Source organism: Bufo gargarizans, chromosome 3 (genome assembly GCF_014858855.1).
Source record: "Bufo gargarizans isolate SCDJY-AF-19 chromosome 3, ASM1485885v1, whole genome shotgun sequence".
NCBI classification, from domain to species: Eukaryota; Metazoa; Chordata; class Amphibia; order Anura; family Bufonidae; genus Bufo; species Bufo gargarizans.
This window is the reverse complement of record NC_058082.1, coordinates 291,898,835-292,034,000: the sequence shown is the minus strand read 5'-3', so window position 1 is coordinate 292,034,000 and position 135,166 is coordinate 291,898,835. Positions and strand designations below refer to the sequence as shown.

Here is a 135,166-nt window from a genome sequence, read left to right as displayed (position 1 = left end):
GCCATCCACAGAGCCCCCATAACGGTTGCCATCCACAGAGCCCCATAACGGTGCCATCACCAGAGCCCCCATAACGGTGCCATCCACAGAGCCCCATAACGGTGCCATCCACAGCCCCCATAACGGTGCCACCACAGAGCCCCCATAACGGTGCCATCCCAGAGCCCCATAACGGTGCCATCCACAGAGCCCCCATAACGGTGCCATCCACAGAGCCCCCATAACGGTGCCATCCACAGAGCCCCCATAACGGTGCCATCCACAGAGCCCCCATAACGGTGCCATCCACAGAGCCCCCATATAACGGTGCCATCCACAGATCCCCCCCCATATACGGTGCCATCCACAGATCCCCCCCCCCATAACGGTGCCATCCACAGATCCCCCCCCCATAACGGTGCCATCCACAGATCCCCCCCCCCCATAACGGTGCCATCCACAGATCCCCCCCCCCATAACGGTGCCATCCACAGATCCCCCCCCCCAAACGGTGCCATCCACAGATCCCCCCCCCCATAACGGTGCCATCCACAGATCCCCCCCCCCATAACGGTGCCATCCACAGATCCCCCCCCCCATAACGGTGCCATCCACAGAGCCCCCCCCCCATAACGGTGCCATCCACAGAGCCCCCCATAACGGTGCCATCCACAGAGCCCCCCCATAACGGTGCCATCCACAGAGCCCCCCCCATAACGGTGCCATCCACAGAGCCCCCCTCAACGTTTGCCATCCACAGCCCCCCATAAACGTTGCCATCCACAGATCCCCCCCCCCATAACTGTGCCATCCACAGATCCCCCCCCCCCCATAACGGTGCATCCACAGATCCCCCCCCCCCCATAAACGGTGCCATCCCACAGATGCCCCCCCCCATAACGGGGCCATCCACAGATCCCCACCCCCATAACGGTGCCATCCACAGATCCCCCCCCCCCCCATAACGGTGCCATCCACGATCCCCCCCCCATAACTGTGCAATCCACAGAGCCCCCCATAACGGTGCCATCCACAGAGCCCCCCCCCCCATAACGGTGCCATCCCACAGAGCCCCCCCCCCCCCATAACGGTGCCATCCACAGAGACCCCCCCCCCATAACGGTGCCATCCCCAGAGCCCCCCCCCCCCATCAACGGTGCCATCCCACAGAATCCCCCCCCCCCCATCACGGTGTCCTCATCCACAGATCCCCCCCATACACGGTGCCATCATCCACAGATCCCCCCCATAACGGTGCCATCATCCACAGATCCCCCCCATAACGGTGCCATCATCCACAGATCCCCCCCATAACGGTGCCATCATCCACAGATCCCCCCCATAACGGTGCCATCATCCACAGATCCCCCCCCATAACGGTGCCATCATCCACAGATCCCCCCCATAACGGTGCCATCATCCACAGATCCCCCCCATAACGGTGCCATCATCCACAGATCCCCCCCATAACGGTGCCATCATCCACAGATCCCCCCCATAACGGTGCCATCATCCACAGATCCCCCCCATAACGGTGCCATCATCCACAGATCCCCCCCATAACGGTGCCATCATCCACAGATCCCCCCCATAACGGTGCCATCATCCACAGATCCCCCCCATAACGGTGCCATCATCCACAGATCCCCCCCATAACGGTGCCATCATCCACAGATCCCCCCCATAACGGTGCCATCATCCACAGATCCCCCCCATAACGGTGCCATCATCCACAGATCCCCCCATAACGGTGCCATCATCCACAGATCCCCCCCATAACGGTGCCATCATCCACAGATCCTCCCCATAACGGTGCCATCATCCACAGATCCCCCCCATAACGGTGCCATCATCCACAGATCCCCCCCATAACGGTGCCATCATCCACAGATCCCCCCCATAACGGTGCCATCATCCACAGATCCCCCCCATAACAGTGCATCATCCACAGATCCCCCCCCCCCATAACAGTGCATCATCCACAGACCCCCCCCCATAACAGTGCATCATCCACAGATCCCCCCCCCCCCCCCCACAACACCTTTTGGTTCAAAATATTTTTTAATTTGGCTATTCCCCACCCCTCTTGTAATTGTTCCGCTACTTGTGGGCTGCGCGGGAATGAGTTCAGTCACTTCGGAGGGCAATCCTGTCCTGCAGCGCGTGATCCCGCATGACCTGCCGCTGTGGGTCACGGATCTCATGGGATTGCGCACCGAAGTGACTGAACTCATGCCCATGTAGCCCGCAATTAGCGGATCAGTGGAACAAGTACAAGGTGGGTGGGTGGATGATCTGTGGGGTTGCCCAGACGGCTAGGCCCTTTACAGTAGATATTAACCCCTTTCAGCAGTCCCCCATTCACTGAAGCGAGGACTGCTGAAAGGGATTAATAACTTCTGTGAAGGGCCTCCCCCCCCCCCCTTTCACAGTAGTTATGCCCAGATATGTGCCCCCTTCACAGTAGTTATGCCCAGATATGTGCCCCCTTCACAGTAGTTATGCCCAGATATGTGCCCCCTTCACAGTAGTTATGCCCAGATATGTGCCCCCTTCACAGTAGTTATGCCCACACTGCTTCTAACAGACGCTCACTAATGGACACTGAGATTAGATCACCCCATACGAGAGCATTGAATCAATGCTTTCCTATGGGGAAAAATTTGACCCTGGAGGTCATCATGCAGGGTGTGAGGACGTCCAGCGTCAGATACCGGACCAAAGGTCTGTTACTCCAGGAAGCCCTCAGGTGGCCGCCAGCGACTACAGGCCGACTTATTGCTGGAACGTAAACAATGCAGTTTCTCTAGAACATTGCAGCTCGATTTGCAAAAGGGACACTGTACCCAGACCACGTCAATGAGCTGAAGTGGTCTGGGTGCTTTTTGTGTCACTTTAACTTTGAAATCTTATTAAAGATTGTGCAGGGTTTGGCTGGAGGCGGGGCATGGAGGCGGGACAAGGGTGGGGCTTGCAGCAGAACATGGGTGGGACCTGTAAGGGGCCCCTTGATTTATTTTGCCCGGGGGCCCTGAGGGTTCTCAGTCCGCCCCTGCATAGATGGATAAGTGACTGAGCATAAAGCTGACATTTTCTTCAGCAAGCATTTGTGCTCAGGAGACAAACTGTGGCAGTCTTAAAATGTGCCACATTTTCCCAGTAGCTGATGCTTGGTGATGAATCTAGTGTATCTTTAGACTACCTAGTCTATTTTATACTACCTGTTTATCTAGTTTATACCAAATATTTTTTTCAAAATAGGTACACATGCCAAAATTCTGTCTGCAAAAACTGTAGACCAACTTTGGTCTTATTTTCACCACTTTTTTGTGCCAGAATTGTAGGTTTCAGTTTCATAAAACATAGACACGGGCTGCCCGTGCCCACATTCTATTTGGCACATCTGAATAATAAATGCGTTAAAATGATGTGCTCAGACTATTCCAAGGGAGTGGTTAGCTTCACATGTAGATGTGGGTCAGTGTGCTAGTGACAGGAGAGTGCAGAGGAACTTGCTATTAGACTAAATTATAGCAAGCTTAAAGAGGACCTTTCACTAGAATAAAAAATGTAAACTAAGCATACAGATATGGAGAGCGGCGCCCAGGGATCTCCCTGCACTTACTGTTATACCTGGGCGCCGCTCCGTTCTCCCGGGATAGGCTCCGGTATCTTCATATGTTCGGCTCCACCCAGGGGAACCTGCCGGCGTCTCCTTCTCCAAGGCTGTAGCGCTGGCCAATCGCAGCGCTCAGCTCATAGCCTGAGAGGCTTTTTTCTCTCTCAGGCTATGAGCTGAGCGCTGCGATTGGCCACCGCTACAGCATGGGAGAAGGAGACGCCGGCAGATTCCACTGGGTGGAGCCTAACATATGAAGATACCGGAGGCTATACCAGGAGAACGGAGCGGCGCCCAGGTATAACAGTAAGTGCAGGGGGGTCCCTGGGCGCCGCTCTCCATGTCTGTATAGTTAGTTTTAGATTTTTTATTCTAGTGAAAGGACCTCTTTAAAGGGGCTGTCTCACTTCAGCACATGCCACTCACTAATGTATTGAGACTGTCCATATTGCCTCCTTTGCTGGCTTTTTCCTTTAATGTGCAAGCATGACCACCTTTGCTGGATTGCAGGGTGGTCGTAACCCCTGGAATTGAGCAGTGTATAATGATAGTGATGGAAAAATGAATCCAGCCAGCAAAGGAGGCAACATGGGCATCGGTAAGTGCCTTAACTTTATCTACATGAGAAATGTAACTTGCTTAAGTGAGACAAATCCTTTAACGTAGAAAGACACAGTGGGGGATATTTATTAAGCTATTTAGGCCACCACTGTGGCATAATAAAGTCACAAGTATCTTTATTTATTTTACACTGAGTTTAGCCTGTTTCTTACCTTTTAGAATCAGCTACCCAACATCAAGCCCATGGAAAATGCTTCTGACAATAATGAGAGCAAGAGAACTAGTCGACACTGTGATTTGTGCAATCGGATTATCATTGGTGATCGTGAGTGGGCAGGTGGGTGGCAGACACTGTTTTGTTTTTTTGTTTTTATTTACTGTAAGGAGCTTGAATTTTTTTTTTTCATTTTTATCTGTAGCACACACAAAATCCAAATCACATCTTCATCATGTGAGAAAAAATAGAAAACAGGAAGAAGAAATGAGAACTGTAGAAAAGAGGAAGATGAGGCCCACTACAGAAAGTTTTCTACCAGAGGCGGAAGAGGCTTCTCGTACAGACTCTGTACATGACCTACAGGAAAAAAGACTGTGTACCCATCATGCAGACCACGCATCTGATATTCAAGACTCAGAATCTCCAGCGCAAACTTTAATTGACTCTAAAGGTTTATAACCGTACACTTCATGTATTTTTATTTGTTTCACCAAACTCAGCCAAAGTTTTCAGGATTATGTTAATCTGTACAAAAAGTGATGAAGCGGATGCCCACCTTATAATCGTGGTTTTAGTTGCTTTACACTTGCTATATGAAGTGATATTCTCTCCTCAATAGCGATCTTTTTATTTATTTATGTACTTTCCATAAGCAGAGATATTTTATTAAACATTTAATTATCTAAAAATGTGGCTGCGAATATGTGCTTTAAAGAGGACCTTTCACTAATTTAAAAACTAAAAACGAACTATATGTGTGGGCAGAGCAGTCCCCCTGCACTTACTAGTATGCCTGGGCGCCGCTCCGTTCGCCCGGTTTAGGCTCCGGTGTCTGCAGCTCCCTCTGTTGTACTGGACGGATTTTTAGTATTAGGGTTGTCCCTTGCTGCAGCGCTGGCCAATCGTAGCGCACAGCTCATAGCCTGGGACTCCCAGGCTATGAGCTGTGCGCTACGATTGGCTAGCGCTAGTAAGTGCAGGGGGACCCCTGCCCACAGATATAGTTAGTTTTTAGTTTTTAAACTAGGGAAAGGTCCTCTTTAAGTGCATGTGCTTAAATGCGTGGTCAAAGCTGTAAAGTGTGTTAATCATAACCTACTGATATGACGTCAATTTAAAAAAATGGGAATACCCCTTTTCATTTCTTCCTCATCACTTAAAGGGGTTGTGTCATCTTATACATTGTGGGCATATCGTTAGGATATGCCCCCAATGTCTGGTAACACCTAAAATGGAGCCCGCAAACTGAAGGAGAGTGGGCCAGGCATGTGTGTACGCCCTCCATTCATTTCTATGGGCCTGCCGAACATAGAGTGCTGGTCAACCCCTTTAATTTTTGACACACTGGATAATGAGGAGCTGGGTTTAGCTAATGGGGCATGCCTTATATTCCCTCTCTTTCATTGTAGAAAGAGCAGTGGGGAAAGTCTTCTTATGAAGCCAATTGTCTTTAGAGTCGGACACAGGATTGGATTAGAAGTAGGTGGTGGAAATGGATCATCGTATGGGATACACATAGAAGCATTCTTTTGTATGTATATAGATATATTTAAAGAACTTGTCTCATCTCACTGTTACTAAGGCGAGATAAGACACGGTCCTGACCACCAGCCGGCTGGGAAACAGAAGAGTAGAGAGCACTGATGCTCGCTGTTTCAGTAGCTCACATTGGGGTGCATGAGATCTACGGAAACAGCGTAGCACAGCAAGCTATGTTATATCAGAGTTAGGGAACAGCATAGCTTGTTGCGCTTCTGTTTCTGTAGAACTTATGCACCCCAAAGAGAGCTACTGAAACAGCAAGCGCCGGAGTACTCTGCTGCTTCCCGGACAGCTGGTGGTCAGGACTGTGTCTCATCTCGCCTTGGTAATGGCAAGATAAGACAACCCCTTTTAATTTTTGTATTTATTTATTTTATAAAGGCAAGAAAGTTTTCATATTTATAAAATAATTACAACATATGTAACAAAATAGCAGCAATTCCTCTTTCCTTAAAACTGTAAAAAAAGACAAAAGTTTTCCTCAATTTCGGCTGTGTCTGACCCCCCCCTTTTCTTAGGCCTCTGGTTGGTGAATGTGATCAGTAATCCCTGTTCTCCTATGACACAATGCAAACACTGCATATGGATGGCAAGATAAGCATATTTAACCACTGCTAACTGTATCGTTTTAGCAGTCTGGATAATTAGGTCTTTGGAAATGATTTGGAGAGGTATATTATATTGTGTATTCATTCTCAAAAACGTCCTGTTTGCACTACATACCGTAAGTACCTACAGAACAGATTCAGTTAAAGAGAGTTTCCAGTACTTTTATATTGATGGTCTGTCCTCATGATAGGCCATCATTATCTGATCGGTGGGTCTGACACCCCCGCACTCCAGCTGAGCATCTTCTCTGCAGTAGTGTCGGCACCCAAACCACACAGCTTCGCCCATCGTGTAGTGGACAGAGCTGGTTATTGCAGCGCTGCTCCCTTTCACTTCAATAAGAGCAGCGCTCTAGTTAAGTCCCCTACACGGTGGATGGAGCTTTGTAGTTAGCTACTCCGAAAAAGCTGATTGGGGGCGGGCTGGTGGACCCCACCAATCGGATATTGTTGGCCTCTCTTGAGGAAAGACTGTCAATATAAAAATCCTAATAATAATAATAATATTAGGGAACATTCTACGAAAGTTATGTACATACTTCTCTTAATTCAAATGGTTATGGTGGGAATACAATTCTGATGGATGCCTCCTTTAACGCACAGCATTTTTTGGAAACGCAATGCAGTTTTTTTGTTTTGTTTTTTAAAACAAAATGCAAAAGTGGATTCTAAAGGAATTGGAGATTCCAGATCAATCCAATTCTGGCTTTGGATCAAATCCTGCAGCTATATGTTACTCTGCTCTTATTGCTATTCTAGCATCAACACATGTATATGAATGTTTAAATTAGCAAAGAACAGGCCATCAGCATAAGGGGCTCAAGCACATGGCGGTAGCCGTTTTTGTGGTCCGCAAAGTGTAGATCCTCAAAACACAGATACTGGCTGTGTGTATGACTTGTGTATGTAAAACTATGTATCAAGCATTGTAAATCAGATCGGCAGGGTTTGACTCCCCACACCTGTGCCTATCAGCTGTTTTTTAGGAGCTGAGGCACTGAATCTACACAGCTCTGGACTCTGTGTAGTGGTCATGCCTGGTTACTGCAGCACTGCTCCTATTTACTTCAGTGGTAGCGGTGCTGTAGTAACCAGGCATACCTGCTACATAGTGTATGGAGCTGTGTAGTCACCACATCTTTACTAGTAAAAATAGCTGATCAGCAGGGGTGTTGAGAGTCGAACCCCTAACGATCTGATATTGATGACTTTTTCTAAGGATTAGGCCTCTTGCTCACGACCATAGTTTCAGTCCGCAGACCCATTAATTTCAGTGGGGCTGCAAAAGATGCGGACATCTGTCTCGCTCCGCATCCCAGGACGGAAATCTTGCTGCAGTTTGCTCTTTGGTATGAGAACTCAACCAAACGGAACGGAATGCATTTTGGAGCACTCCGTTCTGTTCAGTTTTATGTTTTGTCCCCATTGACAATGAATGGGGATAAAACGGAAGCAATTTTTTCCGGTATTGAGACCCTATGATGGAAAATAGAAACGCTAGTGTGAAATTAGCCTTAGTAGGACGCCCACTGGACACCTAACTCCTGAAAGAGCAGGGAGGTAAATGGATGAAGTACAACTATACTGAATCTGTTCCCACAGACCTATGTAACAATTTGCTCCTCGCAATGTTCAATGTGACAGGTTCCCTTTAAGATTTAAACGAGGAATTTTTACTTGTAAGATTAAATTCTCTGTATTCACTTCTTTCTATGCATTAACTGGCGCGGTCATGTCAGTGTTCTTCCATGCAGCGCTGCCTGTTTAACTTGTACCTGGTTGTTTATCACCTGTCTGCATTATCTTTAGGGTCGACCGTTTTTTCCAGTACATTTTTCTTAAGTGTAATGCTCTCTAACTTCCTCCTTCTAGGTGCCTTCTCCACCCTCATTACTCATAGTAAGCGCCCGCCACTTTTCGCTCCACATTTCTTGGCGGCAAAGTCTTTGTTTTGTACGCGGGGAAAGTTAGACACACCCTGTAGCTGGCATTTAGCCCAAGGTGAGAACAAAGAGTGTATCCTTTTGTACATAATTGCTTCTAAACTGTGAAACTCTGATGGGATAGTGACTTGCAAGTCAGTGATGCTTTTAACTCAACGTGTACAATTGTTCTGGATTAAAATGTATAATTAAAGTGGTTAGCTTTACATGTGGGTATAATGTGCTCTATTTAAAGGAATTATGCCATGATTGATGTAAAAAATTTAAATCCGACATCATATAGTAAATGGCAACTTCTTTCTAACAATGCTAGAAGCAGCCCTGTACCTCAAATAGATCCATGCCCCCCCCCCCCCCATTAATTGCTCTGCTAGATTCATTTCAAGATGGCAGCTCAGAGCGAGTGTCCTTTCTGTTGCAGCTCTATTCCTGTAACTGTCACTACTTCTAACAGTAGACAGTGCTGGTGTCAGTTGAGGGTGGAACTGGGCATGTGTGACCACCTCAGTAGATGGTCGTGCACGTTACTACAGAGTAAACGGCAGGGGGTGCCATTCTAATGAAATAAAGAGAATACATTGCAACTGGAGCAATTCAGCATTTTTGTAACCGAAAGCAAATTACAAGAATGATTAGTTTATTCTGCCGAATTATATTAAAATTACATGCTGGCGCAACCCCTTTAAAGGGACACTTCTGTCAGAAAAGGGGTATTTTTTAAGCTCAATCGCAGAAAACGATTTTTTTTTTTTGTTGTTCATTTTCATTGTTGCTGAACTATAGCATGGAAAATTAAAAAAATGTTTTATCAGCACAGAGAGATGAGTCGTATAGGTAATCTGTAATTTAGTTTACAGCTGTTGCAAAGGGAAGGTGATCATGATTATTTCAATCATGTTAAATAAATAGAGAGAGTATAGAGCAGGGGTGGCCAACCCGTGGCTCTTGAGCCGCATGTGGCTCTTTGCTTCTTCAAGTGCGGCTCTAGCTGTGGAACCAGGAAGCAGTCAGGCCGGCTCACTCTCCACCCCATGCTCAGATCTCTTTTCCTGATCGGGCACTGTTGCTACTTTGCAGTTCCAGCTCACTCTCCACTACGTTCTGATGCACACAGTGTAAGAACGTAGTACGTGGAGACACGCACTATGTCCTGACGTTGTGCTCATCAGGTCACAGTGGAGAGCGTGTCAGACCAGCAGAGTAGCAGGTGCCCAAGCAGAAGCCCAGTGCCTGATCAGGAGAGGGAAGATATTTTTTTTAAATTATAGAACTGACTATGGGGGTCTGATCTAAGCATGGGGGTTCTGATGTGAGCAATGAGGGTTTAGATTTGAGCATGGGGGGGGGCAGATCTGAGCATCGGGGGGTATTGTTGAGCTTGGGTTGTCAGGTCTGAGTATGGGGGGGGAGATCTAAGCATGAGGGAAGATCTGAGATTTGGGGGGGAGAGATCTGAGCACTGAGGGTTTGACACTGGGAGTCTGATTTGTGTTCTCTGATCCGAGCATTGGAGGTCTGATGAGGTTTGGGGATCTTATTTTAGGTCAGATGAGGATTGGTGATCTGATTTAGGAGTCTGATTTAAGGTCTGATGAAAAATATATTTTTTTTATTTTTTCTCTTATTTTTCTTTGTTAAAACCTAGGTGCATCTTGTATAGCAAAAAATACGATGACTCGTGTGTAAATGTATAGCTTGTGGCTCCTGGTAGTCATACGTTTTTTTTGGGCTCTCTGTGTCTGTAAGGTTGGCCACCCCTGGTATAGAGAGAGGTTGGAGAACAAGATCTAGAAGAGTATAGGCAGAATGCGATAATGCAGGATATCTGGAAGAAAGGCAATTGGTAGGTCATGATAGTGGCTAAAGTGATGGCAGTGTATATAAGCTTGTGGGAAAGTGAAGGGAAGACGAACTGGAATTCACTGGTGGGGAACAAATGAGAATACTAAGGAGGGAAGGGATGGGAGGGGGGGGGGGGTTACCAATTACGAATCAAACAGAAGGTTCAGTTTCTTCTTTTAGCTCAATGAGTTGTAAACATGAACGTTTCAAAGTTTGGAAGGATTTGTACAATCCTTGGGGCAGTAGTATAAATTTAGTGTAATTGTGGGACCATTGAAATTACAATTGTGCGTAATACTACAGTGCTATATTAATAAAATAATGAAATTACTGCCTTGAAAGTTTCAGGAACCAAATATGTACATTAGACCTATTTTGCATTGATTACATTTAAATTGAATGAATTACATTACATAGGGGTAGATTTACTAAACCTGTAGAGGGTGTAAACTAAGACAGGCTGTCTAGACCTGCACCAGATTTATCACATAAATCACTTCATTTACAAAAAAATATCCCTGCATCCACTTGAAAAAAATAAAAAAAAGCTGTACAGTCATGGCCACTAGGGGTCTCGCTTCCACCTAAGTTGCAGGCCACTTTGTGTTGTCAGGCAAGAGCCGTCCTTGGGTAACAGAGACTCAGAAGATGCCTGAGAGGAAGTAGGGATGTGTCCGAGCTAGCTGAGATTGTGAGCCTGATAAAAGAATTGCTTCTACACTCTTTCTGAACATTACAGGAGCCTCCTGCCTTTCTGAAAGCGTGATTTATCCCTCATCACTCCTAGAAGAAAACAAATATAGTGGGAAGTGAGGTCACTGCATACAGTACTGACAGAAAAGATATAGACCTATTGCTTCTGAGAGAAATGCATCTAGCTGTGCCACTGAAACAGGGAATACTATAGCTGAAAGAGACTTTAGGGAAGGCTGAATAACTTTTCCTCCACAGTTATGATTGTACAAAGAAGCACAGCCATTATGCAATTTTTTTATTTTATTTTTTTTTAAATGCAGGTACTGCATTTAACGCTTTAAGTTTTACAATTCTCTCTTTAGACAAGTAGTTGTCTGATAGGGACATGATTTGCATTTTTAAGTTCAAACCTATAAATATAGCTCTTTGGGCAAATTTTTGTTTATCATCGATACATTGAGGACCTGTTCCTCTTATGGAAATAGGGTGCATTGGAGGCTCAGGCTTTGGAGGCATTCAAACCTATAAATATAGCTTTTCAAAGCCTATATAACAAATAACAGCCACTGTTATTCAGGGAATATTTTCGTTTATCATCGATGCATTGAGGACCTGTTCCTCTTATGGAAAGTCGTTGGCACTGGAGGTGCAGGCTTCTGTCAATATCCTTAACAAAAACAATTTTGAGCTAATCTTCACTAATTGAATTAGACCTTTTTATATCCTGATATTTTTATTTTTTTAAACCAGCTTTGGATCAAAAATATTCCATATGGACAGTTTAAGGAACTCCAAAGACAGAGGCATTTAAAGAACAGTCAAAACTTTAATGCCAGTCCTTACAGCAGTGTCTACTAGCCGGCGTTTCTCCACTCACCTCCCACTGTCTTCTTCCCAGCAGGTCCGGCCACTGGGTCTGCTTGGTCCCTCCACACAGGCTGCGACCTGCTTTCTGGATTAGCCTCCCTTCCTGTGCCCGTATGATGTGCGGTCCCTCTGGCTCTTAATAGGCCAGAGCATACGGACCCTAATCTTCACCAGCCAATGTCTGGCAAACCTGGGGTACTTAAGGCCTGAGCATTTAGGTTCTTTAGCTTGCTATGTTCCTGCTCGGTGTGGTGTATCCTGTTGTTTGCCTGTGTACCGACATCTGCTCATTTAATGTCCTATGCCCCTTTGCTGCCTGACTTGACCGATGAACGTCATCGGTATATTCTATTAACTTTTTTTTTTTTTTTTTTTTTTTTTATATATAAAAGGATCACTCCTTAATGAGCCAAACATCACTTTCCAGAGGTCAATCACGCCATGCAGGTTATGTAAAATAGTAAAGACACTCCAAAATCTTAAATTTCCTGCTATGTGTGGTTCATACAAATGTGGTAAATCATCACATTGTCAGCCAGGATTAGTCATGAGAATTGTAACTGCATGAAAACACATAAGGGTTTCTTTATTAAAGGGCCCTCTCCACCTGGACACTTGGCCTTGTCAATCAAGTGGAGGGAGAGTGTGCAGGGAATCAAAGCAGAGGATCCGAAGATCCCCCAGGTGCCTAGGTCCCCCTCTGTGCACTTAAGCATTAATTTGCATTTTATTACATTACATTATTTCTCCTTAACCCTATCTCTTCACAATAGGGATACAAAACATAGGTCTAATGTACAGAAAAGGTTTCTGAACTGTAGCATCTTATGGCAATGGGCTATTATGCACGACGGTTCAACAGTTTAATGATTACACACCTGAAAGATTTCTACTGCTCTCCCTAATCGGTTCTTCAAACTAAAACAGCTCAAATCCTTCCATGTGTACAACCCAGTGGTTTATATTAAACAACTGAGTTTCACATGATTTCGTCGGGATCGGTCCTCTAAATCAGTAAGCTTATGCTTCATAGCTTCAATTTCCTCTGCCAGTTCATTGTGAGCATCAATAAGGTGGTTGTGTGCTCTGCAAACTCTCCCATCTGAGTCATACTGGATTCCAGCTCTGTAACAGCGGTCTGTACTGGGGTAATCGGCAGGGATAAATTATCTTGCATATTTTTCCCAAAGGCTACCAACATGTCCTTCAGCAAAATCCCAGAGGCTGGGTTATCCGTTGTTGGGAAGCTTTGTAAGACACCTGCTATCTTCTCTGTATATGTTAGGATAAGAGGCAGGGTGGAGGTAGAGTTATCCGGGCACCGACCTGATGGCCTTGGTCTTTGTTTTATTGGGCTGACCACTGGAGAGGTGCCGAATGCTGACAAATGTTTTCCACCGGCAATGTGTTGCTGATGCCTTTGGAACACCTGGCGAGATGGAAGACTTCTCCAACTGACAGTTGAGGTATGAGCTCTCTGTGATCCGAGCTCCCAGGTATTAGTAGTAATTGAGGAGTCCGAACCTCCAGAGTGGGGGGATGAGAGGAAGCTGCCGCTATGTCGGGCCCGCTTTTTATCGAAGAAGTCCAGTTTAGCCTGTGCTTTCAGAGACTTCTTTGCCTCTGGTCATCATGAGCCTGCGAAGACGACCTCCCAGGGGTGGAAAGAGATGCTGCTAGATCAAAATGTTGGTATAGTCACTGCTGTTGCGTTGCTGCTCCACTATCAAGTGGCCATCTTACTCTGTTGGCAAACCATGCCCCCTATATTAAACAACTGAATCTTCCCAGATTTTTATTTTATTTTTTACTTCTCCTATATGCACCATCTAAAAATATCTTATCAGTGCTGTCAGTGTCAGACTGTACAGGGACATACCCACAACTGGCTATGCCCAGATGGACGAATATTGAGACTGCCTTGCAATGCATTCAAAAACTTTAAGTAGGAATGATAAAAGAATGGCACAACAAACAGTCATAAGAATAATGCTACATAATTGTTATTTTGTAGAGAATGCAAGTAGTTGCTAAAGCAGACATGAAATGGGTCCACCAGATCCTTATTTTTAACTTCTGATGACCATTGTAATGAGATAATTAATGTACAGTAAATATACAATGCATTCGGAAAAGTCTTTAGACCCTTTCACTTTAACATTTTGTTATATTGCGGTCTTGTGCTAAAATTTTAAAAATTTCAAGTTTTCCCCCATCAATCTGCACTCAATACCTTGTAACGTGAAAGTGAAAACAGAATTTTTGCAGATTTATTAAAAATGAAATACTAATTTACATGGACACAAGTATTCGATATTCAGACCCTTTGCTATGACACTTGAAATTTTGCATCTTTGAGATGTTTCTACACCTAGATTGGAGTCCCCCTGTGGTAAATTCAGTTGCTTGGACAACAAACCCCCTGTATAAGGTCTTACAGCTGACAATGCATATCAGAGCGAAAACGAAGCCAAGAGAAAGAACTGCCTGTAGAGCTCACATACAGCATTGTGTGGAGGCACAGATCTGGAGAAGGGTACAAAAATTTCTACTGCACTGATAAGTTACCAAGAGCACAGTGGCCTCCTGTAATTCTTATATGGAAGAAGTTTGGAACAACTAGGGCTCTTCCTTTAGCTGGCAGCCCCACCAAACTAAGTAATAGCGTTATAAGGGCTTTGGTGATAACAGTGACTAAGACCCCAATAGTCACATTGGCTGTGCTCCAAAGATTCTGGGTGCAGATGGGAGAAACTTCAAGAATGCAACCGTCACTGCATCATTCCATCAATCTGGGCTTTTTGTCAGAGTGGCCAGAAAGAAGTCTCTCCTCTGTAAAAGACACATTAAACTTTGCAAAGAAAAGGATTCTCAGGCTGTGAGATACAAGATTCTCTGAAACCAAAATTGGCATCATCATGCTATGGGAGTGTTTTTCAACGACTAGGACAAGGAGACTTGTCAGGGTTGAGGGAAATCTGAATGGAGCAAAGCACAGATATTATTCATGAAAACCTGATCCAGAGTGCTCTGGACTCCAGACTGTGCCGAAGATGAAAGTGGCTGTCTACCGATGGTCCTCATCCAACCTGACAGAGCATGAGAGGATCTGCAGAGAAGAATAGCAGAAAATCCCCAAATCCAGGTATGCAAACCCTGTGGCATCATACACAAGAACACTGGAGGCTGTAATCGCTGCTAAAGGTGCTTCAACTAAGTACTGAGTAAAGGGCCTGAATACTTATGTCACTGGAATGTTTTAGTTTTTTCCTTTTCAATAAATTAGCAAATGTTCTGTTTTCACTTTATCATTGTGGGGTATTAAATGCAGAATGATGGGGAAAACAGAATAAATAAATAAAATAGTTTTAGATCAAGTCTAAAATGTGAAGAAAGTGAAATGGTCTGAAGACTTTCCAAATCTATTGTGTATAGTTTTTTGTTTTTTCCTGTGCAGAATGGGAACAGATTCAGCAAAAAATGGAGGGAGTGAACTGAAACTATGACCTTGTTGTGTAAATGAGCTCTAAGGTTTATCTACATAACTGCTGTCAAATGAATGAAATTTGGAAAGAAAAAAAAAAAAACAGGCTCTATGAAAGACTATGGAAAGTTGACTTTATTTTAAGTTCCAGGGTGCTGGAGTGACCCCTAATATCTCTTTTTATCACTTTGTTTTGCGGTTTCACACTGGTTACTCAATGTTTTTTGTTCTTTACCCTCTGGACTTCCTGTGAGAAATAAATTTGAGGAGTGGTTTGTGGATTATTGCTAAATAATGATATATAATAGTAGCGTTCTATAATAATATATTGTGGAGGGTGTGGTATTGGCTACAAGCTTCCTGGATTGCTAAAGAATTGTATACTTCTAACGTGAGGAAGAATTGTCCAAGCCAGTGTACCAGGGATCCTTTAATGCATGTTTAGTCTGAATGAATACTTTATTTTGCTGCTCAGGGTAGACTGAGGTCCTGCTGGATAACTGCAGATGGGTCAGTAATAGTATATGTAAGCATGTTTCATTCACAAAAGTATAACGCAACATATAGCTTCCTATCTTTGGACCATGCCGCCCCCTGCTGGTGCTTGGTTTAATGCACTCACTGAAAGTGAGCAGAGGATTTCAGCAGACGCCACCAACCAATCAGAACAGGAGATTTTATTGAATCGGATTTTAAGAGTCATCACTGGAGAGACAAGAAGCTCGAATGTCTCATGATACACAGAGTCTGTCTGGAGTCCTTGTAGAGTGTCCATGTGCATGTATTCATTGTACTTGTTCGCACGTGTAACACTAAATTACATTACTTTGATATATACAGTGTCTACACACACACACGCACATATATATGTATATCAGGCTGCGGGATGACATAATCCACTATTCTACCTGATGACGGACATTTGTGCATATTTTTGTGTTTTTGGTTGAAACTCTGATCCAGGTTTATAGATAGACATGGCCCTGTCACCGGCATATTGCGTATAGCATGAAAAGCTCTGGACACAGTGTGCTTGTAGGTATATATACAGCGCTATTTATAATAAAGTGTGCCCAGCACTTGCACATCTTATATCTGTGTCTGCTCATTGTTACCGTACCTGTCAGCAACGCTATGATGCTGTTGACGGATCTGTTCCAGAACGTTGTCTTGACACTCAAAGCTGTATCAATACACAGGACTCTAAAGGGCAACACGGAATAACCACATAACTCTGTGCTGTATGGAGGACTATAGGGTACAGTATCTGCAGAGTAGTACAATGATAAAGTTGGGGTTCCTTCTTATAGAACACTGACAGTTACTGACCTATAAAATCTATATATAGCCCTTTCACATACACAGCAATGCATGGGGATTGTACACTGTAAAGCTATTGTACAGAAATATTTGCAGATGTCTTTACAGAACAGTGATTGACATTAGACCAGTAGGGACATGGATGACTCTAGTACTCTGCAGTAAAGTCATGAACACAGACCACAGTGAAGCGCTGGTACAGGCCCCGCACAAGGATCATTGATGTTCACAGCCTCACTACATGGTATGTCAACCTGTTCCAGCAGAATTAAGATTAGATGCAGGGTCAAGGCATCCACTTGATCAGAACCCATCTTCTCTCTCACACAGTGTTGGTGCATGGGGTAGACATGCAATGGCTCATTGGAGAAGAGCTCTGATCTGTTTAGATGTGGTGTCATCGTGGAGGTGACGGGTTGTATATCTAAGACATAGAACACAATAGTTGTTATAATATATGCCCTCCAAATTCCCTATCCAATCTCCTATTGTAAAAAACACTATACATACCGCAGAGCATTTAGTAGACCTTCTGTGCTTGTTGACGGCTGATCTTTTAGCACCTTGATGCAGCCTTTCATCTACAAACAAGACATATGGATACACAGATATGACATTGATGATATTAAAGGGCATCTCTCATCAGATTTGTACCTATGACACTGGCTGACCTGTTACACGTGCTCTTGTCAGCTAAAGGCATCTGTGTTGGTCCCATGTTCATATGTCAATAATTAAGTTTTAATATATGCAAATTAGCCTCTAGGAGCAACGGGGGCATTGCCCTTGCACCTAGAGGCTCTACTATCTCTGTAACTGCTGCACCCTCAGCACTTTGACTTTAGGAGAAGTCAGGGCCAGGCGTCGTCATGTTTCCACTGCCTGGCCCTGTCAATCATAGGGCAGAAGGCGTGGCAGTTGCAGAGAGAGCAGAGCCTCTAGGTGTACAGGCAATGCCCCATTGCTCCTAGAGGCTCATTTGCATATATTAAAACTTTATATGAACATGGGACCAACTCAGATGCCTTCAGCTGCCAAGTACACATGGAACAGGTCAGCCAGTTTCATAGGTACAAATCTGCTGACAGACGCCCTTTAACAGCATAAATAAGTTGCACAAGAATATTTACAGGTCACTGTTCTATAGGTTTTAAAAAAACAAACAATGGGTTTGAATACTCATGGACGGAAACCTGGCAAATTGAACCTTAGATATGGCTTTGTGAACAAGCCACTCTGTGCACCCTGGTCCTTCTGCCAACCCATTCCTCATCTTCTTGATTGACAGGGCCAGGCGACATGACTACGCGGGAAACTTGTCCTAGCAATCATGGAGGGGGAGTGTCTGGCAAGGGAAGCAGGAGGAGGATTGGTCCACAGTGTGGCTTATGCCTGCCCTGAGTGCATGTAATTACTTATTTGCATATGGATCAAAAGTATTTTTTTTCTCCAGGGTGAATCAATGGATCGCTGTGAAAGTTATAACATTCAGTTGAATTAGGCTACTTTTACACTAGCGTTTTTATGGGATCCGGCAGGGTTTAGCAAAAACACTTCCGTTACTGATAATACAACCATCTGCATCCGTTACGAACAGATCCGGTTGTATTATCTTTAAGGCTACTTTCACACTAGCGTTCTGAACGGATCCGCTCATATTAATGCAGACGGAGGCTCCGTTCAGTACGGATCCGTCTGCATTAATAACTTTAAAAAAATTCGCAAGTGCGCAAGTAGCCTGCGCGGATCCGTTCAGACTTTCAATGTAAAGTCAATGGGGGACGGATCCGCTTGAAGATTGAGCCATATGGTGACATCTGCAAGCGGATCCGTTCCCATTGACTTACATTGTAAGTCTGAACGGATCCGCACGGCCAGGCGGACACCCGAACGCTGCAAGCAGCGTTCAGCTGTCCGCCTGTCCGTGCGGAGGCGAGCGGAGCGGAGGCTGAACGCCGCCAGACTGATGCAGTCTGAGCGGATCCGCTCCATTCAGACTGCATCAGGGCTGGACGGCTGCGTTCGGGTCCGCTCGTGAGCTCCTTCAAACGGAGCTCACGAGCGGACCGACGAACGCTAGTGTGAAAGTAGCCTAAAATTGCTAAGACGGATCCGTCATGAACACCATTAAAAGTCAATGAAGGACCGATCTGTTTTCTATTGTGGCAGAGAAATCGGATCCATACCCATTGACTTGCATTGGGGGTTATGCTGGATCCATCTTGCTCCGCTTCCCAGGACTGAAATCAAATTACAGCATGTTGCAGTTTTCTCTCCGGTCTGGGAACGCAACTAAACGGAGCGGCATGCATTTTGGAGCATTCCATTCTGTTCACTTCAGTTTTGTCCCCATTGACAATGAATGAGGACAAAACTGAAGCCTATTTTTCCGGTATTGAGCCCCTATGTCGGAACTCAATACCGGAAAACTAAAACGCTAGTGTGAAAGTAGCCTTAGCCGTACTTTCACACTGGTGACAAACTCACTTTCAAATTTTTGATTGACTATAGTGGAGATGTTATTAGGGTTAGGGTCTTTGCTAGAAAATGTTTGCTGTCAGCCTCACAGTACACCAGGAACAGAAAAAGAGAATATTACAAAATGTATTTTCATGCTTCTCTATCTGGGTGAAACATACTGTATTTAAGGAACTTTACCATAATCATTTAAAAAACATGTAGAAAAGAAAGAATAAAACATAAGCTTTTACAGAACTGTTCCTAACCGTGAGGACCATGACTGATTTGTAATTGTGAAATCGGCGGCATAATACAGGGGCACTATGTTTCTGAGGACATACAATTGAAATTCTGAAAAAATCCTCTAAGTTTTGTAGAGTATAACATTTGCAAAGCCAACCGTTTCTTAAGTTAAGGAAAAAAACAAACATTGTGATGATAAGAGCTCTATCTCTAAACCCGTGACTGACCGAACAGAAACCAGTAGGAGGCGACTCCTTTCCGGTCATATGAAAGTGATCAGTAAGCACTGTATGCAGCATCTTCAGAAAGACACCACTGAAGTGAATGAATGGTAAGAAATACCAGTATGACACAGTCCAGTTATTCCATTCAGCAGATCACTTTAGATGCTTTTTCACTGGTTACAGGGGCAATATAATAAACTAGTGTTTTCATAAATTCTACAACGTAAATGATTAAAACCTTTAGGCGGGGTGCATATATATCAGTTATGTATGGACGGTCTTATTTTTCTGTGGAGCCAGACACAACTGTTAGGTATCTCTAGATGGAAAAACGCAGCATGCAGCATTTTTCCATCTGGTGCTGTTTGTTATTAGAACTGATGCGTGTATGTGTGTGACCGTCCCCATAGAAAAGTATGGGATCAGCTCTGGCTTCAGTTTTCCTCCAGCATTTTATGCATCACAGTGGAGGGAAACTGATCCGGATCACTGGATGTATGTGAAGTGTGACTTACTCTAGTCCTACCAGTTTTTACAGACACAAACCTTTATAATGGATGGACACAGCGGGCAGAGGGATAAAGGGAAATACCGTTAGATAAGATTTATATGCCTGCTAAGCTGGTCATGACCATGCTGTAAGGGCTACGGCCACGCTGTCAGGTTCCTGCATGCAGTTTTTCAAGCCAAAACCAGGAGTAAATTCAAAAAAGAGGAGAAGTCATATTTGTCTTTAATAGCTTCTCTCCTTTTATGATCCACTCCTGATTTTGGCTTCCAAAACTGCATTTAGAAACCTGTACCATAGTTGCCAACTGTCCCAAATTTGGGACTATCCCTGATTTTCGAGAGAATTCTGGCAAATTTGCTCTGTCCCTGCCCATAAGTGGGAGTTTCCAGGCGGAGTCTGGGCGTTCCCAGGGACAGAGTTCCCCGATTTTACCAACCTGAAACGTTGTAAAGTATGCTGTAACCTAACAAGTATGTGAGCAGTGGGCAGGACAGTGCCACCAAGTCCAAATCTCATGTGCGCCATGGTGGCTGTACAGGACTCCATGCACTGGGTGACACATGTAAAGAGCCATTTTCCACTAGAAGCAGTGTTTATAAGGAAGTAATGCTCCATAAATGCAAACTGCTGATGAAGCATGTTAGGAAAAATACCTCCATATGCCTCTGTATGAAAGCAAGGGTATACAGCGGCAGAGTAAGGGTACCAAGCACATCCACAGTAGACCTATTACGACTTATTGATCTGCAATAAAGCCTTGTCTGGGAGGTCCTACTTTATATGGTAGGTACAGCCTATCTTCAATAGTTTTTTTTACATAAAATGGAAGGGAATATAAATGTACCATCTTTATAAACCCACTAAATGAATTTCACATACTTACATCAATTTTGGAGGTTTTTGCAAATGCTCCAACGGGATGCACATGATCATATAGAATGATAACACCAACCATCACGCGCATACAGAACAGAAGTGTTTCTGTACTGGTAAAGCGGCTGCGGTATCCTCTACAGTGCAGGGAAATAAGAAAGAAAATGATGATTACCAGTGTGTTATGTGTCATTTCAAGTCTACATCTCTACAGGGTTAAATATTTTAGTGAAATTTGAAAATCCATGAAATGCAAGAATTAAACAGATAAAATGTCATGCACTAGATGCAGTCCTGCTGGTGATTTCCCATCTGAAACCCTGATGCAGCAGATATGTAGCGTTTCATCAGGGATCAGCAACCTTCGGCACTCCAGCTACTGTGAAACTACAACTCCCACCATTCACACTTTCTCTGCTGTTCTTGTAACTTCCATAGAAGTGAAAGTGGGATTCTGGGAGTTGTAGTTTTAGAACAGCAGGCGTGCTGGAGGTTGCTAATCCCTGTATTACATGATCATGTGTGGGAAGCAGCCTTCGCAGTGGCTATGCGCTCTGGCTAATAGAGGTAACGCGACATGATATCTGCTAAACATCCACATCTGAAGCATGTTGATGAGGTTTCCATAACCCTGTTCAGATGCATACATTTTTTTTGTCAGTGCAGTAAAATGGGCTCTGCCATGGTATGCCACTTATTCAGGACAGGAGCTCAGAGGATTGACCCTAGTGCTACACTTCTGGGTAGTGGTGCATGAACAGTCGCTGCTCCAGAAGCAGAGCATCTCAAAGCAACTGCACAGGGTGGGGCAAGATGTCTGGCCTTATTAATCCACCGGCAGGGGGGAGCTTATCCAGCAGCGGGGAGAGCCCCTCACAGGTGAAGAACTCTTGTTGATGAGACAAATTGATTTGTACAAACTGATTTGCTCACCTCTAATTAGCGCCATTGAATGACGATGGGGCTAATCCTCATGCAAATTTAATGCAGATCCTCAACAGAAATACAGTAATGCAGCGTAAGATTTCTGTTGCTTTGCTAGCTTACATTTAAAGAGAACTGGTCACCTCAAAAATGTATCTGCACCCGCCAGCAGTACCTCATAAGAGCCCGCAGCCTGTTAATAATCATATGTTTCATCCTGTTGTCCGATGCTGCATAAGTTCAAAAAACGCGGTTTTATTCTCCATCAGCGCTATAGTGCCGGCCAGCTTGAAGTCAAGGGGGCAGCGGCCTCCTTGCTTCAAGTCAAGGTAACCACGCCCCCTAACCGTCCCTTCTTGCCTGGGAGTGACAGCATGGAGTGTGGGCGCGATTCCCCAAGTCTCGCGCATGCGCAGTGCGCTCTGTAGTAATGCGCTATCCCATCTGCTGCCGCTGTTAGCTGGCTTTCAGTGGCACAATACGCACGCTCCAGGCTGTCACTCTCAGGCAAGAGGGGACGGTTAGGGGCCGTGGTTACCTTGACTTGAAGCAAGGAGGCTGCTGCCCCCTTGACTTCAAGCTGGCCGGCACTATAGCGCTGATGGAGAATAAAACTGTGTTTTTTTAACTTACGCAGCATCGGACAACAGTATAAAACATATGATTATTAACAGGCTGCGGGCTACTATGAGGTACTGCTGGCGGGTGCAGATGCATTTTTGAGGTGACAGGTTCCCTTTAAATTCCTCAACATTTTTAAGACCCCTGTTTGCTGTCAAGGGATAAAATTATTCTTGTTTATACCCATAGGCTGAAAATCTATTCAGGTCTAGGCAATCCTCTGGCAGCAGAGGCAGCAGCAAACACCTCTCTCCTGTTCGTAACAATGAATCAGTGTAGAATGTATTAGTCTGGAGTCCAGACTGTGTGGGTTTTCACACTAGATGTAAAGAAAATTCTTATTTCATTAAAGCAAGTATACATTTTGAAAATGGTGAGAAATTAAAATACAAAGGGGGAGATTGATCAAACTGGTGTAAAGTAGAACTGGCTTAGTTGCCCATAGCAGCCAATTAGATTCATCCTTTAATTTTCCAAAGGAGCTGTGAAAAATGAAAGGTGAATTCTGATTGGTTGCTATGGGCAGCTAAACCTGTTCTACTTCACACCAGTTTAGTAAATCTCCCCCAAAGTATATCATAAAGTTGTAGAACTTTTTCCTATACAATAATTATGCTATCTAAACATAAAGCAGAACACAAAACCCATAATCCTACTAAAGATCGTTTGACTATCTATTTGTATAACTGTAAGAAAATTCATGATACTTTGCTGTGATGGAAGCTTATAATATTATTGAATTAATATTATTAAAGGGTTTTCTGGCAGTTTACAGGGTTTTTTCGCCCATATACAGTATATTGATGACCTATCCTCAGGATAGGTCATCAATATCTGATCGGTGGGGGTCCAACACCCAGGACCCCAGCTGATCAGCTATTTGACGAGGAGATGGTGCTTATCTTTACACTGTGTGTCATCTCCTGTGGACCGTTGGCATAGTGTAATTAGAAGCACTCATTCAATTCACTTGAATGGAGCGAGTACTTGTATTACACTGTGCTTGCAAGATGAAGTGCAATGTAATGAACAGGAAGCGGCACTCGCATGGAGTGCCGTCTCCTCTTGGCGGTGGTGTCAGGTTTCGGACCCCTGCCGATCAGATATTGATAAGCTATCCTGAGGATAGGTAATCAATATATACAGTGTATAGCCGGACAACCCCTTTAATATTGATGACCTATCCTCAGGATAGCTCATCAATATCTGATACTCCCAGCACATCCTTCAGATCAGCTGTTTGAAGAGGCTGCAGCACTTTGGTGAGCACAGTGGCCTCTTCAAACAGCTAATTGGCAGGGGTGACGGGTGTCAGAAACCCAGTTATCAGGTATTGATGATCTATCCTGAGGATAGGCCATCAATACCAAACTCCCAAAAAAACTCTTTACGGGAATATTTGAATATTGTATCACCTTAGGGGCTCTATATCCCAGGTAAAGCCACTGTCAAGTTTGTTAGTCTTCTCTAATCCAGGGGTTAATCAGGCTTGGATTACAATGACAGGGTGGGAACGTACAATGATTAGGAGTGACATATGTGTGAGTACTTACGGCGTTTCCAGCATGACTCTGCACACACAGGCCATTGTGCTCAGGCAGTCTGTTGTGTCCTCAATTGGCAAGGACTTGTTCTACAGAAAATTACAATTAGTATGTTGTCATCAGTTTATGTGTCCAGGGCATCACACAAACCCCACAATGGAGATATTGCAGCCATCATTCAGACTTGGTAAACCTCTATATCTACCACAATATGCTCTTTTATTTCTAAATACAGTGAGACCACTACAGTTATTGCATTGAAAGTGGTCTTCTAGGGTGGCGGTATTTCCAGAGAAAATGTCCAGTATGGAACTGAAAATCTGGTCTGGAAAAAGGATTGATCTTCTCAAAGAAGTGGAGAGGTTCAAGTGCTACAGTTCCCAATTTCAATTCCACAATTCAATATCACTAGCCGTTGCTTTATACTACCTTGCTTACCTCAGAGACAAACTTAGTGGTCGCATTGCTCAGAGTTTTCAGCATAGGAGTGGCATCCGCGTAAAACAGGGACATGCGATTGGCCATTTCATTGTTAACATCACAGTCAGCATCCACCTGAGACACAGAAAACTCTCCTTAGAACTAATGAACTACTTGAGTTGAATTGATCATAAATCATGTAGACATTACCTGGAAATTGTTCAGCCGGTTGCGACTCACAGTCCTTCTATAGTAGCTAAAGTCATTTTGTATTGCAGGATTTGTCATCTAAGGAGAAAGAACAGGTACATTACATGTCAGGCTACTAAACAATACAGTGCTCCCTCAAGATACAATGGCCTCAAGATACAATATTCTCAACATACAATGGTCTTTTCTGACCCATCGTAAGATGAAACCAGACCCAACATACAATATCTCAGACTCGGAGCCAACCAATCCAGGCCACTTCTCTGGTAAAATATATGTTATTCCTGACTGGTATAGGTAAGGACTTGTTTTATCTGTCTTGGTTATCTGCTTATTTTTCAGACTTCTTCATTTTCTCTTATCTTGGATGACATTTTGGGGCTTTGGAACCGATTACTCATCTCACAATGGTTTGAACATACAATGATTGTCGTGGAACAAATTTATATTGTAACTTGAGGGACCATTGTATATCACATATTGTATGAAGAAAAGATTAGAAAAGAAATATGGTTAATAATGGTTAACACTGATGAAAATATTATTATTAATAATAGAATTGATTAAATATTATTCATTGAAAATGAATTTGTATAGAAAAGAATTGTATGAAAATTAGCCTCAATTCAAAAGTATGAGCAGTGGTGTAACTACAACTGACTGGGCCCCACAGCAAATTTTTGAATGGGGCCCACTAACAACTTCTTCGCAAATCTGTTTTTCTACAGCGTCACAGTATATAATGTCATTGTATGCTACTGTTGAGGGGGCCCTGACAATAAAATCTTTTATTCTTCCTACTGAGGGGGCCCTTGTGAATTTGGGCCCCAAAGAAGCCACTTCCCCTGCTTCCACGATAACTACGCCCCTGAATATGAGATTACACTGAATAAGATAATAACCAACTGAAGGCTGACCTCACGTCGTCGTTATTTTTCAATTCTCATCTGTCAGAAGAACAGGAAAAAAAAAAAAAAAAAAACAGAATCCTGTAAAAAAAAACGGATCCTGTGCATCAGTCAATGCACATTTGGCATCCGTTTAATCAATTTCCGAAAAAAGTACTGTATGCAAAATAACAGTGATGTTAACTATCCCTTAGGTACCTAAAGATGACCCATCAGTTCTCCTGAAATGTCTGTATTTTTTTTTGTAAAGACTTGCTTTCCCCATAAAATAACAAATCTGGAACAACATCTCAGAACTGTACATAGTGCCATTCTTCTGTTAATCCTCCTGAAAATGTATGAATACATTCAGAACTGGGTGTTAGCATTTGCCTTGTCAGTAAGATTTACCAGACCTGACTGGACAGTGTCAAACTCTGTAGGCATACACCTCACTGACAATGCTAACACCCAATTGTCAATTTCTTCATACATATCATGGGAAAACAGCACAATGGTTTTATGAAAAGATGCTTCAGTATTGGTATTTCATTGAGAATACAAGTATGTATTAAAAAGGATGTGTCAAGAGAGCTGACAGATCCTCTTTCAGTATATAGGGCCCATTCACACGACCATATATTTCTGTCCGTATTCGTTCCGCATTTTTTAGGATGCAGACCGATTCATTTTGATGAGACCGCCAAAGAAACGGGCAGCGCACCATGTGCTGTCCGCATTCGTATGTCCTTTCTATGGGTCCCGCAAAAGAGATAGAACATGTCCTATTCTTGCCCATATTTGCGGACCAGAATAGGCAAAATGTGGAAGGCACGTGGCCGGTATCCGTATTTTGTGGACACGCAAAAACGGAAACGGTCATGTGAATGAGCCCTAAGTTAATTACATCACACTTACAGATACCATTTTCTTCTAAAATATGGCCAAAGTGTCAAAACTATTTCTTGGTAATCACATACCGGAATACAAAGTAGATCTATGAGAGTACTGAGACAGTGGCAAAATGGCCAACTCCTAAGCTGAGACTCATCTTTACTTTATCACAACTTGTTGCATTTGAATATGTACTAACCACATGGACAGCAAATTTTTTAAATTACTTCCTTAAACCAAACGTGTCTGTAGATTTCTGCTGCCTAGAGCAGATAGTGGGGGAGAAGCCGAGCTCTCTGGTATATATATTTACAGTATATGATTTGGAGCAGGATTCTGAGTAATCTTGACAGGACTCCTAGGAGAGACAGTGAGAGTCCTGATTACCCCGCCCACAAACAGTGATTGACAACCTTCTGTGTACACACTCTGAGACAGGGGAAGCTGTCAATCAGATAGGGCATCTGACACTTCACTGTAATGGAGTAGAACTATATAATATTAGTAAACCTTATATAGGTAAATAAAATTAATAAAAAAATGGCTGGTTTCCTCATACCTTGAGCTCATCGAAGCTGAGGGTGAAGTGCAGGATTTCAGCAAACTGTTTGGCCAGGGCCTGCTCTCTTTCCAGGTGCTGTGTCGGAGCATATGGGGGTGATGTAAGAGCTTCCAGGAGGCTGTGCAGTGCATTTTCTGTAGGAAAAACATGCCAGTGCGATATATTTGTGAAAATGGTGAGTTATAACATTGTAATACTGCATTGAGTGTATAATGCTAATTGCAGATTGGGGTGTATGTATGTTTATTATCCAGTGATAGGTTTCAATTGCTCACACATGATTATATTATTATATATTCCATAGATCCAGAGACAATGTATATTGTATAGATTCCCAGCAAATTAAAACTGATTTTCAGGATCCAAAATAGTGCAAACTCAAGTCAACTTACACTTTGTCACTGTTTGTTCCGCTTTTAATATATTTAAAAGCTATTAGCACTTTTTTTACAAATGACCATATTTTGTCACGGATGTTCCCGCGACAGGTGGCAGGAGATCGGTGAGACTGGCAACACATGGTTTGATTTGACATGTTTTTCTTTTGGATCAAATGACGTCTGTGTTGTTTCTTGTACTTTCCACACCTTCTTTCCCCAGGTGTGGCTATTAGGGTCATTTAACCTTCTCTATTTATTGTTGTTTCTCCCACAATGCTGTGCGGTTTATAGCTTCTTTTAGATTGTAGTTGGATCTCGGCTGAGTTCCTGGTGCTTCCATTGCTCCTTTGAAGTTAAGTCTTTCCCTTTTTTATTTTGTTTGGGTTCTGTGTGTTGCATTTCCCTATTGTTTGTATTAGGCCTAAAGTAGACTTCTGATCGCCCTTCCTTTTGGAGGAACAGGTAGTCTCGTCCCTGCCATTAGTACCAGGGTCCTATAGGGCTTTATAGGACTCTAGGTATTCCTGCGTATGAACTCACCTACCTTTGGGGTCTGTTCATACTGGTAGTCAGTCAGGATTTTGGTTAGGGTTTTCACTAGGAGGAGTCCATTTTCCTTCCCTAGTTCTCAGGCCTGATTCCCTGTTCCCCCCTTCCCTCCTATGCTCGGTGTGGTGTTTCCCTCCCACACCGAAGCGTGACATATTTTTATTGTTCCAGCACATCTAAAATAGAAAACAAGCAACTTTACAGTCAATAATCTTTAAACAATATCTGTCAATTTTATGCATACAGCTCCTATACAGAACTATGTGTCTCCACGGTAACACACTACAAACAAACCCTGTGAAGTCTAATGCTACAGCCACACTCTCTGTCCCCTACTTCTTGATACATACATCCTGCAGGGTTCCTAGAATCAGGAAAACGATGGAAAGATGTATGACTGTAATCTGTAGCCATGGAGACATATAGGTCTACATAGAAGCTGTAGACACAAAATGGAAGGATATTTTTTATGAAGACTATTTGCAAATTTGTCTTTTTGGGGGTTTGAATAAATAGTTCAATTACCAACATACCAAGTCGTAGAGAAAATTCATAGAAGCGCTTTAGTTTAGCTACAAGAGGACAGACGGCTCTCCATGCTTCCTCCTGTAGATGGACATCTGATGGGTTCTGGATGGCCTAGCACAGGAAGATTACAAGAGTGAGGTCTTCATACTTTATCCTTCTAATTGCAATACCATCTATACTAATGAATCAGGCTAAGTTTATGAAGCTTAAACTTGATCCTGGGACTAAAATGCATTGTTAACTCAACCTTATGGCTCATACAGTGCTGCCCATAATTATTCATACCCTTGGCAAATTTTGACTTAAAGTTACTTTTCTTCAACCAGCATTACATTTGAGCAAAAAATACAAGATGTTCCGCACTGTGGAAAATCTCAAAGGACGTGGTCGGAAGCCAAAAGTGACACCTGTGCTGGCCAGGAGGATAGTTAGAGAGGTGAAAAAGAATCCAAGGCTCACCACCAAGGCCATCCTGGTAAATCTGGGCTCTGCTGGTGGCAATGTCTTAAGGCAGACAATCCAACGGACACTGCGCAATGCAGACCAAGGAGGATGCCACTTCTCCAGATAAGGCACACAAAAGCTCGATTGGCCTTTGCAAAAGCTCATCTGGACAAAGAAGACGACTTCTGGTCTTCTGTGTTATGGTCAGATGAAACAAAAATTTAATTGTTTGGTCACAATGATGTTTCCTTCATTTGGCGTAAAAAAGGAGAAGCCTTCAACCCAAAGAACACCATCCCCACTGTCAAACATGATGGTGATAATCTAATGCTTTGGGACCAGGGAACCTAATCACAGTAAACGGCACCATGAAAAAAGAGCAATACATGAGGATTCTCTACAACAACATCAGGCAGTCTGCAGAGAAACTTGGCCTTGGGCACCAGTGGACATTTCAACATGACAATGACCCAAAACACACAGCAAAAGTGTAGTTAGCAGACAACAACATTAACGTTTTGGAGTGGCCCAGCCAGGGTCCAGACTTGAATCCAATTGAGAATCTGTGGAGGGAGCTAAAGATGAGGGTGATGGCAAGAAGACCCTCCAACCTGAGAGATTTGGAGCTCATTGCTAAAGATGAATAGGCAAACATACCTGTGGAGACAAGCAAAAAGCTGGTCTTCAATTATAGGAAGCGTTTGATTGCTGTAATAGCCAATAAAGGCTTCTCTATTGATTATTGAGAAGGGTATGAATAATTTTGGACTGGACACTTTTTGCTCAAATGTAAATAAAAGCTGAGAAATGTTTTTTTTCCCACAATTATGCCTCTTGTACATGGTCTTATTATCTTTTGGGAGATACCTATGTCATTTCCCGTCAAAAAATTACTTGCTGGTTGAATAAAAGTAACTTTAAGTCAAAATTTGTATATGCAGTGGGTGCCATGCAGGGATGGTATTCCGGTCGTTTTAGATGGGCTGATGCACAGGGAAATGACTGTGAATGAATCTGATTCCTGATCATTGAGCCATAGTAGAGCTGCATTTAATTTAGTTTGGCCCCAATAATTGTCCTGAACCTTGGCACGCGTAAAAGGGCCCTTAGGGGTGTGCGATCTGTGCAGTTTAAGAGTAGCTAGCGCTGGAACTACACAGCTTGTCCATTGTGTAGTGGACAGAATTGATCACTGCAGTGCTGCTTCCATTCACTTCATAACAGCAGCACAGTATTATCTAGGCACTGGCTGTAATGCACTGGTATTTCCTTATAATATGTTGGTATTAGTTGAGCACCATACAGTGGTATTGTGAGGCACTGCAACTAGGTAGTATTTTTATTTATTTTTTGCTGCACTGTACACTAGTAATCCATCATCAGAAAAATCTGTTTTAAACTGAATGTCTGGTGGGGCAGCCCCCATTGTGCATCAGCCTATCAATCTAGTAGAAGGGGCTGGTAGAGGAAAGTGACAGAGTTGTAGTGCACTGATCAGCTTGGGCCCAGTGCACTTAACAGCTAATTAGCATATGTAATATGCTAATGTTAAGTAATTTTATTTTTTCTGGATTGCAGCATTGGATTAAGCACATAAAAGTATCTGATTATAATATGGAGAAGCCGCCCTGTCAGACATTCTGTCCAGTTTAAAATTGATTTTGCTGATGACAGATTCCCTTTAGGCGACGGTGTTATTTGGCAAAGAAACTAATTTGATTTCTTAGGCATCGTACTATATAGCGCTTATGATTAGGCTCTGTATGGTATGGGTATTTGCGCACTGTATGACAGTATACCATTTAAGAGGGTGGTGCTAACATAGGGTACTGCTCAGGCCAGAACCCAATGTCAGGTCTGCTTTGGTGCATGATCATAGAACTGGATTACAAATGTCAACTCTTTTCATTTGCACTAGTTTAATAAATAAGCTGTACTATAATTTTTATTAGGTAGGTAAAATATGTCAGGTTTTGAACAAATTGTATTCTGATGTATTCAAAGCCTTTGCTCCATCTTTCAAAGTGCAAGGAAGGAGCTGACAACCCTTCTAGTCCTATTTGTAATTATGCACCAAATAAACTGTAATTAGCAGCAAGCACCATCATTTAGTAATTCCTGACATGCCATGTACAAAGCACAAGGGTATTCGTGATGAAACATAACAACTGCCACCACAGCGCTACTTCCAGCCATGCACCCATGCAGAAAAGTCATAGTCATAAGGGGGCTCGAATGCTCACCTGTCGTATTTCCTGCCCAGCTCCCCGGTATGATTGAAGTTCAGCCAAGATACCCTGGGCCTCTTCCAGGACAGAGTTGACTTGATTCCACACTACAGTCTCTGCCTCCGTAGGCTGAGCATCTGCAGGCACCAAACATAGTAAGACATTGCATACTGTTATCAGTACACTGTACAGAAACGGTAGAAAAGTAAATGTTGAAGGGTTTATGGCCATCAGAAGGGCCCTATTACACCGTCCAGTGCTCGGGCAGGATGAGTGGCGATGGACAATACATCCATTGGCGCTTGTTAGCACCAGCCTATTACACAGGCCGCTGCAAAGTGAATATGGGAGGCATGATTGCTACCACAGTTATTACAGTTATTCCTCCCTCATTAAGTTAGCACACCCCTAATTACACACCCTGATGACAGATGCAAATCCGCCAACAAACAAGTGATGTCTCGTTTATCAGTGGCACCATTTTATGGGATAATTATCGGGAACGCTTTCTCCAGATAATTGCCCCAAAAATTTAACAGGGCCCTATGGGTTTAGGTATAGGCAGCACAAAGGTGAATATTTAACATAGGAAAATCACAATAGAAAAATCAATATATACTATATTATCATTCTGAACAGTTTCTATAGACATTAAAACTACTCTTCATGTGATTGCAGGAGACCAAGTTAAAGGGGTTATCCAATAGTAGAAATACCCCCACAATGCCCAGGCCTCTCCTATAGAAGATACTTACCCAGTCCCCGGTACCCGCGTCCCTCGCTGCATATCCCTGTTGCGTGGATCAAAACATCCGGCATCAGGGGGAAAAGCAGTCAATAGCAGACCCCGATGGTGACCGGCCTTTCTAGTGTCACCCACAAAGCTAGGCAGGCTGATCACCATTGGCTGCTTCCGCCGTCACCGGATGTTTTGATCTGTGCGATGGGGAAATGCAGTGGTGGCTGTGCAGCAATCTGGAAGGATGTAAGTGTTGGGAACTGGCATAACAAGAAAAAGTTCCAGCACGGAGTAGATGGTATACTAAACATGAAGCTCAATCCAGAACATCTCCGATCAAATTCCTGGGATAATCGGACTGATTCCATGTTGATTTGAAAACTGCATAGTGTGCACAAGGTCCTCATTTCCATCACACTAAATACCAATACAATTAAAAACAGGGGGGGGGGGGGGGGGGGCCAGAGAGGGGCAAACAATCCCTTACAATAATTCCTGCCCAGAATAACAGTGAATTTACTCGCGAACGCAGAAACTGCAGTACGGACGTGGCTTTTACACAGGAATCTCAAATGGTTTGGAATAGCCTCAAAAGGAAGAGGCTACACTGATTTGAATCTCTACAGAGCTCTCAATATAGCGTCCAATAAATGCAGAAATGCTATTTAAAACTAACACTTCCAAATCTGATATTAGTAATGACAACCGTACTAATAACAAAAAAAGTCTAAATAAAAACAAAAAATAAAATAATTATATAAATAAAAATATGAATAAAGACAGACCCCAAGAGGATAAAATAGACAAACCAACTCTAGTCCTCATGTACAGTCAGTAGTTTCCTGAAATCTAGCGGGTGGTTCGGAAATGCCTTCCGATACTCTATGATGATAAGGTACTGTATAATCAGAGGCGTAACTAGAGTTCTATGGGCCCCGGGGCAAACTTTGAATTGGGCCCCCCACCAGGCCGACCCCCCCAGTCATACACAGGGGACTGGCATGGCAGCAAATCCTTCATAGAGGCCCGGCCTCGGGGGCAAAATCATGAAATATATACAGAGTGGGCAAAATCATGAAATATATACACAGGAGACAAATGTAATATATACAGAGGGGGCAAAATGTATATATATATATATATATATACCCTCTGCGACTGCGATCGTTACTCCCCTGCCTTTATATAAATCCATTTTGCCCCCTCTGTATATATTACATTTTTTGCCCGCTCTGTATATATTTAATTTTTTTTCACTTTGCCCCTATATATGTCATGATTTTGTCCCCCCTATAGTTACGCCACTGTGTATAATACTGTATAATAATAAAATGGATGTCGAATTGTTGCGAGGAGGACTAAAACTTTGGCCAATTCTTTATCTCCATCATTTTTCAAACTTTTTAAATTTAAGGGTTTCACCAAATGCGGGGGTCATCCCTGCAAGACTTGCAAATATGCAGTTCAAACCACTGAATTTGATAATTCACTACATATTAATACGTTTCCCATACGCAATTATACAGTTGCAAGAAAAAGTATGTGAACCCTTTGGAATGATATGGATTTCTGCACAAATTGGTTATAAAATGTGATCTGATCTTCATCTAAGTCACAACAATAGACAATCACAGTCTGCTTAAACTAATAACACACAAATAATTAAATGTTACCATGTTTTATTGAACACACCATGTAAACATTCACAGTGCAGGTGGAAAAAGTATGTGAACCCTTGGATTTAATAACTAGTTGAACCTCCTTTGGCAGCAATAACTTCAACCAAACGTTTCCTGTAGTTGCAGATCAGACGTGCACAACGGTCAGGAGTAATTCTTGACCATTCCTCTTTACAGAACTGTTTCAGTTCAGCAATATTCTTGGGATGTCTGGTGTGAATCGCTTTCTTGAGGTCATGCCACAGCATCTCAATCGGGTTGAGGTCAGGACTCTGACTGGGCCACTCCAGAAGGCGTATTTTCTTCTGTTTAAGCCATTCTGTTGTTGATTTACTTCTATACTTTGGGTCGTTATCCTGTTGCAACACCCATCTTAATTTGAGCTTCAGCTGGTGGACAGATGGCCTTAAAGGGAACCTGTCACTGGGATTTTGGGTATAGAGCTGAGGACATGGATTGCTAGATAGCGGCTAGCACATCCGCAATACCTAGTCCCCATAGCTCTGCGTGTTTTTATTGTGTAAAAAAACGATTTGATACATATGCAAATTAACATATAAGAGTCATATCTTACTTGTGTGACCAGAGAAGAGTCATATTTTCAAGCTCTGACTCATCTCAGGTTAATTTGCATATGTATCAAATCGGTTTTTATACACAATAAAAGCACACAGAGCTATGGGTGGACAACTGGATATTCCAGATGTGCTAGCGGCCATCTAGCAACCCATGTCCTCAGCTCTATACCCCAAATCCCGGTGACAAGTTCCCTTTAAGTTCTCCTGCAAAATGTCTTTATAAACTTGGGAATTCATTTTTCCTTTGATGATAGCAATCCATCCAGGCCCTGACGCAGCAAAGCAGCCCCAAACCATGATGCCCCCACCACCATACTTCACAGTTGGGTTGAGGTTTTGATGTTGGTGTGCTGTGCCTCTTTTTCTCCACACATAGTGTTGTGTGTTTCTTCCAAACAACTCAACTTTGGTTTCATCTGTCCACAGACTATTTTGCGAGTACTGCTGTCGAACATCAAGGTGCTCTTGTGCAAACTGTAACGTGCAGCAATGTTTTTTTTGGACAGCAGTGGCTTCCTCTATGGTATCCTCCCATGAAATCCATTCTTGTTTAGTATTTTACGTATCGTAGATTCGCTAACAGGGATGTTAGCATATGCCAGAGACTTTTGTAAGTCTTTAGCCGACACTCTAGGATTCTTCTTCACCTCATTGAGCAATCTGCGCTGTGCTCTTGCAGTCATATTTACAGGACGACCACTCCTAGGGAGAGGAGCAGCAGTGCTGAACTTTCTCCATTTATAGACAATTTGTCTTACCGTGGACTGATGAACAGCAAGGCTTTTGGAGATACTTTTATAACCCTTTCCAGCTTAATGTAAGTCAACAATTCTTAACCGTAGGTCTTCTGAGAGCTCTTTGTACAAGGCTTCATTCACATCAGGCAATGCTACTTGTGAAGAGCAAACCCAGAACTGGTGTGTGTTTTTTTATAGGGCAGGGCAGCTGTGACCAACACCTCCAATCTCATCTCATTGATTGGACTCCAGTTGGCTGACACCTCACTCCAATTAGCTCTTGGAGATGTCATTAGTCTAGGGGTTCACATACTTTTTCCACCTGCACTGTGAATGTTTACATGGTCTGTTCAATAAAAACATGGTAACATTTAATTCTTTGTGTGCTATTAGTTTAAGCAGACTGTGATTGTCTATTGTTGTGACTTAGATGAAGATCAGATCACATTTTATGACCAATTAGTGCAGAAATCCATATCATTCCAAAGGGTTCACATACTTGCATTCCATGTGATTTATTGTACGTAGGGACCACGAGTAGGCAATTTAAAACGAGATTGTGTGAACACCTTAATTATATACTTTGTAGAAAATCCTGCGGGCAACAGGCATATCTAGTGTAGCCAACCATTTTATCCACCAACACAATCGTAATACTGATGGCCTACGTACCTTTGCGTTTGAGAGAGTGACGACACCAGCAAGAAGAGGTAACATTAAGAAAAAAATCTTGCTACGAGAAGCCTTTTGGATTTTTTACTTTGAATACCAGGTTTCCATTCGGATTGAATCAGGAAAAAGATATTAGATGCCGCATATACCATATTGATTTAATAATACTATTTATATTTGGTATGTAACAAGGCCATATTGGCGCCAACTGTTATTCTGGGCAGGAATTATTGTAAGGGATTTTTTTAACCCCCCCCCCCCCCCCGTTTTTTATTGTATTGGTATTTAGTGTGATGGAAATGAGGACTTTGTGCACACTATGCAGTTTTTGAATCAACATGGAATCAGTCCGATTATCCCGGGATTTTGATCAGAGATATTCTGGATTGAGCTTCATGTTTAGTATACCATACCAGGTGTGCACATGTGTTCCACCATAGCTTTTTAGAGTTTTTAATTGATTTCAGGGTTGTTGTCACATGTATGTTGGGTGTAGTTTGCCCATTTTAGAAAGTGCGTTTTTTGTTTGTCCTCGCCCCCGTTGTTTCATTGGAGGAGGAGGCTCATAAGAGCTGCACATATGGGACAAACAGAGTGATCATGATTAAGAACCAGGAGGTTTGAAACATGTTGATCTGATGGGAGGTGGAGGGAGGTGAAGCTCACTACGTTTTACCTGTCATGTGAATACTGGAAAAAAGATGCAGTAACGTATGATCTACTCCGTGCTGGAACTTTTTCTTGTTATGCCTATGTGAAGAGCTGGCCTTGGCTCCATCCGTGCACAGAAGAACTGGGTGAGCTGGACTAATACATTTATTGTTTGGACTGTTGAGAACTGGGTAAGAATCGTATACAGGAGGGACCCAGGCATTGTGGGGGAGTCGTTCTACTATTACATAACCCCTTTAAGAAGACCCCTTAAGTGCCAAAGTAGATCCTAAATTCTATTGCAACGGTATGGAGCACTGGGAAGCTATGGTGTATCTGTAAGACTAGGATTACACCATGCTCTGTGATTATATTCGCAGCACCATTTGAAGAAGTCTACTGAGCCTGTATCCCAGACAAGTTGGATATGTCTGCCACTGACTGTCAATACAAAACATAATAAAGTTTTCTATATGGTGTACATATTTCTGTGTAGACCAGACATTCATGCCAATGAAACACTCTTTTGGCATATATTTGGCTAATGGAGTCCATAGGCATGTTACTGATTTAAATATGGGAGGTGACAGAAAACGGAAGGCAGGAGCAGCACACAATAGGCTTACCAGAGCTTTAGTTGATGGAATGCAACAGCTGAGCTAAAGACCCCAGATCCAGGGCGGTCAGAGTGAAGGTAATAGAAGACATGGGCTACAGCAGCATCTCCAATAAAGTTACCACTTTATTCAAGACTCCATGGCACGGTGTACAAAAACATGCAACGTTTCGGCTACATCTAGCCTTTGTCAAGCATAAAATACAAGTGATAATGCCCACATATAAATAGTTAAAAACATACACTCCCACAAAGTTATTCACCCAATCAAAAAACAGAATTAATGAGGGAAATCTAATCAGTACCAATAGTAATGGGTCCCACTGCAATGCCTATTTAACATAATCTGTGTACGCCCCTCTAGCTCACCTGTATGAGCTTCCCATAATCGCGGCTGTGCAAACCTCGGCATGCCTGTCGAGTAACTGCGCATGTCCATACACATAATTGTCCGTGACAGTGCGAGGGCAGATCAAATCTCGCGGGCTTAACTGTGATCCCGCCTCTCCGGGAGATTACAATTTAAATGAACCAGCAGCGTCATCAACCAATGGGAGGCGCCCGCACCATCGACATCATAGCCGACGTGCAAGTCACGTGGCCGATGATCTCGCTCACATGACCGCTGTTTGCATATACATTGTTATTAGCCACGCAGTGATGCTATCGCAACCTGTCACCGCCCAGGACATGCGCATCTTCACGAGAGGAACCACAAAGTATATTGAATACTCGCCCACTGTTATGAAGAGAGAAGGTCAAAATATCATGAAATGTAATAATAATTGGCACACTAATCCTATATTAAAAGATGCCCCACAATGATAGGGCATACGAATCATTACATAGACAAACTTCAATAGATACAATGATTAACCAGGGGGTGTGTATAAACATCTAATGGAAAAACATATCAATACTTGTAACGGATGAGAGCCTAACTGATCCCTGCAACATTGAACTCCAAATTGAGTTCATAAGGTTGCAGGGACCTTGGGGTCTATATCCACTTAAGTTCTTTTTTCCTAAGAGCAGTTCTCTGTCACCACCCCTCCATAAAGCACCCACAATGTCTATCACCCTAAAACGCAATTGATTGATAGAGTGTCCTGCCTCCACGAAATGTTTGGCTACTGGTTTATCCAAGTTAGCCTTGCGAATTGTACTTTTATGTTTATTAATACGTTCACGAATCTCCATCGTAGTCTCACAATTACATAGTCTCATTTACATTAGATGTTTATACACACCCCCTGGTTAATCATTGTATCTATTGAAGTTTGTCTATGTAATGATTCGTATGTCCTATCATTGTGGGGCATCTTTTAATATAGGATTAGTGTGCCAATTATTATTACATTTCATGATATTTTGACCTTCTCTCTTCATAGCAGTGGGCGAGTATTCAATATACTTCGTGGTTCCTCTCGTGAAGATGCGCATGTCCTGGGCGGTGACAGGTTGCGATAGCATCACTGCGTGGCTAATAACAATGTATATGCCAACAGCGGTCATGTGATCGAGATCATCGGCCATGTGACTTGCACGTTGGCTATGATGTCGATGGCGCGGGCGCCTCCCATTGGTTGATGACGCTGCTGGTTCATTTCAATTGTAATCTCCCGGAGAGGCGGGATCACAGTTAAGCCCGCGAGATTTGATCTGCCCTCGCACTGTCACGGACAATTATGTGTATGGACATGCGCAGTTACTCGACAGGCACGCCGAGGTTCGCACAGCCGCGATTATGGGAAGCTCATACAGGTGAGCTAGAGGGGCGTACACAGATTATGTTAAATAGGCATTGCAGTGGGACCCCTTTACTATTGGTACTGATTAGATTTCCCTCATTAATTCTGTTTTTTGATTGGGGGAATAACTTTGTGTATGTTTTTAACTATTTATATGTGGGCATTATCACTTGTATTGTATGCTTGACAAAGGCTAGATGTAGCCGAAACGTTGCATGTTTTTGTACATCGTGCCATGGAGTCTTGAATAAAGAGGCAACTTTATTGGAGATGCGGCTGTAGCCCATGTCTTCTATTAAATATGGGAGGTGTCACTGGCGTAAATGCCCAATGTGCATCACAGACTTGGTGTGAACCTAACCTAAATGTCTATAATGCTGTTTATTGAAAAGGTTACCACTTTTGTTATTTTAGTTGCAAATTCTCCATTAAATTATAAAAATCTTATAATGTGCAGACTTGACACTTTATGCCACCTTTGCCACTTAAAAAAAAAAAAATAATAATATCTGGCAGGCATGGGGAGAACCTGTGACAAGGACCTCTGTGGCCTGACATATTTAACAATATGTGTGCCAGTAATCCACCGCAGCAAGGGAGTTCGCAGCATTGATTTATTGTGTCATGTGCGCTAGTTTTCTTTTCTGCCCACTGATTTAATATTGTCGATTGGCACACATTATTGGTCTGGCATCAGACTGTGTAGGAGGAATCAAAGAAGGAAGGAGCTGCAAAGCTATTTAATTCCCCTCCACCCACTATACAAGGAACTTTGAAAGGGTTTTTTGAGACTTTAATACTGATTGTTGGGGTTCCGACACTCGGGACCACCATCAAGCGCCCCCTTTTTTTTACCATCAATCACCTGTTTGAGAAGGCACAGGAGCTCGCAGCAGCACCACAGCCTTCTCTCAGCATACCAAGCACAGTACTGTACATTGTACAATGGCTGTGCTTGGTATCACGGCTCAGCCCCGTTCACTTCAGTGGATCTAAGCTGTGCCTAGGCCGGGGATGGTGCAAACTGCAGCTCTGCAGCTGTTGTAAAGCTACAAATCCAATCATGCCCTGCTGTAGGCTGACCGGGCATACTGGGAGTTGTAGTTTTACAACAGCTGGAGAGCCACAGTTTGCCCATCCCTGGCCTAGGCCATGTGACAGATGAATGTGACGTCACATGGCCTAGGGAAACCTGCGAGAAGGCAGAGGTACTACTGTGAGCACCAGGTCCTTCTTAAACAGCTGATCGGCGGTGGTCCCAGGTGTCAGATCATCAGTATAACAGCCTTGGAAAACCTCTTTAACACAGCCCCATTCACTTGAATTAAGTGACAGGCAGAAGGCAACTCAAACCATCCATTTTTGGGATCAGCAGTGTCACAGGGACTGGACTTCCCCACTAATCATGATATTATTGCATATTCTAGCAATAATAAACACTATAATCTTCTAAGATGGGAATACTCATTTCATTTATAAAGCTGGCCATAGACCTAACAATTATTAAGCGGTTCTCTAGGCTACAGATGTTAAGGACCGATCCTCCCTATAGGTCATCAAAATCAGATAGGTTGTTCCCTTGTGAGGATATCTTCATGGCATTGCCCACATAGTCTCCAGACCAATCTCTTGCTATCATTGCATCCAAGACAAAAGCAGAACTCATCACTTAACAGAATAGACCGCCATTCCAGCCCCCATTGTCATCTTATTCTGAAACATGATAGCCTTTGAGAATGGTGGTGTGAGGTTAATTGAACACGTATAGATGGACATTTGCCTCGTAGCCCAAAGTTGTGCAAACACCTTCTGATGATTTGCTGCCCTAGACTTGGGATGTTACTTCCAATTTCTCTTGCAGTACAGAATGACTCACTACATGCCATTCTTCTAATCAGATCATCTGTTTGTGCAGAAGTTCACCTCTGCTGTCATTCCAGTTCTCCCAACCAACGGGACACACAATGTTTAATTATTTTAGCACCATCATGCATGCCACGAGACCAATATGTGTTTCAGGCTGAAGAATAAAATAGATGAATTTTAACAGTGCCAGTTTTCCACCTTTGTTTTTCTACTACAACCTCAACTTGATGCCCAGCAAGTAGCCCATGCACTTTATAGAAAAGTCCCATTTTATGTGCATAAGCTGGCAAGAGGTAAGCTATAACGATCCCTGACCTATTATTATAGGTACAGTATGCAAAGAGGCCATAATTCTGCATGCAGAGACTAACCAGTTACAGGAAATTCTTTTTTTTGCATTTTACTTTCAATTTTTATTTTTTTATGAACCTCATCTCTGATAATCTGTGAAAGTATTATGAATTGAGCTTTAATCACAAGAAAAAAAAGTTGTAGTGATGTTAAAAATGAGAATGTGCCATGGAGTGCCATGTGTGACTGACACTACTTTAGGTCTTTGTTACCCATGTTATCTTGTAACATGGGACAGTGTGTAAATGATGAAACCTTAGGTAACTTGTCACCAGAAAAGTCACAGTTAAAGCAAGCACAATGCCTTGTAGGGCTAGCTCAACTGAATTAGGCTTCGTTCACACCAGCGTTAAGCCTTTCCGTTCTCCTGCTCCGTTATAGGAGCAGCAGAACGGAAAGGACGGATTGGGCACATAACTGAGCCGAGCGGAGCCTACGGACCCCATAGACTATAATGGGGTCCGTTAGGTTTACGCTCAGAAGATGATTTTGGAGCGGAGACAAAAGTCCTGCATGTACTACTTTCGTCTCCGCTCCAAAATCATCTTCTGAGCGTAAACCTAACGGACCCCATTATAGTCTATGGGGTCCGTAGGCTGCGTTCGCCTCAGTTATGTGCCCAATCCGTCCTTTCCGTTTTCCTGCTCCTAGAACGGAGCAGGAGAACGGAAAGGCTGAACGCTGATGTGAACTCGACCTTAGCAGTTAAGTACACCAAAGATGCATCTATGCTATCCTGTGCACCCATGCTCCTTGTGCTTTCTCTGCCAGCCCCTGTCTCTCCTTCTTGATTGACAGGGCCATTCTTCTATATGTCCTTGTTGTCTAGCCCTGTCAATTAAGAAGAAAATGGAGGAACTAGCAAAGGAAGCAGGAGGATCAAGAATGCACGGATGGATGAAAAGTACCACCATTTTTTTTAAGAATGAAGCAACAGATCGCAAAGTGAAAGCTATCATTGCATTCAGTTGAGCTAGTCCTACAATGCATTTTCTGGTGACAGATTCCCTTTAAGAAATTAATCATATTCATCACAATATAAAATGCAGTGCTTCTTGATGACATTAAATAAAAACCAACATAAAAATAAAATGAACACAAAATAAATAAAACATGGAAAAATAAAATGATCTCACGTTCAAAGTCAAGGAAAAAAGTGGGACACTGTTCTAGGTCGTTATAAGACAAGACTTTTAGAAGGTTCCCCATCTGATACCTGGAAAAAAAAAGACAAAAAGGAGGGTATGATGGAGGGTAACAAAGTGATAAGCAGGGGAATGAGTGTCCTTAAGGGTATGTCCACACAGGATGGATATGCTGCAGATTTGATATTGTGGGTTGGCATACTGTAATCCACAGTCTAATACAGTACGAGCAAAAAAGATGAGATTTTAGTAGAAAAAATCTGCAGCGCTAATTGTGGTGCGGATTATGAAACTGCAGCATGTCAACTCTTCTGTGGATTTCCAACCTTGCAATGCAAAGGTTAAAATCCATGGTAAATCTGAAGAAAATTCTGCATCAAAATCTGCATGTAATTTATGTGAATTTTGATGCAGATTCTTCAAGGATTCACTGCACCAAAACACGTCCCGCATGGACATAACTTAAATGAGTTTCCCAGAATATGGAAATTGGGGCTATTTGTTTCAGCATGAGTAGTGCTTATTGGGGTTGTCCAGGGAATTGAAATTTATAGGACAATTATCAGCGCAAATAAAAGAAGCCTGCTCAGGCAATCACTAGTTGCAGCAGTGACTTGTCTCAGTGAGTGATTGGCCTTGCAGTCATCTCCACCATGTCAAGACTGAAACAGGAAGCAGAAACCAGCGGTGATATGGTAAGCATAGGACAGTCGGTGAGGATGAGTATGACTTCTTTCATATTTTTATTCTGCTCTGTGGCCTTTACACATAATTTTTACCCGCTGGACAAACGCTTTACGATTGTAATCTAGAATGCATAAAGCAAATGCCCCAACTGTCCAAACCCAAAGAACACTACAGCTACAAAGATTTTACATAATATTATGTTTAATAAGTATAATTATCTTTGAGCAGCCTTCTTACCTATTAGATATCTTATCTGTTATTTTTTATATTTATTAAAGGAGTTTTCCAGGTGTTTATTTTTTTTACTGATGACCTATCTTCTGGATTAGTATCTGATGGGTGGGGGTCTGACACCCTGGACCCAATCCAATCAGCTATTTGAGAAGCAACGGTGCTTGTTCATCGGTCACATGGCTTGGGCTGGGCTACAACACCAAGCACAGCCGCTATACAATGTAAGGCGCTGTGCTTGGCAAGCAGAGAGAAGTCGTGGCGCTACTGTGAGTGTCCATGCCTCCTGAAACAGCTGATCGTGGGGGTCTCGGGTGTCGGATTCCCACTGATCAGAAACTGATGACACTTGGAAAACCCCTCTAATTATATTTCTACAACTGAGCACATTAAAGAGGTATTCTGGTTTTAATAACTAAAATGTATGGCCTTCGACGAGGTGAAATTCGTTATCGCTGAAGTCACTGAAGTAACTTCAGACTTTGATTTTAAACTTGAAAACCATTTTAAATCAGGAATCGGAAGTCGGCTTCGGTACTGGCTGTTACCTCGGTACTGAAGCCGACTTCGAATCCAAGCTTTAAAAATGGTTTTCAAGTTATAAAATTGAAGTCTGAAGTTATTAATCGACAGGGACGGACTCGGAATTTATGGCGCCGGAAAAAATACTAAAAGTGGCCCCATTTTGTAGTCGAGTCCAAATTGATGGAAGACAGGGCCAACTCAAGTAGGCAGGGCCAGTAATACCATATTGCAGCACATCATACCACCCCAACGAAGCCAAATACCACAGTCCATCACAAAATACTGCCCCCAGAAGCACAAAATACATCCCCAAAAACTCCCACTGACGGCTGTGAGGAGGGCTCAGGTGGTCCCCTGGGCATCGGCCCACCAGAAAATTTCCCAGTAAGGTCTATGGCCAATCTGCCACTGTTCACCGAAGTCCTGCGAGACTTTGGTGATCTAGAGCCCATACATTTGAGTGCTGTACGGAGACAACTCTCTTTACAGCATTCAGCGAAGTTTTGAGCGAATCGACTTTGGATCTTGGATCTGAAGCTCGATTTGCTCAACACTATTGCATAAAGAGGTTAACTGTCTGATATAAAATATGATTGTATGCAGAATTATGAATACATTTACTGTATATTAGAAAATTGTACGATTTCCTTTTATATAAAGAAAAAAATTAAAAAAAATTGAATACTCCTTTAAGTTTGCAGTCAAATTTTTTTTCTTTAACTTTTAATGTAATAATATTAGTATGAAATTACATAACAGTACCACAAAGCTATCTCCTGTCTTGAGGGAAGGGTTAAACTGGCCCATCTTATTGCATAGTGACAGAGCCCACAGGTCCAGTGAAAGACCATAACATATAGAGTTAATCATTTGCCTGTTCTGGTATACAGTATATGGAGGTTTGTCCATCAGAATTACTTTTTCTGGTGGGCCCGAGTCCAGTCCGACACTACTTGAGGGTCTGCTAAAATGTATCAGTGTAGGTGCTTGACAGCCCCTCAGAATTTTCTAATTTTCTGCATTAATTTGACCTAAAACTACATCAGATCATAACCATGACTCTTCTCAGGTGGCTGGGACTCTTTTCCAGGCCCGGTCTGCAATGATTGTGATGTTGGTTCTCGACAACCACTTATTTTTAACTTATAAATGACAGACCGCTAAAATCAACTCTTTTGTCTCTACTTTATTCTGCCGTTAGTATGGGCAGCATAAAGGTGATGACAGGTTCCCTTTAAAGAAGATTACATCACCTACAAGAGATACTAATTCTTCAAAAGTTGTCAGCCTCTGGTTATAAGCAAATAGAGATCTTCAAAATGTACTAAGAAACAAAGTTAATTAGAAAATTGCATGCATATATTTCTTTTTCTACAGAGATTAAAAAGCATCTGTCAGCAGAGTTATTGCATGTGCTCTTGGGAGCTAAAAACATCTATGTTGATTCCATGTTCATAAATTCTCATATTGCTGAGAACAATTAAGTTTTAATATATGCAAATTAGTCTCTAGGAGCAACGGGGCAGGCTCGGACTGGGCCACCGGGGAGCCAGGGAAATCCTTGGTGGGCCCCCAAACCAGCAAGTGAGCTTCCTTGCTTTGAAGATGTCTGCGATAAGCTCCGCCCCCTGTACACAGTCAGATGCATGCTGCCTGCGATTCATCCTAAATGTGTAGGAGGGCTCCATACTAGTGCTGATTCATGGGAAAATGAGTTTTTGTGTAAACAGCACTCCTGGTCAGTAAGACTGTTTCCACATGATCTGATTTTCATAAAATTGCAGCAAAGAGTGCATGCATGTATGAAAGTGTGTGTATGTAAGAGTGCCTGCATGTATGAAAGTGTGTGTATGTAAGAGTGCATGCATGTATGACAGTGTGTGTATGTAAGAGTGCATGCATGTATGAAAGTGTGTGTATGTAAGAGTGCATGCATGTATGACAGTGTGTGTATGTAAGAGTGCATGCATGTATGAAAGTGTGTGTATGTAAGAGTGCATGCATGTATGAAAGTGTGTGTATGTAAGAGTGCCTGCATGTATGAAAGTGTGTGTATGTAAGAGTGCCTGCATGTATGACAGTGTGTGTATGTAAGAGTGCCTGCATGTATGAAAGTGTGTGTATGTAAGAGTGCATGCATGTATGAAAGTGTGTGTATGTAAGAGTGCCTGCATGTATGACAGTGTGTGTATGTAAGAGTGCATGCATGTATGACAGTGTGTGTATGTAAGAGTGCCTGCATGTATGACAGTGTGTGTATGTAAGAGTGCCTGCATGTATGAAAGTGTGTGTATGTAAGAGTGCATGCATGTATGACAGTGTGTGTATGTAAGAGTGCCTGCATGTATGAAAGTGTGTGTATGTAAGAGTGCCTGCATGTATGAAAGTGTGTGTATGTAAGAGTGCCTGCATGTATGACAGTGTGTGTATGTAAGAGTGCCTGCATGTATGAAAGTGTGTGTATGTAAGAGTGCATGCATGTATGAAAGTGTGTGTATGTAAGAGTGCCTGCATGTATGAAAGTGTGTGTATGTAAGAGTGCCTGCATGTATGACAGTGTGTGTATGTAAGAGTGCCTGCATGTATGAAAGTGTGTGTATGTAAGAGTGCCTGCATGTATGACAGTGTGTGTATGTAAGAGTGCCTGCATGTATGACAGTGTGTGTATGTAAGAGTGCCTGCATGTATGACAGTGTGTGTATGTAAGAGTGCCAGCATGTGTAGAAGTGTGCGTGTAAAAGAACATCGGCATGTGTAGAAGTGTGCCTGTAAAAGAGTGCCAGCATATGTAGAAGTATGCATGTAACAGAGTTCTGTTACTGTATCTATGCACGCAGCTTGGTTCTGGTACTGTATCTATGCACACAGCTTGGTTCTGTTATTGTATGTATACACACAAAGCTTGGTTCTGTTACTGTATCTATACACACAGCTTGGTTCTGTTACTGTATCTATGCACAGAGCTTGGTTCTGTTACTGTATCTATGCACACAGCTTGGTTCTGTTACTGTATTTATGCACACAGCTTGGTTCTGTTACTGTATCTATACACACAGCTTGGTTCTGTTACTGTATCTATGCACAGAGCTTGGTTCTGTTACTGTATCTATGCACGCAGCTTGGTTCTGTTACCTTCTCTATGCACACAGCTTGGTTCTGTTACTGTATCTATGCACAGAGCTCGGTTCTGTTACTTTCTCTATGCACACAGCTTGGTTCTGTTATCGTATGTATACACACACAGCTTGGTTCTGTTACTGTATCTATGCACACAGCTTGGTTCTGTTACTGTATCTATACACACAGCTTGGTTCTGTTACTGTATCTATGCACACAGCTTGGTTCTGTTACTGTATCTATACACACAGCTTGGTTCTGTTACTGTATCTATGCACACAGCTTGGTTCTGTTACTGTATCTGTGCACACAGCTTGGTTCTGTTACTGTATCTATACACACAGCTTGGTTCTGTTACTGTATCTATGCACACAGCTTGGTTCTGTTACTGTCTCTATGCACACAGCTTGGTTCTGTTATCGTATGTATACACACACAGCTTGGTTCTGTTACTGTATCTATGTACAAAGCTCGGTTCTGTTATCGTATGTATACACACACAGCTTGGTTCTGTTACTGTATCTATGCACACAGCTTGGTTCTGTTACTGTATCTATGCATAGAACTCGGTTCTGTTACTGTATCTATGCACGCAGCTTGGTTCTGGTACTGTATCTATGCACACAGCTTGGTTCTGTTATTGTATGTATACACACAAAGCTTGGTTCTGTTACTGTATCTATACACACAGCTTGGTTCTGTTACTGTATCTATGCACAGAGCTTGGTTCTGTTATCGTATGTATACACACACAGCTTGGTTCTGTTACTGTATCTATGCACACAGCTTGGTTCTGTTACTGTATCTATGCACGCAGCTTGGTTCTGTTACTGTATCTGTGCACACAGCTTGGTTCTGTTACTGTATCTATACACACAGCTTGGTTCTGTTACTGTATCTATGTACGCAGCTTGGTTCTGGTACTGTATCTATGCACACAGCTTGGTTCTGTTATTGTATGTATACACACAAAGCTTGGTTCTGTTACTGTATCTATACACACAGCTTGGTTCTGTTACTGTATCTATGCACACAGCTTGGTTCTGTTACTGTATCTATGCACACAGCTTGGTTCTGTTACTGTATCTATGCACAGAGCTTGGTTCTGTTACTGTATCTATGCACACAGCTTGGTTCTGTTACCTTCTCTATGCACACAGCTTGGTTCTGTTACTGTATCTATGTACGCAGCTTGGTTCTGTTACTGTATCTATGCACACAGCTTGGTTCTGTTATCTTCTCTATGCACACAGCTTGGTTCTGTTATCGTATGTATACACACAGCTTGGTTCTGTTACTGTATCTATGCACAGAGCTTGGTTCTGTTACTGTATCTATACACAAAGCTTGGTTCTGTTACTGTATCTATACACAAAGCTTGGTTCTGTTACTGTATCTATGCACAGAGCTTGGTTCTGTTACTGTATCTATACACACAGCTCGGTTCTGTTACTTTCTCTATGCACACAGCTTGGTTCTGTTACTGTATCTATGCACACAGCTTGGTTCTGTTACTGTATCTATGCACACAGCTTGGTTCTGTTACTGTATCTATGTACAGAGCTTGGTTCTGTTACTGTATCTATACACACAGCTTGGTTCTGTTACTGTATCTATACACACAGCTTGGTTCTGTTACTGTATCTATGTACGCAGCTTGGTTCTGTTATCGTATGTATACACACACAGCTTGGTTCTGTTACTGTCTCTATGCACACAGCTTGGTTCTGTTACTGTATCTGTGCACAGAGCTTGGTTCTGTTACTGTATCTATGCACACAGCTTGGTTCTGTTACTGTATCTATGCACAGAGCTTGGTTCTGTTACTGTATCTATGCATGCAGCTTGGTTCTGTTACTGTATCTATGCACACAGCTTGGTTCTGTTACTGTATCTATACACACAGCTTGGTTCTGTTACTGTATCTATGTACGCAGCTTGGTTCTGTTATCGTATGTATACACACACAGCTTGGTTCTGTTACTGTCTCTATGCACACAGCTTGGTTCTGTTACTGTATCTATGCACACAGCTTGGTTCTGTTACTGTATCTATACACAGAGCTTGGTTCTGTTACTGTATCTATGCACAGAGCTCGGTTCTGTTACTGTATCTATACACACAGCTTGGTTCTGTTACAGTCTCTATGCACACAGCTTGGTTCTGTTACTGTATCTATGCACACAGCTTGGTTCTGGTACTGTATCTATGCACACAGCTTGGTTCTGTTACTGTATCTATACACGCAGCTTGGTTCTGTTATTGTATGTATACACACAGCTTGGTTCTGTTACTGTATCTATGCACAGAGCTTGGTTCTGTTACTGTATCTATACACACAGCTTGGTTCTGTTACTGTATCTATGCACAGAGCTTGGTTCTGTTACTGTATCTATGCACAGAGCTCGGTTCTGTTACTGTATCTATGCACACAGCTTGGTTCTGTTATCTTCTCTATGCACACAGCTTGGTTCTGTTACTATATCTATGCACACAGCTTGGTTCTGTTACTGTATCTATGCACGCAGCTTGGTTCTGTTACCTTCTCTATGCACACAGCTTGGTTCTGTTACTGTATCTATGCACAGAGCTCGGTTCTGTTACTTTCTCTATGCACACAGCTTGGTTCTGTTACTGTATCTATGCACACAGCTTGGTTCTGTTACTGTATCTATACACACAGCTTGGTTCTGTTACTGTATCTATGCACACAGCTTAGTTCTGTTACTGTATCTGTGCACACAGCTTGGTTCTGTTACTGTATCTATACACACAGCTTGGTTCTGTTATTGTATGTATACACACACAGCTTGGTTCTGTTACTGTATCTATGTACAAAGCTCGGTTCTGTTATCGTATGTATACACACACAGCTTGGTTCTGTTACTGTATCTATGCACACAGCTTGGTTCTGTTACTGTATCTATGCATAGAACTCGGTTCTGTTACTGTATCTATGCACGCAGCTTGGTTCTGGTACTGTATCTATGCACACAGCTTGGTTCTGTTATTGTATGTATACACACAAAGCTTGGTTCTGTTACTGTATCTATACACACAGCTTGGTTCTGTTACTGTATCTATGCACAGAGCTTGGTTCTGTTATCGTATGTATACACACACAGCTTGGTTCTGTTACTGTATCTATGCACACAGCTTGGTTCTGTTACTGTATCTATGCACACAGCTTGGTTCTGTTACTGTATCTATGCACAGAGCTTGGTTCTGTTACTGTATCTATGCACACAGCTTGGTTCTGTTACCTTCTCTATGCACACAGCTTGGTTCTGTTACTGTATCTATGCACAGAGCTCGGTTCTGTTACTTTCTCTATGCACACAGCTTGGTTATGTTACTGTATCTATGCACACAGCTTGGTTCTGTTACTGTATCTATGCACACAGCTTGGTTCTGTTACTGTATCTATGTACAGAGCTTGGTTCTGTTACTGTATCTATACACACAGCTTGGTTCTGTTACTGTATCTATACACACAGCTTGGTTCTGTTACTGTATCTATGTACGCAGCTTGGTTCTGTTATCGTATGTATACACACACAGCTTGGTTCTGTTACTGTCTCTATGCACACAGCTTGGTTCTGTTACTGTATCTGTGCACACAGCTTGGTTCTGTTACTGTATCTATGCACACAGCTTGGTTCTGTTACTGTATCTATACACAGAGCTTGGTTCTGTTACTGTATCTATGCACAGAGCTCGGTTCTGTTACTGTATCTATACACACAGCTTGGTTCTGTTACAGTCTCTATGCACAGAGCTCGGTTCTGTTATCGTATGTATACACACACAGCTTGGTTCTGTTACTGTATCTATACACACAGCTTGGTTCTGTTACTGTATCTATGCACACAGCTTGGTTCTGGTACTGTATCTATGCACACAGCTTGGTTCTGTTACTGTATCTATACACGCAGCTTGGTTCTGTTATTGTATGTATACACAGCTTGGTTCTGTTACTGTATCTATGCACAGAGCTTGGTTCTGTTACTGTATCTATACACACAGCTTGGTTCTGTTACTGTATCTATGCACACAGCTTGGTTCTGTTACTGTATCTATGCACACAGCTTGGTTCTGTTATCTTTTCTATGCACACAGCTTGGTTCTGTTACTATATCTATGCACACAGCTTGGTTCTGTTACTGTATCTATGTACACAGCTTGGTTCTGTTATCGTATGTATACACACACAGCTTGGTTCTGTTACTGTATCTATGTACAAAGCTCGGTTCTGTTATCGTATGTATACACACACAGCTTGGTTCTGTTACTGTATCTATGCACACAGCTTGGTTCTGTTACTGTCTCTATGTACACAGCTTGGTTCTGTTACTGTCTCTATGCACACAGCTTGGTTCTGTTACTGTATCTATACACACAGCTTGGTTCTGTTACTGTATCTATGCACACAGCTTGGTTCTGTTACTGTCTCTATGTACACAGCTTGGTTCTGTTACTGTCTCTATGCACACAGCTTGGTTCTGTTACTGTATCTATGCACAGAGCTCGGTTCTGTTACTGTATCTATGCACACAGCTTGGTTCTGTTACTGTATCTATGTACACAGCTTGGTTCTGTTACTGTATCTATGCACGCAGCTTGGTTCTGTTACTGTATCTATGCACGCAGCTTGGTTCTGTTACTGTATCTGTGCACACAGCTTGGTTCTGTTACTGTATCTATACACAAAGCTTGGTTCTGTTACTGTCTCTATACACAAAGCTTGGTTCTGTTACTGTCTCTATACACAGAGCTTGGTTCTGTTTCCTTATCTAAGTACAGAGCTTGGAATTGTTATGGTATCTAAGTACTGAGCTTAAAGGGGGTGCCTAAGTTCAAATTTTTTAGGCCAAACTACAGGGAGGCTGTTAAAATAAAAATTAAAAAAATAAAATAAAAATTACCATCCTAATCACTATTTGATCCAGCACCAATACTCTGTTCTCTTTGCCAGTGGTCATGCACACTATTACACTACAGCTTCCTATATAAAGGATTATTTTCAAGGATGTTGATGCAGATTGAAAAAACCCCTTAAATGGCAATATTTGCATAAAAAACTATAGGATGGGCCCCTAGAGTCACTTCTGAACGGGGGCAATGCTATTACACCTAGAGGCTCACTCCCTCTGCAATTGCTGCACCTTCTGCACTCTAATGGACATGTGCAGGCAGTGAAAACATCATCACACCTGGTCTATTTCAATCAAAGTACAAAGAGCCTCTAGGTGTAATGACAACGCCATTGTTGCTCCTAGAGGCTCATTTGCATCTATTAAAACATAATTTTTCTCAGCAATCCGTGCACATATGAACATAGGACCAACACAGATGCCTTCAGCTGCCAAGCGCACATGTAACAGGTCAGCCAGTTTCATAGGTACAAATCTGCTGACAGGTGCACATTAACCACCTCCCGACCGCTGTACGCACCGATGCGTCCGGGAGGTGGTTGATTAGTTCCTCCTGGACGCATCGGCGCGTCCTCTCGCGAGACGCGAGATTACGTCACAGCCGGCCCGCGCATGCGCATCGCGGGCCGGCATTTCACTGCAGAGTATTTCGTCAGCAGCCTGCCGGCCACGATCATTGGCTGGCAGGCTGCTGATTTTCAAAAAAACCAATCAGCAGCCATTTAACCCCACATATTAGTAAATATGATGGGGTTATATGGCTGCTGTGCTCCTCTGCTCCTTCTTTTGGTCGGTTGGTTCCAGCAGAGGAGCAGAGGAGCACATCATTACTGTGAGTACCCACCACACCACATTTAGCCCCCAGATCACCCCAATTAACCCTTTGATCACCCCTTTTATCCCCCCCTGTCAATCACTAGTGAAAGGAAAAAAGTGATCAGTGCAAACAGTCACTTTTTTTTTTCACTGGTATTGACCGTTAGGTTTCAGTATAGTTTAGGCCCCTTGGTTAGGTAGTTTAGGGATCGGTTAGCGCCCAGCCCACCGCACCGCAGTCCGTTATTCGCTGATTAGCGTATCGCTAATCAGCATTTGTACTTTTATAGTATCTGGAAGTGATCAAAACTGATCACGGTCAGATCTATAATTGTACTAGTGTCACTTTAGTTCGCCCTCCACCCAAAACGCAGTGTTTGCCCGATCAGGCCTGATCGGTCGCCCACACGTGCGTACACCCACGCCCGCCCCACCGCAGTGACAAAAAAAAATTTTTTTTTTTGATCGCTGCACATTCACTTTACACGCACTGCGGCGATAAAAAAATCAGTTTTGATATTTTTTATCAACCGCAGCAGCCTCCGGTACTTCGCTAGCCTCCCATTTGTAAGACAGGCTTGCTTTTTTTTTCTTGGGTAGTCTCAGGGAATACCCCGAAATTTAGTTGCCCACATGTCTAACAGGGGGTATTCTTCTGAAGAGGCCTACAGGCTTCTGACCCAGTCGGATGAGGAGTGGGAACCCTCATCTGATGAATCCAGCGGGTCAGAATACGAACCTGTAGAAAGCAGTGGCTCTCTGACCCAAAGTTCGGACGAGGAGGCTGAGGTCCCTGATAGCACCAGGCGTACCCGGCCCCGTGTCGCTAGACCGCAGGTTGCGCAGGATCCGCTTCAAGAGCAGCAGAGTGGGGCTGGTGCTGTCGGATTACGTGGTGAGGCATACACCAGCAGCCCAGCCCTTCCTGGACCTAGTACCAGCACTGCCGTACAACCTGGTGAAGTAGCGAGCACCAGAAGGGCAGTTGAAGCTGGTACGGTGGCACGTGCAGTAGTGACCCCGTCGCAGCCACCGCAAAGACGTGCCCGTAGAGCCCCTAGAATCCCAGAGGTGCTGGCAAACCCTGATTGGCAGTCCCCAACTTCAGCCGCACCCGTAGTTTTCCCTTTCACCGCCCAGTCTGGAGTTCGGGTTGAGACAGCTCAGATCGATTCGGCCCTGGGATTTCTTGAGCTGTTCTTGACTGCGGAGCTTTTAGACTTAGTCGTGGCAGAGACAAACAGGTATGCCACACAATTTATCACCGCTAACCCGGAAAGCTTTTATGCCCAGCCTTTCCGGTGGAAACCAGTCCAAGTTTCCGAATTTAAAACTTTTCTGGGCCTCCTCCTCAACATGGGCCTGACAAAAAAGCATGAATTGAGGTCATATTGGTCCACGAACCCGATTCATCACATGCCCATGTTCTCTGCTGCTATGTCCAGGACACGATTTGAGGTCATCCTGCGTTTCCTGCACTTTAGCGACAACACCGCCTCCCGTCCCAGGGGCCACCCTGCTTTTGACCGGCTCCACAAAATTCGGCCCCTCATAGACCATTTCAACCAGAAATTTGCAGATTTGTATACCCCTGAGCAAAACATCTGCATAGACGAGTCCCTGATACATTTTACCGGGCGCCTTGGCTTCAAACAATACATCCCAAGCAAGCGCGCCCGGTATGGGGTCAAATTGTATAAGCTCTGTGAAAGGGCCACAGGCTATACCCACAAATTTCGGGTCTATGAGGGAAAAGATCAGACCCTGGAGCCGGTCGGTTGCCCTGACTACCTGGGGAGCAGTGGGAAGACAGTTTGGGACTTGGTGTCACCCTTATTCGGCAAGGGGTACCATCTTTATGTGGACAATTTTTACACAAGTGTGGCCCTCTTTAGGCATTTGTTTCTAGAACGGATTGGCGCCTGTGGTACCGCGCGAACTAGTCGCGCGGGCTTCCCCCAACGGCTCGTTAGCACCCGTCTTGCAAGGGGGCAGAGGGCCGCACTGTGTAACGAAGAACTGCTCGCGGTGAAATGGAGAGACAAGCGTGACGTTTACATGCTCTCCTCCATTCACGCAGACACGACAATACAAATTGAGCGAGCAACCCGTGTCATTGAAAAGCCCCTCTCAGTCCACGACTATAACCTCCACATGGGAGGGGTCAACTTCAATGACCAGATGTTGGCTCCGTATTTAGTTTCCCGACGCACCAGACGCTGGTATAAGAAGGTGTCTGTATATTTAATTCAATTGGCTCTGTACAATAGTTTTGTTCTCTACAGTAAGGCTGGGAGAACTGGATCCTTCCTCAAATTTCAGGAAGAGATCATCGCGAACCTCCTGTATCCAGGAGGTTCCGTGGCCCCATCCACCAGTGTAGTTAGCCGTCTACACGAGCGACACTTCCCCAGTGTCGTTGCTGGTACCTCAAACCGACCGCCACCCCGAAAAAAATGTCGTGTCTGTAGCAGGAGTGGAATAAGGCGTGACACCCGCTATTTCTGTCCTGACTGTCCCGACCACCCTGCCCTATGCTTAGGGGAGTGTTTCCGAAAGTACCACACACAGGTACACCTAGCATAGGGATCACATCTCACCAGGATAGGCACACAGGGCTATTAGGGCCCATTCACTCACAGCTGCTGCAAACGTCTCCTTTCACATGGGACAAAGTGCATAACGCACTTCGCCACATCTTTGGGCGATTTGCGCTTTGCACATTGACCCATGGGGAAGGAGAGGTTTGTTCTATAAAGGTAAAAAAAACAAAAACAAAAAAAAAAAACAGGTAAGCAAACAGGTTAATGTTTAGTTCCAAAAGTTAAAGTTACATGTTCTGTTCCAAAGTTAATAAAATTATTGCGTTGTGGCCTGGTTTTTTCTTTTTTTTTTTTTTTTTTGTCTTTTTACCTTCCAGGTGGACCAACCGATCTACTAGCTGCAGCACCGATGTGCATTCTGACAGAAGCATTGCGCTGCTGTCAGATTACACGCAAGTCGGTGTATGCGGCGCTGCAAGACGGGATTTTCTCCTCTGCAGTGACAGATACGTTTGCCGAGGCATACGAGCTGAGGAGGAGGCGGCGTTCCTATGCTTTGGCAAGCACTTTGTATATATATATATATATATTTAAAAAAAAAATCCCGGCAATGATTTATTCATCCACATCGATTGATGCGAATGGAGAAATCTGGTTTGCCAGGGCATACGAGCTAAGTGGGTATGGATGTAGGGCGGAGCTCCTATGTCCTGGCAGACGCCTTTCCCCTCCATTTTTTTTTTTTGGCAGAGATTTTTTCATCCACATTGATCGATGCGAATGAAGAAATCTGTGCCGTTCATTTTTTTCTTTCAGCCCAGAGGCTGAACGGAAAAAAAAATCTCATTACCTGTATGCTCAATATAAGGAGAATAGCAGAAACTCCTAATGCTGGCCATACATGTAATGATTGCGGAGACCCTCAAATGCCAGGGCAGTACAAACACCCCACAACTGACCCCATTTTGGAAAGAAGACACCCCAAGGTATTTGCTGAGGGGCATATTGAGTCCATGAAAGATTGAAATTTTTGTCCTAAGTTAGCGGAAAGTGAGACTTTGTGAGAAAAAACAAAAAAAAAATCAATTTCCGCTAACTTATGCGGAAAAAAAAAAATTTCTATGAACTTGCCAGGCCCCTCATTGGATACCTTGGGGTGTCTTCTTTCCAAAGTGGGGTCACATGTGGGGTATTTATACTGCCCTGGCTTTTTAGGGGCCCTAAAGCGTGAGAAGAAGTCTGGGATCCAAATGTCTAAAAATGCCCTCCTAAAAGGAATTTGGGCACCTTTGCGCATCTAGGCTGCAAAAAAGTGTGACACATCTGGTATCGCCGTACTCAGAAGAAGTTGGGGAATGTGTTTTGGGGTGTCATTTTACATATACCCATGCTGGGTGAGATAAATATCTTGGTCAAATGCCAACTTTGTATAAAAAAATGGGAAAAGTTGTCTTTTGCCAACATATTTCTCTCACCCAGCATGGGTATATGTAAAATGGCACCCCAAAACACATTCCCCAACTTCTCCTGAGTACGGCGATACCAGATGTGTGACACTTTTTTGATGCCAAGGTGGGCAAAGGGGCACATATTCCAAAGTGCACCTTTCGGATTTTGCAGGCCATTTTTTACACATTTTGATTGCAAAGTACTTCTCACACATATGGGCCCCTAAATTGCCAGGGCAGTATAACTACCCCACAAGTGACCCCATTTTGGAAAGAAGACACCCCAAGGTGTTCTGTGAGGGGCATGGTGAGTTCCTAGAATTTTTTATTTTTTGTCGCAAGTTAGTGGAATATGAGACTTTGTAAGAAAAAAAAACAAAAAAAAACACATCATCATTTTCCGCTAACTTGTGACAAAAAAAAAAAAAATTCTAGGAACTCGCAGTTCCCCTCACGGAATACCTTAGGGTGTCTTCTTTCCAAAATGGGGTCACTTGTGGCGTAGTTATACTGCCCTGGCAATTTAGGGGCCCAAATGTGTGAGAAGTACCTTGCAATCAAAATGTGTAAAAAATGCCCTGCAAAATCCGAAAGGTGCACTTTGGAATATGTGCCCCTTTGCCCACCTTGGCAGCAAAAAAGTGTGACACATCTGGTATCGCCGTACTCAGGAGAAGTTGGGGAATGTGTTTTGGGGTGTCATTTTACATATACCCATGCTGGGTGAGAAAAATATCTTGGTCAAATGCCAACTTTGTATAAAAAAAATGGGAAAAGTTGTCTTTTGCCAAGATATTTCTCTCACCCAGCATGGGTATATGTAAAATGGCACCCCAAAACACATTCCCCAACTTCTCCTGAGTACGGCGATACCACATGTGTGACACTTTTTTGCTGCCAAGGTGGGCAAAGGGGCGCATATTCCAAAGTGCACCTTTTGGATTTCACCGGTCATTTCTTACACATTTTGATTGCAAAGTTCTTCTCACACATTTGGGCCCCTAAATTGCCAGGGCAGTATAACTACCCCACAAGTGACCCCATTTTGGAAAGAAGACACCCCAAGGTATTCCGTGAGGGGCACGGCGAGTTCCTAGAATTTTTTATTTTTTGTCGCAAGTTAGTGGAATATGAGACTTTGTAAGAAAAAAAATAAAAATAAAAATCATCATCATTTTCCGCTAACTTGTGACAAAAAATAAAAAGTTCTATGAACTCACTATGCCCATCAGCGAATACCTTAGGGTGTCTACTTTCCGAAATTGGGTCATTTGTGGGGTAGTTATACTGTTTGGGCATTGTAGAACCTCAGGAAACATGACAGGTGCTCAGAAAATCAGAGCCGTTTCAAAAAGCGGAAATTCACATTTTTGTACCATAGTTTGTAAATGCTATAACTTTTACCCAAACCATTTTTTTTTTTGCCCAAACATTTTTTTTTTATCAAAGACATGTAGAACTATAAATTTAGCGAAAAATTTATATATGGATGTCGTTTTTTTTGCAAAATTTCACAGCTGAAAGTGAAAAATGTCATTTTTTTGCAAAAAAATCGTTACATTTTGATTAATAACAAAAAAAGTAAAAATGTCAGCAGCAATAAAATACCACCAAATGAAAGCTCCATTAGTGAGAAGAAAAGGAGGTAAAATTCATTTGGGTGGTAAGTTGCATGACCGAGCGATAAACGGTGAAAGGAGTGTAGTGCCGAAGTGTAAAAAGTGGCCTGGTCATGAAGGGGGTTTCACCTAGCGGGGCTGAAGTGGTTAAAGGCTATGCATACCTTTGGGGCAATTTTTTTTATCATTGCATTCTACTCATTTTGGGCTCATATTTTCATATTAGCTCATATATTTTTTCAGTTGGTCTTTGGTAAAATTTTTATAAAGAATTTAGCTATAATGAGTGTTTATCAGCCGTTATCAAAGTATAGATAAGGGCTACAGACCAAGGCCTACAAAATGCTCTCAGACAGATTCGCTGGGAATCTGCAGATGCATTAAGAATAGTAAAGCTGTAGAGAAAAAAAAACAGTTTTTTAAATAAAGACCATTAAAATGTTTAAATAAAGACCAATTGAAAAAACGATTCTTTGCTCAAAATTGGTAGAATGCAATAATACAGAGGGCCCCCAAAGGTGTCTATAACCTGTAAGACTGGACAATTCTTTTAAGATATGTTTTCGTATGTATGGCCAGCCTTAGCCATGTGTGAGAAAGCCAGGAATTGAAAACATGGGACAGAGGGACTGCTTAATGTAATGTCATCCGAATGTAATTTTCATTTTTGCATTTTAGCATGTTTACAAGGATAATCTTGTACAGAAAATTAACCATTCTGTTAAACAAGAGTTATACAAAAGTGACAAGAAGCACTTTGTCGAGCAAAGATGAGAACGATAGATTATGAGTATAATATATTGTGCAAGAATCCAATCTAACAATGTATACCAGGAATAGAAACATTTACTTTCCAGTTTACCAGTAATTCACTCTTTCCTGCACTGGCCACAGCTCTGTGCCCAGACACTGAGTGATGTAGCGCAGGAAATCCCAGCATGATTTAAAACATTAGTCAGCAGCTAACATGCAGCCAATCTGTACACAATCTTTGGGTTTATTCATACGGTGCAGTCAATTTTGGAAGAACTGCAGTAAAAACTGCCTTCAAAGTGTGAATAATGCATATACAGGTGAAACTCGAAAAATTAGAATATTGTGCAAAAGTCCATTTATTTCAGTAATGCAAATTAAAAGGAAATTGCATTAATGCAGCTTAAAATTAGAATTTTGGGAAAAGGTTCAATATTCTAGGCTCAAAGTGTCACACTCTAGTCAGCCAATTAATCCATACCCCCTGAGCAAAGGGTACCTGAGATTGTGACTTTGGGGTTTCATAAGCTGTAAGCCATAATCATCCAAGTTATAACAAATAAAGTCTTGAAATATCTCGCTTTGCATGTAATGAGTCTCTCATATGTTAGTTTCTCCTTTTAAGTTGCATTACAGAAATAAATGAACTTTGCATGATATTCAAATTTTTCGAGTTTCACCTGTATGTGATAGACTTATCAGACTCTTGCTATAACCTCCCATCCCCAAGTCAGACTATTTTGTTATTCATGTTGTCAGCCTATGCTAATGGTGGTTTTCTACTTCTTCTCTGTTTTGGGGAGAAAGACTGAATGTTGCCATCTTCCTTGACTGCTAACTGCATCCTAAAATAGCACTTTATTTCACTACTGCTTAATACCTCTTTAAAGCTGATGCAAGACTATTAGCTACTTCTCCTTATAAAGTAAACCATCAATAATGATGATCTTAGCAACTCGGGAAAGGGTTACAGCTTTTAGAGTAAACAATTAAGACAAGTTTAGTGTAAAAGAATTTCCTTCCATTGGCAGATTAAAATCTGGTAGATTTCCAGACTGCAAATCATGTTTTTAAGGCAGAGCAGTAACTATACATATTGCACACTACATGGTGAAAAATAGAAGCACTGCTAAGAAATAACACAATATACAGAGGAGCTTATTCATACAAATGGATTCAGTATATTTCAACATTGATAACATATTGCTAGGGTCAATGCTTTTGATTGATGAGGGTCCAAAGTAGGGACCCCCCCCTCACAAATTATAAGAACAAGTTTTTTTTGTTTTGTTATTTGACATGTGATGGTCCCTTTGGAGTATTACCAGACCCAGTACCATGCCGTGTCTGGTATTGCAGCTCAGCACTCTCATTCTAGTGATCAGCAGTGATTGTAGAGATATGATATCAATGTTTAAAAGAACTCAGATGACTATGTTGTTGCAACTTTGGACCTGCCAGCAGGATGATTATTCTCATTGCTAAATATAAATCAAATAATGCTTTTGGATCATCTCATTTGTGGACACTATGCCAAGATGAACAATTCTGCTCTATAGTTCTAATTTAAATGGATATTCCCATCTTAGTCAGGCAGAGATCATAATACCCATTGTATCTGGCAGCCTGGGGTGGTCGGGGTTACGGGTTATGAAAAAAGCATAGTAGAGGGAGCTATGCTGTTTCCAAAGCTCCAAAGTTACTGAAACAGTGTAGCTTGCTATGTTGCACTGTCTCTATAATTCCCTTTCACTGCTGTGGGAATTAAGGAAACTGGATAGAGCACCCTACTCAGCTATTTACATAACCCCAACCACCTCTGGCCACCACATATGATGGGTATTCCAACCTCAGCCATGAATAAGATGGGAATAGACCTTTAAGCTAGTTTCACACTAGCACTAGTTATAGGACAGGCTGTTCCAGCAGGGAACAGCCTGCCGGATCGCTCTGCATTCCGGCATTGCCGGAAGCTTGTAAGTCTCCATCTGGTCCCATTAATTATAATGGGGACCAGCGGAGATCCTGCCGTATTCAAGCAAATATGTTGAAAATGGGCCACAAGAAAACCATTGCATGCGGAACAGCCTGCCAGATCTCCGGAGTGAAAAACTGTAGCAGGTTGTGCAGATACATATTTCAACTACTTAGTTGGTTCTCCTCTTGAGACTCTGTAGTACAGACAACGAACAAAAGAAACATTGTAATATATGTTATCACAAAAAACTTATTCTTTCTCTACTTAGACTGGTTTCAGACAGGTGATATTTCCATCCAGCTGCTGTTGGGGTTTAGAAGAAACAGCCCTCAGTCTGAGTGAATAGTGAATAGGTATCTTCACATGAGTAACTGAAAAATTTGTGGGTCTGATAATTTTTTTTTACCACACATGGACTCTATTTGTGTGTAGTCTGTTTTAGAACTTGTCCATATCTCTGACCAGAACACTGCCAAGTTTCCAATTGTCCATCTGAAAGAGGAGTTAGGCTTCTCTTCTGATCCCACCCACGTCAGTAACTCACGATTCACTGCTTAAAGGTGATCTGACACCATAAAATGCAATGCAATCTGTAAACAGCATGTTATAGAGCGGGCGAAGCTGAGCAGATTAATATATATCTTTTTTTTGGGGGCGGGGGGACGACATTCAGTAAAACCTGTAATTTATACATTTATATCTTTGCTTTTTCCACTTCCCATGAACAGCTATCTGTACAGGAGGAAGGGATCTATGTATGTACACACACAATGCTATCAGTCACTGATAACACCTCCTCCCGTACTGGTAGGTGTTCACAGGAAGTGGGAAAAGCTATAACTATATAAATTACAAGTTTTACTGAATATTTCCCACAAAAATATATATCAATTGTCTTCTCCTACACTACAGCACGTTACTTTCAGATTGCATTGCATTTTGTGGTGACAGGTCCTCTTTAAATATGTCTTTAGTGAAGGTGGGTTAGTATCTCATCCACATGCAAACTGTTTAGTTCTGCTTTCTAATGTCCTCCATTACCACTGATGCTTATGAGAATGTGCTATAGAGAGCTAGGGGAGTAGAATCTCCTGTCTTATGTGTAGTCTATGGGCAGCCATCATAGCAGCTAGTCTCCATTCACTAACTCAGGGAAATGGGAGAATTAGATAAAAGTGAGAAAACTGCTAAAAAATGCAGGCTACAAGTCATATAATGGCCATATGTAATGTTTTTCCAGCTTTTTCTAAAAAATCACCTGAAACAACAGTTACACTTGCAGTCCATGTAATCTGTATAAATCTGTGGTGGTTGCAAGAAAAATACAAATTACAGTATAATTTACCCTGAATGACTATGTGAAGGGAAGCAGCAGGACAAACTCCGTGCTCAGCTATCTCCCACCATGGACTCCCTATCAGTAGCATGGTCTTCCTCTATGGTAGTTACATTCTGTATCTAATTTATTGATGCATAGTTATCATTTTTAAGGACAAATTTGAATGCACACTGCGGATGTAGCTCTTCAAGCTAACTATTTGGGCTAAACACCCACTGAATGCCTAGTTGCAAATGTACCTCTTAAAGTCAAGAAAAACGCTTGTAAGGCGTACAGGAATATATAGCTGAAAAAGAAGGCTAATCGCATCTATTAGATTGTGTGTGGTCACTTCTGTCTGCATCAACATGCTGGAGTGGAGCCCAAAGTAACCCGGCTGTTAAACCACATGGATTGAATAGCTGACACTCATCCAATTTATTGCTACACATTTACCTACTGGAAGCCCCTTTCATTTATATTATTTCAATTTGTTATTTTGATTTTCAAAGCGCCAAATGCATTTCCTCATTTATCATTAATCCACACAAACAGCCTGGACGTGTAATCCTGTTTACTGACGGTTAGCAGCCCTGATCCTATGATTGGATTACAAGGGTGAAACCTTTAACTTTTTCATATTCTCATTGCTCACTTTAGGAAGAATTTTGCAATCAATGAAATGAGCTCCTCTGTTTTCGTGGTCACTGCTATTAAGGAAGTGAGCTGCAATCTCACGTTTAGTCTTGACAATTTAACAAGTGTATTGTTCAGTCTGTGAGAATTAAGACCATTGTAAATCTGACTACGCAACGTAAGTAGTGTAGTGTGATATTGTTATTACCTCAAAGGTCTACCAACTGAATGTTCTACTAAAAGTTTTGCCTAGATGCCCATATATATTCAGTTCTGCCAAACATGTATATTACTTTATTTCTTCAGAACCTTGTAGATCTAAGCAGCATTTGTTACCACTTATTTGTTAGCACTTATCCGTAAAATTCGACCTGACTCTAAACTAGTGTTGCGATAACTCAGTACGTCATGTCACAGCATCAGAATCTTTTGAAGCCACCCTAAGCTTGATGCATCCGGCTCCATACGGTTTAAAGTATAGCACATATAGGAGAGGGTTGGCACTGTAGATGTAAGGCAATGAATAGAAAGGGGCCCTACTGAAAGGAGCTGATCTTGAACTACACAGAACTGTTAACGTGTCTGATTATTTGTACTTCCTCTAGACGAGCAGCATCACAGTTGTCTGGTAGATACGTATCTCATCCACTATTGAAAAACAATGCATATTTTGGTGAACTGAGGCTACATTCACATCTACATTGGAGGCTCTGTTGGCGGCTTCCATCACAGAGTTAGGCCTAGTTCACACGATCGTATGGCTTTTCTAGTTTTTTGCGGTCCGTTTTTCACGGATCCGTTGGTCCGTTTTTGAGTTCCGTTGTGTTTCCGTTTCCGTTCCGTTGTTCCGTTCCGTTTTTCCGTATGCCATGTACAGTTTACAGTAATTACATAGGAAAAATTGGGCTGGCCATAACATTTTCAATAGATGGTTCAGAAAAAACGGAACGGAAACGGAAGACATACGGATGCATTTCCGTATGTGTTCAGTTTTTTTTGCGGATCCATTGACTTGAATGGAGCCATGACCCGTGATTTACGGCCAAATATAGGACAAGCTCTATCTTTCAACGGAACGGAAAAACGGAAACGGAAGGCATACGGAACACATTCAGTTTTTTTTGCGGAACCATTGAAATGAATGGTACCGTATACGGAACACAAAAAAACGGCCCGTACACCCGCAAAAAAAACGTTCGTGTGAACTAGGCCTTAGTCAAAAATTGGGGAGAGAAAAGTCCTGCATGTATCATTGCTTTAAAAACGTTCTCCCGAACAGAAACCTAACGGATCCTATTATAGTCAATGGGGTCTGTTAGGCTCCTGAATTAAGTGCCAAATCCAGCACTTCCGTTATTTTCATTCTTCTGCTCTTATAATGGAGCAGAGAAACGGAAATAGCGTGGATGTGAAATCAGCCTAAGACATGTTTATAGTAGCATCAGATAATATAGATGTCAGATCTTATATTTATGTCATGATAAGAACCCTCAAAGCCTCTGATCACCCACTATATTACATTCTTAAGATTTTATTTTTTTCTAAGTCACTTTCAGATTTTCCTATTAAAAACAGACATTGGAAAAGGGCCTCGAAGTGTAGGCACCCATCTAGGAGGTGAAAAAAGCAGTGCAGTATTAAAAAGATATCTCCCAACTTTTGAAAATCCTAGGAGAGACAACCGCAGTAGTGCCCCCACAAAGTAGTTACGCCACGTTAGTGTATTCAAATAGTAGTGATGCTTCCTTAGTGCACTCACACAGTAGTTATGACCGCTTAGTGCTTCTGCTTAGTAGTTATGCCCCGTAAGGCTCCATTCACACGTCCGCAATGTGTTTTGCGGATCCACAGAGCCGCGGATCCACATAACACGGAAAACATCATGCTGCCCCATAGGAATGAATGGGTCCGCAATTCCGTTCCGCAAAATGCGGAACAAAATTGCGGACGTGTGAATGGAGCCTTAGTGCTCCACACAGTAGTAATGCCCCCTTACTGCCTAACAGTAAGAATACCCCCACAATTATGCTCCCTTAGTGTCCCCATACAGTAGAATGCTCCCTTGCTGCCCCTTAACAGTAGAGGTCTTAATTAGTGTTCCCACACAGTAGAATGCCTTTATTGCTCACTTACAGTAGTGCTGCCCCCCTTACAATAGTGTTGCTACTTTAGTGCCCCTCGTACAATAGTGAAGCCTAGGTAGTGTTAATAAAGTAAAAAAGAGTAATATGCACTTAGCCCCATTCTCCTGAACGGAGAAGAACATGCTCTTCCCAGCACCAGGAACGATGCAGTGATTTCATCCATGGGAAGACAGGCCTTAGACCCTACAGGGAATTTTCCCAGTGCACCAATGCCCAGGGGGCCCCCAAAGGCCTTCTCACGATGACCAGTCAGGTGCATAACGATCTGATGCTCTCAGAATTAATTGATGCTAGAAGCATCTGGTACTTATGCGCCTGGCTGGCAGAAGAAAGTGCCTTCCTGAATTCAACTGTATTGCCATCCTCAGGACGATGATGGAGTTGAATGCTGCAGCATTGTGTATTTAGTTCTGCTGGGGCAGTACTTTGTGTTGCACTACAGTATGGCTGGCCCTACCTACTTATGTTGGCCCTGCGTTATGTCAATTGGGATCCAACTACAACATGGGGCCACTTTTAGTTTTTTTTTCCAGGGCCACTTTAAGTTCCCAGTCCACTAAGCAGTGTAGGAGACTGTACAAGCCCAGTTGCTGGTATTCTTGCCCTGGATCTATTGTACAAGATTTGGGAAGAATGGTTGGGTTAGTTAAAGAAAATGTCTCTGCATTTTGCTAAGGGGGTCTGTCACCAGGCTATGCAGCCATTAGTTACAGCAGCAAAAACTAGTGACAGATTCATTTTCAGTGCATCACTTCACAGGTACACAGGCTTTAGAACAATAAAAGTATAGCAATTATATACTATACCAAAATATATATTAGGTGCCAAAATTAGTCATTTACAGTATTTCTTGTTTTATAAATATAAAAAAACTACCGGTACTTACTTGAAAAAAACTACCGTATTTTTCGCCCCATAAGACGCACTTTTTCTTCCCCCAAAATGGGGGAGAAATGCCCCTGCGTCTTATGGGGCGAATGCGTGCAGTTTAGAGCGAGCGGGGACTCGGGGAGGGACTGGGAGGAGGAGCTGGGGGCTGGCAATAGCGGCGGGGCGGTGCAGTCAGTGTAATATAGCACCGCCCCGCCGCTCCGGTAAAATCAGATGTCATATTGAATTAATACTTATTAAACATGCCCCCTTAGTCCTATTACTACCTTACTTCCTAATCGCGGCAGTAGAATTCAGGCAGGCCGGGCGGGCGGCAGCGTAACTCTTGTCACGTGCCTGCGCCGCCTACTTTATGAATGAAGCAGGCGGCGCAGGCAAGTGACGTCAGTGAGAGACGCGCCGCCCGTCCTGCCTGCATTCTACACAAGCGATTAGGATTTAAGGTAGTAATAGGACTGAAGGGGCATGTTTAATTAGTATTAATTGAATATGACATTATATTTTAGTATACTGGCGGCGGGGGGGGGGGGGGGGGGGGGTCGGGGGGGTGTCGATCTGTGGATGGCACAGTTATGGGCTGGGGGGGGTCTGTGGATGGCACTGTTATGGGCTGGGGGTCTGTGGATGGCACATATATAACAGTGCCACCCACAGACCCCCCCCCTGTAACAGTGCCATCCACAGATCCCCCCCTGTAACAGTGCCATCCACAGATCCCCCTGTTACAGTGCAAGCCACAGATGCCCCCCATAACAGTGTCCGTCATCCACAGATGCCCCCCATAACAGTGTCCGTCATCCACAGATGCCCCCCATAACAGTGTCCGTCATCCACAGATGCCCCCCATAACAGTGTCCGTCATCCACAGATGCCCCCCATAACAGTGTCCGTCATCCACAGATGCCCCCCATAACAGTGTCCGTCATCCACAGATGCCCCCCATAACAGTGTCTGTCATCCACAGATGCCCCCCATAACAGTGTCCGTCATCCACAGATGCCCCCCATAACAGTGTCCGTCATCCACAGATCCCCCCATAACAGTGTCCGTCATCCACAGATGCCCCCCATAACAGTGTCCGTCATCCACAGATCCCCCATAGCAGTGTCCGTCATCCACAGATCCCCCCCATAACAGTGTCCGTCATCCACAGATCCCCCACATAACAGTGTCAGTCATCCACAGATCCCCAGTAATAGTGCCATCCAGAGACCACCATTAGTTCCAAACCCACCAAACACACAGCACACCTTTTGGTTAAAAATATTTTTTTCTTATTTTCCTCCCCAAAACCTAGGTGCGTCTTATGGGCCGGTGCGTCTTATAGGGCGAAAAATACGGTACTACTACTGGTTCTGTTGTTGCTAATCTGTGCTGCTTGGGACAAACTCTGAGCAGAACCAGTCTCCTTCCACCTCTGGCAGTTCCTAATATAGCCCCTTCTTACTTCTCCTTGCAGCTATACTACCATGACAAGCAGGACAGAAAGCTACTTCTATTGGATGCTCTTCAATGAACAAAGTGTCACTATGTAGAGCAGTGGCAGTGGTAAGAATGACCACATATGTGTGTCCACCAGCACCCATCGCAGGTGGAGGTGCATATTGCTATAACTTTTGAACACCAGGTGGCACCAAAGTGTGAAAATAAATTTCATATCACTAGAAGGTTTTTTAACAGCATTTAAATGGCAAACAAGGTTCATTATCTATACAATGAATAAGATATTCCATGATGGGACAAGGTCTTTAAATAGGATAGAAAATAGGAACTTGCATTATTTTTGTATTTTTGACACCTGTTTCAATGCAAAATTTTCACACAAAAAAACATTCAAAATATAGTGTGAACCTAGCTTTACCCTATGGGGAGATACAGTCAGGTCCATAAATATTGGGACATCGACACAATTCTAACATTTTTGGCTCTATACACAACCACAATGGATTTGAAATAAAACTAACAAGATGTGCTTTAACTGCAGACCGTCAGCTTTAATTTGAAGGTATTTACATCCAAATCAGGTGAACGATGTAGATTACAAACATTTGCATATGTGCCTCTTACTTGTTAAGGGGCCAAAAGTAATGGGATAGAATAATAATCATAAATCAAACTTTCAAATTTTTAATACTTGGTTGCAAATCCTTTGCAGTCAATTATAGCCTGAAGTCTGGAACGCATAGACATCACCAGACGCTGGGTTTCATCCCTGGTGATGCTCTGCCAGGCCTCTACTGCAACTGTCTTCAGTTCCTGCTTGTTCTTGGGGCATTTTCCCTTCAGGTCAGGTGATTGAATTGGCCACTGCATAACATTCCACTTCTTTCCCTTAAAAAAACCTCTTTGGTTGCTTTTGCAGTATGCTTTGGGTCATTGTCCATCTGCACTGTGATGTGCCGTCCAATGAGTTCTGAAGCATTTGGCTGAATATGAGCAGATAATATTGCCCGAAACACTTCAGAATTCATCCTGCTGCTTTTGTCAGCAGTCACATCATCAATAAATACAAGAGAACCAGTTCCATTGGCAGCCATACATGCCCACGCCATGACACTACCACCACCATGTTTCACTGATGAGGTGGTATGCTTAGGATCATGAGCAGTTCCTTTCCTTCTCCATACTCTTCTCTTCCCATCACTTTGGTACAAGTTGATTTTGGTCTCATCTGTCCATAGGATGTTGTTCCAGAACTGTGAAGGCTTTTTTAAAAGTCGTTTGGCAAACTCTAATCTGGCCTGTTTTTGAGGCTCACCAATAGTTTACATCTTGTGGTAAACCCTCTGTATTCACTCTGGTGAAGTCTTCACTTGATTGTTGACTTTGACACACATACACCTACCTCCTGGAGAGTGTTCTTGATCTGGCTAACTGTTGTGAAGGGTGTTTTCTTCACCAGGGAAATAATTCTTCGGTCATCCACCACAGTTGTTTTCCGTGGTCTTCCTGGTCTTTTGGTGTTGCTGAGCTCATCGGTGCGTTCCTTCTTTTTAAGAATGTTCCAAACAGTTGTTTTGGCCACGCCTAATGTTTTTGCTATCTCTCTGATGGGTTTGTTTTGTTTTTTCAGCCTAATGATGGCTTGCTTCACTGATAGTGACAGCTCTTTGGATCTCATCTTGAGAGTTGACAGCAACAGATTCCAAATGCAAATAGTACACTTGAAATGAACTCTGGACCTTTTACCTGCTCATTGTAATTGGGATAATGAGGGAACAACACACACCTGGCCATGGAACAGCTGAGAAGTCAATTGTCCCATTACTTTTGGTTCCTTAACAAGTGGGAGGCACATATGCAAACTATTGTAATTCCTACACCGTTCACCTGATTTGGATGTAAATACCCTCAAATTAAAGCTGATAGTCTGCAGTAAAAACACATCTTGTTTGTTTCATTTCAAATACATTGTGGTGGTGTATAGAGCCAAAAATGTTACAATTGTGTCGATGTCCCACTATTTATGGACCTGATTGTATACCTACTGTACCAAACAACATATTTATAATGCTCTGGAACCAGTTTTACATCTTTTCCTTGTTTTAGTAATAGGGGAGTGATCTTTCATACGTATGATTTCTCAAAGTGGTCCATAATGACTTAAGTACGAGATGCCATTCTTGATATATCTTCCCTAATATTTATAACCATGTACACAGCTTACATTTCTTTGGAATACAAGCTTCTTGTACACACAGCAATGACCTCAGTTGGCATACTTGTGTAGACTAAAAAAAGCATTCCTATAAGCATTAAAGCATAAGCATACAGTTACATTTATCTGCAACCGGTGGTCTGGATAATGTAACAGCAAAAATGAGCCCAAAAGGCATTTCATACAGATTCAAACACACTAGAGTTTTCAGGGTCAAAGGAAGAAAAGGTGCAACCCTCAATTAGTCTTTTGTGCTATACGTACAACCAACTAACAACATACAGAAGATATAATTTGTGTAGTCCAATGTATAAAAAAATAACATATCAATATAAATTATGAGAAACTCCCCCTCCTTCACAATGCATATTTGTTAAAACTGTATTCGGGCGACATTATTTTAACTAAAAATAGGACCAGAGTGGGGTGCAATAATAGTCAGTACTCACCTATACCAATTCCCCCCACTGCTGTTCGGCTGCCTCTTTGGTATCTGCTGCTCTCCACTTCCTGCTCTCAGGCTTGACATGTTGGAAATGACTTGGACAGCCATTTAGCAAATCATTGGCTGCAGCAGTGACCCACCTCAGCGAGTGATTAGCTAAGTAGGCAATCCAAGGTATTTCCAGCATGTCGAGTCTGAGCCTGACCTGGAAGTCAAGAGGATCAGTGACTATTGTATCGGCTGAATAGGAGGTAAGGTGAGTAAATGACTGTTTATTATTTTACTGCATTCTAATCTCATTAAATTAAAAAAATATACCCCTGGAATACCCCTATAGGTTTGCTCACATATACCTTATTTTGTACCCAGATTCTCAAAGTTATTTATTAATGAATAACACCCCAAAATGGTCACTGTGGTCACTCAGAGCAAGTTTTATGACCTTGTTGATACCGCTCATTATCACATATTACATTTCTATAAAATGAATACTTTAACTCGGGCAATAGTTAAAGGAGTATTCCAGGCTTTTAATGTTGATTACCCATCCTTAAGCTAAGCAATCAGTGTGGGGTTCTGACTCCCAGCACCCTTGTTGGTCAGCTAAATGAATGAGCCCCTTCATTGTTTGCCTATACACAGCACCGCACACATAGGTAATGCATCTCCCTGCAGCCCAGTCGCATTCAAGTGAGGAAAGGCCATCAATGTTAAAGTAACATCAAATCCCTTTAAATAAAATATACATATAATTGATAACAAAACACCCAAGAATAATTCTGCACAAAGTGATTACAATGCAGTCCCTGTGCAACGGTAGCAGTAAGGGGGCTTTGTCGAATATTAAATCAATTGTTTAAAACACAAAAAAACTCATGCTGATATCTCCTTCTTGTTGCTCATCGCAGTGCCCCTCATTTGCTGTTAAATTCCCATTTCCTTGTCAATTTGTGGTTCCCCTTTTTCAGTAACTGTTCACACTTCCTTTTTACAATTCATAATAATATTGTCCTTGGCCCGCACCTATTAGCTTTCAATATGATGGTTATCATAAAAGTAAGTTACCGTAAATGCTCTCCCATATCCTACTGTGTAAATACATCTGCACTATTGTTCGATATGACTGTCATTCACCCACTCTATTTGTAATGGAATACTATGCTAATTATTCGGTCTGCTTTGAAGTTGCCCCTCTGGCCTTAAAAGGGTTAACTGCTTTTATGAAAAGGCTTGTGACCACTCCACAATCTTCATCATATGTGGAGAAAGTTTGTAAATGCTATTTGTGGCTTGTTTTATGTTGCTCTTGGTATGTTTTTTTCCATTTATGTATAAAGCTAAATTTCAAATTCAGCTGGTTTCCTGTCACCAGAGAACCGCACGCTGTGGTGGCTCAGGGGACAGGAGCAAGTCATACCTCTTGACAGCGGAGTGGATATTAACTACAGATTTCCAAGAGTAACCCGTTTTGGATGTGAAGGGAGCCTCTACACAGGGCAGATTTTTTTTTACTGAAATTTCAGCGATTGAAGATCAGCTCTATTCATCTGGATGGGGGATGTTTGTGGCAAGCACATGGTATTTAGCAAGCCCCATTCAGATGAATGGAACTGATTTTCAGTCGAAGATATTTCTGCAAATTTCTGTAAAAATCTTTCGCATGTGAAGGCGCCGTTACACAGAAATTGACATAAAATCTGGGATTAAAACCAACTGCAGGCATTGTAATCTCAGTTGTGGAACTACCGTAAATATAAATTTTTCTGTGGTTTTTAGAGAATATCTCTTAAAGTTATTTAATATCAAAGAGAAAATGGAAATGGTAATACCCTGGTTTGACTAAAGCTTGAAGCACAGTCCCATTACTGACTGTGGTAACAAGCCAAGTGTCAGATGTGATTGGAATTTGGGACAAAATATAAAAGTACACTATACCCCTACACAACTGTAATTATACTATGTGAGAAAGTTACAGAAGATAGACATGTTGATCATCACTCATCCTCCTCCCAATCTTACACCATATCACTCACAAATATCCCACTAGTTCTCACAGCACAATATCTCACTCAACTTACTTTCAAAATCCAAGAAAAAGTGTGGACAATTTTCTAAGTCTTTGCCCAGAACCTTAATGAGATTTCCCATGACCCGTCGACCTAGGAAAGATCAGAAATAGTTGAATTCAGACGCATATAGAACTCCATTCTTCTCAGTCAGTTGTAAGGTGTATGCAGGTCCTGCACCGTCCATCTCATAGCCTCTAGAAATCTAATGTAACGATAGATCCATCAAGCTTACATGATGATTTAGGTGTAGGTTTCTCTCATACTTTCTTCACGGAAATGCAGCTTTTTGTGTTACCACTTCTGTTTTTGTCTTTTTCTGAGTAGCAGGAGGAAGCTGGGAGTCAGTTAGTATTTTTCACACTTCCTGTGTGAGATATACTCAGCGCACTAAATGCTATATGCTGATAAGTATCTCGTGATGTCTTCTCTTTCAATGGCTATTCATTTCAGTCATTGGTTCAACAGAATTAACAAGACTCATTCAACTGAATTAAAGAGGGAAGGACCACTTAATGGGCAACTCTGATTTATGACATAAATTCTTTCATATAAGGAAAAGGACGTTATCATTTACCTTTGGACCTACTTGTTCAAGTATGAGTATATTCTAAAGTAACCTTGACACAATGGAGTCATAGTATGGTGATCCTAACCTGACATATACAGGTCCTTTTTAAAAAATTAGCATATTGTGATAAAGTTCATTATTTTCTGTAATGTACTGATTAACATTAGACTTTCATATATTTTAGATTCATTACACACCAACAGAAGTAGTTCAAGCCTTTTATTGTTTTAATATTGATGATTTTGGCATACAGCTCATGAAAACCCCAAATTCCTATCTAAAAAAATTAGCATATCATGAAAAGGTTCTCTAAACGAGCTATTAACCTAATCATCTGAATCAACTAATTAACTCTAAACACCTGCAAAAGATTCCTGAGGCTTTTAACTCCCAGCCTGGTTCATTACTCAAAACCGCAATCATGGGTAAGACTGCCGACCTGACTGCTGTCCAGAAGGCCATCATTGACACCCTCAAGCAAGAGGGTAAGACACAGAAAGAAATTTCTGAACGAATAGGCTGTTCCCAGAGTGCTGTATCAAGGCACCTCAGTGGGAAGTCTGTGGGAAGGAAAAAGTGTGGCAGAAAACGCAGCACAACGAGAAGAGGTGACCGGACCCTGAGGAAGATTGTGGAGAAGGACCGATTCCAGACCTTGGGGGACCTGCGGAAGCAGTGGACTGAGTCTGGAGTAGAAACATCCAGAGCCACAGTGTACAGGCGTGTGCAGGAAATGGGCTACAGGTGCCGCATTCCCCAGGTCAAGCCACTTTTGAACCAGAAACAGCGGCAGAAGCGCCTGACCTGGGGTACAGAGAAGCAGCACTGGACTGTTGCTCAGTGGTCCAAAGTACTTTTTTCGGATGAAAGCAAATTTTGCATGTCATTCGGAAATCAAGGTGCCAGAGTCTGGAGGAAGACTGGGGAGAGGGAAATGCCAAAATGCCTGAAGTCCAGTGTCAAGTACCCACAGTCAGTGATGGTCTGGGGTGCCATGTCAGCTGCTGGTGTTGGTCCACTGTGTTTTATCAAGGGCAGGGTCAATGCAGCTAGCTATCAGGAGATTTTGGAGCACTTCATGCTTCCATCTGCTGAAAAGCTTTATGGAGATGAAGATTTCATTTTTCAGCACGACCTGGCACCTGCTCACAGTGCCAAAATCACTGGTAAATGGTTTACTGACCATGGTATTACTGTGCTCAATTGGCCTGCCAACTCTCCTGACCTGAACCCCATAGAGAATCTGTGGGATATTGGGAAGAGAAAGTTGAGAGACGCAAGACCCAACACTCTGGATGAGCTTAAGGCCGCTATCGAAGCATCCTGGGCCTCCATAACACCTCAGCAGTGCCACAGGCTGATTGCCTCCATGCCACGCCGCATTGAAGCAGTCATTTCTGCAAAAGGATTCCCGACCAAGTATTGAGTGCATAACTGAACATAATTATTTGAAGGTTGACTTTTTTTGTATTAAAAACACTTTTCTTTTATTGGTCGGATGAAATATGCTAATTTTTTTAGATAGGAAATTTGGGTTTTCATGAGCTGTATGCCAAAATCATCAATATTAAAACAATAAAAGGCTTGAACTACTTCAGTTGGTGTGTAATGAATCTAAAATATACGAAAGTCTAATGTTTATCAGTACATTACAGAAAATAATGAACTTTATCACAATATGCTAATTTTTGGAGAAGGACCTGTATATCTATCATAGGGTTCCACCTTCAGCTTTTTTATGCAGTTTTTGAAGCCAACGTCATACAGGAGGACAAATATAAAGGAGAGACTGACTCTTCTCCTCTTTTGTGTCCATTCCGTTTTTTTTCCTGGACCTTATGTGGAACCATTAATTTCAAAGGGTCCGCAAAAAAAAAAAAATTGAAGGTACTGCGTGTGCCTTTTGTTTCTGTATGTCCATATTTCCGTTCCACAAAAAAATAGAACATGTCCTATTATTGTCTGCATTACGGACAAGGATAGTACTGTTCTATTAGGGGCCAGCTGTTCCGTTCCGCAAAAAAACTGAATGCACACAGACGTCATCCGTATTTTTTGCGGACCGCAAATTACATACGGTCGTGTGCATGAGGCCTTAGATGTGTGCTAGTGTTCATTGGGTGGCATGTGTCCTATGGTTCTTACTTTCTAATAAAAGCAGCGATTTCTATCTAATGTTATTTGCTCACCTATTACAGCTCTATGACCAGCAGCTGGAGAGCAGATACCCGGAGTCACTTCATTAGCACAAAGATCTGAAAGTTAAAGCATTTAAGGTCAGGAAACATGGTAGGGGATAAAAATCATTATGACTATGTGCTTGGTTCAATTGATGCTGCGTGAAATATAATATTGGAGTGTGATAATCAGAACCACTTCAAATAATCATATTAACAGTCAAGAATAAAGACAAATGCCATAAAAAGATTGATTGAAAAAATAGATACAGGTAGCACTACTGCGTCAGGTCTCCCGGATGGGTGCTCACAGCCGACAGATTCGCCCAATCTACAAAAATGTGCTATATATCAAGGAAAATCACTAATACCTGGAGTGACGTGGTACTTTAATTATAAGAATATTCCAATAAAATCAATAACCATAAACAGTAACTAAAACACAATAAATGCATACAATATATTACTTTTTATGGTTATTGATTTTATTGGAATATTCTTATAATTAAAGTACCACTTCACTCCAGGTATTAGTGAGTGCCCAGCCTTTTCCTTGATAAATGCCATAAAAAGTAAAGAAATGTACAGTATCCCTTAGGATGCCATGACCTTGGCATGACAGTACAGAATTTTTCCAGTGTATGCTGGTAAAGAGGTTCAGCCTGGTTAAGCACAGTGTGGGCTCTGAGGGCTGGAATGGAAACATCTATATGTAGGATCTTTCATGACAGCAACTCTATAGCATGTACTTTGTAGGGGGTGCAGCACTGTAAGTAGTAGATACTATTGTCATGCTATTCAGATGGCACCTGGTGGTATTATATGGGGGTAGCTCTGTAGCAGAAACTCTGTAGGGGCATTTGTAGCACTGTAGGCAGTAGATAATATAGTTATCATACCGCTCAGGTGTCACCTGTGGTATTGTAAATGGGAATCGCTATAGCAGACACTCTGTAGGGGCATATAAAGTGAAAATACCGGCTCACTAATTTAGTGGTGAAGGTATATCCGCGTGCTCGGTGCCCTGGTTTTTTCAACCTCCTTGTTCAGGTATAGCAGCAAAGTTACAAATTTCAGGCTCCAGCACTCACTTTTTGAAGTGTCAGGTTCTCCATCTTTATTAAACAATTGTGCATAGACAATACAGGACTCACATTCTCTCTGGTGTGGGCTGTTGACGCGTTTCGAAAGGTTCTTATTCGTAACAGTAACTCTGTAGGGGTATGTGTAGCACTGTAGGCAGTAGATACTATTGTTGTCATGCCACTCAGGTGGCATCTGAGGTATTGTAAAGGGGTATTGCTATAGCAGACACTCTGTAGGGGCATGTGTAGCACTGTAGGCAGTAGATACTATTGTTGTCATGCCACTCAGGTGGCATCTGAGGTATTGTAAAGGGGTATTGCTATAGCAGACACTCTGTAGGGGCATGTGTAGCACTGTAGGCAGTAGATACTATTGTTGTCATGCCACTCAGGTTGTCATGCCACTCAGGTGGGGGTATCTATAAAGCAGACACTCTTCAGGGTTATGTTTAGCTCTGTAAGCAGTAGATACTATTGTTGTCATGCGACTCAGGTGGCATCTGAGGTATTGTATGGGAGCATTGCTATCTCTATAACAGACATTTTGTAGGGGTATGCATAGCCCTGTACGCAGTAGATACCATAGTTATCATGCCACTTAGTTGGCACCTGTGGCATTGGATAGGGGTATATCTATAGCAGGCACTGTTGGCCAGTGCATGAAAGGTTTCTAAAACTGACACTTGGTTGGACATCTGTGGCATCTCTTTGGCAAGCTCTTTGGGGGGTATTTCAGGCTGGCACCAACTGTTATGAAATCCTCAGTGACTTACTTTAAGGAACATTGGGGGATTTTTTCATCAGTCCGTAACTCGTATTTGAGGCTATGGTATAATGGTATACAATGCATTTTAGACTACTGGCTTGTATACTGTATAAGTGAAAAGATGGCGAGCTAGACTGAGAAATCACTGCATTATTCAGTGCTATTGCACTCCATGCATGGATGGTGGACTGCAGAGGACACTAGGGTCCCTTGCTCTGCTCTGTAGACAGACGTTCCTGCTTTGCACGTCACAGGACTGTAAGAGCCCAGTGGCTTAAGCAGGACCAATGCCTTCTTTATTCATGACTTTCACTTCCCCATTTTACACAGGCAGCTCACAGTGTCTTCTCCCTTTCTTATTTGAAGACATGAATTGCATTTCTCTAATTTATACTCATTATGTTCTCTTCTAAATAAAAGGACACTTACTAAAGAGGAAATAAGACCATTTCACGGAAAGTTGTTCTTTTGCAATTCCATAAATGCAGTATTTTTATCTTTCGGTGTAATGGACTGTCTTGCGTCTAAAATCTTTTCTTAACACAGACATATGCCGAGACATACACTTCTTGGTAACAGGAAGTGAAGCTCTGCTTTAAAGGGGTTGTCCATTCAAGGCAACCCTCATCCATATGCCCTATTAGGGACGCTCGGGACCCTGTCTATGAGATGGGCACTATGTAACACTACATTTTACCTGTAACATCACTGCTTCCCCTAGCTAAACATTTGTTCTTTATGGGGTCTTCCATATTGAGATGAAACAACCCATTTAATGAGATAGATGAGATTAAATATTTGCATTTCTATAATATACGCTCTTGTGGTAAACCGAGTATATTAAGAAATGATGCCCACATCACCCACCCTCAGGGGCGTCGTTAGGTTAAAACATTCGGGGCTGGAGCCCCGGATGTTTTGTCCAGTGCCCCGAATGCAGGGCCGGCCGCAATAGAAGTCACAGAGCTTTCCGCTCTGACTTTTCTGTGCTACTCTACACCGCCCCCGCTGCTCACAGGAGTAACCATTCATTTCAATGGATCCGCAAAAAAATTGAAGGTACTCCGTATGCCTTCCGTTTCCGTATTTCCGTTCTGTTCAAAGATAGAACATGTCCTATAAGGCTCCATTCACACGTCCGTGTGTGTTTTGCGGATCCACAAAACACAGACACCGGCAATGTGCATTCCGCATTTTGCGGACCGCACATTGCTGGCACTTAATAGAAAATGCCTAATCTTGTCCGCAATTGCGGACAAGAATAGGACATGTTCTATTTTTGGGGGGAACGGAATTGCGGACCAGCAATTCCGGATCTGGGCAGCACATAGTGCGGCCCCATAGAAATTAATGGGTCCGCAATTCCGTTCCGCAAAATGCGGAACAGAATTGCGCATGAGTGAATGGAGCCTTATTGTCCGCATAACAGACAAGGATAGTACTGTTCTATCAGGGGCCAGCTGTTCCGTTCTGCAAAAAACTGAATGCACACAGACGTCATCCATATTTTTCGTGGATCAGTTTTTTGCGGACTGCAAAATACTGAAAAAGCCAATACGGTCATGTGCAAGAGGCCTAACTTCTGCAAGCACTGTACTCGCCAGTCCTATAGAAGTGAATGGATGGATGTACATACCCACCACCAATCTATTCTCCCTGGGCAGCAGAGAATGTGATTTCCAAACTGGTCTTCACTTCAGATCACATAAGACCAGAAGAATTAGAAGAGACTTGCCATAAACAGTCATGTTAGCCTATATACACTGACCGTCCTGCCTGTTAAACATACTGAGGTCTTATGACGGGGTCTGTTTAGTAATGGGGCTAAGGAGCCCTGCTGCATGTTAACATCGTACATCATGTTGCTGTTATGGCGGCCCTGTCCATACACTGTTTCAGTTGTTTATAGTTTTTAAATCCCAGGTTTGCTATTGTTGACCTGTTTTAGGTTTCTATAAGCTATGTTCTTGGCTTTAGATGCTATAAAACCCACTTCACAAAATATAGTGATACATTTAATAAAACCTTTTAATGTATATTTTACATTACTACATAAGTAGTTTAGTCACTATGTACAATCATTACTTATCTTATACTGAGCCTGTGTTATACACCAAAGCTGCATTCATAATTTGCAGGCTTCAGAGCAGAACTCAGTCCACATTCTTAGCCATCATATGGAGACTTTGTTCTGGTAATTTGCATTCTGGGAAGTGTAGTCTTTACACCGGGCATTGTGTAGTCACCTGATATAGTAAATATAATTCTGCCAGTGCTCTAGTAAACTTTTAAAGATATGCCTGGTATCAAGCTGGTTGACTGTTTTCAGCTACAACTATCCATTGTGAACTACAGACTGTAACTTAGCATCCTGTAATGTACTTGAAAGGTACTCAAGTTGTGATGTAAATTCATTTTAAACTGAAAAATTGTGTTTAAGGGTGTATATATATTTGAAGAATAGGATTCCTGACTATTGAACCTTGATATTGTCAACACTGAAATAAATGAGACCCCAAAAATTACTAAAAAGGTACATGGTTACTTTATGGCTTTATTAGATGAGGTTTAGATTTTTTTTTTTTAAGCAAATACACAATTTTCAGGCTCAATGGAAGAACATTCCTGGAATATGAGTGAAGCATGCTACGTTAGCAATACGGCTTTATAAAAAATAAGAGCATGTGCAGTGCCTTGCAAAAGTATTCACTCCCCATGACTTTTTTCGTATTTTGGTACATTACAGCCTTAACCCATTCACCCCCAGCGCCGTAATAGTACGACACTGGCAGGGTCTTTAAAGATGGTGCCCGCTCCTGAGCGGTTGCCATAGCCGCAGGTGGCTGCCTGCTTCTTATAGCAGACACCTGCGGCTCATGTCCGCAACCGGCAGTAATGCCGATCGCGGACATTTAACCCCTAAGATGCCGTGGTCAATCCTGACCTCAGCATCTGAGCTCGCTGAGCGGGAGTATGTGTGCAGCAGCCCCTGTCTTTGTGAATGACAGGAGGCTGCTGCATAGTATTTCCTATGGAGCCCTTGCCTGTAATAGGGCTCCATAGGAAGCTAGTAAAATCATCGAATGCTAGTGCATTGGAGTCTATAATAATTGCAATCAGATGATTGCTTGTTATACAGTAGTTCCCTATGGGAACTATAAAAAAAGTGTAAAAAAAAAAAAGTTTTAAAAAACATAAAAATTCAAATCGCCCCCCTTTTCCCAAAATAAAAATAAAAAAACTATAAAAAATAAAAAAATACACATCATGGGTGTCGCGATGTGCAAAAACGTCCATAGTATAAAAATATATTCGCCATACGGAAAACAGCAAAATGGTCGATTCACCGTTTTTGGTCGCTTCATTTTCTACAAAAAATTAAATAAAAAGTGACCAAAAATGTCATACACACCCCAGAATGGTATCAATTAAAAGTTCAGATTGCCCCGCAAAAAAGGAGCCCCCATACAGCTCCGTACACATAATTACAAAAAAGTTATAACTGAGTTTATAAATGATTTTTCCCACTTTTTAATCACCATTAAAACGCAAGAAAAACTATACATATAAGGTATAACCGGATTCGTACTGACCTGTAGAATAAAAGTAACTGGCCAGTTTTATTGCACATCGAACGTTTGTTTCCGTTTCTACTACATCATATGCATTATTAAATGGTGGCGTTGGAAAGAACAACTTGTCCCGCAAAAAACAACCCCTTATATGGCTATGTGAACAGACAAATAAAAAAGTTATGGCTCTGGGGCTCGTTATGGCTCGTTTTTGCGCAGGGAGCGCAAAACGAAAACGCAAAAAAAAAACTCCAGGGGTTAAAAGGGTTAAGTTCAATGTTTTGTTAATCTGAATTTTATGTGATGGATCAGAACACAATAGTCTAAGTTGGTGAAGTGAAATGAGAAAAATATATAAATAAAACTATTGTTTAGAAATAGAAAACAGAAAATTGTCATGTGCGTATGTATTCACCCCCTTTGTTAGGAAGCCCATAAAAAGCTATGGTGCAACCAATTACCTTCAGAAGTCATATAATTAGTGAAATGATGTCCCCCTGTGTGCAATCTAAATGTCACATGATCTATCTTTACATATACACACCTTTTTTGAAAGGCCCCAGATGCTGCAACACCTAAGCAAGAGGCATCACTAACCAAACACTGCAATGAAGACCAAGGAACTCTCCAAACAAGTAAGGGACAATGTTGTTCAGAAGTACAAGTCAGGGTTAGGTTATAAAAAAAAAAATCCAAATCTTTGATGATCCCCGGAAGCACCATTAAATCTATCATAACCAAATGGAAAGAACATGGCACAACAGCTGACCTGCCAAGAGACGGCCACCCACCAAGACTCATGGACCGGGCATTAATCAGAGAGGCAGCACAGAGACCTAAGGTAACCCTGGAGGAGCTGCAGAGTTCCACAGCAGAGACTGGAGTATCTGTACATAGGACGACAATAAGCCATACGCTCCCAAAAATTGGGCTTTATGGCAGAGTGGCCAGAAGAAAGCCATTACTTTCAGCTAAAATCAAAAAGGCACTTTATGAGTTTGTGAAATGGCATGTGGGAGACTCCCAAAATGTATGGAGGAAGAGGCTCTGGTCTGATGAGACTAAAATTGAGCTTTTCAGCCATTAAAGAAAAAGCTATGTCTGGCGCAAACCCAACACATCACATAACCCAAAGAACACCATCCGCACAGTGAGACATGGTGGTGGCAGCATCATGCCGTGGGGATGGGACTGGGAAACTGGTCAGAGCTGAGGTAAAGATGGATGGTGATAAATACAGGGATATTCTTGAGCAAAACCTGCACCACTCTGTGCATGATTTGAGGCTAGGACGGAGGTTCACCTTCCAGCAAGACAATGACCCCAAACACACTGCTAAAGCAACACTTGAGTGGTTAAAGGAGAAACATGTAAATGTGTTGGAATGCCCTAGTCAAAGCCCAGATCTCAATCCAATAGGAAATCTGTGGTCAGACTTAAAGATTGCTGTTCACAAGCGCAAACCATCCAACTTGAAGGAGCTGGAGCAGTTTTGCAAGGAGAAATGGGCAAAAATCCCAGTGTTAAGATGACTTTTTCTGTTATTTTGACTTATTTGTTGTTTGCGTCACAATAAAAAAAAAAAAAAAAACATGTTCAAAGTTGTGGGCATGTTCTGTAAACTAAATGATGCAAATCCTCAAACAATTCCATGTTAATTCCAGGTTGTGAGGCACCAAAATACGATAAAAGTCAAGGGGGGGGGGGGGTGAATACTTTTGCAAGGCACTGTATAGGGCAAGGGATTTACCGACAATAGGAAAACTCACTTGCTAACTACAATGAACGGTAGTATGCTTCCATTAAAATTTCTGCTTTGTTACCACTGCCCAAGTGTTTAGATCCTGGCATGTTGAAATGTCATAGTAACATCTCTCCACAAAACCACAGTCATTGGCACAGGACGCTACTATGGACGAAACATAGGGTGTATAAGAAGATACCTATTAATCGGGGAGAAGATAGGTGGGAGCCACCCAGGTGACTCTTCTCCCCATTTCTGGCTGCTTTTTAAAATATATTTTCTCTGAACACATAGCCTGGTGGGGGAGTATTGAATCTTCTGATAGGTGCCCTTTAAGGACTTGAAATAAAAACTGGATAGTTCAGTACCTATTAGGGCATGTTCGCATCTGTTTTGGAAGCTTCATTTAGGGCCTCCATTACAGATTCCACCAGAATGAGCAAACAAAAAAAGTCCTGAATGTAGGATTTCTTTTTCCACTAAAAAAAGCAGACATCTGAACAGAAACTGAGCAGGCCCCAGTATAGTCAATGGTTTCCTTTTGGCTCAGTTGGTTTCAATTATGTGCCAAACCCTTAACTTCCATTATTTTCATTGTTCTGCTTCTGTAATGGAGCAGAACAATAGAATTAACTAACATTGATGTGAATGTAGCCTGACATTATGCTAGGTCCTCTAGATTACCCTAGACCTTACTATCAAGAATCCCACAATGTCTATCTTCTATATCATCCTTCTTCGCCTCTCGCTTTCTAAAACTTAACATGGATAAGACAGAATTCATAATCTTTCCCCCATCTTGTTCAACCCCCCCAACAGACCGATCTATCATGATCAATGGCTGCACACTCTCCCCAGTCAACAAAGCCCGCTGCCTTGGAGTGACCTTGGATTCTGCCCTTTCCTTCCGACCGCACAGCCAAGCCCTTTCCACCACCTGCCGCCTCCAACTCAAAAACATCTCCTGCATCCGTGCTCTCCTTAACTTTGAATCTGCGAAAATGCTTGTACATGCCCTCATCATCTCCCGCCTAGACTACTGCAACATTCTCACCTGTGGCCTTCCATCTAGCACTCTCGCACCCCTCCAATCTATCCTCAACTCTGCTGCCCGACTAATCCACCTCTCACCCTGTTACTCCTCTGCCTCTCCCCTCTGCCAATCCCTTCACTGGCTCCCCATTGCCCAACAAATTCACTTCAAAGTTCTAACAAATACATACAAGGCCGTCCAAAACCTGTCCCCTCCCTACATCTCTGAGCTACTTTCCCGATACACCCCCACGCTCTCCGATCCTCACAAGACCTCCTTCTCTCCTCTCCTCTTATTGCCTCTTCCCACAATCGACTCCAAGATTTCTCCCGTGCATCCCCCATACTCTGGAACTCGCTACCCCAACATATCAGACTCTCACCTACAGTGGAATCCTTCAAAAGAAACTTGAAAACCCACCTCTTCAGACAAGCCTACAACAAGTGACCCTGCTGCCTCTATACCGCCATGACCAACTTAACCCGCACCTACTGTGTCCTTCTCCCATACCATGTAGATTGTAAGCCCTCACGGGCAGGGCCCTCTCTCCTTCTGTACTAGTTTGTAACTCATCTTGTTTATGATTAGTGAAATTGTCTGTATTATGTATGTGCACCCCTTATCACATGTACAGCGCTATGGAATGAACCGCGCTTTAATAATAAATAATAATAATAATAATAGATCCAAGGTGCAAGAGGCAGCAATCAAAATGGTCAACTAATATTTAGCTCTCCTAGGTGAATGTCTGGTATTTTTTTTTCACAAAGCAGTTGATATAAGAAAGGACCAGTTTTAAGGTCCTCTTTAATCCTACGACAGGACCATATAGGGTCTCTTTCATACCACATTTATGGACCACGTCAGCTGTGTATGTTTGGATAGCAAAACAGTGTATCCAAAAGTCTTCTGTGACGTATCAACAGGTCCCTGTGGGCCAAACACATGCCATAAAATTGTTCTTTAGGTCCATGTTTGACAAGTAGACATCTGGACACTGTTTCTTGACAGTATTACATAGAGTAACCAAATACTCTGTATGCTACAGTATACGTTATATACAATACAACTCAATGGCTGATGTATGGAAGCTGTATAGTCATACATTTGCAAAGGTTTATTTTTCATGAAGAAAAAAAACTGCCCACACCCTTAACTAGAAGTTAATTGAGCATAAGATGACAAAAACTTCCTTGCCATCATGCTAATAGGCTTTCTTTATAGTATAAATTATCATAGCGCTGGTTTTACACCATAGGGGTCTATTGAGATGTCAGCAGAACCATGGGGGGGGGGGTGTCTAGATGTTTCAGCCACTGCAAAACAATCCAAAGCCCAGTTAACACTACATTTTAAAGCATTTTTTTTCTACCAAAATTGGGACTGGATCCAAGACAGAAGAACTATAAAGCTTTCATCTATACGTCACCTCCCTTTAAGGAAAAACAACATAAAAGTGCAACCTGCGGACCTGCTTTTTAGCATGCTGTAGATGCTTAGTCTTCCTATGTGTAAATACTTTTTGTGAATGGGTACGCTTTAACAATCTGTCTGCACATTGAAACTCACCTCTGCAATTCGTCAGGGTAAAGTGTTACCATTCTGGAGTTAGGTCATGACATCCATTCATTTATTAGGAGGCCGGGCATATGAGTGATCTGGTATTTTTCCCAAATACCTACTCTTTACTACAAGGGCTGAAGGTTGGTGCAGGGTAGGAATTACAGCATCATTTTCTATTTTCTTATATTATATTACAATAGATAGATAGATAACAGGGGTACCAGTGTAGATAACGGGTTCTATGCCTTAGTGACTACACAATATGTGTGATACTGGTATTTATGGGTAGCTTTATACTGGTGGCTTTAGCAGGAAGGCCATACAGTGGTGGAATCAACTGGTCTGAATGTACCGCTATTGTGTTGGTGAAATCTGAAATCAGAACATCACCCTATTTGCTCAGTCCTTTTTCAATGTTTAACTATGTGATATTCCTAAAAAGGTGGCATTACATCTTATGGTCAACTATATTAAATATTAGTGGAGAATAAGGTGATCGCCTCCATGTGATGAAATTTAACTTAAAACCCTAAGCAGTAAGGTAATGACTGACACTTCTAGGTATTATCTTCAGTTAATATAAAACTTGTTTCACAGCCGTCATTTTGTTTAATTTCATGAACACTTAGAAGAACGGATCATCTCATGTATTCCAGCACTGCAGTGCCAGTCCATGCTTAGCTAGCATTAGAGGGTTATTCCACTTTGTGGATGCCATGTAGCACAGTACCGAGCTGCAGACAACTCCCAACCTTCCTCTCTACTGCCTCTCCCATTGAATCAGCTGTGCCTTACATAGTGCTAATCCATTATCCAGCATCACTAGAGGGAGCGAAGACTGTAAGGAGGGGTTGAAGCACAGTGCGGCAGGAGACGTGAAGGAGAGAAAAATGGAGGGAAAAGGCAGAGGAAAAGAAAAAAGAAAGAAAAAAAAGGCTGAGGGATAAAGATGGAGAGGACTGCATAAGATCTGGGTCCTTGGCTTAACTCCCATGTAATATAATGACATCAAAAATAGAAATACATATATTCATATTTCATCTGGTATTCTATCTATACATAATTTTAAGAAAAGGCATACAAACGTACAGCATTGTAGATTGCACAGTCTACAAATCTACTTTGAACCATCTTCTCTGCCCTACTGGGCAACCATGTTCAATACACATCTCTCATATTACACATACAGATGTGTCTAGGTCTTTGTACAGAAGCTTGTAATGAGGATATATAACAGAATGAATGACCTTATTGACAGATAAGCCTCTGTAGTACAGAAGATGTGCATGCTCTACATATAATGGAGAATATAGGACATGTTGTATATAATGTTTATGTAACATGTACTGCCTTCTATGCAAATCTCCAAATCACATACATAATATATAATATCTACCTTGCAGATACAATGTCTGTCTATCTATCTACCTAATAAAACGAATGAATGCATGCATATATCCACGCACCACACACACAAAAATGACCAATGTCCCCTCGTGCCCTTTGCACACGTTCACACACAGCACTCACCGCACAGCCATCTGCAGGAGCGTGTGAGGATAGGAGAGTCAGCAGCACAGTGTGGCTGTGTGTGTGTATGTGTATGTCTCTGTACCAAGGAGTCCTGCAGCTGCTAACTGTGCAAAATACATTACAAAAGCAGACACCCTCCCCCCAGATCAACTGTGACGTGTGCATGGGCAGATTAACCTGCTGTATGCTGACAATTGGTAGATCACCCCCATGTGGAGCACCAGCACCTTGGAGCTCTTTCTTAAAATAGCAGCACAGTAGCCCTTTAACCCCCAACATCTAATCTCTTATTGCATATGAAAAATCTGCATGTCCTCCTGAAGCTTGGCAGATAGCAGTTTGCAGTAGCTATACCCTACTGTTACTGGTAGCATCCTTTTTCATTATAAGCGTAATAAAGGAATTTGCAGTATTAATCCTGCATAAACAGTTACAAGGAAATCTTTTTCAAAGAGCTCATCCATCATCAGAATCATGAATGAAGCAAGCACACAGGACAGGGATTTGCAGAAGGAAACGTCAGTCACAGATGAGGGTGAGCTTTCTTCTGTACCAAGAGGTGTCTGTGGAGATAACCAATCGAAATCTGCTAAGAGCTCCCCCTGCCTAGTAACAAAATTCTACAAACCCAAGATATCTTGTAAGATGTGGTTATAAAAATATAGATTTCACTAAGGGCTAGAAATGTTTACTGAGATATAAATGCACTTAGTATATTTGTGGCAAATGTTCCTGAATCTGCAAACCACATTAGAGATGAAAATTGACATGTCTCTACCAATACTTGACCTGGTCTGAAGGCCAATGGACTCAGGATGGAAATATTGAAGGAAAGCAAATAGCACATTAAGGTCCATACACAATTAGGTATTTGTAGAAACAGATCTGGGAGAAACTTGATACTAGAAACAATCCAGTATTCCGAGACGCTAGTCCACCAAGTAGTGTTACTTCTCAGAACAGGAGATTTTCCAAGATGACTCCTGAGTCCTGAGTAGAAATGAGCAAATTCATTTCAGGTCTGATACAAACAAAACAGTCAGTAGATGTGATTCATGTCTAAATACATTTGAATTGAAAGTGCTCAGATTGCACTGAAAAGTCATGTATGAGGTCTCCTAGGGCTGTATCGAACTCATTTCAAGCCCTTTAATGCCAAAACAGCATTAGTAATCCAAATAAATAGTCATCCAAATCAGTAAGTCAAAGTGACAGAAACATATGTGGCTATGGGTAAACAGATGGTAGCCGGTGGTAACAAACTGCCAGTTTAAAAACACTATACGGTCAGATTTTTTATGTTTTTTATTGTTGAATCTCTTTTTATTGTAAACAGTAAGTGCCCCTTTTTCAAAATCCAAGTAGAGGCTTCAGTGGTTAGACGGATATACATTACAACATAATCCTTAGTCCATGTACAATGAGGCACGGAGTAAACCAGAAATGACGCCCGAGACAGTCGGGGTTGTGAGACTAAGGCCTCCTGTACCCAGTGGGTACACGAATAAGGTAAATACTGACTTGAGAACAAAGAAACACTCTAGCTGGGGAAAGTGAGTCGTCTCGAGTACCACTTGGTGCACACACTCCAAGTAGCATAGTAATAAAGGGAACATAGAATGCAAGTTGTAGAGCCAAGTATGTGGAAGGAAAAAGTAACAGGCACTCGAGTCTGGTTCCTAAATTGCACACTAATAATAAGGCAAATATAGTGCTACTAACATCGTGGCTCATGATAAGAAACACCAAAAAGTCAACTAACATAGACAGGGAGACAGACAAGAACACGACATAGACAGACAAAAGACCAGGGAAGGAAAGGGAGGGGGGAGAGAGGGAAGGGGTGACTGGAAAACCTATCAAGAAGTCTCAGGTGTAACCACCTGTATCTCACCAGATTTGGAAACGGGAGGAGCTCCTTTTTTATGTTTTTTAAAGTTAAAAGTCCAAAAATGATCCCTTCTTGGGAAAGATGCCTGCCGGTATTGATACACATACAGTAGTATCAGAAGCAGAAATGGCTTGTTTTGAACAACCTGTCCAAAATTATGGAATTTTTGGAAAGTAGTGATAGATTTGGTGTATATATATATATATATATAATGAATTTCTGTCTGTCCTCTATAGGCATTCAAACGCCTGAACCATTGGACACCAAATTTTGCCCATAGGTACGTTGTCAGGTTTTCATAAAGGTCTTGAGTAGAGATGAGTGAATTTAATATTTAGAAATTCGTTCACGCTTCCTTTGGTGGTAAAAGCAGAAATGCGTTATGGATTCCGTTACCACAGACCATAACGCAATTCTATGACGGAATGCATAACGGAATGCCCTTAGAAGCAATTCTGCTTTTACCACCAAACGAAGTGTGAACGAATTTCATAACATGAAATTCGCTCATCTTTACTCTTGAGATATTCCCCCCAAAATTCACATATAGAACATCACATGACCTATAATAGCTGACAGAAGCTTGCAGGTCCTTCACTCATATCCTGACATACACACGATCACATGACCCTTATTAGCCAATAGAAGCTTGTAGGTCCTTCAGTCTTGACATAGACACAGTTTTACACCAGGTTTTCATAACAACTTACCCATTTTTCTTCACTGTTAGAGGTCACTGTTAAGGGGGCGGATTGCTGTAGAGGTGACTGTTAAGGGTGGCAGGGCACTCTGGAGGTCACATTTAAGAAGGGGTGGTGATATCGAGGTCACTTAGTAAGGAGGTGTGGTGCTGTGGAGGTCACTGTTAGGGGGGTGGGGCACTATGGAGGTCACTGTTAAGGGGGGACACTGGAGATCACTGCTAAGGGGCGGGATTCTGTGGAAATCACTGTTAAGGGAGCGGAGCGCTGTGAACGTCACTGTTAAGGGGGTGGAGTACTGTGAAGGTCATAGTTAAGGGGGCGGGGTAGTGCGGAGGTCACTGGTGTAGGGGACAGTTAAAAATATACAGTGTATAATTGCTTGGTATACAGGGCTAGCAATTTTTCCATAAAAAACAGGGCATGGATTGGCCTCCTGGGCACCCTTAGAACAAATCCAATAAACATATAAACAGACCAACCCTTCATACTAGGGCAGCTCTGGGGATAGATAGATAATTAGCAGAATTACCCGCTTCACACCATTCTATTTAATATTTTGTTTGTGTGTGTGGTTAAAAGACTTCCACAGTATTCTCATTACAGTGACATCCACAACAACCCAATGACAACAGCGACACAATTACAGTGACTTCCACAGCACCCCCTTAATAATGATATCCACAGCAACCCAATTCGATAATTCGTGATCTCCAGTCATTGTTTACTTGATTGCGAAAATCGGCAATGTAAAATATTCGCAATAAATTCGAGATTAGAATATTCAACACTATTCGCGAATATGAATATATAGCACTATATTCTAAATATTCGTGAATTCTCGAAGTGGTGATATTCGCGATTAAAATTTGCGATTCGAATATTCGCACTCAACACTACCAACAATGACATACACAGAAACCCCATAACATAGACATCCACGGTGCCCCAGAACAGAGACATCCACAGTGCTCCCATAACAGTGAAATCCACAGTGACCCCATAACAGTGGCATCCACAGTGCTCCCATAGTAGTGACATCCACAGAAACCCCATAATAGTGACACCCACAGTGCCCCTTAACAATGACATACAGATAAACCCCATAACAGTGACATCCACAGTGCCACTGTGACATCCACAGTTACCAAAAATAGTGACATCCATAGTGCTCCATAATAGTGATATCCACAGTGCTCCCATAACAATGACCTACACAATGCCCCTTAACAATGATATGCACAAAAACTCTATAACAGGGACATCCACAGTGAGCCATAACAGTGACATCCACAGTGCTCCCATAGTAGTGACATCCACAGAAACCCCATAATAGTGACATCCACAGAGCTTCCATAACAGTGACACCCACAGTGCCCCTTAACAATGACTTACAGATAAACCCCATAACAGTAACATCCACAGTGCCACTGTGACATCCACACTTACCAAAAATAGTGACATCCATAGTGCTCCCATAACAGTGACCTACACAATGCCCCTTAACAATGATATACACAAAAACTCTATAACAGTGACATCCACAATGACCCCATAACAGTGACATCCACAGTGCTCCCATAGAGGGGTGCACCTAGCCTTTCTGCTGCCTGAGGCGAAAACTGAAACAGCACCCCAACCCCCCAATGCCAGTTTCTTAACCTAACCCCTTCCCTCCAGCCCTACTGTTAAAGATATACTTGAAAAACATTACATACAGCTCTACAAAACATACAGGGTAATACAGCGCCACATACTGTACCCACTGTGCTTCCCAATACTATACTGCAGAAACCGATAATCCCCCTTCCGCTGCCCCCCTCTTGCCCCTACCTGGTGCTGCCAGACGCAATCTTCTCACCACGCCTCATTGGTGGTGCACTCCTGCTCCCATAATAGTGACATCCACAGAGCTCAATAACAGTGACATCTACAGGGCTCCTATAACAGTGAAATCCACAGTGCTTCCACAATAGTGGCATCCACAGTGCTCCCATTACAGTGAAATCCACAGTGCCCCTTAACAATGACATCCATAGTGACCCATAACAGTGACATCCATAGTGACCCATAACAGTGACATCCACAGTGTGCCATAAATGACTTCCACAGTGACCCATAACGGTGACATCCACAGTGTCCCATATCAGTAGTGATAACAGTGACATCCACAGTGCCCCATATCAGTAGTGGTAACAGTGACATCCACAGTGCCCCATATCAGTAACATTTACAGTGCCCAAAATCATGACATCCACAGTGCCTCTATAACAGTTCAGAATGTATGTGAGTGAGGCTAAGAATGCAGGATCTGCGAGCTTCTGTTAGCCATTCAGATGACTGTATCTGTTTTGTCAAAAAATTAGAAAAAATGAAAAAATGGAGACAGCAAGTTTAAAGAAATGGAATTTATTCCAGATGCAACGTTTCGGCTTAGTGATAGCCTTTGTCAAGCATCAAGATATCTGCAAAAAAAATAAAAATCACAGACACAACAGAAATATTCTACAATATTAGTCCTGGTACTTATAGTGTACTTGATGGTTGCATCTGGAATAAATTCTATTTCTTTGGACGTGTGTCTCCATTTTCCTCATTTTTTGACATTTACAAGTTGTTTTTGGGGGCATTTTACCACCCCCCTGGAGACGAGCACTCGCTGCATTGTAACTAAGGAGTGCTGTCCACTCGTGTTTTTGTATCTGTTTTGTGGCGGTCTGGAAACGTGGATCTGCAAAACACATTAACGGTCGTGTGCATTGCGCAATTTGCAGAACGGAACGACCAGCCCTGTGATAGAAATGCCTATTCTTGTCCGCAATTGTGGAGGCCACGCAACTGAAGTACGGATGCAGACAGCGGATGCTGTCCGCATCTTTTGCCGTCCCATCATACAACAGGCACCTGGATGCAATGACGGTGAATGGCGATTGTGCCGAACCCCATCATTTAACCCCTCAGATGCTGTATTCAACACTGATTGCGGCATCTGTGAGGTGAGGCAGAGGGATGCAGCTCCCTCTGCCTTCTGATCGGAGTCCCCACAGTGAAATCGCTGGGCTCCAATCGGTTACCAAGGCAGCCTGGATGCTTCTGAAGCCTTCCAGACCTGCCATGGTAAGCTCCCTGCTGCGCTGACCATAATACACAGCTCAGCAGGGACAATATCAGAATCCTATTCACCCTAATAGTTCTCTATTAGGGTGAATAGCACAAGGGATAAAAAGATCCCAGGTTCTAGCCCCTAAGGGGGTTAATAGTTATTAAATAAAAAGTAAAACAGAGCTTGCACACTGTGGAGATACCCATACAGAGCCACCACTAGCAACGCTCACAGCATTTTTGTCTACACCACTTCCATTACCCTAGGTAAGCTTGCCCAAGGTCTGACAGCTTTTGAGCCTACACCAAGAGCATAAGTGGCATCTCCTGTTCCTGAGCTTACCATAATAGAAGCAGATTTTCCCTTCGTTGTTTTTTCTTGATTGCTTCCACCACCTTCTGATGTCACCATCTCCTCATCACCCTGATCCGGTTCCGAGGTCATGTTCAGCACACAATTACTGTTATAGTTTTCAGCATTCCTGCCACTTTTCTTAGACTCTGATATGTCATGGGCTTCTTGCTCCCCCCGCCTTCCCTAATGATTTCCACCTCTTTTTTTATCCCTATGACCATGGCTACCAGTAACTCTACCACCATCATCACCATGGCTGTATGTTCTACTACTACCACCACCAACACAGCTATCCATTTTAGTTATCAGGTCTCCGCCTGAACCTCCTCATTTTGGTAGCATGAACACTGACTATTTTTACACAACCCATCAACAGGAAGACTTAAATATCTTCCATACCACCTGAGGTGTTGTCTCTTCTTAGGAGAAAAAAAAGGCACCCCAATAGGAGTGGCCAGTGAAGACAGAAATTATTGAAATTAAAGGCTTTTCTTGGGCTGCAAAAAAGACCATGAGGAATGCACTGAACCCTGGCTTAAAGGCATGATGTCAGACTGAAAGCTAACATCAACATCATTTTGCTGTGTCTGAGATAATGAGCATGCCATCCAGTCCACAATGTCGTCCACTTCCTCCTCAATAATAATCTCTCGCCTACCGGATGTGGCCTACAAATCTGCTGACAGAGCCCTTTAAACAGTCAGAAGTCACACTGCATTGCTGGGTAGAGTCCACTACAATATATCAGTACACTAGTCTGAGATAAATGGGATCTTTGTTATAAAATGTTCAACAGTTTTTTAGAAACAAAATGCACAGTCGGAGTCCAATACAATACACGGTGACTGTGGCACAGGAAGATACATAAGGTCATGTACGCTAATCTACAATCATTTTAAGAAACTTTAGAAAAAAAAAAGAAAAATAGGACAGATTCAGGAAAATATGTCAGGTGGTAAACTAATCTCTAATCTCTTTTTTATTTTATTTTATTCGTAATTGGACAGAGTCCACTACAATGTATAGTGACTGTGACACAGGAAATCACATCAGGTCAGGTACATTAGTCTGTGATCAACAGAGACTTTTTAAAGAATCTTTGCAATATGTTTAAAAAAATTCAGCTATATGTATCACTTAATTAAAAGCAGCCTGTGGAATAGGTGGGATAATAGGAATATATTCAGACTTGGAAGCAATCATACCTCCAAGTATGGACTACAAAGAGTGCAACTTTGAAGCAGAAAATGCCATCAAGTACACTATAAGTACCAGGACTAATATTGTAGAATATTTCTGTTGTGTCTGTGATTTTATTTTTGCAGTAGAAGCAGAGCCTCCTGGATGGAAATAACTGTAGGTCAGTGATGTACACTACACTACTGTAGCAGATCATGAGTGTGGACCTACTGTGCCAACTGACTGGTTTGGCTTTGGGCTAAACCCTAAGGGTGTTATTCGGGTACTCCCCTGGTATTCAGCCTTTAACCCCTCTACAGTTTTGTGGACTTTGCTGCAGTGGTACAACCAGTCGACTACCTCTTGGGATAGCCCCAGTATAGTTGGCAGCTGACAAACTGAGGTCAGGGACTCTGGTGAAAGCACCAGAAGCTCTAGGCACACAAAACACATCAAAATGCACTAAAACCGCGGGTATACTCTTAACAGTCACATACTGATTATGTGGTTTTTGGCAGAGTTTAACTATATGAAACTTGACTCTATGTCTGAGATACAGGGAAACCGCAGCACAATTGTAGAAGCAGTCTGGACAGTCTGTAATATTGGAACTGCAGATAATGGCAATACAGAACTGGAGACACTAGGAGAGCTTGCAAGCAGGGCAGAGATGGTTGCAGGAATAAAGCAGACAGTAGCCAAGACTGCAGCCAAGACAGGCAGACAGATTAGGACTATGACGGCTAACCTCCAGCACGCCAGCTGTGGTAAAACTACGACTCTTGCATGTCTGTTCTCAGAACTCCATAGAAATGAATGGAGCATGCTGGGACTCGTAGTTTTACCACAGCTGGAGTGCCGGAGGTTAGTCATCAATAAATTAGGAGAACTTTAAAAATGAACTTGAATTGAAAGCTGAACAGTGAGGTAAGTAACTGGCTCAATGATAGAAAACAGAGGGTGGTTATTAATGGTACACACTTAGATTGGGTCACTGTCACTAGTGGAGTACCTCAGGGGTCAGTATTCGGCTTCAATATATTTATTAATGATCTTGTAGAAGGCTTGCACAGTAAAATATAAATTTTTAAAGATGCACTAAACTGTGTAAAGTAATTAACACTGAAGAGGACAGTATACTGCTACAGATGGATCTGGATAGATTGGAGGCTTGGGCAGAGAAGTGGCAGATGAGGTTTAACACTGACAAATGTAAGGTTATGCACATGGGAAGGAATAGTGCAAGTCACCCCTACATACTAAATGGTAAAACAGTCGTTAACACTGACGTGGAAAAGGACCTAGGAATTTTAATAAACAGCAAACTAAGCAGTAAAAACCAGTGTTAGCTGCTGCCAAGGCCAATAAGATAATGAGTTGCACAGGGCTGGTGCAAGAATTTTTGCCACCCTAGGCAAAAGCTAATTTTGCCGCCCCCTTGACTCCACCCATTGACCACACCCCTTTACCCGCCCCTTTTTCAGCCACCTATTGCATGTAACATTTAACTATGGTCGTGTACCCTGTGCCAGTCTGACTATGGTCATGTATATGTAATATCCAGCCATTGTCTGCCACCTAGTACCACCCCAGTGATGTGCTGTTCAGCAGGTTGGCACACCAAACACGAGCAGTGCCACCTATTCACTGCCAGGCGCCATTCAGCCACTGTCTGAAATCCTGTGCCACCAGGGCAACATAAAACAGTATGCTGCCCTGTGCCCTCTGCCAGTCTGGCACTGTCCTGCACCCTGTACCATTCATAGCCCTTTAGACAGTCTGTGCCACCTATTAGGCTCCATGTGCCACTGCTGGGCACCCTGTGCCAGTCAGAATCTATAGCCCCTAGTCAAGCAGCAGGTGTGCCCTGACCCCTGTACACAAGTGTGTGCCACCCTGCTGCCAGTCACTGTCCTGCAGCCTCTGACACCATGATTCATGTCCATTTTCTGCCCCTCATGTTTCATGTCCATTTCTTGCCCCCCATGTACTAATATCATAGTGCCATCCTCTCCCCCTGTCCCCTAATGTGCCAGTATCAAGTGCCTCTCTCCTCCCCCCTTCATGTGCCAGTATCATGGCGCCAATAGCCCCCCTCCCCCGTGGCAGTAAAGTAACAGTCCGGTATTTAAAAAAAATAAAAAACTTTTAGAAAAGTTTGTCTTGGGATTCAAACTCATGACCTCTACACATCAGAGGCAAGGCATTTACCCGCACAGCCACGAAAGCTGTATAGCTAGTTATTTAAAAAAATATATATACAAGACTTCTACTGTAGGTAACTTTGCCTACTGTGTATGGATGTAGCAGAGCTGGGTTTGTTGGGGCAGCTGTCATGTGTATGGTTGTACACTAGGTATCAGTACACTAGGTCAGTGTTTTCCAACCAGTGTGCTTCCAGCTGTTGCAAAACTACAACTCCCAGCATGCCCGCACAGCCAAAGGCTGTCCGGGCATTCTGGGAGTTGTAGTTTTACAACAGCTGGAGGCACACTGGTTGGGAAACACTGCACTAGGTATCAGTAGAAGTCTTATAGAAAAAAAAAAACTTTTAGAAAAGTTTGCCTAGGGATTCAAACTCCTCTACACAACAGAGGCAAGGCATTTACCCTCACAGCCATGAAAGCTGTCTAGCTAGTTGCTAAAAAAAAAAAAAATATAAGACTTCTACTGATACCTAGTGTACTGATACCTAATGTACAACCATACACATGACAGCTGCCCTAACACACCCAGCTCTGCTACATCCATACACAGTGGGCAGCTGTCATGTGTATGGTTGTACACTAGGTATCAGTACACTATCAGTTGAAGCAATTAGCTAGACAGCTTTCATGGCTGTGAGGGTAAATGCCTTGCCTCTGATGTGTTAGAGGTCATGAGTTTGAATCCCAGGACAAACTTTTCTGAAAGGCATTCTAAATGATCTCGTAGCTATGTGTCAGCTGATGCGAATGCTCTGCCCGAAGTGACTGAACATACTTTCAGCGCATCTGGCCGGCAAGAACAGAAGGAGATGATGAGGTGAAGGAGATGATGTCAGTAGGGGGCGGGGCGCAGGCAGCGGCAGGGAGCTACTGCTTGGTATTCGGACTCCTGCCGGCGCCCCCAGGCAGAGTGCGCTCTACGCGGTGGCCTACTTTGCTTATGGGTGGTGCTGGCCCTGGAGTTGCATCAAAAGGGAACATAGTCCTACCACTTTACAAATCACTAGTCAGGCCACACATGGAGTACTGTGTGCAGTTCTGGGCGCCTGTGAACAAGGCAGACAGAGCTGGAGAGGGTTCAGAGGAGGGCAACTACAGTACCCTGAAAGATCATCAACATTAGGGTTATTCACTTTAGAAAAAAGACGACTGAGGGGAGATCTAATTACTATGTATAAATATATCAGGGAACACTACAGAGATCTATCCCATCAGCTATTTATCCCCAGGACTGTGACTGTGACGAGGGGACATCCTCTGCGTCTGGAGGAAAGAAGGTTTGTACACAAACATAGAAGAGGATTCTTTATGGTAAGAGCAGTGAGACTATGGAACCTCTGTCTGAGGAGGTGGTGATGGTGAGTACAATAAAATAATTTAAAGAGGACCTTTCACCTGGAAAAACATTGTGAACTAAGTATCCTGACATATACAGCGGTGCCCAGGGATCTCACTGCACTTACTATTATCCCTGGGCGCCGCTCCGTTCTCCCGTTATGTCCTCCGGTATCTATAGTAGGCAGAGTCTGGTTATAGTAGGCAGAGTCTGCCCTTGTTCTGCTGGGCGTCTCCTCCCAGGCTGTGAGCTGTGCGCTGCAATTGGCGAGCGCTACAGCCTAGGAGGAGGAGACGCCCAGCAGAACAAGGGCAGACTCTGCCTACTATAACCAGACTCTGCCTACTATAGATACCGGAGGACATAACGGGAGAACGGAGCGGCGCCCAGGGATAATAGTAAGTGCAGTGAGATCCCTGGGCACCGCTGTATATGTCAGGATACTTAGTTCACAATGTTTTTCCGGGTGAAAGGTCCTCTTTAAGAGGGGCCTGGATGTATTTCTGGAGTGTAATAATATTACAGGCTATAGCTACTAGGTCGTTGATCCAGGGAGTTATTCTGGTTGCCTTATTGGAGTCGGGAAGGAATTTTTCCGCCTTCAAGTGGGGAAAATTGGCTTGTACCTCACAGGTTTTTTTGCATTCCACTGGATGAACTTGCAGGAAAACAGACCGAACTGGATGGACAAATGTATTTTTTCGGCCTTATGTACTATGTTACTATGTCAGGAGTACATAGGCAGGATGGGTAGATGGCAGGAACACAGACTGGATGATGGAATAAAATCGCTGAAGCACAAGTCTTCCAAACACTTTTGCTGTTCACAGGGAACCTTAAAGGGGTTATCCAAGGCTTGAAAAGGCCCCTCATACACCCGGGCCCCTCACACTTATTCTACTTACCTGGCTTCCCGCTCCCTGTGCTGCTACCGGTCCCCGCACGGCCGCAGCGGCTTCTCCCTATGCGCGGATAAAAACATCCAGTGTCGCGTGGAGGGGGGGGGGATGCAGCCAATGGCAGGCGGCGCCGGGAACAAACCTCCTTATCATCGCGGCTGACGCTGGAGAGGCTCGTCCCCATAACCGCCTGGGTTAACTGCATAACTGGTGCCCCCTCCCCCGACACTGGATGTTTTCATCCGCACACAGGGAGAAGCAGGTGCAGCCGTGCAGGGACCAGGAGTGGCACAGGGAGCGGTGAGCCAGGTAAGTAGAATGCGTGTGAGGGGCCCGGGCATTTGGGGGGGCCTTTTCAGCCTTGGATTACCCCTTTAAGCTCATGCATCCTCTGCCTGGAGAGTGCGCCTTAAATTTCCAGGGACCCTGGGGAAAGATTTGTAGCTATATGCACTTGCCCCTTTAAGAGGCTACAAGTGAGCGTGCGTGTGCCTTAAGGGAACAATGACTGGAGCAGCTTGCAGAGGACACAGGATGGTGAGTAGCATGGCAATGTCGGGCATTGACCGCAGAGCTAACAACTACACTGACCATGTCCCGTCCCTAGCTAAATCTATCTGTCTATCAATTAAAGGGGTGGTGCATTGTAAAGATAATGATGACCTATCCTCAGGAAATCTAAATAAAATCTAACTAACTAGCCATAATCTTGCCTAATACTGTCCCTGTCTGACACTAAGCTAACTGTATTATGTGTCTCAACATAAGCTTTCTTTGCTCTCTCTCTGTCAGATGTCCTGAATAACAGTTGCACCGGCAACTGAACAGCAAATGTCTTCCTTTATTAGAGCCAAAAGATGCATACAGTAAAAAGCAATGTTTTGACGTTAAGCTTGATAAAGACCCAGCTGTCATGGCGGTCGAAACGTTGCTTTTGTACTGTATATATGCTATGGTTCTAATAATGGAAGACTTTTGATGCTAGTGCAACTGTTTCTCTGTGTGTACAGGAAGAGGGGGTCGCTTTTAGTCACACGAGCATCCATAGATTATTGAGAACTAAAAAAACTGCTGAGTGCTGTCTATAAGATTGTATAGGCCCCCCAGAGTGTTTCGCTTGGGGGAGACATGGGAGCAATGACACAATTTTTTTTAGCGTTTTAGGTTGTTTCTTGCCTCTCTTCTCCTCATCCCTTTTTTTCTCTTGTTTTTCCCGCCCTTTTTTATTTCAGAATTACCTCAGGATGCGTTATGAATTCAGTATTGGCTGGTTTTATCCGGATTTACCTGTGTGTGGAATGACATCTGAGGATCATCGCTGATTAGTGCACAGCGTTGCTGGGGAAGATTTCCTGGTCACTGATTTGTTGTTGAGTCAGCGGCGGGAAAATGTTCGCCTTTAAATTGCAGGGTTTGGTGGTGCTTCTTGGGCCAGTGTTAAGAAGACTGAATCATCGCCCTGCCCCCCCCCCCCCCCTTATTATTATGCTTATGTCGCTTTGCTTTATTAGAGGGGCTATATCACTCAGCTATTGCTAAGTGGATTTCGGTAATTTATAGAGTTTTTAAATGGTGAATTATTTTATGAAATTGAAGGTTTTTAATTATTTATTATTTCAAGTAATTTATTACTTAAGGTTACCCTTAATAAAGCATTGCGGACAGTTTTATTCCAAATATGGTGTCATGTCGTTTTTCATTAGTTATTAAGGGTTAAATATTAAGATTAGGAGAGTGTCATTTGCCTCCATGGGGAAACTGTCAGTTGTTGTCACGGGTGAAGTTTGCAGATAGCTGGAACTTATGAATAAATGAGCGACTGGCTTGATCCCAAACTAAGAAGCTAAGAGCTCTCCCTGACTGCTATGCACATGCAAGGGTCTCGATGGTAGACCATTGCATGCCCACGTACCTAAGTCTGTGTGACACCTGAAAACCCTATAATATTGACGGGACACGACCACCGGCTCCCTGCACTTAATACGGACGGAGTCAGGGTCACCTAGAATCAAGCCAGCAAGGAAACACAATAAAGTAAAGGACTTATCTGAGCAAACAGCAGAAGCAGCCTCCAGCAGTGAACACTTCATCCAGGAAGTAGTATAAACCGCAAAGTGAGGCAGTATGGGAGGGAATATAAAGGAAGACGATTAGTCTAAATAAGTGACACCTGGCGGAAGGAAAAGAGATGAGAAAGTGAAACCAAAACAAAGAACATCATACAAGAGGTAGAGAAGAACGTCTGCCAGACCTTCTCACAGAACTGGCATTGACAGTTGTCCTGTCACATAAATGTACAAGCTCAGAATACACATGGATTCCCTTGTTGGGATCTTATATAGTGCCTATGACACATGTCAATATCATCCCTACTACTTGTCTAAGGCTGAATCCAAGGCATTATGGGCAAGCCAGGGCACCGCCTGGGATCATGTGATCCTTCATTTCCATCTTCCCTGCCCCTCTGTGCGCCATTTTGAGCAATTCATCTAAATCATAATGGGGTTTAAGGTCAGACAACATGTTTAATAGGGAAAGGATGGTGCACACAGGAACTATTCTCTTTTTAATGGAAACTCCACAGAAAGAAAATAATGTTGGAAACAGGCTTCAAATTGTCATCAAATCAGCAGTTGGAAAAAGGGTTCATATGCTTTGTTGTCAGTGTCTACCCTTGGTGTGAGCCATATGTTGTCAGTTGTCACATGCACACAGTGGGGAAGATTTACCAATCCTATAGATGGTGTAAACTTATAGAATGTGTAGACATACACTGAAGCTGATGCTGGATGATATATTTGGTGTGTGGCTAGATGTTTTTGTCTAACGTTATACCAAAATTGTGGAGCAATTTTGACACTAAATTTTGCATCTTAGATCACACCCCCTATCCTTTTAAGCCATGCCACATTTTCATAAAATCATACCTCCTTGCTTAGCTAGGCCAAGAGGATTTCTCTAAAACTACATGCACCAAAATGCAACAAACGAAGACCAACATCTAGATGCACTCTCATTAAAGGAGTTGTCCAGTTGCAAAAATGGCTGCAGAAGTGTTGAAATATAAAATAGACATTACCCACCTGTTAACCTTTAGAGGACCAAGCGATTTTCAGTTTTTGCGTTTTCATTTTTGACTCTCTGCCCTCCCAGATTAATAACTTAAAATTTTTTTGTTCACATGCCTCATGAGGGCTTATTTTTGGCGGGACAAGTTATACTTTCTAATGGCACCATTTACGGTTGTATCCAATTTAGTAGTAAGCAGGAGAAATTCCAATGCTGCCACAATTTTATTTTATTTTTTTAAAGTGTTCACTATGTGGTAAAATTGACCTGATTACTCCATTCTCCAGGTCAGTACAATTACAAAAATACCACACTTGTATAGTTTTTCTTTCACTTTAAAGGGAATCTGTCACCTGCTTTTAGCATTTTAAGCTTTCAACATTGCCATGTTCAATAAAATACCTTATTTCCCCTGCAGTGGTCTTCTTACTTTATTTCATTTTGTCATTTTGATATGCTAATAAAGCTCCAAGGTGCCCAGAGGGGCGTTTTTTTCCCCCTCTCTGGAGCCCAGTGACGCCCCCCTGCAGTGCCCAGCCCGCCTTAATTTGAAGCCCAAGAACGCCTCCTGATGCTGAAATAACCTTCCACAGCCCCGGCAAACGGTTCCGCCCCCTCGCCACGGCATCTTCTACCTTCAAGAAATGCTCCGTTCTTCTTCCTGTCGGCCGCCAGAAATCTCACGCAGGCGCAGTACCACCTACAGCCTGCTCAATCATCAAGCTCCTGAGGGCAACAGCCTCAAAAGTCTCCCTGGGCATGCGCCGAGCCCAGTGACATAATCTGAGCTAGAGGAGTGGTGTGAACCCAGCCTTAGAGCTTTCTTCAATTCATTCTTTGCTCCGACAAAATTATATCCTTGGTCAGATCTAAGCTCTCTGACTGTATCTCTAATGGCTTGAAACATCTCAAGGCGTCAGTTGACATATCTTCTAACATTTCCAGGTGAGTCGCTCTGGAACTCAGACATGTAAATTTTAGTCCATATCTCTTGTACTCCTTGCGGTTCTGCAAGCAAAAAAACAATGAACGGAGCTTATAGTACCGTATATAAAAATATAATTTTTATTGAGACATAATTAAAATATGAAATAAATAAATAATTAATATGCCATTAAAAAGTGAAGGAGAGTAGCAAAGAGAACACCATTCTGGCTCTGCACACATCAAATAGATGTAATAATTAATGGTACTGAGTATATCCAAATATAGTATAATGACCAACTATCAGATAATAGTATATGTAAAGAGAATATATAGCAAGTATTAGGTGAGTCTAAAATTGAAAATGGCTGCACGGCTAAAGGAGAAAAGGATTGCATGCAAGTGCTGAGATGACCAAATAGAGGCAATCCACAATGATGACCAGGTATCAAAGAACACCTGCATCCAATTCCGTATGGAGCCAAAGAAAACAAAGACTCACCTAAAAAAATGGTGTGCTGTACCGACCAGGATGGCGCTACCCCAACGTGCGTTTCGGCATGCCTTCGTCCGGTGGTAACACCATCACTGAGAATCATATGTTTATAAGTCCTGTCCACCAATCGGATGTTGAACAGTAATTACATATACTTGTCCCCACCTGTGTATGTATATTGGCGCGCAGGGCTCAAGTCAAACCGCGCCCAGCTATCCTCCCGGCCGGTGTCCCGCCAACACGCCTACATCACATGACAGAATCATATGATCGGACAGTCACGGCATGAGGACGCACAGACGAGAGATGCCTGGCGCGGCGCCGTGCACCGCGCTCTCACATCACAGCAGAGGAGAAGGGTAACATTCGCCAGTTAGTGAAGAATCACGTAGACTTGCTGTTTATATCTGTGCATAATATAAGAAAGAAAATATAATAATAGAAAAGAATGATAATGACATGGAATATCTGATCCCCTTCAAGACTGTACATAATTATAAATATTCATTACACATGAAAAAACATGATTGTGATGGAACAGAATAATGAATGACACATGATAATATAAATGATTGTAATAGTACATGATTATGAATAACAATCGCGATATACACAACATGAATAATGATGGACCAAAACAATCCATTCCGCTATAAAGAAATGGTGATGATGGGTTTACACAATCTTCCGGTAAATCTGCCATTCTTTGTTCTTCTGTAAGTCTACGTGCCTTTCTGCAGACTACACATTTACTTATATACTTTGCTATAACTTTGCTTCCTTTCACAATCCAGTAACCACCTTCTCTCAAGCAGCTTTGGGTAAAGCTTCTTCCTTGATGCAAGGATATGTTGTGGTAGTGATCAATAATCAATCTTGTAAAGGCAGAGTTTTTGGGTAGAATTGCTGGATGCTTCACTCTGCTAGGTAACAATGCAATTTCTAGTCTCCCTCCCACCTTCAGTATACTATACTGCAGAACAAGATTCAGCTTGTACAATGGATGGTTGTTCGGAAGCCTTTTAGGATCTGGACTAAGTCTTTTCAACTCTTCACTGTGGAATCTCTGTTGAATGAGTCTTATGACTGTTCCTTCAGCTTTCAGTCTTTTATCTACATTCAACAATTCTTTCTTTCTGATTACCTTTGCCAAACGTTGAATTCGAGCTACTACGTTTATGACTGTATTCCATTTTGAACATCTGGTTAGTCTTTCAAGTATGTAATTTTGACACTTGGCTGCAGTGCTCAATGTTTGTACAACTTTCTCTTCTGGATCACCCATAGATAATTCTGTGTAACCTTTACTGGGCGTGATTTCCTTTTCCCAAAGGAACACTGGACCGGTGAACCAGTTAGAATTTTTCAGTTCTGTTACATTCAGGCCTCTTGAAGCATGATCTTTGTGTCAATGTGATGCCAGTGTTCTGGATTTGCTATTTCCCGAATTTTCTCAACTCTGTTGGCGACAAAGATATGGAATCTTCGAGCCTCATTGTTTATGTATCCTAGGACAACTTGTGAGTCTGTCTAAAAATATCCTTCATCTATTTCCAATTCCAATTCTTCTCTCAGAAACTTGCTTACTGATGCTGAAACTTCGGCTGCTGTCAGTTCAAGTCTTGGTATTATCTGAATACTGTTAGATGCAACTCAGGCCTTCCCCATAACCAGGGCACAGTGTATCTTTTCATCTCCTATTACTTTGATGTAGGAGCACTGACCAGAACCATAACTACTGGCATCTGAAAAATGATGAAGTTCTATTTTCTTGTACTTTCCGAAATCATGAGATAAAAAACATCTGGGTATCTGAACGTCTCTCAAGTTTTGCAAGTCTCTTATCCAACTCTCCCACCTTGGCCTCAAATTTTCAGGTATGGGCTCATCCCATTCCAACTTCTGTCTGCATAATTCTTGCAGTATTTATTTTGCTCTGAGGATTACTGGGGCCAAGAATCCCAATAGATCAAACATAGAAGCCACTGCTGAAAGAATGGTTCGTCTAGTTGCAATTTTCTCTTCAATAGATACTTCAAAGAAGAACTTGTCGTTCTCTACATTCCATCCCAATCCAAGTACATTCTGAACTGGAAGATGATCATAATTTAGATCTACATTCTTCATTGTTGCTGCACATTCAGAGTCACTGATGGATTCCAGTACCTCTCTGTTGTTTGAGATGAATTTATGAAGGCGCAGGTTTCCTCTTGCGCATAACTCTTGGCTTTCTTTCACTAGTTCGATTGCAGATTCTGTGGACTCTAGACTTATAAGACCATAATCTACATAAAAGGTTTTCTACAGAAAATTTTCTGCTGGTGGGCAATCCTTTTCATTCTGATTAGCCAGGTACTTCATACCATAATTGGCGCAACCTGGAGATGATGCTGCTCCAAACAAGTGTACTTTCATTCTGTATTCTGCTGGCTCTGTATCTGTATCTCCATCCTCCCACCATAGAAACCTCAGGAAGTCCCTATCTTCATTCTTGTACAAAAAAAAAGGAACAAGTCCCTATCTTCATTCTTCACATGAAACTGGTGGAACATCTTTTCAATGTCACACATGACCACTACGGGATACTTTCTGAATCTACAGAGTACTCCAGGCAAAGTGTTTGCAAGATCTGGTCCTTTTAGTAGATGATCGTTCAATGCAACACCATTGTACTTTGCTGAGCAATCAAATACTACTCTAATCTTATCTGGTTTCTTTGAGTGGTAAACACCTTGATGTGGGATGTACCACACTTCTCCTTCTTTAGGTTGGTTAACTTTCTCTGCATGTCCTTTATCAAGGATGCCTTCCATGTTTTTTAAATAATCCTGCTTGAATTTGGGATCTCTTCCCATCTTTTTCTTCAAACATTTCAATCTTGCTAGGGCAAGATTTCTGTTATTTGGCAGACGAGGTCGTTTTCTAAAGGGTAAGGGCATTTCAAGATGACCTTGTTGATTCCGCTCAATACTTTCTTCTAGAGTGTGTACGAACTTTATGTCTTCTTGTGATACACTCTTTTCTTTAGAACGTATGTCTGCAAAGTCGGATTCAAGGATCTTGATTACTTTTGCTGGACTTACAGTTGGTAACTCTTGGACAGATATTCGATGACACAAACCTGTCACCTGTCTTGAGTTTTCAATTAGCTGTTTTACTCCAACAACACCCAATGCTAGATCAGTTTGAACAGCGTAGGGTTCACCCTTTCCTCATGTGATTACCTTTCGTGGTACCAAGGCTTCGGGACAATCGTAACCTATCAACAGTCCAACACCAAACTCCTTCAGCGGGGACATTTCATGAGATATGAAAGATAGGTGCTCCCATTCATTGGCTGTTTCACAGGTAGGTTTGCGATCTTGATCTAGAGGTATATCGTCTTTTGTATAAGCTGGGGGTAGATCTAATGTGCAGTTTGAATGAAGTCTCTAACTCTCAGTCCTTTGACCCTTTGACTGTTCACTAATGTGTCTCTCCCTGTCATTGTGGCGAGTTTAAGCTTCACTGGTTCTGTAGCGACTTTCTTGCAGATTTCTTGATCAATGAAGGTGACGTCACTCTGGACATCCAGTAGCGCATAGGCGTATACCTGCTTGTTCCTCCTTTTAGGATTTTAAAAGCACACTGGTACGACCATTGATGTGCCATTGCTTTCTCATTCCCTCACTCTGCAAGAGAATACCGATACTTTCTTTCCTTCCTCAGTATCTTTAGGGTTAAGGATTTATCTTTCTTTAGACGTTCTTCATGTACTGGTGTAGGATGGCGTCCTTTGCAAACGCTGCATGTGGCCTTTCTCTTGTCTGCCTATTGTAACTTCTCAGTGGCTGTCCTCTTCCCTGCTGTCTCTTTCTTTCTGCTTACACTTAGTAGGTTAGGGACTGTCTCCCAGTTGCGCTCCGTCACCTAGGGCGGGTGATGCAGGTAGGCAGGGACAGGGGACCGGGTGGCAGCTCAGGGGGTGCACCTCCGCTCCATCTTGATTCCCGTGCAGGGCCCGCGCCACCTGTAAGGCGACCTAGGCAGTCACTTAGCGTGCACTTCCTTTCAGTCCGGCCGGGTACAGGAAACAAATGCTCCTGTACCGCGGACCAAACAGAGCTCGGCCATGCTACATTAGAGGCGCTTCCCTCCTGTCAGTCCTGACTCCCTCTCTTCAGGCTGCGCCCGGGCGGTGCACAATCACTTACCTTTCTCCAGCGCCGGCACTGCGCACTCATTCAAAACTATGTTCCGCGTCTTCCCATTTGAATTTTCACAGTGAGAATCGCGGAAGCACCTCTAGCGGCTGTCAGGAAGACAGCTATAAGAAGCTTGATTAACCCTAAGGGAAACATAGCAGTTCTTTTAATTTAAATGCTGAGAAAGGGGTGGAACATATGTGATGTCATGATATGGGCAGATCATCTGATAAGGGGGGGGGGCAGCAATTTTTTATCTTGCCTAGGGCAGCAAAAATCCTTGCACCGGCCCTGCATGGAACTGTCTTGTTTGATTGTGTATGTATCCTAGCACGATTTTGCTGTCTGTGTAAAAGTCAAAGAAGTCAATGTTGAAGTTTGTTTCTTGCTTTATAAGCTATGCAATTTCAACAGCTAACATGGCTGCACAGAGTTCGAGCCTTGGAATAGTATGTGCAGGCTTTGGAGTTAGCTTGGCCTTGCCCATACCGAATCCTACATCTATTTCACCATTGGGGTGTACAACCCGGAGATAGCCTACTGCAGCTATGGCTTCCATGGATGTATCAGAGAAGACATGGATCTCTAGTCTGGTGGCATTCTTTAAGGAAGTAAGATCGTGGTATCTTAAACTGTTCCAATGCTTGGAGGGACTGCTTCCAGGATTCCCACCTTTGTTATTTCTCTTTAGGTAAAGGGGTATCCCAGTCAGTGTTCTCTGAAGTAAGTTGTCCAAGTCATATCTTGCCCTGAATAGTAAAGGGTGCTATAAATCTCAAGGGATCATAGATACTGTTTACTGCAGACAGTACTCCTCGTTTTGTGAAGGGCTTGTCAGGACTGATGCTTGAAATGTGAACTTGTCTTGTTTAACATCACACAGCAATCCAAGGCTGCGTTGTGTGAGGGAAAGGTCAGACCTTAGTTGGAATTCCTTGGCACTGACAGCATGAGCATCAGAAGGAAATGCTCTCATTACCTCATTGCTGTTGGAGATGATTTTGTGTAGTCTAAGGTTGGCAGTAGCAAGCATGTTCCGAGTTCTGGTGAGAAGGTCGATGGCTTCTTCTTCCGTAGGTAGGGTCTTGAGACCGTCGTCTACATAGAAGTTCTTTTCAACAAACTGACGTGCATCAGACCTGAACTCTTGTTCGCCTTCTTGGGCTGTTTTTCTTAGTCTATAAATGGCAACTGCAAGGGAAGGACTATTACCGAAAACGTGAGCTTTCATCTGATTGTTTATAACCTCGTCGTTGACATCATTATTGCGGTACCATCGGAACCTGAGGAAGTTTCTGTTGTCTTCATGGACGATGAAACAATTAAACATTTGTTGGATGTCGGCCATAATGGCAATTGGCTCTTGTCTAAAGCGGAGTAAGACTCCTAGGAGGTTGTTGTTCAGGTTAGGCCAAGTGAGAAGATTGTCATTGAGAGAAACGCCTTCATGACGAGCACTTGAGTCGAAGACCACCCTAATCTGGTCAGGCTTGCGAGGATGGTAGACACCAAAACATGGGAGGTACCAGCATTCTTCTCCTTGTGCAAGAGGGGGTGCAGGCTCAACATGATCTCTCTCAAACACCTTCTTCATAAAGTCGACAAAATGTTTCTTCATCTCCGGTTTCCGTTTCTGGTTGCGCTCTAAAGAGATGAACCGTAAATCTGCATGTTGTCTATTATTTGGAATTCTCTTTCTTGGGGGGCAAAATGGTAGCGGTGCCACCCAGCTGTTGTAATCATCTTGGTAGAACTCTTTACTCATGGTTCTTAATACTTCTTTGTCTTCCATCATGGCTGCTAACTCGTCTCTGTGTTTCCAATGTTGTCATCCCAGAAGATAAATGCTTTCCTATCATCTAGTATGATGCGCTCTTGCGTACCTTTGTCACACTTTTCTGTCAGACTGTAGTGATGTTGTCGTCGTGGAAAACAAGTAGTGCGTCCATTTGGCAGAACGTGTGTTTTAAAGGAAGAAACTGAGAAAGGTTTCCTGGCGTTGCTAAGGCAGACATTGCCTATGATGACCTAGCCTAGATCCAGACACTAAGCGTAAAGTGCATCATGTGGGCCGTTGATTTGATGCCGAACCTTGTGCACCCTTAAAATGTGTCTCCCGAGTAACAGCATATTTCATCAAAGGCTGGTATTTGGTTAGCTATATCCTTCAAGTGAGAATGGTGCAAGGCAACTTCAGGAGTGGGGATCTCATCCTTGTTAGTTGAAATCTGATTACACTCAATGATAGTAAGCAAGGGTATTTCCATGTTGCTATTGAGAGGAGCAACTACGAGGCTACTGGCTCTTCTACCAAAGACTTTTGTAATGCCTGCACAAGTTCCTAGGGTATAAGGTAGAGCATATCCTGCTATGCCTAAAAGATCAAAGAACCTTGTACTTGCAAGAGATCGGTTACTCTGATCGTCAAGAATGGTATACAGCAGGCATGGCTAACCTGTGGCTCTCTAGCTGTTGTAAAACTACAACTCCCACCATGCCCTGCTGTAGGTTGCTAGCTGTAGGCAGTCTGGGCATGCTGAGAGTTGTAGTTTTGCAACAGCTGGAGAGCCTCAGGTTGGCCATCCCTGGTATACAGTCTTATGGCCCTTTCTGGCTGGCCTTTGTGTATACACGAACCAAGCATATCTTTGCACAGGATTTCTCACAGTCCTTCCCCACAGACTTCAGTGCATGTAGAGAATACTGGGGTGGAGGCAGCTGTTTGTTCAGTGCGCTCCCCATCTTGCTTTCCCCCGGGAGAGATGTCTGTGGATGGAGTAGAGCTGTGTTGGTACAGATGAAGGGCTTGTACGTGGTTGTCACTACCGCATTCCAGGCATTTAATGACAGCCCTACAGTCTTTTCCAAGGTGTTCTGTGGAGGCACAGCATCTGAAACAAACTCCAAATCCCTTTAAAAGTTCATTACGTTCTTGTAGAGGTTTCTTTCTGAAGCCGATGCATTTCTTAAGTGGATATGGCTTGTTATGTATGAGACATTGGCGATTTGGATCCTCAAGTTTCTTGTTTTGCCAAGTCCTTTGAAGAACCGTAGCGGGTGCAGGTTGAACATCAGTTATCTTCACTGATACTGGGCCCCTGCGGTCTCTGTGCGTTATACGTGTGTTTGCAAGTCCTGGAGGAGGTGGACTGAGAGGTTTACAGTCACCATAGAAGAAACTTGGGTCATTCTTTGAGTCCGCGATTTCCCTTATGAAGTCACAGAAGTAGGAAAAAGGAGGAAAGGCAACTCCATATATTTTCTTGTAAGTTGATCCCTGACTAAGCCATTTTTCTTGAATGCCATATGGTAGCTTAAGGACAATAGGGTTGATGCCACGAGGGGTGTCGAGGTAACCAAGTCCAGGTAGGAGGGTGTCAGTCTTAGCTAGTTGAAGCTCTAGTAGAAGATCATGCAAGAGTAATAATGGCTCTCCCAGATTATTCCCTGGAGTGGTGCTCTTGTCGAAGGTGGTTCACCTACCCACTGATAAGTATGTAATTAATAGAAGATCACTGAGTTCTTGAAGCTTTAGATTGTCTTTAGCTGTAATCCTTGTGAAGCCTTGCAACCTTTTAAATAAGGCATCTTCGATGGCCTCAGAGCTGCCAAAGCTACGTTTAAGTCTTTCCCAAGCAGCGTTGAGACCTGCAGCAGGATTGAAAGTGTAAACTGTTTTGAGTCTCTTGATACATTCGGCAGACTGGGGACCTAGCCACCTGATGAGTAGATCCAGTTCTTCTGCAGCAGTGATGTCGATCTCACTGATTGTGGCTTTAAAGGTGAATTTCCAGCCTCTATAATTTTCAGGTTTGTCATCAAACGTGGTGAGGCCCGTCCTAGTGAGTTCTCTGCGAAGCATGTATTTAGCAAACTGTGACATGTCTGTGTTTTTAGACTTTGGGTATACAGTTGCAGGTGGGACAGAGTTAGGTGCAGTGGCTGGTACACTGATGTTGAGTGACTTGGGCACTCTTAGTCTTGCCATGTCTTTGGCATGCTCACATTGTTTTGACAAAACTTCCATCTATGCTTTCTTCCTTGCAGCTTCAGCTTCCATATCTGCTTTCTTCCGTGCAGCTTCAGCTTCCATCCGTGCAGCTTCAGCTTCCATCTCGGCTTTCTTCTGTGCAGCTTCAGCTTCCATCCGTGCAGCTTCAGCTTCCATCTCTGCTTTCTTCTATGCAGCTTCAGCTTCCATCTCTGCTTTCTCTTGAGTAAAGGCTGCTGGATTTTAGAAGCTTCTGCATCAGCGCAGGCTTTGATGAGTTGTTGGCTGAGAGTAGAAAATATTGATCGTAAGGATTTGGAAGATCTTGTGGAGCACCTAGACGTTGTGGAGAGATGGGATCTGGATTCATGGAGATGTGCGATTTTTACGTCTGCTTTTGTCTTTGTTTGTAGTACTAAATCGTCTCTTGCAGGATTAAGTTCATTCAATTTCTTTAATTCTTGTAAGGAATAATCGGTGTTGTACCGCTTTAAGAGATCAGCATATTTGGCAGTCTTTGATAGTTCTCATAAGCAGCACTCAATTGCTTAACAGCGCCCTCTATGTGCAATACCTCATGAGTTGGTTGAGACAGAGCTGACATGCATTCAACAGTGTTAGACCATGAGTGGCTGATGTTACACAGCAGTTCCTCTTTGTCAGCCTCATAGTTCTGTTGAACTTTCCAAGTTAGTTTTACTAAACGGTTTGGTTTTATGTGGCTTATAGGATCTAACTCCTGATCTGAAGGAAGTTCAGGTTCTTGCCGTGTATTAGGTTCCTCAGATTGTACATTGCCTTGCTGGTGCATGGTGATTATAAGCAGACGGTTAAATTACAAGGTATGTGTTTGCATAGAACTGTATCAATGTTCTGACTAGAGGATTGGGTTTCCTAGGCAAACAGTGGGGAGAGAAGCAAGAGGGAATAGTATAGTAATGGCTGCTGCAAAGTTACTTTTGCTTGCATACAGAGCTTAGATTTATTTGCAGGTAGAAATGCATGTGGCAATACACAGACAGTGTAGAAGCAGATATCACAAATGCATGAACAGTTTTTGCAATCAATCTGTACTGAAAACTGATGAATCATATGCTGAGATTTGCTTGCTGGCTGGAGTATACAGGCTTACACAGTGCTTTGCTGCTATATTCCAGTGTCCATATACATCTCACTATACATGCATAGCTAGCAAGGATCCTTTAAAAGATATTTGGCTGATCTTCTAAGATCCTTTAACTGAATTTTTGACTGTTCTACCTCTCCGGTCTAAGCATTAAAAAGTGTGATCTCTGTAACTTACAGTTGTGCTGAGATAGCGGTAACCATCAATCTTAGGTGAATTGGCTGACAGTGACTTGATCCAAACGACACCTTGTAGATCATGAAGGAGTTTATTCCAAACCTATGCAGATCATACACCGATGAACAAATGGATAGGTCAAAAAATCATGGTGTGAGCAGCTAACATGATACATGTGACAGAGATGAAGAGTGAAGCCAGAATGCAAGGGAGAGAGGGGAGGAGAGTATACGGAGAAAACATCAGGAGGGGAAGAGAGAAGGGACACAGAATAAAAAGGCAAACCATGCATGTGTAACATGACAATCCCAAAGTGGTAGAGCTAGACAAGCACAAACCGGGCAGTAAACTCCATGTGAACACAATCCCATAACTGGCATAACTAGTTCTACCCACAAGCCAATATCATGTAGGTAGTGGTGACAGAGGTAGGCCTATCCACAGTAAAATAAATATATGTAAAGTACCAAGGAACGGCTGGAATAACAGCCAACCACCCAATTATTGAGGACACATGGCCAAACACATGCAGTGGTAGCCCAGGAAAAGACAAAATGGAATTAAATAATAATAAATAGTAATGCTGAGTAGTAAGATGTAGAATACTGATCAAACTGGGGGGGCCCAAGAGCCCAACGTACGTTTCACAAACGCACATATTTATTTTACTGTGGATTGGCCTCCCTCTGTCACCACTACCTACATGATATTGGCTTGTGGGTAGAACTAGTTATGCCAGTTATGGGATTGTGTTCACATGGAGTTTAGTGCCTGGTTTGTGGTTGTCTAGCTCGACCACTTTGGGATCAATAGATGACTTATTTTTTTTAGGAAATTTGTTACATATCCTTCTTATTTACAGTCTATTTTTTCCTGCCACATTATTCTATAGCAGGATTGATATCTTATTGTTACTGATCTGATGTTTGTTCTGCATCCCAGCACTTCTCACATTGATATTCTATTACAGCAATTACTAAGGGTGGAAACTAAAGTAAGTACAGGTGTACTTCAGCTATAATGGATTTCTAAAACCACTGACAGGTGAGGTGAATAACATGGATTATCTCTTTACAATGGCAGGTGTCAAGGAGTGCAATATTTTAGGCTGGAATTGAACAGTCAGTTCTTGACATTGATTTGTGGAAAGCAGGAAAATTGGTTAAGCATAAGAATCTGAGTGACTATGGCAAGGACCATATTGTGACGGTTAGACATCTAGATCACAACATCTACAAAATGGCAGGTCTTGTGGGGTGTTCCAAGTGTGCAGTGTTTACTACCTAACAAAAGTGGTCCATGGGAAGAAAACCTGTGAACTGGTGACAGGTTTATGGCTGCCCAAGTTGTCCTATCCACTTCTTAACCTACAGGATTTATAGGGCATCTGTCAGCAGATTTGTACCTATAACACTGGCTGACCTGTTACATGTGCACTTGGCAGCTGAAGGCGCCTGTGTTGCTCCCATGTTCATATGTGTCTGCATTGCTGAGAAAAATTATGTTTTGGTATATGCAAATGAGCCTCTAGGAGGGGTGTTGCCATTAGAGGCTCTGCTCTCTCTGCAACTGCTGCACCCTCTGCACTTTGATTGACAGGGTCAGGCAGGCGTGATCATGTTTACACTCCCTGGACCTGTCAGGCAAAGTGCAGAGAGTGCAGCAGTTGCAGAGGGGTGCTGCCATTATACCTGGAGGCTCTGGGAACTGTAGTTTCAGAATAGCTGGAGTGCCTGAGGTTGCTGATCCCTGATCTACACAATGAATAAAGTTGTATACGAGTTCTGGTGCCCATTTCCAGCACCAGAGCTAGCTTGAATCAACTGATTTGTGGGGGTGCGGGGTGTCAGACCCCAGCAATCAGAAACGGATGGCCTAGTCTGAGAATAAATTAACAGTAAAATCCTGGAAACCTCTGCAGATTAAATGTGTTTTTTCCACATGGACTTTCGTGTGGAAGAACCGCAGCGTGATACACTATCAGCAAACTGTAAAAGGTCACACTTTGCTTTTTTCTCCTGCTGTACGGATTGTGAAATCTGCAGCATGTCAATTGTTATTTTCCAATGAAAGCGTGAGATCTGTGCAAAATCTGCATCAAATTCTCACTAAAAACTGCACAAAATTGTTGTGCCTTTCAACGAAAGCATGAGATCTGTGGAAAATCTGCATCAAATCCTCAGTAAAAACACACACCACAAAATGCAATAAATAGTGCAGATTTATGTTAGTGCATTTTTTGTGCGGTTTCGGTGCAGGATTTTAAGCCAAAGCTAAAAGTGAATCCCCCAGGAAGAAGTACTATAAATTAGGGATGAGCGAACCCGAACTGTATAGTTCGGGTTCGTACCGAATTTTGGGGTGTCCGTGACACGGACCCGAACCCGGACATTTTCGTAAAAGTCCGGGTTCGGGTTCGGTGTTCGTCGCTTTCTTCGCGCTTTTGTGACGCTTTCTTGGCGCTTTTTGAAAGGCTGCAAAGCAGCCAATCAACAAGCGTCATACTACTTGCCCCAAGAGGCCATCACAGCCATGCCTACTATTGGCATGGCTGTGATTGGCCAGAGCACCATGTGACCCAGCCTCTATTTAAGCTGGAGTCACATAGCGCCGCCCGTCACTCTGCTCTGATTAGCGTAGGGAGAGGTTGCGGCTGCGACAGTAGGGCGAGATTAGGCAGATTAACTCCTCCAAAGGACTTGATTAACTGATCGATCTGCAGCTGTGGATCATTGAGCTGCTGATCCTCAATTGCTCACTGTTTTTAGGCTGCACAGACCGTTTGTCAGTCTCATTTTTCTGGGGTGATCGGCGGCCATTTTGTGTCTTGTGGTGCGCCAGCACAAGCTGCGACCAAGTGCATTTAACCCTCAATGGTGTGGTTGTTTTTTGGCTAAAGCCTACATCAGGGTGAAGCTGTCACACCAAGTGCATTTATCCAGCAATAGTCTGTTCATTTTTTGGCCATATACAAAATCAGGGGCAAGCTGCGCCTGTCACCAAGTGCATTTAACCCTCAATGGTGTGGTTGTTTTTTGGCTAAAGCCTACATCAGGGTGAAGCTGTCACACCAAGTGCATTTAACCAGCAATAGTCTGTTTATTTTTTGGCCATATACTACATCAGGGGCAAGCTGCGCCCGTCACCAAGTGCATTTAACCCTCAGTAGTGTGGTTGGTCAAGCTGTGACACCAAGTGCATTTAACCAGCAATAGTCTGTTCATTTTTTGGCCATATACAAAATCAGGGGCAAGCTGCGCCTGTCACCAAGTGCATTTAACCCTCAATGGTGTGGTTGTTTTTTGGCTAAAGCCTACATCAGGGTGAAGCTGTCACACCAAGTGCATTTAACCAGCAATAGTCTGTTCATTTTTTGGCCATATACAAAATCAGGGGCAAGCTGCGCCTGTCACCAAGTGCATTTAACCCTCAATGGTGTGGTTGTTTTTTGGCTAAAGCCTACATCAGGGTGAAGCTGTCACACCAAGTGCATTTAACCAGCAATAGTCTGTTCATTTTTTGGCCATATCCCAGTCTAATTCTGTCACTAAATCCATACCGGTCACCCAGCGCCTAAATACTAGGCCTCAAATTTATATCCAGCTAAATCTGTCCCTAGTGCTGTAGCTGGGCGAGTTATTTAGTGTCCGTTCAAGCACATTTCTTGTTCTGGGTTGAAATACAATTCCCAATTTAGCAATTTCATAATTTAGTGGTTCCTGCTATATCAGAGCTCTTTGAAATCTATCCCAAAAAGGGTATATAATATTGAAGGTGCACATAGGGTCATTCAGAGTAACTTCACACACACCCGCTACTGTGTATTTCCAAGTCTAATTCTGTCACTAAATCCATACCGGTGACCCAGCGCCTAAATACTAGGCCTCAAATTTAATTCCCTCTAAATCTCTCGTTACCCACCGCTGTACTGTTGTTGCTGGGCAAGATATTTAGTGTCCGTCAAAGCACATTTTTTGTTCTGGGTTGAAGTACAATTCCCAATTTAGCAATTTCATAATTTAGTGGTTTCTGCTATATCAGAGCTATTTGAAATCTATCCCAAAAAGGGTATATAATATTGAAGGTGCACATAGGGTCATTCAGAATAACTTCACACACACCCGCTACTGTGTATTTCCAAGTCTAATTCTGTCACTAAACCCATACCTGTCACCCAGCGCCTAAATACTAGGCCTCAAATTTAAATCCCTCTAAATCTCTCGTTACCGTTGTCCTGTTGTAGCTGGGAAAGTTATTTAGTGCCCGTCAAAGCACATTTTTTGTTCTGGGTTGAAGTACAATTCCCAATTTAGCAATTTCATAATTTAGTGGTTCCTGCTATATCAGAGCTATTTGAAATCTATCCCAAAAAGGGTATATAATATTGAAGGTGCACATAGGGTCATTCAGAATAACTTCACACACACCCGCTACTGTGTATTTCCAAGTCTAATTCTGTCACTAAATCCATACCGGTGACCCAGCGCCTAAATACTAGGCCTCAAATTTAATTCCCTCTAAATCTCTCGTTACCCACCGCTGTACTGTTGTTGCTGGGCAAGATATTTAGTGTCCGTCAAAGCACATTTTTTGTTCTGGGTTGAAGTACAATTCCCAATTTAGCAATTTCATAATTTAGTGGTTTCTGCTATATCAGAGCTATTTGAAATCTATCCCTAAAAGGGTATATAATATTGAAGGTGCACATAGGGTCATTCAGAATAACTTCACACACACCCGCTACTGTGTATTTCCAAGTCTAATTCTGTCACTAAACCCATACCTGTCACCCAGCGCCTAAATACTAGGCCTCAAATTTATATCCAGCTAAATCTGTCCCTAGTGCTGTAGCTGGGCGAGTTATTTAGTGTCCGTTCAAGCACATTTCTTGTTCTGGGTTGAAATACAATTCCCAATTTAGCAATTTCATAATTTAGTGGTTCCTGCTATATCAGAGCTCTTTGAAATCTATCCCAAAAAGGGTATATAATATTGAAGGTGCACATAGGGTCATTCAGAGTAACTTCACACACACCCGCTACTGTGTATTTCCAAGTCTAATTCTGTCACTAAATCCATACCGGTGACCCAGCGCCTAAATACTAGGCCTCAAATTTAATTCCCTCTAAATCTCTCGTTACCCACCGCTGTACTGTTGTTGCTGGGCAAGATATTTAGTGTCCGTCAAAGCACATTTTTTGTTCTGGGTTGAAGTACAATTCCCAATTTAGCAATTTCATAATTTAGTGGTTTCTGCTATATCAGAGCTATTTGAAATCTATCCCAAAAAGGGTATATAATATTGAAGGTGCACATAGGGTCATTCAGAATAACTTCACACACACCCGCTACTGTGTATTTCCAAGTCTAATTCTGTCACTAAACCCATACCTGTCACCCAGCGCCTAAATACTAGGCCTCAAATTTAAATCCCTCTAAATCTCTCGTTACCGTTGTCCTGTTGTAGCTGGGAAAGTTATTTAGTGCCCGTCAAAGCACATTTTTTGTTCTGGGTTGAAGTACAATTCCCAATTTAGCAATTTCATAATTTAGTGGTTCCTGCTATATCAGAGCTATTTGAAATCTATCCCAAAAAGGGTATATAATATTGAAGGTGCACATAGGGTCATTCAGAATAACTTCACACACACCCGCTACTGTGTATTTCCAAGTCTAATTCTGTCACTAAATCCATACCGGTGACCCAGCGCCTAAATACTAGGCCTCAAATTTAATTCCCTCTAAATCTCTCGTTACCCACCGGTGTACTGTTGTTGCTGGGCAAGATATTTAGTGTCCGTCAAAGCACATTTTTTGTTCTGGGTTGAAGTACAATTCCCAATTTAGCAATTTCATAATTTAGTGGTTTCTGCTATATCAGAGCTATTTGAAATCTATCCCTAAAAGGGTATATAATATTGAAGGTGCACATAGGGTCATTCAGAATAACTTCACACACACCCGCTACTGTGTATTTCCAAGTCTAATTCTGTCACTAAACCCATACCTGTCACCCAGCGCCTAAATACTAGGCCTCAAATTTAAATCCCTCTAAATCTCTCGTTACCGTTGTCCTGTTGTAGCTGGGAAAGTTATTTAGTGCCCGTCAAAGCACATTTTTTGTTCTGGGTTGAAGTACAATTCCCAATTTAGCAATTTCATAATTTAGTGGTTTCTGCTATATCAGAGCTATTTGAAATCTATCCCTAAAAGGGTATATAATATTGAAGGTGCACATAGGGTCATTCAGAATAACTTCACACACACCCGCTACTGTGTATTTCCAAGTCTAATTCTGTCACTAAATCCATACCGGTGACCCAGCGCCTAAATACTAGGCCTCAAATTTAATTCCCTCTAAATCTCTCGTTACCCACCGTTGTACTGTTGTTGCTGGGCAAGATATTTAGTGTCCGTCAAAGCACATTTTTTGTTCTGGGTTGAAGTACAATTCCCAATTTAGCAATTTCATAATTTAGTGGTTTCTGCTATATCAGAGCTATTTGAAATCTATCCCTAAAAGGGTATATAATATTCAAGGTGCACATTGGGTCATTCAGAATAACTTCACACACACACGCTTCTGTGCATTTCCAAGTCTAATTCTGTCACTAAATCCATACCGGTCACCCAGCGCCTAAATACTAGGCCTCAAATTTATATCCCGCTGAATTTGAATACAATACATTGGGCCAAATAATATATTTGTTGTTGTGGTGAACCATAACAATGAGAAAAACATCTAGTAAGGGACGCGGACGTGGACATGGTCGTGGTGGTGTTAGTGGACCCTCTGGTGCTGGGAGAGGACGTGGCCGTTCTGCCACATCCACACGTCCTAGTGTACCAACTACCTCAGGTCCCAGTAGCCGCCAGAATTTACAGCGATATATGGTGGGGCCCAATGCCGTTCTAAGGATGGTAAGGCCTGAGCAGGTACAGGCATTAGTCAATTGGGTGGCCGACAGTGGATCCAGCACGTTCACATTATCTCCCACCCAGTCTTCTGCAGAAAGCGCACAGATGGCGCCTGAAAACCAACCCCATCAGTCTGTCACATCACCCCCATGCATACCAGGGAAACTGTCTCAGCCTCAAGTTATGCAGCAGTCTCTTATGCTGTTTGAAGACTCCGCTGGCAGGGTTTCCCAAGGGCATCCACCTAGCCCTTCCCCAGCGGTGAAAGACATAGAATGCACTGACGCACAACCACTTATGTTTCCTGATGATGAGGACATGGGAATACCACCTCAGCATGTCTCTGATGATGACGAAACACAGGTGCCAACTGCTGCGTCTTTCTGCAGTGTGCAGACTGAACAGGAGGTCAGGGATCAAGACTGGGTGGAAGACGATGCAGGGGACGATGAGGTCCTAGACCCCACATGGAATGAAGGTCGTGCCACTGACTTTCACAGTTCGGAGGAAGAGGCAGTGGTGAGACCGAGCCAACAGCGTAGCAAAAGAGGGAGCAGTGGGCAAAAGCAGAACACCCGCCGCCAAGAGACTCCGCCTGCTACTGACCGCCGCCATCTGGGACCGAGCACCCCAAAGGCAGCTTCAAGGAGTTCCCTGGCATGGCACTTCTTCAAACAATGTGCTGACGACAAGACCCGAGTGGTTTGCACGCTGTGCCATCAGAGCCTGAAGCGAGGCATTAACGTTCTGAACCTGAGCACAACCTGCATGACCAGGCACCTGCATGCAAAGCATGAACTGCAGTGGAGTAAACACCTTAAAACCAAGGAAGTCACTCAGGCTCCCCCTGCTACCTCTTCTGCTGCTGCCGCCTCGGCCTATTCTGCTGCTGCCGCCTCGGCCTCTTCCTCCGCCTCTGGAGGAACGTTGGCACCTGCCGCCCAGCAAACAGGGGATGTACCACCAACACCACCACCACCACCACCTCCGTCACCAAGCGTCTCAACCATGTCACACGCCAGCGTTCAGCTCTCCATCTCACAAACATTTGATAGAAAGCGTAAATTCCCACCTAGCCACCCTCGATCCCTGGCCCTGAATGCCAGCATTTCTAAACTACTGGCCTATGAAATGCTGTCATTTAGGCTGGTGGACACAGACAGCTTCAAACAGCTCATGTCGCTTGCTGTCCCACAGTATGTTGTTCCCAGCCGGCACTACTTCTCCAAGAGAGCCGTGCCTTCCCTGCACAACCAAGTATCCCATAAAATCAAGTGTGCACTGCGCAACGCCATCTGTAGCAAGGTCCACCTAACCACAGATACGTGGACCAGTAAGCACGGCCAGGGACGCTATATCTCCCTAACTGCACACTGGGTAAATGTAGTGGCAGCTGGGCCCCAGGCGGAGAGCTGTTTGGCGCACGTCCTTCCGCCGCCAAGGATCGCAGGGCAACATTCTTTGCCTCCTGTTGCCACCTCCTCCTTCTCGGCTTCCTCCTCCTCTTCTTCCACCTGCTCATCCAGTCAGCCACACACCTTCACCACCAACTTCAGCACAGCCCGGGGTAAACGTCAGCAGGCCATTCTGAAACTCATATGTTTGGGGGACAGGCCCCACACCGCACAGGAGTTGTGGCGGGGTATAGAACAACAGACCGACGAGTGGTTGCTGCCGGTGAGCCTCAAGCCCGGCCTGGTGGTGTGTGATAATGGGCGAAATCTCGTTGCAGCTCTGGGACTAGCCAATTTGACGCACATCCCTTGCTTGGCGCATGTGCTGAATTTGGTGGTGCAGAAGTTCATTCACAACTACCCCGACATGTCAGAGCTGCTGCATAAAGTGCGGGCCGTCTGTTCGCGCTTCCGGCGTTCACATCCTGCTGCTGCTCGCCTGTCTGCGCTACAGCGTAACTTCGGCCTTCCCGCTCACCGCCTCATATGCGACGTGCCCACCAGGTGGAACTCCACCTTGCACATGCTGGACAGACTGTGCGAGCAGCAGCAGGCCATAGTGGAGTTTCAGCTGCAGCACGCACGGGTCAGTCGCACTACAGAACAGCACCACTTCACCACCAATGACTGGGCCTCCATGCGAGACCTGTGTGCCCTGTTGCGCTGTTTCGAGTACTCCACCAACATGGCCAGTGGCGATGACACCGTTATCAGCGTTACAATACCACTTCTATGTCTCCTTGAGAAAACACTTAGGGCGATGATGGAAGAGGAGGTGGCCCAGGAGGAGGAGGAGGAGGAGGAAGAGGGGTCATTTTTAGCACTTTCAGGCCAGTCTCTTCGAAGTGACTCAGAGGGAGGTTTTTGGCAACAGCAGAGGCCAGGTACAAATGTGGCCAGCCAGGGCCCACTACTGGAGGACGAGGAGGACGAGGATGAGGAGGAGGTGGAGGAGGATGAGGATGAAGCATGGTCACAGCGGGGTGGCACCCAACGCAGCTCGGGTCCATCACTGGTGCGTGGCTGGGGGGAAAGGCAGGACGATGACGATACGCCTCCCACAGAGGACAGCTTGTCCTTATCCCTGGGCAGCCTGGCACACATGAGCGACTACATGCTGCAGTGCCTGCGCAACGACAGCAGAGTTGCCCACATTTTAACCTGTGCGGACTACTGGGTTGCCACCCTGCTGGATCCACGCTACAAAGACAATGTGCCCACCTTACTTCCTGCACTGGAGCGTGATAGGAAGATGCGCGAGTACAAGCGCACGTTGGTAGACACGCTACTGAGAGCATTCCCAAATGTCACAGGGGAACAAGTGGAAGCCCAAGGCCAAGGCAGAGGAGGAGCAAGAGGTCGCCAAGGCAGCTGTGTCACGGCCAGCTCCTCTGAGGGCAGGGTTAGCATGGCAGAGATGTGGAAAACTTTTGTCAACACGCCACAGCTAACTGCACCACCACCTGATACGCAACGTGTTAGCAGGAGGCAACATTTCACTAACATGGTGGAACAGTACGTGTGCACACCCCTCCACGTACTGACTGATGGTTCGGCCCCATTCAACTTCTGGGTCTCTAAATTGTCCACGTGGCCAGAGCTAGCCTTTTATGCCTTGGAGGTGCTGGCCTGCCCGGCAGCCAGCGTTTTGTCTGAACGTGTATTCAGCACGGCAGGGGGCGTCATTACAGACAAACGCAGCCGCCTGTCTACAGCCAATGTGGACAAGCTGACGTTCATAAAAATGAACCAGGCATGGATCCCACAGGACCTGTCCGTCCCTTGTCCAGATTAGACATTAACTACCTCCCCATAACCATATATTATTGGACTCCAGGGCACTTCCTCATTCAATCCTATTTTTATTTTCATTTTACCATTATATTGCGAGGCTACCCAAAGTTGAATGAACCTCTCCTCTGCCTGTGTGCTAGGCCTAAATATATGCCAATGGACTGTTGCAGTGGTGGGTGACGTGAAGCCTCATTCTCTGCTATGACATGCAGACTGATTCTCTGCTGACATGAAGCCAGATCCTCTGTTACGGGAGCTCTCTCCTCTGCCTGGGTGCTGGGCCTAAATTTATGACAATTGACTGTTGCAGTGGTGGGTGACGTGAAGCCTGATTCTCTGCTATGATATGAAGACTGATTCTCTGCTGACATGAAGCCAGATTGTCTGTTACGGGACCTTTCTCCTCTGCCTGGGTTCTGGGCCTAAATTTATGAAAATTGACTGTTGCAGTGGTGGGTGACGTGAAGCCTGATTCTCTGCTATGATATGAAGACTGATTCTCTGCTGACATGAAGCCAGATTGTCTGTTACGGGACCTTTCTCCTCTGCCTGGGTTCTGGGCCTAAATTTATGACAATGGACTGTTGCAGTGGTGGCTGACGTGAAGCCTGATTCTCTGCTATGACATGCAGACTGATTCTCTGCTGTCATGAAGCCAGATTGTCTGTTACGGGACCTCTCTGCTCTGCCTGTGTGCTAGGCCTAAATATATGCCAATGGACTGTTGCAGTGGTGGCTGACGTGAAGCCTCATTCTCTGCTATGACATGCAGACTAATTCTCTGCTGACATGAAGCCAGATTGTCTGTTACGGGACCTCTCTCCTCTGCCTGGGTGCTGGGCCTAAATTTATGACAATGGACTGTTGCAGTGGTGGCTGACGTGAAGCCTGATTCTCTGCTATGACATGCAGACTAATTCTCTGCTGACATGAAGCCAGATTGTCTGTTACGGGACCTCTCTCCTCTGCCTGGGTGCTGGGCCTAAATATATGCCAATGGACTGTTGCAGTGGTGGCTGACGTGAAGCCTCATTCTCTGCTATGACATGCAGACTAATTCTCTGCTGTCATGAAGCCAGATTGTCTGTTACGGGACCTCTCTGCTCTGCCTGTGTGCTAGGCCTAAATATATGCCAATGGACTGTTGCAGTGGTGGGTGACGTGAAGCCTCATTCTCTGCTATGACATGCAGACTGATTCTCTGCTGACATGAAGCCAGATTGTCTGTTACGGGACCTCTCTGCTCTGCCTGTGTGCTAGGCCTAAATATATGCCAATGGACTGTTGCAGTGGTGGGTGACGTGAAGCCTCATTCTCTGCTATGACATGCAGACTGATTCTCTGCTGACATGAAGCCAGATTGTCTGTTACGGGACCTCTCTGCTCTGCCTGTGTGCTAGGCCTAAATATATGCCAATGGACTGTTGCAGTGGTGGCTGACGTGAAGCCTCATTCTCTGCTATGACATGCAGACTAATTCTCTGCTGACATGAAGACAGATTCTCTGTTACGGGACCTCTCTCCTCTGCCTGGGTGCCGGGGCCTAAATATCTGAGAATGGACTGTTCCAGTGGTGGGTGACGGGAAGCCAGATTCTCTGCTATGGAACCTCTCTCCAATTGATTTTGGTTAATTTTTATTTATTTAATTTTTATTTTAATTCATTTCCCTATCCACATTTGTTTGCAGGGGATTTACCTACATGTTGCTGCCTTTTGCAGCCCTCTAGCTCTTTCCTGGGCTGTTTTACAGCCTTTTTAGTGCCGAAAAGTTCGGGTCCCCATTGACTTCAATGGGGTTCGGGTTCGGGACGAAGTTCGGATCGGGTTCGGATCCCGAACCCGAACATTTCCGGGATGTTCGGCCGAACTTCTCGAACCCGAACATCCAGGTGTTCGCTCAACTCTACTATAAATCCTTCCTTTATATTTCTGATTCCTTTCGAATACACTTCTGGCTTTGGCTGAAAATCCTGCAGGCAGATCTGCCTCAAACCCCCCCCCCCCCCCCAAAAAAAAAAAAAACTCTGTGTGGCCGTACCCTTATGTGCAAAAAAAACTAACATAAATCTGCATAGTGTGCAGGAGGGTGCACTGTACTTGCGCAGCCACCACCTCCATTTACTTCAATGTGCTCGCCTATTTTCAGCGGCCCCAAAGAAATTAATGGAGGGTGGCCGCACATATGCGGTGCACCCCCACTTCACTTTACCAGCTCAGTTTATGAAATAGGTGTGGGTCACAGCGGTGGGACCAACACCTATCAGACAATGGGGGCATAATACTAGTGATATCGCCCCATTGTCTGAGATGGGAATACCCCTTTAAAGGGTGGCTGCACACAGTGCAGATTTAGGGTACGCTGCAGAGTTTTTTGGAGGAGGTTTTGAGGCAGATATGCCTGCAGGTATTTCAGCCAAAGCCAGAAGTGGATTTGAAAGGCTGGAGTTACATGTTATTTTAAAGGGAGTCTGTCACCTAATCTGACTGCTCAGATCAGGTTATAGACTGTTTGGCCCCCATTACAATGGTACCTCTCTTGTCTGTGTCCCTCGCCAGTCTTTAGCGTGAAATGTAGCTGGCGGAACTGACAAGCGGCACCCAAAGACCGGCGCATGCATGATTAGTGGTTCCTCTGCCCAGTGCCCATCGACAAGGGACACAGACAAGAGAGGTACCATTGTAAGTTACCCAAACAGTCAATAACCTGATCTGAGCAGTCTAAAACGCTCAGATAAGGTGACAGACTCCCTTTAACATGTTACACCTGGGGCAAATGCGCCTGGGGGTCCTGTGACCCCCCGTGTAGGTGATCGCAGCAAACCGCAGTTCTGCTGCAGGGGCGGGAGGTTCAAATTAGAGCAGCGCTCCTCTCCTCCTCCTTTTTAGTCCAAGAGCCCGAGGATCTCAGCTGCACGTCATCGGATCTCAGCACCCCCATCTGTCCAGGCATCACCCCATCTGTGCCCCAGCACCCCCCATCTGTGCAATCAGGTACTTAGGGAAAGGCTAGGGAAAGGTTGGGTTAGGCAGGCATATAAAGGGAAAGTTAGAGGAAGTAAAAAAAAAAACTGTTTGTAATTGCATCACCCTAAATCGGGTGTCCGGGGTCCACAGCACAGCTGTGTGACCCTAGACCCCCTAGGGGTGCTGCAGCTTGACCCCTCCCCCCACCACAACTTTTTTGTGGCGCAGGCAGTTTTTTTTTTTGCGTGCGTACGCTGACTGTGGCCGGCACTCTTAGCGTCCGGCCACTGTTAGCGCATTGGACGGTTGATCGGCGATTTTGCAAACTACAGAATCGGGGCAATAAATATAGCATTCTGTTTGGCTGTTAACCCTTGATTTGTTACTGGAAAAAATTGATTAAAATTGAAAATTTGCAAAAAAAATTAAAATCTCAAATTTCATCCCCATTTGCCAATAACTTGTGCAACACCTAAAGGGTTAACAACGTTTGTAAAATCAGTTTTGAATACCTTGAGGGGTGTAGTTTCTAGAATGGGGTCATTTTTGGATGGTTTCTATTATGTAAGCCTCACAAAGTGACTTCAGACCTGAACTGGTCCCTAAAAATAGTTTTTTTGAAAATTTCAAGATTTGCTTCTAAACTTTTAAGCCTTGTAACGTCCCCAAAAACTGAAATTTCATTCCCAAAATGATCCAAAAATGAATTAGACATATGGGGAATGTAGAGTAATAACTATTTTTGAGGTATTACTATGTATTATAGAAGTAGAGAAATTGAAACTTGGAAATTTGGTATTTTTTCAAAATTTCTGGTAAATTTGGTATTTTTTTATAAATAAAATTCTTTTTTTTACGTCATTTTACCAGTGTCATGAAGTACAATATGTCACGAAAAAACAATCTCAGAATGGCCTGGATAAGTAAAAGCATTTTATAGTTATCACCACTTAAAGGGACACTGGTCAGATTAGCAAAAAATGGCCTGGTCCTTAAGGTGAAATGGGGCTGTGTCCTTAAGGAGTTAAAGCCTTTCCATTAGGCCTCATGCACACGACCGTTGTGTGCATCCGTGGCCGTTGTGCCGTTTTCCGTTTTTTTTTCGCGGACCCATTGACTTTCAATGGGTCCATGGAAAAATCGGAAAATGCACCGTTTGGCAGCCGCATCCGTGATCTGTGTTTCCTGGCCGTGAAAAAAATATGACCTGTCCTATTTTTTTCACAGCCAACGGTTCACGGACCCATTCAAGTCAATGGGTCCTTGAAAAATCACGGATGCACACAAGATTGTCATCCGCGTCCGTGATCCGTGTCCGTGATCCGTGTCCGTTTTTTCCTATAATTTTAATGGCAAACTTGACTTAGATTTTTTTTTCATTTTTCATGTCCGTGGATCCTCCAAAAAACAAGGAAGACCCACGGACGAAAAAACGGTCACGGATCACGGACTACGGACCCCATTTTTGCGGACCTTAAAAAAAAAACGGTCGTGTGCATGAGGCCTTATACATATTCTTCCATTTGGAACCATTCCTGCCTTTGGCTAAAAAAGAATGCACCTAAAACTGCATGTGCCTTACAAGTGATGTATATACCAAGATATCTTTGTGAATTGGATTTTACTTGTCATAAAAATTACTCTATAGTTGTTTTTCTCTTTAATTAAAGAGGACCTTTCATCAGAAAATAGTGTGTTTAATTATTATACAACCTTATGGGGCAGCTGTCACTGATGTCCGGAACCTTTTTTATTTTTTCAAATGGAACCCCCGTTCGGCCGCTACGCTCCCCGTTAGTTTGGTCGCCTCATATGCAAATGAGACGACAAAGTTATAGTAGGCGTTGTTCTCTAAGTTCTGCGCGGTTATCCTCTCCCTGGCAGTGAGCGCATCCAATCGCACCACCCCGCTCTTAGCCAGGGAGAAGGAGCTCAAGTTCTCACTGTCGGTCCGGATGTCTAGAAGCTCAAGTTCTCGCGAATCTCCTTCTCCCTGGCTAAGAGCAGGGTGCTGCGATTGTATGCGCTCGCTGCCAGGGAGAGGATAACTGCACCCACCAGAACTAAAAGAACAACGCCTAATATAACTTATTATTTGCATATGGGGCGACGGAACTACTGGGGAGCGTAGCGGACGAAAAATAAGAGTGTCCTGACATCAGTGGCAGCAGCCCCATAAGGTCGTATAATAATTTAAACACACTATTTTCTGATGAAAGGTCTTCTTTAACCTCCTTGGCGGTATTCCCGAGCGTGACTCTGGGTTAATTTTCGCTGCCAAGAGCGGTGACCCCGAGTCACGCTCGGGGTACCATTGCAGAGTCCCCTCACCTTCTGCCGGCGATCCGGCGATGTCCTCCGCTGTGATCGCCGGCGAGAGCTCTTCTGACTTCCTGGTTCCGTTACCGGCGATCAGCAGCGGCGCATGGGAGCGGAACTGTGCGGGAAATTCAAATAAATATAAACACAAAAAGTGACACACACACATAAAATAGGTTATACATTGTAATCTGAGAGGATTACACTGTATAACCCCAGATCTGACTATACAATGCCCCTTGCCTGCCATTTTTGTGCCCATAAAATTAATTTATAACATGGCATCAAAAAAGCGCAACTTTACTACAAAAGCGGTTTTGGACCAGTTGAGTGACAGCGACAGTGACACGGAGGTATCGCAGAACTGAGCAATAGTAAGTTGTGGGGAGATTTGTCGTCAGACACTGACACTGATCTGGCAAGTGACAACGGCGATGATCCTACACCTGACCTCAGCCATGTGCGCACTTGGTGCCCTATTGACTGCGATACGGATCAGGTAGCGCCCCCAAGATTCCTGTTCACTGGATCACCTGGGATGAAGGTAGATGTTGAGCGTGACAACCCTCTGGCATACCTCCAATTATTCCTCACTGAGGAGGTAATTGAAAAAATTGTCACTGAGACAAATCGCTACCAAGAGCAGCAATCCGCTACGCTGCATGCCACCTTTTCCAGAAGCAGAAAGTTGGAACCGGTAACCAAAGAGGACGTGTGGCAGTTTCTGGGACTCATCATTCTTCAGGGGGTGATGGGGAAACCGCTCCAGAAATGGTACTGGACCACCAATAAGTTACTGGCCACTCCATTTTTTGGCACCGTGATGTCAGAATACCGGTTTTCCCTCATCATGAAGTATTTCCACTTCACAAACAATGAAGAATTTGATGAGGCCATGCATCCTGCGCCCCCAAAAAATAAATCTGGGAGGTATGGCAAATTATTGTGACCAATTTCCAGCGGACCTACGTGCCAGAAAGGGACGTCAGCGTAGATGAAAGTTTGATGGCTTACAAGGGACGCCTAAGCTGGATAAAGTACATTGCATCCAAAAGAGCGCGGTTTGGCATCAAATCCTACATGCTCTTCGAGTCATCCACTGGGTACATCTGGAATTCGTCATTTACATCGGTAAAGGCACGAAGTTCAACCCCAGGTACAGCGGCTATGGGATGGCCACATCATCTGTGCTTACACTGCTGGAGCCATTGCTGAACCAGGGATATTGTGTGACCACGGACAATTTCTACACGTCTCCGGAACTGTATGAGGTTTTGCTACAAAACAAGACTGATGCATATGGTATCGTTAGGCCTAACCGACGTGACATGCCATCTATGTTTGCCAAGAAAAAACTCAAAACGGGAGAAATGGTTGCCCGGCAGAAGGGTAAGATGATGGCAATGCGATGGCGAGACAAGAAGGATGTGTGTCTCATGAGTACTTTGCACAATACCTCTACTGCCATGGTCCACACAAAAAGTGGGAAAGGTGCTGAAGCCGCAAGTCGTGATAGACTATAATAATACCATGGGAGGTGTCGACAGAGCTGATCAGGCAATGACATTTTATCTGGCTATGCGCAAACAGCAAAAAAAATATTATAAGATCTTCAGGAACAATGCCTTTGGAATGCTTATATCCTGCACAGAGCAAAGAGTGACAAGCCTCTTGTTCATTCTGACTTTATATGGAAGGTGGTTGAGCGCAGTGGCGTAGGGATCGCCTTCTGTTGACACACACTACACAAAGGCAGCCGTAACTACCGGCGCCCCGTCAGTGTGTGTGACAGTTTTTTTTCAAGTTAGTTAAATATGATCTAATCTTATTGTCTCCTGATGTGTCTGGGATTCGAACCCACAACCTGCAATGTATCAGTGGCAAAGCATTTACCCACACAGCCATAAAGCCTGCATTGCAACTGACAGAAAAAATATGAAACTTCTACTGTTATAGCTGGCTAAGTGTACATCTATACACATGACAGCTGCCCCAACACACCCAGCACTGCTATATGACAGCGGTCCCAGCACACTCAGCTCTGCTATATCTCTATATATGACAGCTGTCCCAGCAAACCCAGCTCTACTACATCTATACACCATGACAGCTGTCCCAGCACACTCAGCTTTACTATATCTCTATATATGACAGCTGCCCCAGCAAAACCAGCTCTACTACATCTATACACATGACAGCTGCCCAAACACACCCAGCTCTGCTACATCTATACACCATGACAGCTGTCCCAGCACACTCAGCTCTACTATATCTCTATATGACAGCTGCCCCAGCAAACCCAGCTCTACTACATCTATACACATGACAGCTGCCCAAACACACCCAGCTCTGCTACATCTATACACCATGACAGCTGTCCCAGCACACTCAGCTCTACTATATCTCTATATATGACAGCTGCCCCAGCAAACCCAGCTCTACTACATCTATACACCTGACAGCTGCCCAAACACAGCCAGCTCTGTTACATCTATACACATGACAGCTGCTCCAGCACACTCAGCTCTGCTATATCTCTATATATCTATCTACTGTATAGCAATACTTAGAGATATATAGATGTCGCAGAGCTGGGTTTGCTGGGCAGCTGTCATATATAGAGATATAGCAGAGCTGAGTGTGCTGGGACAGCTGTCATATAGAGCTATAGCAGTGCTGGTTGTGTTTGGGCAGCTGTCATGTGCATAGATGTAGCAGAGCTGGGTTTGCTGGGGTAGCTGTCCTATATAGAGATATAGCAGTGCTGAGTGTGCTGGGACAGCTGTCATATAGAGCTATAGCAGTGCTGGTTGTGTTTGGGCAGCTGTCATATGTATAGATGTAGCACAGCTGGGTTTGCTGGGGCAGTAGTCATATATAGAGATATAGCAGAGCTGAGTATGCTGGGACAGCTGTCATATAGAGATATAGCAGTGCTGGGTGTGTTAGGGCAGCTGTCATGTGTATAGATGTACAGTTAGCCAGCTATAACAGTAGAAGTCTCATATTTTTTCAGTCAGCAGCAAGGCAGCTCTAATGGCCGTATGTATGGTTAGGTGCTTTGCCTCTGATACAGAAGGTTGTGGGTTCGAATCCCAGCAGAAACTTTTTTGAAATACAAGCACTGACTCCATATATGGACATACAGGGCGGGACACAGGAAGAGGCTGCATCGCATCGCATCGCATCGCTGACATGGAGGTAAGTAGAAGTGTTTTTTAATTTATTTTAATACCCGACTGTTACTGCCATGGGGGGAGCGGGAGGCACTTGATTCTGGCACGGGGGGGGGGGGGGGAGGGTTTGGCACCTGATACTGGCACATGGGGGGGGGGGGGGAGAGGCACTTGATACTGGCACTTTTTTTTTTGGGGGGGGGGAGGTGGCACTATGATACTGGGACATGGGGGGGAGGAGAGAGGCACTTGATACTGGGAGGTGGGTTTGGCACTTGATATTGGCACATGGGTGGGTTTGGCATTATGATACTGGCACATGGGGGGGAGAGAGGCACTTGATACTGGCACTTTTTTTTTGGGGGGGGGGGGGAGATGGCACTATGATACTGGGACATGGGGGGGGGAGAGGCACTTGATACTAGCATGTGGGGGGGGGGGGGTTGGCACTTGATACTGGGAAATGGGTGGGTTTGGCACTATGATACTGGCACATGGGGGGGAGGAGAGAGGCACTTGATACTGGCATGTGTGGGGGAGGGTTTGGCACTTGATACTGGCACATGGGTGGGTTTGGCACTATGATACTGGCACATGGGGGGAGAGAGGCACTTGATACTGGCACATGATGGGGGGGCATCTATGGGGACACTTACTGGCACATTATTGGGGGGCATTATGGGGGACACTAGGCCGGCAGCCTATCAGAGGCCGGACACTGAGGGGCATCTACTGGGGCACTATATATGGGGCATTTTATACTGGTACATTATGGGGGGCACTAGCAGGGAGGGGGGAGAGGAGCATTATGGGGGAATTTACTGGGGACACTATATAGGGGTATTTTATACTGGGACATTATGGGGGCACTATGGGGACATTAGCTCAACTGGGGGCATTACAAGGGGGTATTTTTGCACTGTCACATTATAAGGAGAATTATTACTACTGGGGGGCATTATGGTGGGCTTTATTACTCCCCCATGGTATGACCCCCTAGTAGCAGCACCAGCCTCTCCCTGCTCTGCTGTCCCTCTGCCCCTTCTCTAAATCCTTATTATGAAATCTTTCTCATTAGGATAAAGCACATCAGCTCTGCCGAGCCCCCGGCCAAAGTGTGGAAGTGGCGTCCGAGATCCCCAAGGGCCAAGTAACTGTAAGTTTTCATATGAAATATGTTTATATTATACACATATAGCCTACACTGTGCCACACAATATACAGTATACCGCTACACTGTGCCAAAGGAGTGGGGTTTACACAGGAGGAGAGAGGTGCGAAGCGCGCTGGGGGGCCCCTTACAAATATTTGTTGTGGGGCCCAGTCACTTCTAGTTATGCCCCTGGTTGAGCGGATTTTTGTCAACCACCAGACGCCATCAGTAGCTGTGAACAGACTTGGGCGTCGTGTTGTTGACGTTGTCAACCCAGAACGCCTGACTGGTCGTCACTTTATCGACTTCATCCTGCCAACCGCAAAAAAGGCAGCATCTACCAGGATGTGCGTGGTTTGCTGCTCAAAGAGAGATGGCAATAGAAAGAAAGTCCGAAAAGAAACCAGGTTCTATTGTCCTGATTGTGACGTCGGACTTTGTGCAGTCCCATGTTTCAAAATTTATCACATTCAGGATGTTTATAGAATTTTCTGTGTTTGACAAATTTCATTATTTTTATTACATTATTAAATACAATTATATTATTTATTAGATTATAATTCATGATTTTGTGTTTGAAACTTTATCACATCTAGGATGTTTACTAAAGTCTTGTTTGGTCAGGTTTAAGTAAGTTATTACTAAGAATTGCAAGCCTACAATGCATAACACCAAATTTCATGCAAAAAATGTTACCACTTTTGGTACAATATTCCTGACATAATCATACCGCCAGGGAGGTTAAGTAAACAGATAATTCAAATGTATATAAATTCTGGAAATGCTCTGTGAAATTAATATTTTAGTTGTGAAATGGTAACTGTTAATGCACAAGAGATATGCCTCATTATGCTGGGTTTGTTAATAATGGCAGCCGGTTTTTATTTTATTGCTATAACCAACACAAACTTATTGAGATGTGTCCACTTCCAGGTAAAAATCTGAGTTGCTTTTATCAGCATAAAGTCATTACATTTACCAAGTTCTCGTCATTCATATATACAGAACACACTGTCCTACATATTAACGGATGTTGCAAAATTAATTACTGGTGGCCTGATTCACCATATGATGAATTATTCCTGAACAGAACTGCTGAAAACAAGGATTATCATTGCCTGCCATCTGCTGGTAGTTTCTATTACTACAGCTATATAGAAAGACATTGTACAAACAGCTACCAAACAAACTAGTGTTGATCGAGCACCATAGTGCTCGGGGGCTCGTCCGAACACATCGAGCACCCGAGTATAATAGAAGTCAATGGGAGAACCGGAGCATTAAATCAGGCACCCCCTGCTCTGAAGAGGGGAGGGTGTCTGGTTCATAGGAAAAGGTCAGAAATTGATGGAAACACCACCGAAATGGTTCGGGAACAGCATGGGGAGGATGTCAGGATGCATCTTGGACTCGCAGGTCGCTGCTGGTAAAGATGTTGTCCGAGTAGAAAGCCACTTCTACAGACTGACAATAATGCGCACAAAACAGAAGATAAAATTGAGTTTAGAGGAAACATTCTTTCCTGTATATTTACTTGTATATAAAGTGCTGCCAAAAATTACAAGGAAGAGGCACCCCGATACAACCTGTATATCACAAAGGAGGGCCTCATTCACATTGTGGTACAATTGTTAAGGTAGTGGGCCTCCTACACTCAAAGCCTATGCACTAAGGGAAAGGGCTGCCAAAAATTCCAAGAAACCGACACTCCAATACACCCTTTGTTACACAAAGGAGGGCATCATACACAGCCTTGAAAAATTATGATTGATGGCCTGCTGGTGACCCTCAAAAACATTTGGAGCAAGGGCCTGCTGCTGATCTGACCATATAAAACATTATGGGCGAGGGCCTGCTGCCGCTTTGGGGACGATCACACGTCCTTGTGATGGCGATGATCCATTCGGATGTCTGCCCTATCAACTTTCGATGTTATTTTCAGCGCCAACCACGGTGACCAAGGGGAATCAGTGTTAGATTCCGGAGAGGGAGCCTCAGAAACGGCTATGGCTACCACATCCAAGCAAGCAGCATGCGTGCAAATTACCTATTAGGTATAATTAGGTGAGGGCCTACAGGTGAGCTGACCCTCTAAAACATTATATGTGAGGGCCTGCTACTGAGCTGACCATTAAAACAATTATGGGAGAGTGCCTGCTGCTTAGCTGACCATTGAAAGAAATTATAGTGTTCAAAGCAGGCCGGGTCGCCTGAATACTTCAGCTAGGAATAATGGAATAGGACTCCGGTTCTATTTTGGTTTTCAGAACTGGGGCCATGATTAAGAGGGACGGCCGGGTGCATCCGTATTGCGCCGCTAGAGGTGAAATTTTTGGACCGGCGCAAGACGAACCAAAGCGAAAGCATTTGCCAAGAATGTTTTTATTAATCAAAAACGAAAGTTGGAGGGTCGAAGACGATCAGATACCGTTGTAGTTCCGACCATAAAAGATGACGACCAGCGATCTGGCGGCATTATTCCCATGACCCGCTGAGCTGCTTCCGGGAAACCAGTCTTTTGGTTCCGGGAGGAGTATGGTTTGAAAGCTGATAAAGTACACTGTATGTCACAGATACATTTTTGAAGCGCACACGTTACACTGCAGATGTGGCTCTAGTATGGTCACTGTCAGAAGCGGACACTATCTACGGAGAAATTACATTGTATGTAACAGATACATTTTTGAAGCGCACACGTTACACTGCAGATGTGGCCCTGGAAAGGTCCCTGTCAGAAGCGGACACCGTCTACGGATATTTTTGAGATGCGCACACTTTACACAGGAGATGTGGCACAGATAATTTACCTGTCCACAGCTGATACCGTCTACGGAAAAAGTGCACTGGATGTCACTGATATTTTAGGGATGTGCACACTTTACACAGGAGATATGGCACAGCTAATCTCACTGTCCGCAGCGGACACCGTCCACGGAAAAAGTACACTGGATGTCACTGATATTTTAGGGATGCGCACACTTTACACAGGAGATGTGGCGCAGCTAATCTCACTGTCTGCAGCGGACACCGTCTACAGAAAAAGTACACTGGATTTCACAGATATTTTAGGGATGCGCACACTTTACACAGGAGATGTGGCACGGATAATTGAACTGTCTGCAGCAGCCTATTAGACGTTATTTAGCGCAGGATGCGCTAAAAAAAATATATCTGCTGTTGTGACATACAATAGTCCTTAAAAGGACTTTTGGGTCTCTGAAAAGTTTTTTGTATAAAAATCTTCCTATTACACTGCCTACACTGTCTGTCCCTTCCTATGCACAGCTCTCCCTAACACTGAGCAATTTAGCGCAGGTTGTGCTACAAAAATATACTGCTGCTGTCACACACAATAGTCCTTACAAGGACTTTTGGGTCTCTGAAATGTTTTTGTACAAAATAAATATTCAATTACACTCCCTACACTCTCTGTCCCTTCCTATCCTCAGCTTTCCCTGACTACGAATGAGCAGAACATGCGTCATGGGGTGCTATATAGCACCTGATGACGTGTTCTGGCCAGCCAATCACTGTAATGCCAGTGGCCAACATGGCATTACAGTGAGGGCAGTACTTACCAGCACGTTTATTGGCTGCGTAGCAGCCAAGAAACGTGTGGGGAGGAGACTCGAGTTTGGCGCTCGAGCACATGCGGTAGTACTACCAACCCAATTTGCATACTAACCAGTTGCTAGGTTTTAGACAAAATATTCAATCTTTTTTTTTTTTATAAAACTTTGAAAGGTTTTTTTTCTAATTTTTTATTATTTTTTTTATTAAGAGTTCGAAAGGTATTGATTCAACCAGTTAATTAAAAATGCCACCCAATCTACCAAAGTTGCTCCATGCTTTTGTGTGAGGACTGGAGTACAGGGAGCAGGTAAGCATGCATCCTTAGTTTAGTGGGACAGGCTGCTGGCACTTGGTAAAA

The 135,166-nt window shown here is 43.3% G+C and overlaps 2 protein-coding genes across 3 annotated transcripts in view; one reads left to right on the top strand and one right to left on the bottom strand.

Moving 5' to 3' along the window:
- Positions 1 to 5,199, top strand: part of TRIT1 (tRNA isopentenyltransferase 1) — a 15,272-nt gene extending 10,073 nt beyond the window's left edge. Inside the window, exons 5-6 of the mRNA XM_044285625.1 lie at positions 4,379 to 4,496; positions 4,579 to 5,199. Coding sequence (XP_044141560.1) covers positions 4,379 to 4,496; positions 4,579 to 4,835 — 375 coding nt within the window. The 3' untranslated portion in view covers positions 4,836 to 5,199. The remainder of the gene's footprint in view (positions 1 to 4,378; positions 4,497 to 4,578) is intronic.
- Positions 5,200 to 16,020: 10,821 nt separating this feature from the next.
- On the bottom strand, positions 16,021 to 72,144 carry LOC122932119 (CYFIP-related Rac1 interactor A-like). 2 transcript variants are annotated; one of them, XM_044286360.1, is made up of 12 exons: positions 72,010 to 72,059; positions 71,787 to 71,867; positions 41,957 to 42,036; positions 31,196 to 31,317; positions 28,514 to 28,619; positions 27,049 to 27,185; positions 24,709 to 24,786; positions 24,517 to 24,633; positions 24,088 to 24,167; positions 21,000 to 21,126; positions 17,189 to 17,259; positions 16,021 to 17,102 (listed from the first exon to the last, which is right to left on the bottom strand). In XM_044286360.1, exons 3-12 carry the CDS (start codon positions 42,027 to 42,029, stop codon positions 17,039 to 17,041), a joined length of 975 nt encoding a protein of 324 aa, XP_044142295.1. In that variant the 5' UTR covers positions 42,030 to 42,036; positions 71,787 to 71,867; positions 72,010 to 72,059; the 3' UTR covers positions 16,021 to 17,038. The 2 variants fall into 2 exon arrangements, with proteins under 2 accessions (XP_044142295.1, XP_044142296.1); XM_044286361.1 differs by lacking the exon at positions 41,957 to 42,036 and having other exon boundaries at positions 72,010 to 72,144.
- Positions 72,145 to 135,166: the final 63,022 nt, after the last annotated feature.

Excerpts from the sequence above, each read along its gene's own strand:
- LOC122932119 (XM_044286360.1), bottom strand. The coding sequence starts at position 42,029 with ATGGGGAACCTTCTAAAAGTCTTGTCTTATAACGACCTAGAACAGTGT. Across the intron at positions 28,620-31,195 it reads CTGGGCAGGAAATACGACAG|GCCATCCAGAACCCATCAGA; the intron begins GTGAGCATTCGA and ends TTCCTGTGCTAG. Across the intron at positions 21,127-24,087 it reads AGAGTCATGCTGGAAACGCC|AGGATACCGCAGCCGCTTTA; the intron begins GTAAGTACTCAC and ends CCTGCACTGTAG.